The sequence below is a fragment of the Notechis scutatus genome, chromosome 6 (assembly GCF_049901735.1).
Source record: "Notechis scutatus isolate UNSWTSFEM ecotype Mainland chromosome 6, rNotScu1.2, whole genome shotgun sequence".
Classification (NCBI taxonomy): Eukaryota; Metazoa; Chordata; class Lepidosauria; order Squamata; family Elapidae; genus Notechis; species Notechis scutatus.
The window spans coordinates 64,016,390-64,160,568 of NC_142014.1; the positions used below are offsets into that span (position 1 = coordinate 64,016,390).

Genomic DNA, 144,179 nt, shown 5'->3' on the forward strand with positions numbered 1-144,179 from the left:
CTTGAGCCATCTCTGATGGCTGTAGAAAGTCTAAACTGATATCCAATAGATATCCAGTATTTGTGGGGTCCTTGCAAAGTCAACTCAAATTTTATGGTTCTTGGCTGTTAAAAGCTGCCCATTCAGTAGAGAGAGAAAAATTATGAAATCGTTGGTGCTGTCTGAGCTTGATTGTTTGCTTCATTTCATCACCCAACTAAGTAACATCATCAGTGCAACTGAGTTTTGTTCCCTGTTTATATACAGTAGCTTATCCTGCCAGTTTTAAATTGAGATGTGCTTTTCTCCTTGATGGTTCCTTGATTAAGTTATTGTTTTCTACTTCTTCCCCTGGTGTTAATCCCTGCTTATGTGGATATTCTTTTTGTTTTCTTCTTAGCTTTGTCTCTTTTGGATCGTATCTAAATTTGGTTTATCTCTATGACTCTACATTCTATATATTCTCTTCTATTGAAAGAAAAAATGCAAGCCACTTCTGCTGACTGCCAGCTGCCTGCAATTTGGCAGTTCGGATCTCACCAGGCTCAAGGTTGACTCAGCCTTCCATCCTTCCAAGGTGGGTAAAATGAGGACCCAGATTGTTGTGGGATATAGGCTGACTCTGTAATCTGCTTAGAGAGATCTGTAAAGCATTGTGAAGCGGTATAAAAGTCTAAGTGCTACTATTGCTATTGCTATTCTACTCCAATCCCTTGCCTAGAGCAGGAACCCATTAGCTAATAAAATACAAGTAGGAAATATCAAGAAACTGGCTTTATGTTGGTCAGCCACAACCGCTGAGTTAGTAACCTAAGAAATATTAGAATTCTAATACCGGTATATCAGTAATTACTCAGATATTCTAGTCTCAATAATTGTTCATAAGCATTCAGATATAGTTGCCCTGTGGAGTTGAACCTTTGCCTTTAAGTGGTTTCCAAATCCAGCAAAGCTGGCTTTTCCTTTGTTTGCATGGTGTCAGTGAAAGGTTCGTTACCAAGACTGGTTCTGATAATGTGGTGTGCAAACAAGACAGGAATATGACTCAGTGCAATGCAAAGCAGTCTTCCCCTTTCTCCTTTCTATTTATGGAATAGTATTTACCACTCCTAACCCCATGTGAGTAAAGTCAAGTTCTGAAATGCATTTCTAATTTACTACCAGTTATTTCTTCTTTACACCAAACAGTAAGAAATTCCAGGAAAGCACTTCGTTTCACTTAAGTGAAACGCCATTAAAATTTGAGGGATCTTCATAATATTTATATGTAAAGCATAGTGAAGAACATTGGAAGCAAATAAATCTCTATAAACACCTATAATCCCAAAGGTACTTTTTCAGGAGACAACTGGACTTTGTTTTTGTTTTGTTCTTTCTTTGAAGACATTTTGCTTCTCATCCAAGAAGCTTCTTCAGCTCTGACAGGAATGATCACTATCCTCTCAGAGCTGAAGAAGCTTCTTGGATGAGAAGCAAAATGTCTTCAAAGAAACCAAAAAGTCCAGTTGCCTCCTGAAATAATACCTTTGGGACAACCATGACCTGGATGACTGAGAATCTCTAGACTCTCTCCCTGTAGGAAGTGGTAATTTTTATTCTTATGCAGGTAGGCCTCGACTTACGTCCACAATTTCTGTAGCTAAGTGAGGTATTTGTTAAGTGAGTTTTATCCCATTTTACGACTGTTCTTGCCATAGTTGCTAAGTGAGCCACTGTAGTTGTTAAATTAGTAACACAGCTTCCCCATTGAATGTATTTGTCAGAAGGTCACAATTGGTGATGATGTGATCCCAGGACCATCATAAATATGAGCCAGTTGCCAAGTGTCTGATCACATGACCACGGAGATGCTTCAATGGTTGTGTGTCATTGTACCTTGGAATAGTCACTAAATGAACGTTTATAAGTCAAGGACTACTTGTATTTCCATCCCCCCTTTCCTTCAGGAATTGAATTCTATTCACACTAAACTTTTTCTCCACAACACTAGGAGAGCTGTATCATCCTTTCCCAACCTTATAAACTCCTCTCCAAAGAATGTTGATTGATTACATGCCATCAAGTCATTCTGAACTCTTTTAACGATCACATAGATAGATTTTCTCCATGGAGATCTGCCCTCCACCTGGCATTTCAGGTCTTCCAACAGTGCCTCCATTACCACTGTAACTTCTTCTCCTCCTTCTTTTTCTCTTCCTCCTCATCTTCTTCTCTTCCTCCTCTTCTACTTCTTCTTTTCCTCTTCTCCTCCTCTTCTTCTCCTTCTCCTCCACCTCCTTTTTCTTCTCCTGCTCCTCTTCTACTTCTTTTCCTTCTCCTTCTTTTCTCCTCTTCTTCCTCTTCTTCTCCTTCATCTTTCCCAGCATTAAAGCCTTCCGGCTTTAATAATAGCAATAAAACCAGCTATTCTGTAAATTCACAAAAGGATAAAGATAAAACTTGCAGAAATAAAAAAAGTACACGTTTCCTGCTCTTAAAGGCCATCACATCCTTACTTTATTCAGGTGCTCGTTCACTCAGTCATGAGACCACTATCTGAAACTATCAAGAAAAAATAGTGTTTACCAACAATAAGTAGGAAAGAGTATCCGTAGAACACTACCAAAAAAAGGAATGATCCAACACTTATTCCTTTTTGGGTTAGGGAAGAGATTGATACCAGCTTGGAAGAGTTCCAAACATGGATTAGCATTCACCTGAAACTTCCTGAGTCACAGACAAAAAAACAGTGTGTAAGCATTGCATCACAAGACAGCAGATAAGAGCTTACTGAAAATGTTCATTTGTAATCCAGAAAAATGTTAAAAGGTCCAAGGGTGAAAAGCTCATCGGTGTTATTTTGAAAAGATGAACATAATAAAGATTGATTCTCTCCCTGCAGAGCCTGGGGAGTAAATTGGTATCCTCCTCAAACCATTTTAGCTCAAAAGGTGGCATCTGTTTCTTACAATGTCAATGCAGCATTGTAATAGGTACTAATAGAAGTATTTGTAGCTCAGGGTTGAACTGTGGGGTCCTTGGTGTTCTCTGAGCTTGATGGTGTTCTGGAAGATGTTTTATTACCATAGTAGTAATATCATCATCCATGCTAGTAAGGAAATAGAGTTTACTCACATTTTATACATTAGTAGCTTGCTCTATCAATGTTGGTGGGAGTGGTCTTGGCAGTTCCTTGACTGGACTATTGTTTACTGTTGTTTGTCTGAGTCTGTAGTTTCTTTTCTGTTTTTTTTTTTTTTTGAAAATTTTTATTGATATTTAAAGACAAACATAAACAAACAAAACATAAAACATAAAAACATAAAACATCTTTTTTGAAAGCAGCATAGTCCCGGGTTACATCTCTTCGTACAGACACAAATTCAAGTTCATGCTCATTTTTATATTCCATTCCATATCTTATTACTATTCTACATTTTCTATATAGTTTCTCCCCTCTTTTAACTTTCTTAATTTTATTTTATTTATTTCATCTCAATTCAAATCATTGTAGTTATATTCTTTGTCTGTCCTGTTTCAACTGTCTACTATCTTTTCTCATTAAACAAAATTTCTCCTGTAATCACTGATTGGAGTATGACGCCTTTATATCTTTCCCCTAAAATTATAACACTTAATACACATCCCAATCTTCTTGTTGCGCAGTCTTTTCTTGTAGTTTCTTGTAGTTAGAGATCGCCATTTCTAAGAATTGAAAAACGGAGCTAAAGGAGCCCTTTCCTTCTTGTACCTCTTCTTTATATTTTTTTAAATTCCATTTTCAGTTCATCCAGTGGTAATGCCATTGTAGAATTTTTTAAACAACCACCCAATTGTTTTTAGTCATTCAAATATAATATCCAAAAATCCAAAAGTCACCAAGCAATCCAAATACACACAAGTTGTTTCTTTTTACACTTTCTTCTTTTTTTCACTTTCTCTTCCTGGGGTTACTATTTGGTTACAAAGTTCCAGTTAAAATGTATCTTTTAGAAGTCGCATTGAGATTTTACTTTAGATTCTTTTGAAATCCAGGCAGTCTCCTCCTTCCAGATCCTGCCCTTATTCTTCCTACTTATAGAAAAAAAAGACTTTTTAGTGTCCAGAAATCTTTGTTGTCCCTTTGGCAATTAATTATATTTTTGGCTTAATACCTATTGGTGCCAAAGCGGATTTTTCCGATTTCTTATTCAGCTCTCTTCGTTGTCAATGTGAGGAAGGAGAGAGAAGGAAAAAAAAACTTTCCCTTTTCACTTTCTTTCGCTGCTTCCGATTCGTCTTTGGGAGCAATGTTATCTTTTATAAAATTTAAATTCCAGGGTACCTTAGTTGTTGCTTTTTATCCCGGTCAGCCAAAACTTTCACTTCTTATGTTCCTCCTGCACTTTCTTTTCCGGTTGAGTGCTTCTTTGAGGTGGCCATTTCTGACCACCGCTCCTACCGCCTTCGGGAAAGGGAGTTTAACCAGCTGAGGAGGAGAGATGCGGCTCCCCTCGGCCCTGCTGGTGACCTCCCCCCTCTTCACCACCTCTACGGGGTGGCTTAGCCCCGAAGCCAGCTGGCTCGGGGCGCTCCAGCGGCGAGCCCAGGCAGAAATTGCGCACGATCGGGGATTCCTGCCTGCCGCCGAAGCCCTGCAAACCAGAAGGGTTCATGAGTCTGTAGTTTCTTGATTAGGATATTGTTTCTCCTGGATTGTTGGTCTAGTGTTAATCTTGGTGTTAATCTCTGGTCATTTTAATAGGCAATTGCTCCAAAGTTTTCCTAAGGTACTACTTAGTGAGGCTGGCACAAATCCATCAATTGCTCCTTCATATAAAATTGATTTAACAGATTTTTGGTAAACCTGAATTTAGTTGAAACGTTAAGTCTACTAAGTCAGCAGTCAAAGGTCAAGATTTACAGTGGATTCAGGACTGACAGTTTATACAGTAAATGGATAGTGGGATCCCATTACACTAGAAGTGGTGAGACCAGCTAATTTATAGAAGGGTTTGGAAAAGAGCTCCATTACAGAAGACCTGTTTGTCCAACTTCTAGGTGTGCTGTATTTTGTAATTCTCATGGAGAAAGGTGGGAGCGCTATGTTGGGGAAGGTCTAACTTTTAGAGAAGAGGTGGTTATAAGAGGAGAGCCCTGCTACTCTATGGCAGCATTAAAAAAGTGATGGCAACTTTCCTAAGTAACAAAATTTATTAAAACCTTTGGTTCGCTGTGGGGTCCTTGGTGCTCTCTGAGCTTGTAGGTTTTCCTACAGACGTTTCATTACCAAACTAGGTAACATCATCAGTGCATTGATGTTACCTATTTTGGTAATGAAATGTCTGCAAGAAAACCTACAAGTGCATTGATGTTACCGAGTTTGGTAATGAAATGTCTGCAAGTAAACCTACAAGCTCAGAGCGCACTAAGGATCCTACAATTCAACCCTTAGCTTAACCCGGTGAAGAAACAAAAGTGCTCTTGAGGAAGTGCAGGTAGTCCTCCAACTTAGAACAGTTCCCTTAGTGACTGTTCGAAGTTACAACAGCACTGAAAAAAGTTACTTACAACCATTTTGCACATTGCAAACGTTGAACCTGGTCCCACGATCAAAATTCAGATGCTTGGCAACTATTCATGTTTATGACAGTTGGGGGTCATGTGATCACCTTTTGCGACCTTCTGACAAGCAAAGTCAATGGGATAGATTCAGATTCATTCAACAAGCTTGTTACTAAATTCACCACAGCAGTGATTCACTTAACAACGGTGGCAAGAAAGATGGGGCAAAACTCACTTAAGAGCCATGGTTGCACAGTGGTTAGAGTGCAGTACTGCAGGCTCCTTCTGTTGACTGCAATTTGGCAGCTCAAATCTCACCAGACTCAAGGCTGACTCAGCTTTCCATCTTCGCAAGGTCGGTAAAGAGGACCCAGATTGTTGGGGGCAATAGGCTGACTCTGTAAACGGCTTATAGAGAGGGCTGTAAAGCACTGCAAATTGGTATGTAAGTCTAATTGTAATTGCTATTAACCCATGTTTCACACAGCAATAGCAATGTTGGGCTCCATTACGGTGGTAAGTCGAGGACTACCTGTTATTTACACAACCGTAAAACTGCTGCTGGCCTTAGCGTGGGTCATCCCGTTTCAAGGACGAGTTTTCCTCATCTTTCCCAGCAAAGACCCCACTCCCCGCCCCAGACGGGCGCGATGTGCGGGACTTACTCCCGAGTAACGACCCAACGATCCCACTGCCCCTTTTACTCCCGAGTAAGGAGGACAGGCTCGAGTCCCGACCGGCCTCGAAGGAAGGCCTCGATCTCTGGCCTTCTGCAATTTACTTCCCACCTGCCCCGCCACTAGTTTGCAGGAGAATTCAAAGGAGTTCCCGCAGCGCCAGAAGCGACTCGGCGGGCCGGCTGGATGAAAGGCGACGCGCGCCCAAACAGGAGGCGCGGGAGGCGGAGCTGCCCCGCGGGTGCGGCCGGCAGATTCCCGCGGGGTGGGTGGAAAGGAGGGGCCGGCTCTTGCCGCCGCGCTCCTCCGCCAGAAGGTGGAGACTCGCTCAGCCCCTAGGCAGGTCCCTCAGCCCTGCCCAGCCCAGCTCAGTCCGTCCCGGCCGAGCGCGGCCAGTCGCCGAGGTCCGCTCGCTCTCGCCCCAGCCACCATGGCAGTTCATGGCGACCCCGGCTATATCCGCACCGTCTTGGGCCAGCAGGGTTTGGAAGAGCAGGACAGTTCCACGCTCGCCTTGCCGTCGAGGCTGTCAGGCGGGCGAGCCGAATCGCAAAAGTCGCTCCGCATCCAGCAGCAAATCCAGCAGACCTTAGCCCGGAAGAGCAGGAGCTCCCTGGTCAACGGTGAGTGCCTCTGGTCGGCAGGGAAGCGGCTTCCCTGGGCCCTTTTCCGCCTCCCTCCAGCTTTTTCGGTGGAGCGAATGGTTTTGTTGAAAGTTTCCTTTCCCTTCGGCCTTAAGGTGCGAGAAACAATTTTCCTCACGTCTCCCCTTTTCCTCTTTTATTTCACGGGCAGCGTGAGATATATATTTTTTTCCAAAAAATCCCCTCCTTGCGTTTTAAGTTGAGCCCTTGTAAAAACTCCCCACAAAGGACCAGAGAAAGAAACGGATTAAACTTCAGGGAGAGTTTTGTGGGAACAAAAATGTTTGCAGAGTTTTCTTGGTGTGTAAGGTATCTAGTTGAGTACCTGAGTTAGCCTCTTGCAGCAAACAAACTAACTTTCTGAAAGCTTTCTGAAAGCAAACTAACTAACTTTCTGAAACTTTGAAATTTCTGGAAGGATACCGTTGTACAATCTGCAATTTAGCAGGTAACTTTTACAGCTCACCAGCAATCTTGCCATGGCTTTAAAATAGGCTTAGAGAAACGTATGTGAGAACCAACTTGGTGTAGCTGTTAAAGGTACAACAAGCAATAAACTAGGAGTCTGTGAGTTCTAGTCCTGTTTTAGGCACAAACCTAGCTGGGTGACCCCTCTGGCTCAGTCCTAGGAAGGCGGCAATGGCAAACCACTTCTAAAAAAAAAAAACTTGCCAAGAAAATTGCAGGGAAAAACAACAGAGAGAGGGAAGTCTATGGAGAACAAGGCTATTAATGGCTACTAATTGTCCTGTTAATAAAACTATAGGATATTGTATCTCAATTGCTGGGGAACCCAAGCTGTTTTCTTGAGATATACTGTATGTCTCATAATGTTGTGGGAACATTATGCCGGTCTAGGCTGTAGACAAAGCAGCCAATTCTCTAGGTAGATGAATTCATAATTTCTATCCCACTTTCTCTTCAGAAGTTTAAAATAGCCTAGATGATTATCTTCTTCCCATTGGTCTCCCTTCTTAACAAGCCAGTGAGATAGGTCAGGCTGGGAGTCTGATCCAAGTTAGCCAACAAGCTTCTTGGCTGAGAAATTTGAACCCGGGTCTCACTAGAGTAGGTCAATATTCTCAGTTTGTATCTCTATTAACAATACAAACATTGAGGATGTTTTTCCCCTCTGTTCCTCCTTCCTTTTTATGTTTGTCTTCCTCTTTCCCATTTCATATATATTGCTAAGTTATCTTGTCACTGGGGAGTTGGGAAGCATATAAATTTAATAAATCATTATTGTTAACATTGAGGAAGGAGCCAATGTCCATACAAACCACCCCAATTTAAGATGGGTTGTCGCGTTGAGCGACCGGTCTGTTGTTTCGATCTTCTGGTTGATTGCTGAATTCCTCTCAGAACGGGACCCTCGCAAGGGTGAGATACAGAGAAGCCCTCGCAAGGGCGAAGTTTGGCAAAAGCAGGACCCTATCCAGGGTGAGTTTAAAAGTGATTGCAAAAGCTAAAAGAAAAAAGAACACAAGACGAAGATTTCTTTAGGTGAGACAGCGCATTGCCTGGGGCAGATGGAATTGTCCCAGTTGAGCCTGAGACAGATGGATTGTTCAGGCTGCCAGCTTGCTCTACGCTGTGCTCTTTTATTGTGCTGATTCAAAGAAGGGGGGTGAGGGATTACAGAAAGACAAAGAAGTTACAAACTTTATCTTTGAGTCCAGGCTACAAGTGATACAAGTAACGAACTTTCTGACTGATAAACATATTTTACCGAATACACATCTTTTATCTGACACAGACCTCAGTGTTAATCTTATCAACTTCAGCTTCTTCCTGTCAGTTTGGTGAACTTTGCTCTGAGAGGTATACGTGCTGAGCAGGATTTCTCTTATGGAAAAATACTGAGACAGAATAGCCACAATGGGTTATTTAGGTCATTGCAAATAACATTTTTAGATCTAGCAGGATGGACCGTTTTCAAATTTATAGTACACTATAGTACATTAAATCTTGCATAAGGTCAACTGATAAAAATCTGTTGTAGAATACATGCAATTACACTGCATTGCAAATTTTACTGCTTGCTATTATATATTTAAAAGAGAAGACAAAGTTAGAGATACTGAAAATCTGTGCCCATCTTTATAATGAAATAATAAAAAACCTCAGTGTTAAAAATATTTCATGTTTAATGTTTCATCACACATTACATTCTGTTCTATGATAAATACAGTATCAGAAATAAAAGATTATTTTACTATTATTGGAATGGAGACCCCAACGTATCACTTATCAGTTGTGATCACTAAGCCTACAAAAGCTTTGCACAATTAACATAAAAAGTTTTCAGCCTAGGCTTTTATACAATCATTAAAATAATTCACTTTTCCAATCCTATACAGGAAGTCCTTGACTTATGAACACAATTGAGCCCAAGATTTATGATGTTAAATGAAAGATTTGTTAAGTGAGATTTGCCCCATTTTATGACTTTTCTTGCCACGGTTGTTAAGGGGATTCATTGAAACTGTTAAATTAGTAACCCAGTTGTTAAGTGAATCTGGCTTCCCCATTGACTTTGCCTGTCAGCAGCTCACAAAAGGTGATCATGTGACCACAGGACACTGCAATTGTCATAAATACGAACCAGTTGTCAAGTATCCAGATTTTGATCCCGTGACCACGGGGATGCTGCAACGGTCATAAGTGTGAAAAAGATCATAAGTCACTTTTATCAATCCCGTTGTAACTTCAAACAGTCACTAAATGAACTGTTGTTAGTTGAGGACTACCTGTATAGTAATAATTTTAACTGTTATTACAGTGATCCATATTTCAAAGATCTAGTCATGGAGCCCTGGGAATGCTGGTAGTTCTTTGATATTAAGTTGAAAAAGACTGGAACAGCAGAATCATATTAACACCATTCAACAAAGTGGCTTTTATCGCTACCCAAAATTGGGGTGACTTGTGTGTTTTCTCTCTTGGGCATCCTCAGGTGAACCTTCACTTGTGCAGTTGTGAGCACCATCTTGACTTTTTGATGTCCCTTGTTGATCCTTTCCCGTTACTCTTTTCCATGGCCGTGTATGGATTTTATGTGCAAAAGGAAAATACTAACTTCTTTAATTTTCCCCCATATCACTCCACCCAATTACTCAAAAAGAGACCATATTAATCAACGAAGTCATCAGATTCTTCCATGCTGCCTTGACGTTTTAGTATTGAGAAATCAAGTGATATGTGTTTGAAATATATAAAGCAGGCCTTTGAGGGCAAATTCATTTGAAGTTGTTTGATATTATCTCTTGGCAAATATTATTTTTGATACTTGGTATGTATTTAGTATGAATGCTTCAGTAAAGAAATCGGAGGTTGCTATTTTCATAACCACACTAAAAACAATGTATGGTATAGAATTGCATGAAGCGTGATTTGTCAACAATCGCGTACGGAATATTTTTATCACTCCTTCTTATTCAAATGTTTAAAGACTTCTTTTTTTCAAACTCTTTGAAGCTCTGACTCTTTCATTCAAGAATGGAAGTTTGTCTGTTTCTCTAAAGGTAGAGACTGAATGTTCCCCCAGGGTGACAAGCTTATGACTAATGTCTTTCACTAGATAGTTCTCCAGTCAATCCAAGTATATCTTAGATACACTCCTTGGCCTGAAGGTATCAACTATAAATTAACCTACCTCTCTTTCTCATGTTTTATATCTTTACAACATAGGTAATTGTAAGATTTCTGCATAGTATATAGCAGTAGTAGACAGCTATGGCCCTTTTATGACCTGTGGACTTCAAACTCCTAGAATTCCTGGGATGCTGGCTCAGGAATTCTGGGAATTGAAGTCCACAGTTGTATAGTTGCCCACCTCTGGTAAATAGGCTATTCCACTGGCTTTATCAGCCTCCTGGGTTGCTAGGAAACGTTGAAATTTATGTTTCCTTGCTTGTTCAGACCAGAGATGGATAAAAAGGTAGCCAAAATGTGTGTCAAGACCTATAGACTTAGATGACAAAACTCACTGCTCCCTGACAGGAACAAGACATGTTCCCTAATTCCCTTTAATTGTGAAGTTGAGATAAATTTGTTTTACGATTTTAGGTTTGGAGTTATTTTATGCAACTGTATGCCATTTTGTATGTGTGTAAGATATCATCACTAACCAAAATGAAGCAATATTGATTGATTGATTGATTGATTGATTGATATAGATTATTCCAGGTTGTAGGAAGAATTCCCTTCTCTTTGCAATATTGCAAAGAAAGAGAGTCTTTGCTTTTACTATTTTGCAAACTGGACTTGGTTTGTTATGGTTTTTCACTGAAGTTTCCTTCTTGGTTCTTATTGTTAGCTTGTATGTCATTTGAATGTCAGATTAATCTTATCCCAGTTTAATTACCCAATTACAGGACAATTTTCACTTAGCTTCAGTGCATATTAAATCATTGGGATTCAGGATGTTGTTTGAATTCTTCTAATGGGTAATTTATTTAATGAAGTAGGGTTAAAGACAACATGGCTTAGGACAATGCGTGATCCAAGTTATCTCTTAAATTAACTTACATTGTAGTGTTTTTTTCTAAAGACAGAACAAAGTGGAAAGGGAAGGACTCATGATTATGATCAGAAGTTCTCAGAAGAATGTTGAGCTACTAAACTTTTTTTAAAACATTAAAAGCTGAGATTTCAGGAACTAGTTTTTAGACAGTGGTTGATCCAATATTAAGATTTGAATGATACGTTATAATTAATCCAAAGCCATGTACATCACAGTGAATGGATCTAATGTATGATACTCAATCCAGTATAAAAATTTATACTATGATTTCTTAAAGGCTCTTAATTTCTCACCACCACCAGTCAAATACTGTGTGGGAAGTCTTTTTTTATCGTTGCATTAGTAGAAGAAGCTTACCTTCTTTCTTCACTGACATTAGTCTACTGCCTTAAGAATTTCAGCCAGCATTTAGTTCACAAAAGCATTTTTTTTAAATGCAAGACACTGAGCTTTTATCAACTCTCTCCTGAGCTTTTACAGTAGTCTGTCCTTTATTTGCCTTTTATTTAATACGATGCTTTTGAATTGTGCATTTCTTACTGCAACAGTAAGTGGAAATGCTTTAAGTAAAAGGATTATCTATTGGCTCATTTCCCAATGGATTTATTTGAAAGTGTGAGTGTTTAAGAAGCACAGGACCTATCCACCAGTGGATTTCTTAAAGGAACATGTAGCTGCCTGAAGGCAAGAACTATAAATATTAATAATAACTGTCAATCAATTCTGGAAGTAACTACAGAAGAGGCAGGCTTAATGTTACAATGACTCCAGAATATACTGTATTAACTGGGGTTATAGATATGAACTCAAGAGTTTTATCTGCATCTACTAAGATTTCCATTAAATTATATATATTTTTAATTTAGCCAAAGACGTAGGAAAGTAAATACATGGTTACTTTAATCAATTAAATTATGGATAAGTTCAGGGGAATCTGCAGAGAGAGAACGATCCAATTCTGCAAGATTAAGGGTGCAGCTTAATCATCAAAGCTCTGTATTTTCTGGAAAGTACTGAGACATTTCAATATTGGCATTCTTTGTGATTCTTCTTGCCTATAAAACTTGATACAGATAATCATTAACTTAAGGCCAGAACTGAGAGCAGTCACCAAGCAGCGTGATTGTAAAATAGCCACACCTGATTTTGCAACGCTTTTTGCTGCAGTTGTAAATGGTGATCATGTGACCCTTAGGATGCTGCAGTTGTCACCAATACATACCAGTTTCCAAGCACCCAAATTTTAATCACATCACTGTGGGAGTGCTGGGCTTGTCATAAGTACCAGTGCAATGGTCATAAGTGCAAGAACTAAGTCATAAATCCCTTTCTTTGAACAGCTAACATAAATGAAAACAAATATAGGTGCTTCTCGACTTACAACAGTTTGTATAGTGACTTTTCAAACTTACAACGGCACTGAAAAAAGTGACTTATGACCACGTTTCCCACTTATGACCTTTGCAGCATTCCCATGGTCATGCGACTTACATTCGGATGCTTGGCAACTGGTTCATATTTATGACAGTTTCCGTGTCCCAGAGTCATCTGATCAACTTTTGTGACTTTATGACAAGCAAAGTCAATGGGAAATCCAGATTCACTTAACCATCGTTTTACCAATTTAACAACTGCAGTGATTCACTCAACAAAGGTGACAAGAAAAGTTGTAAAATGGGGCAAAACTCACTTAGCTTTGCCCCATTTTACAATTTCTCACTTAGCAATGTAAATTTGGGACTCAACTGTGGTCACAAGTTGAGGACTATCTGTGGTCATAAGTTGAGAACTACCTGTAGCAAAGAAAAGTAAGTTGCCTGTTTTGTGCCATCCAGAGGGTATAATTGTCAATCGATACAATCAAGGGAACAGAAATCCATTTATTTATATTGTTGTGCATTGACGTAACTTTGTGAATAATTCTCCATTGTTTGCAAGACTCCAGAGTAAAGATTGTTGAAAAACATGTCTTTATCTGAGGCTGAGCATGGTTGAAATTGGCATTTGGCTCGTAGGTGGAAATAAATCTGGTAGAAAGATATAGTATAAATCTCTTATTAGAATATACCTGTAACTGAGAAAGTTTAAGATCAGTTTGATTTTCTGTGAAACATTTGCAATTTATGTTTAGTGGCAACAGCTTTTTGTTTCCTTGTCGCTTTTTCTATCTTTTAATTTCAGATCATTTTGCATTGTTGAGAAACTGTTTTCTGGAGACTATAATATCCATACAGTAATTCCTCTAAATGCTAGAGTAAATGTTTAAAGAACTGTGTAGCGATTGAAGTTCCTTAATACAGGAACTTCATAATTATACATTAAAGTGTGCTTTATTGCACATGTATCCCTTTGAAGTTAAAAGAAGTTTGACCGGAATGTAAGACCTGCAATTCTCAAAAGTGATCATCTGTTCAATGGAGTCTGTTTCAGGGATTTCTTTATATAGCAATGAATTTTCATAGAAAGAAAAAAAAATCTGCATTGTTCTTTAGTTCTTTTCCTGCAGAGTTCTTCAGTTTCTAAAAGAGAGGCACTGGACTTCATATCTGACATTGTTAATTTTCTACATAAGGAACAAAAGGGTTCTGTTTTGTATGAACAATTAATTTCAAATTTACTTGAGCAAATAGGGCATATAATTCCATGGGGATTATGCAATTTAGAAATTAATTACATCAATTATTTTGGATGTTGCTCTGTTTTCTTTGGTACAGATTTTTTTCTCTTCCAATATCTCTCTGTTGAAAATTAATTTTTTAAAGGGAGTGTTTTAAATATACTTTATTATGTTAAATAAACTGCAGATGAAATATAAGATGGTGCCTTATTTTTCTTGGAACATTGGAATGTTTATAGATCAACCAGGCTTCAATTATTAATAAATAATATATTTTGCCAACAAATCCATCTAACTGAATAGTTGAAAAATACATTTTCTTGTTTATAGAATTATAGGTCAAGGGACTTGATTTCATGACCTCAAATATGTGGGCTAAGAAGAATGAAGGAAATGAAAGCAAGGAGAGAATATTATTGAAGACATTCAACAACTGGAAAATAATGGATCTGGTTTTGTTGTTAAGTTTAACAAGCAAAGTTTGAAACCTGGACAAATTTGGGCTCCTGAAATTGAAACTTTTTTTAAAATAAAATTTTTATTTTTATATTTTAAAACATCTCTTTTGGTGAACAATGTGGTTCCAGGTTTTTACATTTCAATACAAACATGGCCTTAGTTACTTACATATTCATCTTTCCTATTCAATTTCATATCATATCATTACTTTTCCCATTTTCCTTTAAATATTCTCAAATATTCTTATATTCATCACACTTATTTTATCCATTACCAATTCATATCATAACTTACTGAAATTGAAACTTAATGGCAAAATCCCAACATCAAATCCTTATTAGAGTACTTGATTTCACCATGTAGCTGCTGTTTGTTGGAATATTATAAGCTAACCATTTTGTGAGGATCCTAATGATAGACTGCTGGTTTTCTAACTCTGAAGATGAGGCATCCAGCTTTAAACTGATAAGATCCCTTCCTTTTTACTTTGAAATCTAATCTAATCTAGCCTTTGTTCTAAATAATTGCTTTTCCTCTGAGTGAGAGGAAAATAAATAAAGGAAGGATTTCTGGCACTAACTGATTTATAGTGACACAAGCTCTCCAAGATTGGAAGCTGCTTCATCTGATGAGACAGATACTAGTCCGTCCGGTCGTCGTCGTCCCCGCCCCCCCCCCAAAAAAAAGTATTCAGGAGATAGTATTGGTATATAAAGAAAGTTATCCAAGTTTTATGCAACGAGTTATCCAAGACCCCATTTACTGGATGCTAAATGCCATGAACCCAGATGAGTTTGGGGTAACCCAATGATTAGATCAGATGTAAGGCCTTGAGAAACTATCTACTAATTTGTAAATGAATTGCTAAACTGGAGTGGCTCAACTATCAAGACAGGCAAAGCCTTGGTGTATTTGTAGGCAAACACATCTGCTTATGTTTAAATTAGATCAGGGTAGTTTTATCCAGGGACACGGTGGCTCAGTGGCTAAGATGCTGAACTTGTCAATCAGAAAGGTCAGCAGTTCCGTGGTTCGAATCCCTAGCACCGTGTAACAGAGTGAACTCTAGTTACTTGTCCCAGGTTCTGCCAACCTAGCAGTTCGAAAGCATGTAAAAATGCAAGTAGAAAAATAGGGACCACTTTGGTAGGAAGGTAACAACGTTCCGTGCGCCTTCGGCATTTAGTCATGACCACGGAGACGTCTTCGAACAGCGCTGGCTCTTCGGCTTTGTAACGGAGATGAGCGCCGCCAGAGATGGGATCCGACTGATAGAACTACTGGTTCTGCTGCTCTGCGTTGCGTGCACATGCGTGAGTCACACGAGTGCTATTTACAACCGGCTGAGCTGCCCGGACAGCTGAGCAGCGCTGCATGCAAGTGCGTAGTGGTTGAAAAAGCCCTTTTTTCCTGCTTTTTCAACCGCAGCTGTGTCGCACAAAGCAGCAGCTGTGGTTGAAAAAGCAGGAAATGAATGACAGATAAGTGCCCAGGCGGGTGAGTGGGCCAAAAGAGCAGCAGACATAGAACCAGTTCTATGTCTGCTGCTCTTCAGAGCTATCGGTTCTACAGAGGTGGACAGAACCGGTAGAAACCCACCCCTGAGCACTGCCCCCAAGAGCCGGAAACAACTAGCACATATGTGCGAGGGGAACCTTTATTTTTACCTAGTTTTATGCAGAGAAGGAAAAATATGGATTGAAGGATGAATGAGGCCTCTGTGGCAAGAGTCTGCTTCTGTTTCCCTTGACGTTTGAACCTTGAAACAATGCAAATAAAGCATCTTGATTGTTTTGTTTTGAGTATATCCTATGTAGACTTGTTTGAGTAATTAATATGCAGCTCCCCTTAGCTTTATTTTCATAAGGGAGTTTCCATCGAGATTCACTCTAATGCCTCTCACCCAAATCTTATGGTTTCTGCTCTGGCAAAGAGATTAAAATTCTTTTAAGAGTAATTAATGGGTCCTTTAAATAGTTGCCCCAACAACATGGCATATTTTCCCTGTTATTGCAGGTTCTCATCGCTGACCACCTTTATTAATTAGAGGTAACCGGATTAGGAGGTTGTATAGCACTTGTGAAAAGGAATTTGGGCGTTTTGCATACAGCAGATGTCCATTTGTGTATGATCAGCAACATAATCCTCACTGCAATGGGATGTAATGGAAGGAAGAGAGCAGTTGTAACTCAGGCACTTCTTGAAACTTTAAATACTGTTTGCGTGCAAAATTCTTGCAAACTTTTGTATGACATTAAGATACAGAAAGATTTTTCAAAAACATCACTGGAGACTTACCATTGTTGTGCCTAGAACTAGAACTAGCATCATGTATCCCAAATTAAAACTTTTGAAAACACGAAAGTGTAAATAAAAAAACCTTCATGAAAGAGCCAAATTTTCTAGATTTCTTCTAGGCTCTTGTAGTTCTAATTAGATTTCAACCACTTTCAAAATCTCTCTCTCTCTCTGTCCCTCCCTCCCTCCCTCTCTCTCTCTCTTGCTGTGACCTTCAACATTCCTTCTGTTCTTGTTTAAATTAAAACTAAAACATCTAGTGAGGGAAATCACATCACCATAGTATTTAATCTTCTCCAAAACTTTTAATGAAGTAATTTTTTTCACTTCTGCTATACATTTTGGGCATATTACTACCGTGTTTCTCATATAATAAGTCCGGGTCTTATTTTTTGTTTGAGCCGGCTAGGTCATCTTTTCGGGGGTGAATAAATTTCTTTCTCCCCCTGGCGCACCCTCACCTAGGGTGCCCCGCTGGCAGCTATGCCTTGCCACTAGCCACTCCGAACAGCCAATCATGGTGGAGGGTGGAGGGCTCCCTTACCCCCACCAAGTGCTGAAGACCTGGGTCAGCGGGTGGGCGAGGGTGTCTGCCGGCAGCGTTTCAGCCGCTTCTCAGGCCTCCGTAGCTTCCACGGTTCCCACCGGTGCTGGCACCTCTCTCGCCAGCACCGTCTCCAACAACAGCGTCTGAGTCACTCCCGCTTTTCCCCCATCCCCGTAAACAACAGGAAAAAAACATTTTGAGGTACCTGGGAGTGCCGCACGCTGCATTTTGGTTTAATCCCGAGCGGTTGGGTGGGCATGAAAAGAGCCGAGCGAGCATCTCTGCTGCTGCTACTACCCTTGGTGCTCCAGCCTCGGGCTCTGCAAGTTTGCAAAAGTCCTGGTGTGCAGCCCGTTCCTGCATTCCAAGCGCCCAGGCTGAGCTGCAGATGTCCCTCTCTCGCCAGCACCGTCTCCAATAACAGCGGCAGAAGCAGCAGCGGGAACCGTGGAAGTTACAGAGGCGGCTCCCCCACCCAAGAAGCGGCTGAAATGCTTCCATGGTTCCCGCCACTGCTGCTGCTGTTGTTGGAGATGGCGCTGGCGAGAGAGGGACAGCTGCAGCTCGGCCTGAGGGCTTGGAATGCAGGAACAGGCTGCGCACTAGGACTTTTGCAAACTTGCAGAGCCCGAGGCTGGAGCACCAAGGGTAGCAGCAGCAGAGACTCTCGCTCGTCTCTTTTCACGCCCCCCAGCCGCTCGGGATTAAACCAAAACACAGCGTGCGGCGCTCCCAGGTACTTCAATGTTTTTTTTTCCTGTTGTTACGGGATGGGGGAAAAGCAGGAGTGACTCAGACGCTGTTGTTGGAGACGGCGCTGGCGAGAGAGGTGCCAGCACCGGTGGGAACCGTGGAAGCTACGGAAGCCTGAGAAGCGGCTGAAACGCTGCTGGACATCCATGCCGACGCCGCCCGCCTGCTGACCCGGGTCTGCAGCAAAGGCGCTTGGTGGGGGTAAGGGAGCCTTCTGTGCTCCACCATGATTGGCTATTAGGAAGCGGCTGATGGTGAAGCCTAGCTGCCCGCGGGGCACTCCTAATGGCAAGTTCACCCTGCCTCCCCCCCCCAATTTCGCATGTTTTAAACTAGGCCTAAATTTGGGGGGAGGGGCTTAATTTCATTTTATGCCTAGAAAACATGCTGGGTCTTCCTATGGGGGGGGGCGTATTGTTGGAGAAACATGGTACCTGCGCTCAAGAATCTCACAACTCACATAAACACCAGTATTCCAGTTTAATCAACTGAGTTTGATATGCTGGAGACCTTAGGGTGAGACACTCAGCCTGAGAGAATGATTAAAAAACAAATTAGAACAGAAATCTGATTGCAACCAAAGAAATACAGTAGGACAGCTCAAATATTTCAATATTTCAGGAATGCAATACAAAATGGGGTCCCTACCTCTCACATTTTCTGCAGAAATGCTTAACTTTCCAGATATGGGTAAAGAATTTCATTACTCCACAATTCTGTCCTACAGTTTATCTGCCATATGTTTCTTCTAATCTACACAATTTGGTGGTGGTCTCGGGAGACTGGGAAGGAAGATTAAGGAATGCTTGCTCTGGTTGTAATTGAAAGATTCCAGACCATGACAAAGTAATGGAGGATCAATAGCTGGAGTCAATGTAAAATAAATAAAAGTTTATTGATGCAAGAGACAGCCAGACTGTACCATAATTCAAGAATGAGCAGGCGCATTCTTATGGGAACAGTTTTTTTCAGTTTAAAGATAATGGTGCATCTGATTTGTGGATGGCTTATGTCCTGTTTAACCATGCTGCAGAATTCTAAGTGAAGGCATTATTTATTTTAGGAGTGGGAAACCTATGAACTTTCTGCTGGTCTGAAATACCAATGTTTCGTGTCCACTCAGACTCCCTGAGATCATGTTGAGCTCAAATATTTAGCAAAAGGTCCACACAATTTTAAATCTGTAATCAGTCTAAGATATCAGAGAGTCAGGGTGCCAAATGACCCTCAAAATAGATGAGCTTATATGTCAATATTTTAGGGGCCAAGATGTATTTAAGCCTCAGTGGAGATTAGGCTGAAATCTAGTTCAATAGTTGGTCATACAATGGGGTATATCTAACACAGCTGACTTCAGTACAATATTTACAAACATAGACACCATTGATCATTTAATACATGACCTTTGCCCTGTAGATCTTAATAACTGTCATGCTTGTTAGCATTGCAACATGCAAAACAGCATTTGCAAAATGATGCCCCCTCTCTCTCAATTCAAACTTATCTTTCCTGAATGTTAAGGCAAAGAAGAAATTTAACCCACAAAGGATTTAAACTGATTAATGCTGATAGTGAGAATTAGTTTTTTTAAAAATGCCATGATAGACAAGAAAGGCATTTTCCCTACAGTAAGTGGCAAACATCCTGAGATATATCCTCAAACCACTTGGCTTGGAATGTAGAATTGCTGTGGCATCTGCAAACATAGAATTGAATTATGTTTATCTGCCTGCCTGCCTACTATCTATCTATCTATCTATCTATCTATCTATCTATCTATCTATCTATCTATCTATCTATCTATCTATCTATCTATGATAAGAAAGGGAGGAATTCTTTTGACAAGGCTTTAACAAATGAAATAAGTGCAAAGAATACATGTATCTTTGTTTCACCTTTTCTGGATTGGTATATGGCAGGAGTGGTGATCAGACCTGGTTAGCTACTGGCTACCATCTGTAATTTTTAAAAAACCAAATCAAATTCAGCTTTTTCCATGTTTGAATTCAAGTTCCCAACAGGCAATTCAAGAACCAAGGACAGCTAAAATAAAGAGCAGCAGTCATAAAATAATTGTAAAAATTTCTTTTACTTTGGAGAGCTGTGCGCCCCAAGACTAATCTTAAAAAAACATAAAAGGAAGAATATGAATCTTAAAGTTGTCCTTAAGCAGTTCTTGGATAGCAGTTCTGGACAGCAAACAAGTTATATGTAAAATGACTTCTCTATTTATGGAGAATCAACTGTGGTTTCTACATTTGTATTTATAGAAATAGGCTGAGATACATTTTACACAAGTTTTTGTTTAGTACTGTAAGGAAAGTTTTCCAAGTATGGTTACTTTGTTATTTCTGATCTCACTAATACAACATAAAAACAGTGTAATCATTTTTTTGTTTATTGATAGAAACCTACCTGGTGGGACTTCCAGATTCTCTGAATGCTGTTGTAATATTAAATTTCAAAAGTAGTGCCATAAACTTCTGTGCTTCAGTTTTACTATGCAGAAACACATTTTGCAAGTGTTACTTGATGTTTATTCTTGTATTTTTCCTTATAACTGTACAGTGTTCCCAGTTTTAGTTCAGAAAAGATAGGGTGTTCCACTACTGAAGTTTGAAGTCCGTTTCATTAAAGCAGCTTTAAGTGGCTTTTGAACTTCCTATTGCTATTGATAAAATGAACGTAAGATGAAACTGTTGGAAATGTAACTACGCACAAGGAACATATTTTCACATGTGGTGGACTTGCCCATGTGCTCAGAAATTTTGGAGAAATATTAGAAATTGGATTTTAAATATAACAAAACAAAATTTAAAACTTGAACCCGAAACCTTTCTGCTAAGTATGATAGATTCAAACATGGAGAAAAAATATCAATATTTAATTTTGCATATCATAACTGTGGCTAGAATAACCTATGCACAATCTCAGGACACTACAACTGTGACAAACATATGCTGGTTGCCAAGTGCTGAAATTTTGATCATGTGAGCATGGAGATGCTGTGATTATTTTAAGCATCAGGGCCAGTCATAAGTCACCTTTTTAAAAAATTGTTGAAACTTTAAATAGTCACTAAATGAATGGTTGTAAGTTGAGTATTACTTGTATTATTCTTTTTATTTCTCATTAATCCTGGTTTAGCTTTCCAGCTGATATAATTCAGCAGCCTCAAATCTACATTCACAGGTAGTCCTCAACTTACGAATAAGTTAAAAAAATTGTTAAATGAATTTGTCCCCTGTTACGACTTGACTTGCCACGTTTGTTAAGCAAATCACTGGCATTGTTAAATTGGTAACACCATTGTTAAGTGAATCTGGGTTCTCCATTGACTTAGCTTCTCAGAAGGTTGCAAAATGACTCCTGAATACTGCAACCGTCATAAATATGAGTCAGTGCATCCAGGGGTGGGATTCTACCAGTTCGCACCTATTCGCTAGAACCGGTTGTTAACATTCTAAGCAGTTCGGAGAACTGGTTGTCAGAAGAAATTACTGGCCTAATCCTGTAAGGAAGGCAGGAAGGAAACATTCTGGTGTTGCTTACAGAAACTGCCTCTCTGTTAACCCTTATTACATTCTTGGCAGGACTAGACTTCCTGTCTCAGGAACGCGTCTCTGGAGTTTTTTCCCTCCTTTGCTGGTACTTTGCTTGTGTGGAGTGACCATTCAAAGGTACAATGGCACTGAAAAAGTGACTTATGACCATTTTTCACACTTACGACTGTTGCAGCATCCCCACAGTCATGAGAGGCCAGGCGAGGAGATGCGTGCCTCGATGTGAGTGATATTGAGTTGGCCACACCCAGCCAATACATGACCACCAAGCCATGTCTACCCTATTCACATGACCACCAAGCCACACCCACCACCTAAGCCATACCCACAGAACTGGTTTGTTAAAAAATTTGAATCCCACCCCTGAGTGCATCTGAATGTAAATCACGTGACCATGGGGATGATGCAATGGTCATAAGTGTGAAACGTGGTCATAAGTCACTATTTTCAGTGCCATCGTAATTTCAAACTGTCACTAAATGAACTGCCATAAGTCAAAGACCAATTGTGTTACATGATTTACTGAAAGCTTATTTTTCCTGCATTTCTACAGGAGGTTTGCATCGGGCTAGCAGCGTTCCAGAGTATGTATATAAAGACGCAGTGGAAACAGACTTTGCTTCAAGACCATTTTTTGCAACATCCTATTCTCAGTCTCATCAGGTGAGAAGGCTTTAATAATGAAGGTTTATACGAATGTAGATTAGGTCTTATTTAGCTGCTTGAGTGGCAACTTGTTATAAGTGAGAATACCTATTAGGTTTTTCTCAGGTTTTGCACTTAAAGTGCAAAGATCTTTTCACCATTATTACAAATTCAGCCAAGCTTTTATATTAGTATCTATTGGTTTTAATCTTAGCTTCCTTAAGATGTGTTGACTTCAACTCCCAGAATTCCCTCGCCAGTGAAATAAAAATATGTGGTCCCCCTCCCCCCAAACCTCATCCAGTCTCCTCTCCTTTCCATTCCTTCTCTCTCAACCCATTTCTCCCTTTGCTCAAAAAATATTAAATTAGCCTCCATTTGATATCAGAGGAAACTATTTTGGAGCTTCATTGCAATGCAGGGTTTTAAAAGGGGAGGTCTCCATAGTTGGGAGAAATATCTGTAGTTCAGTGGTTTCTAGTAGCATGTGTCTTCTAAACCAGGAGTGTCAAACGTCACGTGACACATAGGGACTTTTCCCCTCTTCGCTAAACAGGATGGGGCGGGGCCAGCATGTGATGCATCCAACCCACGGGCTGGGAGTTTGACAGCTCTGTTCTAAACAGTTCCCTGATATCATGTGTTTGTTTCAAGGGTATGTTTGCTGTTGGAATAGGAAGGCACAAATTCAGTAGCTGAACACAGGTAGTCCTCAACATACAATTAGTTGCTTAGCAGCCGTTCAAAGTTACAACAGACCCCAAGAGATAATTACTCCCTGGATTTGAGTTTTGATGTTCGCCCCTCCTCCCATGGTCTCATGTATACATTTTAGTCCATATTTAGAGTTGTTTGTAGCACCCCACAGTCACATGACCATGATTTATTATGTTTGTTATGGAAACCAGCATTTTCTTCCAAATTCCAGCAATAACGCCCCATCGCAAACAATGGGTTTGCTGAACAACCACTGCAAAAAGGTTGTAAAATTGGGTCTGGTCACACGGTAATCCACTGTATGACCTTCACAACTTCCAACCAAAATTGTGGGCTCACTTACAGTTGTAAGTCGAGTACATTGGAGAAATTTGGTTACTCAGTCTTATGTGCACTTATTTAGTGTTAAGGCATACTTGACTTCTGAATAAACACGTGTAGGACTGCATTGTTAATTGCCCACTTTGCTTGCAAAACTTGACTCCTTCTATTCATTATTAGCAAATAGTACATGCTGTGATTAATGGACAGAAAGAAATATTATTTTATAACAATAATCATTTCAAATTGTACAAATGAATTACTATCCTAGCTATATAGCCATACCAAGATAGAATCAAAACAGAGATATTTTAAAGAGAAAAAAAAAAACTGCTTTCCCATATAGTCTCCCTAGCAGGAAGAAATTTAATCCTCATATCAGGCTCTGGGGCTTCTGACTGTACAAAAGCCAAGAAGTATTTTTTCTTTGTTATTATATTTTCCAGGCATAGCGTGGATCCTGTAGACTCAAACATCTTGCTTGGATTAAATTGTATGCCCCAGTTTTAATTACAATGTCTGCATTTATGTAATTGCTTGCTTTGCCTTGTTATTTCTCCACTAGCAGTAATCTACTTTGCACCTGCCTAATTCCTCATGTAGAATTAAAAATTGTTTCATCTATTTTTCATGCAAGGTTACAACAATTAGGTTACACTGGGAAGGGAAGAATAGGAATGTAATATAAACCTATGAGGAAACAGCAAACCATGTTTTCTGTTTGGTACAAGGTAACTGAAATAACCTTGAAAATGATTGTGGCTGTTTGTAGAGAGTAGTAATTGAATCTTGTAGGCATGACCTTCACACATAATCACATTCCATAAAAAACACTGCATATAGAATGATGAAAGCTGAATGCAAGAAAAACGGGAATCAAAAATAGGATGGTCTTTGCAGTCCTGCACTTGTACATTCAGAGGAATGATGGGTGGACTTTGGGTTCCCTTTCACCTACCTAATGGAATTCTTTGGGGTAGCCATTATCTCTCAAATAATCAATTTCAAATAACTTTTACTTTGTTTGCTTTGACAGACTGGCTCCCAAAGTAGCTATGAAAATGGCTGGGGTCCTCGCAGCCTCCCTTACAACTACAGGGCAATGGAAGAAAGGTTCCACAGGCAGCCTTTGAAAAGATTGGAGGTTTCTCCAGAGAGCAGCCCCGAGAAGCCATTTCTCTTCCATGCTGACATGCGCTATAACAGGGCTTTAACAGTTCGACAGAATGAGACCAAGAGATCCTGCGCCTTGCCACCGAGATATGCTCGCTCTGAAATCCTTGGCTACACAAGCCGCAGTGCTTCAAGCAGAGGGCCCAGGCAGTTCTACATTGGGCCAACCAATGAGACCATGGTGGACTGTATACCTTTCAGTGCAGGAGTGCCACTGTATCAGCGTGTGGGGAATAGCCGGAGTATGACCAATCTTTTGGAGAAGGAGAATTACCTCACTACTGGGGCTGCAGTGGGCCAAGTCAGATCTTCTTTGCATTCCCAAGTTGGAACCCAGCATAGGCATTCGAGCTGGCATCAGCACACCGTCAGAGCCCAGAGCACGAAAGAAAACTCCCCGTCAACTACATTCGCTGAGGCAGGTGGGAAAAGGATGACAATGACCGCAGCTATGGCCGCTGCTGGAGCAAGTGGCACCATTGAGCATGAAAGGGTATCTGCCAGCAGATCTCAAGAAGGGTATGTCTTTGAAGATGCACCACTATTAGCAATGCCCAGGACCAGGCGTGTCAAACTCAATTTCATTGAGGGCCGCATCAGGATTAGGTTTGAACTTGGGAGGTGGGGCTGGTGGGCATGACCAGCTCAACGTTACTCGTGTTGGGAGTACCCAAGCTCCATTTTCACTGCAGGAGGCCACCACGGCCGAAAATGGAGCTTGGGAGGCAATGTTCCTGAGCTTCATTTTTGCTGGCAGAGGCCCTGTGGGCCGGTCTGTTGCTATTTCCAGGGAGGCCCCGCGGGCCAGATCTAAGCATCCTGCAGGCCGGATCCAGCCCATGAGCCTTGAGTTTGACACCCCTGCCCAAGACTATTCACTTGGCGATAGTGCACTTTCAGTTCACATCAAAGCAGTATATAGAACATAAAGATCCTTTAGTCCTCCAAACATTGAACACTATGTTAGTTAGAATTATGAACTGTAATTCCCAGAAACTCAGTTCCTATGACCAATAGTGACGGGTTCTAGGAAATGTAGTTTAGAAACATCTGAAGGACCGCAGATGTACTCCACCTATCTGGCATATGATACATATTATATCCCCCTGGGCAGCAGAATTATGTCCACAATCCTTGCTTCTGCCTTCATGTATGTTCACTTTTGAAGTGCATAGTACAGTGAGTCTGACTTTTCTACAGTAGCAATAGCACCTAGACTTATATACCACTTCATGGTGCTTTCCAGCCCTCTCTAAATGGTTTACAGAGTGAGCATATTGATCCCAACAATCTGGGTCCTCATTGTACCAACCTGGGAAGGATAAAAGGATGAATCAACCTTGAGACAGTCAGGATCGAACTCCTGACAGCCAGCAGAATTAGTCTTCAATACTGCATTTTAACCACTGCGCCACCACTTTCTTTTCTGGTTTCTGATAATGCAGATAGATTGATTTTGGACAATTTTTGTTAATGAGTTTGTGGTTTGTTCAACAAAGAAATGGCTGGCAGAATTTAGTTTAATACACCATAGGAAGCCAGCTAATATTCTTTGTAATGAGTCCCATCCCATTGAACTAAACCAGACAGAATTCTGAGTGTACACAGCTAAGTATGTGTTGTTACAATTGGTTCATTTCCCAAAGGTATTAGAATGTTAGACTTCAGTTTAATTCATGATTAACCACTAATTCTCATTTCACAATTCTCATTTCATTTGTTCACTTTTGGAATTCCTGCTGCGTTCTACTGGTTCTTAGTGATTGACTTTGTGATTTCCTGGAATTAAGTTTGGAACTATTAAGATATATAGTGTCAAGAAGATAGAAGGGGGTTATTCATATAATGTCAGGTCAGAACAAGTTTGTGGAGTGGGCTAGTTTCAGCTATGACAACAGCTGGATTGAAGGTAACAGCTAATCTTCCAGACAATACCAGGGCTTGCTGATGCAGGATAGAAGCCAGGTATCTCAATTCAGATAGAAACAGCTGATAAATTTGAGACGTGTAAAACAAGGATGTGTACACCTTCAAAAAAATTTCTTGAAATAGGGTTTATTTTTCTTTACAAATTATTCTTGGCAGTTCTAAATAGGGGGTGATAAGCAACTGAGGCATAAATATCAGGGTTGCAATGCCTAAATGACTGGGGTTGAATCTACCAATCAAATAGATACAAATAAGTTATTTTTTTAATCGAGTAATACTTTGCCAGTATAGTTTATTTCTTTTTATAAAGTTATTTTTAACAGAAGAAGAGTCATTCTCCTTTAAGAAAGAGGAAAATCCTTCTTCTCAGTATGTTTCTGGTAGTGATACTTCCATGTGTTAGGTCATATATTTAGGTATGAACCTAGCCATTGTTAATGAAGTGAATTGTGTTTAGCCAAACCCAGGTAAATAACAGGAGTGGCTTTAAGAGTAAGTTGCATAAGAAAACTAAGTTTAACAGTAACTAGAGAGCTAAGGGATCTCTAAGTTCTACATATATTTGAAAGTAAGCAGGAGAAGCCATGGAATAATTGAAACTTTTCCTCTTTACCAATCTCATACAATAATTATGAGAATGAAAAAAGACATCATTGTGCACCTTCAACCATTTAAAAGAAAGATGCAATATAATGTAGCAATGAGTAAATAACACTTATTTGGATTGATAGTACTCCAGTCAAGAGGCTAGACAAATGGCTTGGAGATTTGTTAGAATAATTCATGGTCTGAATCTAGAATTTGTCTATCATGGAAGTCAACTTACATCTTGCTAAATCTCAGAAGGATTCTGCTTCCTAATAGGCTTGTAAGGACTTGTTCTATGCACCAAAAAATTCTTAAACATTTGGTTTCTACAGCTTGGTTATATCCATCCATAGATGTAGGCAAGGCTGATGACTTTAAGGACAAATATTGCCATCATGTCTTATTATGTTCTAAGATTGCTATTCACTGATAGGAAGCAAATAGAAAAACTGAGCTGATACACAATAGATGAAAGATCATCAAAAATATATCAGAGAAGTAAAGAAAACCTTTGTTTTATATCTGTGTGATAGTGGCAATTATAGACCTCAGACTCTGGAATTATCAGCGTTAATTGAGAGTGGCTGGAAAAATAGACTCATACTTATATAACAATTCAGTTCAGTTCATGGATTATCGTCATAGTTTTCCATAAGCACAAACAATCACGTTGCCTTATGCAATGGATCTGCAATGGAACATCATACTAGTTTAAATGCACAGAGCTGGCCTTATGGTAATTGAAGTTCTATCTTTCAAAAGAGAACAGCTGGGAAGAGAATACTAATGATCCTACACCTGTACCTGCTCTGAGACAGCTAATATGCTTTGCCTAGTAGTAAGGACTATTATTATAAAATATTCCATCAAGATAATTAGTGTGTGGGGATTTCTTCTTCTTTAAATCATCCATAGGATTTTTCCTCTTTCTTGCTAGCTAGAGGCACTAGTACCTTCCAAGTGATTGGAAGCTCTTGAGAGTTAAGTTCAGTGTATCTAATGAGTTTCAGGTTGGAAAGGCTACGGTAATATGAAATTTTATACAGCAGTTTATAGAAAAGTATATACGCTGCTCAAAAAAATAAAGGGAACGCTTAAACAACACAATGTAACTCCAAGTTAATCACACTTCTGTGAAATCAAACTGTCCACTTAGGTAGCAACACTGATTGACAATCAATTTCACATGTGGTTGTGCAAATGGAATAGACAACAGGTGGAAAGCATAGGCAGGTAGCAAGACATTCCCAATAAAGGAGTGGTTTTGCAGGTGGTGACCAGAGACCACTTCTCAATTCGGATGCTTTCTGGCTGATGGTTTGGTCACTTTTGAATGCTGGCGGTGCTTTCACTCTAGTGGTAGCATGAGATGGAGTCTACAACCCACACAAGTGGCTCAGGTAGTGCAGCTCATCCAGGATGGCACATCAGGTTTGCTGTGTCTGTCAGCATAGTGTCCAGAGCATGGAGGTGCTACCAGGAGGCAGGCCAGTACATCAGGAGACATGGAGGAGGCCATAGGAGGGCAACAACCCAGCATCAGGACCGCTACCTCCACCTTTGTACAAGGAGGGACAGGAGGAGCACTGCCAGAGCCCTGCAAAATTACCTCCAGCGAGCCACAAATGTGCATGTGGCTGCTCAAATGGTCAGAAACAGACTCCATGAGGGTGGTATGAGGGCCTGACGTCCACAGGTGGGGGTTGCGCTTACAGCCCAACACCGTGCAGGACGTTTGGCCAGAGAACACCAAGATTGGCAAATTCGCCACTGGCACCTTGTGCTCTTCACAGATGAAAGCAGGTTCACAGTGAGCACATGTGACAGACGTGACAGGGTCTGTAGATGCCGTGGAGAACGTTCTGCTGCCTGCAACATCTTCCAGCATGACCGGTTTGGCAGTGGTGTGGGGTGTCATTTCTTTAGGGGGCCACACAGCCCTCCATGTGCTCGCCAGAGGTAGCCTGACTGCTGGTGCGGTTGGCCCTGGGTTCCTTCTAATGCACGACAATGCTAGATCTCATGTGGCTGGAGTGTGTCAGCAGTTCCTGCAAGACGAAGGCATTGATGCTATGGACTGGCCTGCCCGTTCCCCAGACTTGAATCCAATTGAGCACATCTGGGATATCATGTCTCGCTCCATCCACCAACGCCACGTTGCACCACAGACTGTCCAGGAGTTGGGGGATGCTTTAGTCCAGGTGTGGGAGGAGATCCCTCAGGAGACTATCCGCCACCTCATCAGGAGCATACCCAGGCATTGTAGGGAGGTCATACAGGCACGTGGAGGCCACACACACTACTGAGCCTCATTTTGACTTGTTTTAAGGACATTACATCAAAGTTGGATCAGCCTGTAGTGTTTTTTTCCACTTTAATTTTGAGTGTAACTCCAAATCCAGACCTCCATGGGTTGTTAAATTTGATTTCCATTGATAATTTTTGTGTGATTTTGTTGTCAGCACATTCAACTATGTAATGAACAAAGTATTTAATAAGAATATTTCATTCATTCAGATCTAAGATGTCTTATTTTTGTGTTCCCTTTATTTTTTTGAGCAGTGTATGTTCTATATAATGACTTCATACAAGAGTGATCTATGAAGGGATAGATGAAATGCATTCTGAAGTGGAAAATGGTTCAGCTTAATAATATATTGTCTAGAATTTTGGTTAGTTTTGGTTCAATGTGATGTTGGGACTCAAACATTTATTGAGCCCATAAACCCTCATTCATACCCAGATCATATACGCTTTGGGTCCTAGCCTTGCTATTGGGAGATTGTGGTTCTTGATTTATTTTGCAGTCCAATGTGGTCCTGAATTGACTGAATGTCCACATTATAAAGAAAAATTATATTCTAAGAACTGTTAAGAAAAGATATTGAATTTTTATCTCTGTTAATTTGAACTTTTAATATCATAAATCTATAATCCTTTTTACCTTTGTCCACTGAAGATGACATTTAATGACAAAGCTGTTGTATTACTAAAGTTTCTTTTATGATACCACAAGACCAGCTGTTTTTAACCACTGTAGGTTCTGTCTGGGTCAGAAGTTAAACAAATTCAGATCTGCTTGGATGGGAGACCCCAAAGCAGTAGAAACTGAAGAAAATATCCCAGAAAAAGACAGTGGCAAAAATTTGTACCAAGAAAGCTATATGGACACGATTATGTCAGACTCCTCTTCAAAACGAGTTTATCTTTGCCTTCTCCTGTTGATTTGATGTCTGTTTATGTTTAAATCATCCAGGAATCCAGAAGGAGAGATGAACCTGGAGCGTGCAGTAAATATATTGCAAATGGAAAATCCTTTGTCCTCTCGAGTTCTTGCAGCAATTGTTTTTATACAGCACGAGAGCTTTCAGAGAGCAGAAGCCAGAAGGAAAGTGAGTAATAATTTTCTTTCTTTCTTCAGATTTTCAATACTTCTTGCATATAAAGTCTTATACCGTATTTTCCGGTCTATAAGCTGCTACTTTTTTTCCACGCTTTGAACCCTGCAGCTTGTACAACAATGCGGCTTATCTATAGATTTTTCTTCACTAACTGCCATCAGGGGGCGCAAAAAACGTGACAGATGCAAGAGGTCAATGCAAAGAAGACACTACCGGTAGTTTTTGGCATGCTCGATGCAAGAAGCATGACACGCATGAACGCAAAATATTTTTCACACCCTCATCATGGAAAGTACACGAAGAAAAGCATATGATGCAGCTTTTAAGTTGAAAGCAATTGATCTGTCTAGCCAGGAAGGAAATAGAGCTGCTGCATGTAAGCTTGGCGTTAATGAATCAATGGTGAGACGTTGGAGACGGCAGCGTGAAGAACTGATTCAATGCCAAAGGACAACAAAGGCTTTCAGAGGTCATAAAAGCAGATGGCCTAATCTTGAAAATGTTCTTGAAGACTGGGTGAACACACAGAGAGCAGACGGCCGAGGTGTATCCACCATGCAGATCCGACTGAAAGCTAAAACAATCGCCAGCGAAATGGGTATTGAAGATTTTAAAGGTGGACCGTCATGGTGTTGTAGATTTACGAGACGAAAAGATCTGTCCATCAGGGTGCGGACGACTGTCTGTCAGCAACTCCCTTCCGACTACGAGGAAAAAGTTGCAAACTTCCACAAATTTATTGAAACAAAACTAGCCGAGAATTCCATCGGACCAGACGACATCATAAATATGGATGAAGTACCTTTAACATTTGACCTGCCTCTAACTAGAACTGTTAACAAGACAGGAGCGTCATCCATTATGGTGAAAACAACTGGCCACGAGAGAACACATTTCACGTGTGTTTTGAGCTGCACTGCATCCGGACAGAAGCTTCCACTGATGGTGATTTTTAAGCGGATGACTATGCCAAAAGAAAAACTCCCAAAAGGCATAGTCGTTAAAGTTAACAAAAAAGGGTGGATGATAGAAAGCCTAATGACTGAATGGCTGACGGAGTGCTACAGTAAGCGCCCGGGAGGATTTTTTCACCGGAAAAAATCATTGCTTGTTTTGGACAGTATGAGGGCCCATATAACAGATTCTGTGAAAGCAGCCATCAAGAGAACAAACTCAATTCCAGCTGTGATTCCTGGAGGTACAACTAAGTTTTTGCAGCCACTTGACATCAGTGTGAATCGTGCATTTAAAGCGGCACTCCAAGGTGAGTGGGAGGCTTGGATGACCAGTGGCGAGAAATCATTCACAAAAACTGGCCACATGCGAAGAGCATTCTTTTCTGAGGTCTTCCAGGGGATCCTAACAGCGTGGAGCAGTGTGAAAGAATCCACGATCACCAAGGGGTTTTGAAAGGCTGGACTGCTGCGTGGAGAGAACAGCACAACTTCATCGTTAACTGTGCCTCGAGATGAAAGTGACATTGAGAGCGACACCGACAGAGAGACTGAAAAGGTGTGTGACAGAGATGTTCTGAGGCTCTTCAACTCCAACACTGAAGAAGACGACTTGAGTGGTTTCAGTGCACAGGAGGAGGATGAATAAAAACATTAATGACTTTTCTGTTTTGTTCGTTCAGCCGTTTTACTGCTGTGTTACAGGCACCGTTTGGAAACAATTAAGTATGTAAATAAACATTTACAAAATCTGTGTGAATATCTCATTTCACAACATATATATCTGCGGCTTTTAGTCTGGTGCGGCTAATATATGTAAAAATATTTTTTTCTTTTAAAATTTAGTGGGTGCGGCTTATATTCCGATGTGCTCTATAGTCTGGAAAATACGGTATATGGAATTGGTAGAGGAAAATAATGGGCAGAAAGGAATGGGAAAACATCCTGGATGAAATCCTTGGTGAATATTAACTAATTTAGCTCCAGATGAGCCCCGTTTTTCTCAAAGGAATGCATGTAGAAAGGAAGATAGGAGCAGACTTGAAACAAACAAGAAAATTAATTTTCAAGGGCAGTCAACCGAAATAAGTCCATATTGATGCTTAGCCAAACTTGGCTGTTTTCAGAAAATCAAACAGTGTTGGATATAGTTGATAATTGGGATGGAACTCTTGCCACAAAATATCCAAATAATAAGCTAGATTGGAGATAAAGGTAATCCTCTGTTTACAACCACATGTGGTATAGAAATTTCCATCGTAAGTTGTTGCAGGATAGATCAAGTCAGACCCAATTTTACAACCATGTTTACAGCAGTTACTAAGTGAATCATGCAGTTGTTAAGGAAATCCAACTTCCCCAATGGGAATATTTTGCTGGAAAGTGGCAGAAAAAGTTGCAAATTATGATCATATGACTGCAAAAACATTACAGCCAGTTGTAAATTTCCAACCATCTAAATTGTGTTTGGGTGGTGACAGCAGCGGTGGAATGAGTAAATGAGTTGTAAATGATAACACAGGTCAAAAGTATAAAATAGCATGAAGGAAAGTCTCATGTTAAAGTGTCATAAACTCATTTGGGGGGGCAGGGGAGAAATAAGGTATAAAAACTAAAATAAACTTGGTCTTATCCCAAAAACCAACATTTTACTCTAGTGACTATGAACAATAACTATGAAGTGCCCATGGCCATCTGTTTTGCCACATGATTTCCCAGACAACAATCTGTATATTTATCCTACATGGTAGATATCTCTTGAAACAAGGTCATCTTTCCTAGTCTGGTGTCCTCCAATTTTTAGAAAATATAACTCCCAGCATCCGGCTATTTCGCCAACTAAGTTTTCTTAGTGTGTTGTGATTCTAGCAGATCTGAAGGACATCAGATTGAGTTCTCTGGGCTCTTGACTCTGAACCATGTTTTCATTTACCAGTTTCCTGCCATAATAGGAGACAAGATCTAGCTCCCTCTACTACTCCTTTATAAATAAAAAATGTCCTCACCTTCCCACAGGGCTTTGGACTGGAAATCTTTGAGGCACTTTCAGCCCACACAATTCTCTACCTCTTGTTTTAGTTCTATATTTGGCGCATCAACGGCTTTAAAAGAGTGTTGTGACTGTACAAGGGCTTAACATTATTTAGCAGCAATATCCTGCCCTAATAAAGCCCGAACCGCCGTCATATCTCAACAACTGATAAACAAGGAGAAAATACTGATCATAGTGAAGTGTTGAGCATTTCCCAAATTATCAAAACAAATTTGCTTTCCATCCTCTTTATCTCCTTTGGTCTGAATAGTCACAATCAGAAAACTATTTATGCAGACCATTTACTCTAATGAATTTAACAAAGATCTGGCTCAGCCAATGTTTTTTTTTTAAGTCAAGGATTCCATACTTTATGCCAGGGGTCTCCAATCTTGGCAACTTTAAGACTTGTGGACTTTAACTCCCAGAATTCCTCAGCCTGCCATGTTGGCTGGAGAATTCTGGGAGTTGTAGTCCAAAGTCTTAAAAGGGCTATGTTTGGAGAACTCTGCTTTATGCCCTCCAGATAAATTAGACTTCCATAATACCTCACTCAAAACTGAAAAGCATCCGATGTATTTCAACAGTATTCAGTATTCAGCAATCTTGGTCCAGCAAAAAGATATGGCCAGACAGTTGTTAACTTCCTACGTGTTAATTATTCTTGGGTATATGTTCCATGAGGCTCTTTTGCTTTTATTTTCTGGTCTTTATGTTATTTTTTTAAATATGCTTTCTTCTGTGGCTTTTAATCAACAGAATAGAGATTTATAATTAATACTACATAAAATAAGAATTTGAATGATTTGTGTTAATTGGCTGCCCATTAAATTGAAACTTGACAGTTTGCTGAATTGGGCCTATTGGTTCTCTATGGATTTCAATTGTTGTTTGTGGTAGCTCACATTGGTGGGATTGAGTCCAATATGCTGAGTAAGCCAAATTGGAGAAAGCTGAATTAATGGTCTCTAAAACCATCTAAGTTAGGTGTAGGAGATATATTTGGAGCAAAAGTTTTCCAGGACAGAAAAGTTGAAATCAAAATAGCCAACTGCTATATAGTACCGAATATGAGAAGCATCGGGTAGGCTGCTGCTGAGGCCATGGAAACCTTATAATGAAAAGGTGCTGAATTTAAACTCGAACCAGAAGTGGTATTCAGCAGGTTCTGACCAGTTCTGGTGAACCAATAGTGGAAATTTTGAGTAGTTCGGAGAACCGGTAAATACCACCTCTGACTAGCCTTGCCCCCCATCTTTTCTCTGCCTCCTGAGTCCCAGTTGATCGGTTGGATCTTTTTTTGTTGCCCTGCACAGGAGAACAGAACTGGAAATCAGGTTACTGGGGTGGGCAGGGAATGGGATTTTTCAGTAACCTTTCCCAAGGAATGGAGAGGGAATGGGATTTTTCAGTAACCTTTCCCAAGGAATGGAGAGGGAATGGGGATTTTGCAGTAACCTTCCCCCAGGAGTGGGGAGGGAATGGGATTTTGCAGTATCCTTCCCCTGCCACGTCCACCAAGCAACGCCTACAGAACCGGTAGTAAAAAAATTTGAATCCCACCATTGACTGATAGGCATTTAAGATGCGGACTGCAGCTCAGTATCAGAGAGCAATCAACTGCTTGAAAGAACTACAGGTAGTTTTTGACTTACAACAGTTTGCTTAGTGACTGAAGTTACAATGGCACTGAAAAAAGTGACTTATGACTGTTTTTCACACTTTACGACTGTTGAGGCATTCCCATGGTCGTGTGATCAAATTTCAGGTGATGACTGGCTCATAATTATGACAGTTGTAGGGTCTCAGGATCATGTGATTCCCCTTTGGTTGCTTTTGACAAGCAAAGTTAATGGAGAAGCAAGATTCACTTAACAATCCTGTTACTAAATAAATAACTGCAGTGATTCCCTTAGTAAATGTGGCAAGAAAGCAAATCTCACTTAACATATGTCTCACTTAGGAACAGAAATGTTGGGCTCAACTGTGGTCATAAGTTGAGGATTATCTGTACAGCATTCAGTAGAGTTCATTTGCTTAGTGATATCTTGCTGATTTTTTAGGAAGTCAAGCCAAGAGGAGTTTGGCAGCTAATAATCATCAACTTGTTTTGTGCGGTGAATTTCATAAGTTATTGATGTAATATATGAATATTAAATTAATATTGAGAAAGCACCCCACCCTGGTGTTTTCTTAAAATAGTATTGCACCTACAGTAGATTTTATATATGAAGAGTGAGGCACTATTGTTGTGAGATAGTCTGTGATTTAAATATTCACTTTATGAACTAATGTCACCTTTATTTTGTTAAACTGGGTAACTCTGATCCAAACTATTAAACATATTCTTGTCTTTGAATATACATTCATAATCTTTCATGGAAGCCAAGGGGTTGCCTTATGATCTTGCACAAGCTAGAGGGTGTCATGGAATTATAAGAAGCAATATTAGTGAAAACTTACAAGAGCAAGAGACTTACAGAATGGAAGGAGGAGTATCATATTGAATAGAATAGAATAATATAGAATATTTACTTTATTGTCACTTTGAATGTACACTAATTGGCATACATTAAAAATGAAATTCCGTTGCATACAGCTCTCAAAGGGTCACCACCTCCAATATACACTACATAAACATGAAAAAATAAGTAAATAAATAAATACAAAATTGCATATATACCCACACATATGACACAGAGAAACAACACAGTCTAGTTCTGATGTATACATATACATGGCGAGAAAAACAAATCTTGTGAGTTTACCAGATGGATAGCATAGGGAACAAAGCTGTAACAGAATCTGGTAATCCTGCTACAAATATTCGAAATCTCCTCCCAGAGGGGAACAGCAGAAACAGACCATGAAGTGGGTGTGTGGGGTCTCTAACAATGCTTCACGTTCTAACCACATAGCGCTTATAAACAGTATCTTGAATAATGCGAAGTGAGCTTCCTATAATCTTCTCATCTGTCCTTACCACTCTCTGTATGGGCTTTCTATGTGAGGCACTGCAGCCACTAAACCAAACAGTGATGCAGTTTGTTAAAACGCTCTCAATCGTGTTCTGGAAAAAGTAGCCAGGACAGAAGGAGAAAGATGTGCTCTCCTCATCCGACACAGGAAATTGATGTGCTATCTCAGAGATAGGCAAACTGATACCTGATACAGGTAGTCCTTGCTTACCAACCACAAAGTTATGAAAGTGCTGAAAAAATTAACCACCATTACAGTCAGTATATGTTGTCCTGTGCCCAACCTTTATCACCTCACTCTATCATAGAGCAGACAGATTGGAGAGGAAGAAATTTTAAGAGAACACTGTAAGCTGTTTGCACAGCAGGCCTGCAGCTACCAGCCCCAGGTGTGATTGTGTTGCTTTTGTGACTGTATGTACAAAGAGAAGTAAGCAGCACTGAACCACATTGCAAAGAGGGGAGAGTAGTTAAGAGGCAAAGAAAAGCCAAAGGTGTGAAACTGAATACAGTATCTTATCACCTTCCAACCAGAAAGCACATTCGGGTCATGTAATTTCCCATTTAGCAACCACTTTGCTTTGTGGTGGAGTTGCCAGTCCCAATTAAGGTTATTAAGCAAGGACTACCTGTAAACATTTAGATTATGGTGCCCAGACACTCCTGCAAGTATGGTTAATGATTAAGGGAAATGTACTAAGCCACATTTTGTTAGAACATTTCAGATTATTATTTTTCCTTGAATGAGTTTTGTCACTCAGGCAGTAAGTTTGTTTTTAAGGAAACATCTGGCCCGTAAAGTCACCAGTAATTTGAGAAACTGATTTCACCCAACAATCAAACAATCCTTTTGAGATAAAAACTTACCCGTACAAAAAATAAATTATCTTCTCTTCACAGGTATATTCCCTAGCTGGTATTCCCAAACTTTTAGAGCTGCTGAATGTGCAGAATGAAGAAGTACAGAGGGCAGCATGTGGAGCTTTAAGGAACCTGGTATATGAAAACAACGACAACAAATTGGAAGTGTCTGAGCAGAAAGGCATTTTAATCCTGCTGAGATTACTGCAACAAACCAGAGATGTGGAGACTAAAAAGCAAATTACAGGTAACTAATGAGAAATGGTTTCATAGTGCATACAGATTCTAAAGCTGATATCCTGGTTTATTACGCACACATGTTGTGCTGGGTTTAGTATGGGTAGTTCTCCAGTACCTTATAAGGCTTGGGGGAACAATTCTTTATATCATGACTTATCCATCTTGTTTGTATTTTTAAGTAGTTTATTATTTTAAAAAATACCCTACCTACATAACCATACAATGGATTTTAGCTTTTCAAAAACTCATCTGAAAATCATCTAATGCACATATATCTTGTGTATTTTATTCTGTAACTTTTATTCTGCTATGGTTATTTGGAAGTAAGCCACTTTATTAAATCAATGGAGTAGAATACCAAAATGCATGCTTAGGGTCAGTTCATTAAATGAACAGAATTGACACTTCCAGGGCGAATGTCTCTCTTACTGTTCATTTTTCTAGATCAAAAAAAAAGAGCTCCTATTTAGGCTGCTATGATAATGGAAGACTGAAGAGCTGTATCAGTTCCTCCTATCAAGCCTATTCTAGCTTGCCTTCTAGCTCTTTCCAGATGTGCAGGGGCTGCTGTTCCCATGGTCTTAAGCCATCCTATCTAGTAATTCCTGGAGTTCCAGGAACAGAGGTGTGTATTCAGCAGGCTCTAACCAGTTCTGGAGAACCGGTAGCGGAAATTTTGAGTAGTTTGGAGAACCGGCAAATACCACCTTTGACTGGTCCCCACCTCCATCTATTCTCTGTCTCCTGAGTCCCAGCTGATCGGCTTGTTTTGTTGCCCTGCACAGGAGAACGGAGCTGGAAAGCAGGTTAGTGAGGTGAGGAGGGAATGAGGATTTTACAGTAACCTTCCCCCAGGGGTGGGGAGGGAATGGAGATTTTACAGTATCCTTCCCCTGCCATGCCCACCAAGCCATGTCCACCAAGCCACGCCCACAGAACCAATAGTAAAAAAAATTGAATCCCACCATTGATTCTGGAAATAATAACATGCTTCCTTTGGGCAATCTTCTGAACTGGGTGGAATTGATTGGAAGAAAGAAGAAGATGTCAGAGAAAAATTTAGACTATCACTTTTGGTTCTGGCTCCACACACTGCTGATTTCAAGCCCATCCACCTTTGGTATGCGTTTTTCTCAGGGGAAACAAAACAGCCCAAGAGAAGAACTACCGTGAAAACAGAAAGGTCTCGTTATTGGCAGGCTAACAGTGGTCTTCCCTGAAATGGCATTGCTTCCTTTGAAGCTAAACCCAGCAAAGGCTCGAAGAACAATGCCCTTACATGCCTTAGCCATCAAGCACGGACAATGAAAAGGGGTCTTATGACAGTGTAACGTCATGGCTTTGCAATGCAGCGATAACAAGCATAGGGAAACTGCTGGGCTCAAACTTCATCCCACTCTCTGGAATGATGACAACCTCTCTTCAGCTTAATCACAACTGCAGCCTGTGATGGTGATGGGGTGGGCGGAAAGTTGTAGAAAGGTTGTTGATAGCATTACCATTTGATTAACACCTCTATAGATTATCTAGCCCTTATGTCACTGCTCAGGAATGTTTGGAGACTTGGCAGAGCACGATATAAATCCTGTGGAGAGTTTGCTCTTTTTGCATTCTCAAACATTAGAGATGTTTTTAAGTCACGCTAAAATCTTATCGTTAGGAGGTGGGAAGAAGTCTCTTGTTATCCGAGACTCCGCATTTTAAGAGGTTTAGAAATAGAATTAAAATCTTGCACAATAAAAGTGCTCGAAATACAATGGTTGCTTATTCCCGGTTATCTAAACAGCCCCAGTTTTTCTGGTGAAATTTCCTCCTCTAAACTGTGGATTGTTTCTCTTATCAATGTTTCTTAATCATTTATAGTGGAGAATTGTATCTTGACATTGTTATGTAAGAACATGAGGAAGAATCATTACTGAGTCCTATAATCCACCATAATATTTCTCATTATGGTCAGTTAGACATCTAAGAAAGCTTCTGTTTTATGGTCCTTGGAATCCAGTCTCCAGCTTAGATGGAAGTCTGTGCACATTTCTTTGCCTTTCCACCTAATCTGTGCATTTTGTGGTGTGTATTTTTGTTTCCTGACTTGCATTGTTGCACACTGTACGTCTATGAACTACAATGCATTGCAAACTTTAAAAAGTATAGATTTCAGCATTTGATGACACACAGATTCGGAAAGTGTCATTGTCATTTATCCCACCATATTTAATCTGGGATAAATGCAGGTAGTCCTCGACTTACGACCACAATTGAACCCAAACTTTCTGTTGCTGAGTGAAACATTTATTAAGTGAGTTTTGCCCCATTTTACAACTTTCCTTGCCATGGTTACTAAGTGAATCACTGAAGTTGTTAAGTTAGCAACACGGTTGTTGAGTGAAGCTGGCTTCCCCCTTGACTTTGCTTGTCAGAGGGTTGCAAAAGGGAATCACACGACACCTGGGACATTGCAACCGTCATAAATACGAGCCACTAGCAAAACATCCGAATTTTGATCCCATGACCATGGGAATGCCTCAACAGTCGTAAGTGTGAAATATGGTCATAAGCGTGGTGGGATTCAAATATTGTTGCCACTGGTTCGGTGGGTGTGACTTGGTGGGCGCGCTTTGCGTGCATGCACATACTTTGAGTCACGCGCGCACCAAACACACACAGAGTGTTTGGCACAGAGGCATTTGCGCAGGCACAGAGGCGTTCTAACTCACCTCCTGCATGATCCCGGTCGCTTCGGCAGCTGCGTGTGGCACTATTCTGTGCCGTGCAAAGCAGCTGCACTTTAAATTCAGCAGATAACAGAGTATGGGAGCCTGGGCAGGCGGGTGGTTCCAACAGCAGAACCGGTTCGGTCTCTGCCACTCATCGCTCTTACCGGCTCGCGAGAACCAGGCCGAACCGGTCGAATACCACCACTGGTCATAAGTCACTTTTTTCAGTGCCATTGTAACTTCAAACAGCCAGTAAATGAACTGTTGAAGTACTTTCAAATCCAAAATAAAGAAAACTTGCTTTTCTGTGGATCTTTAAATAATGGCCACATGACCATGGAAATGTCTTCAGACAGTGCTGGCTCAATGGCCTTGAAATGGAGATGATTATCCCCCACCTATAAGTCGGCAATGACTAACGGAATAAAATCCAGAGGGATTCCTTTACTTTTTTTAATTTATGGGATTGTTTAAGCGTCTTTCCTAAACTCACATAGCTTTGTAAGAACTGGCTGCATTTGCTGTTCTGTCAACTGCTCATGTTTTATGACAGAGGTTGAAAGTCTCCCGAAAGAGAACTCTGAAAGAATAATTGCCAGATTTGATAGAAACCCACATTCTCTTTATATTATGGTGTAAAGGTGGTAGCGAGACAGAGAGCAGCAAAGCTCAGGCAGCCAGAAGTAGCTTTTGAAGGTGAGCCAAAAAGCCTTTGGGGAACATCTAACCTGTACTTGGTCTTGTCTCATAGAACATACATCTAAGAAATGAAAGAACATTCCTTCCGCAGGAAGGATTATAGGGCAGGCAGGCAGGCAGGCAGGCCTGTCATGAGGAAAACATAAATATGAAAAGCAGCCACACCTCTCTTGCACTAAGATTCGATTACAGAAATATGTACAAGCCCAGCACAACTATTTCTAAGTTCGGTGCATATTAAGATTTGATAATTTCATTTTTTCTAAAGTATTGCCAGATTGGCTCTTTTTTTATCTCTTTATTTCAGAAAAAAAGTTTCTCTTCCACAGGAGAATAAATATGGCAATAGTGCCCAAATCCTACGTATTGCTTATCCCCTGCCTTCCTAATTTGACAATACGACTACTATATTGGCAGTTTTCAAAAGGATGATTATTCAGGAGCCAAGAATGAAAAGAAAGGAGATTTAAATGCCATCTGCACTGAACTAAGATTTAAAAGATGCGATCTGGGATTCAGACCAGTGAGCTGAACAATTGTTCTCTTTGTAGAACAGATCCAGTGTGCATGTGATATACTGTCAGATGATACTTACAAAACCTCTTTTTTAAAAAAACTGGGGAAAATTATACTTTTAAACTCTTACTGTCAACTTTTACACATTCATCAAATTCCAAATTAGATCCAGATTTACCTTCTCTGGGCACACTTTTAATCTGAATTATTAAATCACCAAACTAGGTTTTTTTAGTACCTTTTAAACTTGAAGGACAAAGATAACCACACTGTTAATAAATTCTTCATAGCCCCAAATGTCAGTTTACTTTTATCACAGTGCTAGCAAAAGTTTAGGGCTATAACTGGTAGATTAATTATTGCAAACACCCCCAAAGAGTTATTATTTCAGGAAGAACTCCAGAAGGAAGTACTTCATATCTACAAGCCCATTAGTTTCTACAACTTATAGAGGGTGCCTATTGAGTAGATACTGCTCCTATTGAAAGAATTCCTGATAAGAAGCTGACAAAAATAGAGAAAAATCCTCTGCTACAGCTGTTTTCCCCCCCTCTGTGTTGTAATTTGTTCCCTATCCCCTAAATTAATAGCCACCATTCAGTCCTGTAGAATACAGGACATCATGAGATGAGGACTTACCTTGATGACTACAGTTCTGAAAAGTTCTGAGCCTACTCTTATCTGTATAGGAGTCTTAGATTTGACAGTTACATTAATGTTCACAACTAATGTTCCTATCCTGCCTTATGCTTGGGCTACATTTTGACAAAATTTTAGGAATTGGTAATCTGGCTGGACTCCTGTGCAACTAAAACTAGCCCAGAAGTTTTACTAAGAAAAAAAAACACCACTCTGTTATTTGAACTTATTCAGAAATATAAGCCTAATCTTTAATCATAACACTGATTCTGTTTAGGTCTCAGTGAAATAAATAAAATATGAATTCTCTGTTCCAAGGAAAGAAATTTTGGCATTCCAGAGGTTAGTGAACTCCAACTCTTAGTAGCCCCAAGCAGCATGGCCAATGGTGAGGGAAGGTAGATGTTTTAATTCAGGAACAGCTGGACGATTGTCTATTTCTGCTGTAACAATGAGCCAGAGAGCTCACCATTTAAAAGACCTGGGTGTACTATGAAGTTTGTGTGGGCAAAGTAGGCATCCCACGTGTTCCATAGATAATAAGATGAAAAGTAGAAGTTCAAGTGGTGAAGTTTTGATGGAGAAAACTACATATATTAACTTCAGATTTACCATCCAAGTATTGGCAAAACATGTGCCATGAGAATTCTTTATTATATCTAATATATTTTTGCACTTTATAATTAAGGAAACATGAAACGCTGGAATGAAATAAGTCTGTGATCCATTAATCCATTCATTATCTATCTGACAAAACCCTCTGAAGAGCCACTTTATCATCCTGTTCTTTTAAACTGCCTTTGCAGGTTTGTTGTGGAATCTCTCTTCCAATGACCAGCTGAAAAATGTATTGATCCGGGAAACCCTGGAGCCATTGACAAAAACTGTCCTCATTCCTTACACTGGATGGCCAGATAGAGATTATCCAAAATCAAGCATCATTCCTGACCCTGATATCTTCTACAATGCTACAGGATGCCTAAGGTGAGTTGTGTACGGTGCATGCTTTATAATCCAGTTACAAGGATGTGGTGGAATGTAGTCTGGAGTTATAGGAGGGAGGGGGTCTTTCCAAGAGGACAAAAAGACACTACAGCTTGGAATGTCTGGTGGGCAGAAAGAGAGCAAGGTCAGACACTCCCTAGAAATTCACATACTATAGTTATTGCAGATAATTGCTTTAGCTTGGCAAGAATCTGTCCGTAGGTGTACATCAATAGAGGAACTACTCAGAAGTGATTTCACATGTAGTGCTTGGTTTTTCAATATTTGAAGACTCCCAATTCTAGTGAACTCTGGGCAGTGAACAACAAAACATTAACAAATTAAATCATAGACATTCTTATGAAAGACACTGAGTCAACTAAGACCAAATCATGTTAGAATAATATATTTTACCTGTTTGCAAAATATAAGAAAGGCTGAACATATTCTGAAGGAAGAGTCGTCCCCCTCGCCAGAGTATAGCAGCTGTCATTAAGAAGGGTTATCACACATTCCACGGACTATGCAGCTCTTGAAAAGATGGGCATCTCAACAGATCCTTTAGACCAGGGGTCTCCAACCACCGGGCCCCGGACCGGTACCGGTCCATGGAACATTTCCTACCAGGCCGCCGGTTTGCTGGACGCCGCCATCTTGTTTGACGAGAAAGTGCTTCCGGGTGAGCTTTTCCAGTTGGAAAGCGGCGTTTGGGTCCTGAAGGAATCCTCGCGCCTTAGTTTCATCGAAGGGGGGGGGCTTCGAACGAAACTAAGGCACAAGGATTCTTTCAGCACCCAAGGCAAGGCGAGCCGAGCGACCATCCCGAAGCCGTCCCGAAGCGAAGCCCATCGACAAAGGTACAAAGGAGAAGTTGAAGGTGGCAGGGAGAAGCTGGGGACGGCTGGCTGGCCGGTCGCTCGGCTCGCCTTGCCTTGTCATGCGTGCTGATGCCGGTACCGGGCCGTGGCACAAAAAAGGTTGGAGGCCACTGCTTTAGACCAGCGGCACCAGGGACTGGTTTCGTGGAAGACAATTTTTCTACAGACTGGGGATAGGGGGAGGAGGCACAGCCTAGATCCAATTATTCTAATATCCATAAAATGGTTACATTGAACATTTCCAAATGTGATTAGAAAGTGAGTTAGGCTGGCTTAGTGTTCTTATTAAAATCTGTGCCATCACTGAGAACAAAAATATATATCTCAGTTCCTGATACTCAGACTCATTGGAGACTAATGTTTTACAGTCTCCTGGAAAGAAGCTGACAGTCAGAGCACTTGTGGGCAGTGGTGGGATTCAATTTTTTTTTACTACCGGTTCTTTGGGCGTGGCTTGGTGGGCATGGCAGGGGAAGGATACTGTAAAATCTCCATTCCCACCCCACCCCACTAACCTGCTTTCCAGCTCCATTCTCCTGTGCAGGGCAACAAAAGAAGACCAGCTGGGACTCGGGAGGCAGAGAATAGATGGGGGCGGGGCCAGTCAGAGGTGGTATTTGCCAGTTCTCCGAACTACTCAAAATTTCTGCTACCAGTTCTCCAGAACTGGTCAGAACCTGCTGAATACTATCTCTGCTTGTGGGCCATCTCCCATTCTTTCCTTCTCCAGAGAGTTTTGAAGGACAGAGTTACTCCCTGATTTTTTGATCTATTCTACTCGTTCATGGAAGATGTCTCCAATGACTCACAGCAGAAGTCCCAGGAAAATTACTTTGATGAACTTAGATAAAATAAGAGAGCTTTGTTTATGATGGTATAATAGCTACGACCACCTATCTTAATTACTGGGAGTATATGGTGGGAATGTGGTCTGGTTTCCCAGCAAGGAGGGGCTGCATTCCAGAGAGCAAAGAGAATGGAGTTTGGAATGTTTGGTCAAGAGGAAGAGGGTTAAAAGCAGATCCACCCTAGCATATATCTGTAGTTGTGCAAATAGTCTGGCAAAATCCTGTCTATAAAACAACGATACAAGAAAAACAATAATTAGTACTCAGACCTAATTCCACCTGTTCTTTGTTCTTGGGGCCTGACAGAATTAAATAGTAACCTTGACACAGCTGAGCTTTGCAAGAACAGAGAAATACTTGTCATACATTCCTGGGTGTTTAAAGTATAGCCTTGTCAGATTCCAAAGATCATTCAAGAACTTTATTTTCTACAATCCGAGAAGTGCTGTTACAAATTTCTCTTTTGCTTCAGGTACTTTTTTTCCCCGTTGTACCAATAGAAAATTTACAGCAGATCAAAAGATAGCAAAACTGAGGATCTTAACATCAGGCATTGGGATCATGGCATTTGGTTTATTTATTTATTTATTTATTTATTTTTGTCAATTGCTTACAAGATAATAGGTATAAGTAAAAACATAGTTATGAATACATGGATACATATAAGAAAAATAAAAATAAAAGAAACAATAGGACAGGGATGGTAGGCATTAAATTTGTATTTCTTTTCAACAAGGCAAAAATCTGAGATGTCAGATTTTGGATAATTTTAAAATAATTTAAAATTTTGGATAAGATTTTGGATAATTTTAAAATCTGAACCTTTCAAAATTTTACCCAAACACTTATGTGAAAATGTGCAGTGAAGTTTGGTCCCTGAAAAGTTTTTGATCTATAAGAGGTGTTGATTTGCTTAATTGCTTTGTGGTATATAGTCACACCTGCAACTCTAACCCATAAAACAAAGGATGCATAATGTGAAACAGATGACATGTGTTTTAAATGGTTATTCTTTTGGTTTTGTATCATAAAATATTTGATCTTACCGTGTCTGGCAAGTAAATCTCCACTTTCCATAAATAGTTGACAGAATTAATACTGGTAGGAATAATATATAATGTGATCACAATAGCTCAGAACAATTCATTTCAGAAATAAAATTAATTTAAATGATACTGCCTTGCCAAATTGCATAAATCACTGTAGAATCCATACTATGAACCAGCTTTCTGAAAAGCTTTGTGAGTTGTAAGTTGAGGGTTCCAGAAACTAAACTTATCTTGAAAACAGTGGGCCGCTTTTCTCAACCCTGGCAACCTGAAGAACTATGGACTTCAATTCCCAGAATTCTTCAGCCAACATCCACACTGCAATATGCTAAGGAAAGCTATTCTAAATCCTGAAGTTTAACAGAAGTGCAATGAAGTATATAAGGAGCATGGTGGCTCATGTGGTTAGGACACTGGGTTGGAGGTTAGCAAGTCTGTGTTTGAGACCAAGTGCTGCTGAAGGAAGGTTGAGCTCCCATCATTCACTCCTTTACAGGGACATGAAAGGAGCCCCCATGGGTGTCCATGGAGCAATGGTGATGTCACTGGCTAATCCTTTCAACCTGGAAGTGCCTTAAATGAATGGAACAGAAGTGAAGTGTATGTTGGGTTGTCCTTCCCATTGCCAAATATATTTAGAAATGTCTAAAATGTGTATTTTTAGCTCAGGATTGAAATGAGGGGTCCTTGGTGCTCTCCGAGCTTAATTGCTAGCACTGATGATGTTACCTGGTTTGGGTAATGAAACATCTGCAAGAAAACAACCAAGCTCATAGAGCACCAAGGATCATGTGTCCCATTTTCAAAAGGCAATTGGACTTTGTTTTTCCTTGTAGACATTTGGCTTCTCATCAGAGAAGCTTCTTAATTCTGACTACAGACTGACTTCAGTCAGAACTGAGGAAACTTCTTGGATGAGAGGCTAGATGTCTTCAAGGAAAAACAAAGTCCAGTTGCCTTTTGAAAAAAAAAATGTCCATCATTGGAGGTTTTTAAGTAGAGGCTGGACAGCCATTTGTCTGTCCAGGTGGCTGGAGAATTCTAGGAGTTGAAGTTCACAAATCTTACAGTTGCCAAGCTTGGGGACCCCTGGTATACAGTCTCCTTCTTGATCAGGGGGTTGGACTAGAAGACTCTGAGGGTCTCTTCCAATTCTGTAATTCTGTATTTTGGGTTTTTTTTTCCTTCCTGCTTTTTGTCTGTTTAAGAGAGACCAGGGGAAAGTGTGGCTAAGAAGCCTGTGATTGGATAAACAGCTGTTAGCCTTGATGGCAGAGTGACTTCGTCTGAAGGCCATCTGCTGGGAGATTATGGGCTTCCTCATGCAATCAATTGGCCCCTGCAAGAACAGACTCCTTGACTAGATGAGCCAGGGGTCCATCCTATAGGAGCACTGCTTATGTTCTTGTTATTTTAACTAGCAAACATTTCTTGTGGCATTACAGGGTTCTCTTTGTGTAACTTCAAAATCAGAAACGGTACTTAGAGTAATGAGGCAAATATGTACAATACTGCTTGGTCGTTGGATCATTCCATACATCAATTTGTGTGATGTTGTTGTGTTCACAGGATTTTTTTTTCTGGATAGAGCAAAAGAGCAAGTTATTGTACAGTGAGGCCACTAACAGGACAGTTGGAAAAATAATTTGCCTAAATACTTGTACTTCTGCCAGCTTACACAACCTAATTTGCTTTCTTCTTTTGTAATGCTTACAATGCTAATGGCTTGGGCACTTCAAGGAATGCAGCTTGCAGCCTGTAATATAGAAAGAAAGTTTTGGCGTCATTATTTATCCATAATATGCATCTGATACTTTCAGCCGAGTCATAGCAATTGCAGGAGTATTAGAACTGAGAGAAACCCTAACGAAAGACTTGTCTCATTGTGAAGTATAATGAAGTACAAATTATTGAAGTACAATGATTTTTTTATGGAATATGGTAAGAGAAGTTGATAAGATTTTTATACATTCTTTCCTCTGTTTAGAAAGAACATCATACCAATAGTTTATTATTTATTGAATAAACCACAGCTGAATTTGACACAATATGCTAAATGATACCATACTTCACAAATTGGTCTGGTGGTTAAGGCACCAGGCTAGAAATCAGGAAGCTATGAGTTCTAGTTCCACCTTAGGAGAAAAGCCAGCTGGGTGACTTTGGAGCGGGCACTCCCTCTCGGCCCAAATTACCTCATAGGGTGGTTGTTATGGGGAAAATAGAAGGAAGAAGGAGTATTACGTATATTTGCCACCTTGAATTATTTATTGTTGTGGCCTGCCTGGCAGCAGACTCGGACAGTAAGGAGGTTGGGGAGGAACATGGGCCAGTCCTGGAGTCTGGGGAAGGCTCTGATGAGTGCTCTGTGTCGGAGGCAGAGATGGGACAGTGGGGCAGAAGAACAGCTGGAGACTGTTCCCGATGTGTGCATGCACAGAGCTACCAGGAGAAGGGAACAGTTAAGGAACAAGGATCGACTCAGGAATAAAGGCACAGATGGATGGTGAATGGCCACTCCCATAGGGAATAAATAGGAGTGAAAGGGGAGCGGTGTTTGCAGGAGACAATTAGTTTGTTTAATTAGTGTGAAGATTTGTGACTCTCAGAGACTCCTTGCCAAGTATTTCCTTGTACAACCGTTGCGCTTGGAAACTATCAGGCTGGCAGCTCTCCAAGCCTGATAAGGTCTGTGGCTGCAATTCATCCTTGAAAGACTGTTTGCCAGGACTTTGCCGGATGTGAATGATAGGAATTCACATTAGCCAAATAAAAAGGGGTTTTGTCAGGACAAGGAGTCTGCTTCGTGATTTGGTGAAGCCTAGGTCAGAACATTTATAAAGTAATACAAATGGGATAAAATTCCAATAAATAAATACTTCACAAATTGTTGTGATTGATTTTATACAATGTGAACAAGAGTTACACAAGATCTCTTTCACTCTTTAAATTAAATTTTGACATTGCTCCAAACCTCAGGTCAGCTATAATAAATAACATGTCACCTTTCTTCTATGAAATATGCCAGTGGAAAGAAGACACTCAAATATTACTTCAAAGGATATGATGACAGAAGGAAGCATTGGTCGGAGCAGTGCTTCAACCAATATCTTGTTAACTTTAAGATGCATGGATTTCATGCTGGCTGGAGAATTCTGGGAACTGAAGTCCACACATCTTAAAGTTGACAAGGTTGAGAGCGTGGAAAAAAAAGATATTTTCCCCCCAAAACAGCAAAATCTTAGAAGTAGGAGTATGGTATATTCAGGGAGTAATTAATGAACTTCATCTTTGATGGATGAATGGTGTTGTGGCAAAAGCTAATCTAATTGAAATCGGATTTAAATTTAATTAATGTAGTTCCTGTGATTTCCATCTGTCACTTTAATATGTCTTGTTTGCTACAATGATCTATGGTTGATTAAAAAAAGGAGGGGGGTTGCCCACACTGTGCTAGGTATGGTAGGTGAGGTGAAATTGCCTGAGGTAAAGAACAAGAGGAATCCTCCTAATGTGTGTATGGTTGTGTGTATGGAGTTGGGGGAGGGGGAACGGGGGGGGGGAGAGAGGGAGAGAGAGAGAGAAAAAGAGAGAGAGATCACACAGAAAAATTCAGTAGACTTGCAATTGAAACTTTTCGGTGCTGATACAAGGAGAACTTCCTTCACAACATCTGAGGACAACTAGAAAGCTAAGGAGATACAGGCCAAAACCTTTCAATTAACCTAACCTCTTTACCTGAGGCAGTTGCCTTGATCTGCTTAAGACAAGACCAACCCTCTACACTTCCTCGCTCCCCTTTTTCACTGCCTAAAGGGATAATAAACAAAAAAAGGAACCATGAAAACTTTCTTTGGAATTTCCTGATGGAAGTAGTTTCTTCAGCCTAAATTTAGCCTTGTTGGTAGTACTTCATTTGCATGTCAGAGGTCCCAGGTTTAGCACCTGTAGTTAAAAGGTTATTACTGCTAGAGGATGACCTTTTGTTTGAGATTGTAGATGAGCTCCTTGGAAGCTAGCATAGATAGATAGAAGCATATCCCATTCATTATGCGTAACCTTTACCTAAGCTTTAGATGATCTCTTTAAATAATAAAGCCAATTTCACTTGTTTGTTCGGCACAAGCATGTCCTTTTTATCTTGACAAGTCTCCTGAAAACATATTGTCACCATATTTTTTTCCTTTTAGCTATAGCTAAAACTTCGTTCTTAACAGTTCAATTTCTGATGTAGCTGGAGCAGGTTTCTCTAGACCAGGGGGCTGGATTCGGCCCACGAGATCTGGCTTAGATCTGGCCCACGGGGCCGCTCTGGAAAGAACCAGCCTGCGATGCCTTTACCAGCGAAAATGGAGCTCAGGTGGCTGCGACGGCAACTGCCAGAAAAATGACCTGCAACTCTCTGCCAGCAAAATGGAGCTCAGGAGGGCCACAAGTTCTGTTTTCATTGGCAGAGAGTTGCAGGAGGCTGTCGCAGTCTCCCGAGCTCCGTTTTTGCTGGCAGAGCACTTGGGCCACCACAAACACCCCCGAGTGACATCGAGCTGGCTATGCCTACCCTGGCCACGTCCACCTGCCCCCAAGGTCAAACACAACCCTAATGCGGCCCTCAATGAAATCGAGTTTGATACCCCTGCTCTAGACCAGTGATCCCCAACCTTTCTTATGCCACGGGCCGGTATCCCCAACCTTTTTTATGGCGCGGCCCGGTACAGCATCTGGCGCCGCCATCTTTTTGATGAAAAAGTGCTTCCGGTGAGCTTTCTACCGGAAAAGCTCACCGGAAGCACTTTTTCATCAAAAAAAGATGGCGGCGCCCAGCATACCAGCGGCCCGGTAGGACTTGTTCCACGGACCGGTACCGGTCCGCAGACCGGTGATTGGGGACCCCTGCTCTAGACTGTTATCATTTCTATAGATCAGTGGTTCTCGACCTGTGATCCATGGACCCTGAGGGACCGTGATGTTATCACAGGGAGTCCAGAAAGGCTCAAAAGAATGTTACAATTTAAATATTGAGTTAATTCTTGGGAGTCCGTGGCTATGATCCATGGCCACAAAAGGTATTTAAAGGGGGTCCATGGTGAAGAAAAAGTTAAGAACCACTTTGTAGACTGTTATCATATTAACATTCTTCTCTCTGCAACAGGAATTATATACTTTTTATTTCTATTTAATGTAATATAAATTAAAGATAAAGTTTTTTTCCTGTCAGTCATGTCTGACTTAAAATATAAATTTATATATAAAATATTAATGTAAATATAAATTTATATATAAAATATAAATTTGAATATAAATGTCTGTATTTATATAAATTAGCAGGCTTTAATCCTAAAATCGGGATACATAGGCTTACTTTATCCAAGGAACTCTTTACAGTGGTTTTCAAATCCTTACAATAATTTCCTTAATTTTCTGGATTTAATCTCCATAATTCCTAGGCAAATGTCTTGGTTTCTGAGTAAAGATCAGAACGAGGGTTCTGAATGTATTCTTAATTATTACATATATTGAATTAAGAGATAGTGACTATTCAGTGATTAAGGAGTAAAATATTTTGCTTTTTGCTTTCCGTGGACCCCTCACCGATTTAGATAGGCCTTATTTACTCTCTTGTCTGTAAAGAAAGTAATATCTATATGTCATCTCTTGATAAAGTGTTTATTGAGTTTGTTCCTTGCAGCTAGTTTTTAATTGCCATTCAGGACTTCTATCTTATTCATCTAAATGTCCATTCCATAGCAGTAAAAGACTTTCAACATTGCTTCAGGTTTGCTTTCTTATCAGATGTAGGAAAATAACTTGAGGTGGGATATTGTATTAGTAATTAGAGGGACAGAACATAAAATGAGATTACTTTTTCATGCAGAAGATCAACACCTTTTTTATTGCTCCACCTCCACTTTCTGCTCTTTCTAGACAGTCTGATCATGGGGATTTTCCATCCCCTCAAGTGGGCACCTGAGATAGAAAGTCTTGACCAGACTGTTCTTCTACTCAGGAGTGGTCATTCCAGGAGTGGTATTCTACCGGTTCGGCCCAGTTTGGCCTGCCCGCCCGCCCGCCCTGGCTGTATACTGACCCTTATTTCCTGGTTTTGAAGCTCAGCTGCTTCACGTGGCACACCGGATTGCTGCGTGTCAGCTGTTTACCACACAGGGAGAGTGCAGGATTGCAGAAAAAGGTCAATAGCAAACCTTCTGCGCACACACAAAGTGCGCCCACCAAGCCACACCCACAGAACCAGTGGTAAAAAAATCCCACCACTGGGTCGCTCTGATTATTGTGGTTGTCTATAACAAATGTTCTACCTCTGCTTTTAGAACCTTTTATGGAGAAATTACAGGTCTAATCTTGGGAAAAACCCTCTGTTATGAACTAATAAAAACTATTTAATAAAAACTTGTCAACCTTACGAGAAAAGCAGGCTCGTAATCCTGCACCTTTGATTGGCCCATGAATAGCGAGCAGGGATTGGTCCTTACGGAGCAGCCTGATTGGCTGTTAGTTGAACATCTGTCATTGGGTACAATTTAAACGTGGGAACGCAATTCATTGGTTAACGGGTCAGCAGCCAGCTCTATAAAAGAGCTGCTGCTGCCCAGGGTTTTTGCTCTGTTCTTATTCATTAATAAAGAGTTGAAGTTCACTAGTTCTCTGCCTCGTCTCCGTTCCTTGCGCCCATGCTCAGTATATAACACCCTCTGTACCAAAAAAAAAAGGCTCTATTTCCATCCCTCTTTTGTTTACCTAAATTAAATTGTGATTACCCCAGGTCTCAACTTACCTTATTTCTCTGGTGCACAATCCGAGCTGTCAGGGCTGCATGTGGTAGGATTTTCATATCTGGGCAGCAAAAATCCATAGGACCATTACAGTAGATGAAGCCAGTGAGATTCAGGAAACTCGAATGCTTTGCTTCCATCTAAGATTTTTGTAGCTCAGATATAATGTCCTACACCTAGATCCGTCATGGCGAACCTATGGCATGCGTGCCGGAAGTGGCATGCAGAGCCATGTCTGCGGGCACGTGATCCGTCGCCCCAGATCAGTTTGACTGTGCATGCGCGTGCACCTCCCGCCAGCCAGCTGATTTTCAGGTATCTGCCACGCATGCATGGGGAGCAGAGCGCATGCGGGAGATGTGTGTGTAGGGGGCGGGGGGGTCCCATACGCATGCATGGAGGCCCGGGGAGTGCGGGGGAGTCCCGCATGCATACGCAGGGAGGCAGGGGAGCGCAGGGGTTGTGCATGTGTTGCATGATAGTGCAGACACATGTGTGCGCTCTCGCATTTGCATGCGCGCACTTTTGGCACGTGACGACAAAAAGGTTAGCCATCACTGACCTAGATCATAGCTTCCCCAAACCTTGAAACCCTGTAACACACTATAGGATAAAAAAACATTGCTACCTAGTAATAATAGGATGGAAGCTCAAAATAATTAAATACATGAAGTGAAAAGTAGTTTAATTGCCTACTGCCTTATAAATGTAGTATCTGACATACCACTTAAATTTAAGTGCAACCCTTGGTCTCCAGACATTAACTTGCTTCATCACTTTATTCAGCCCATTATTCAACATACAATTTACAATCTTCTACATTATTTCAGGCAATAATAATGTGAACAAGCAATCATTAGGCTGTTAGTTGTAGCCTAATTAGGCCACTGAGACTACAGAATATTAATCTTCCATTGGTTTCATCTCTTGAGAGTAATAATAAAACACATCTCCCTGAAATATTTCAGCACCAATTACACACCGTAGATGATGAATCTTTGTATGGCATTTGTGTTTATTACTGCCCAGTGGACAGGACCTCCTATTGTGTTGTGAACACTGAAGGCTCTGATTCTGCACGTAACATGAATTCATTCATTTACCAGAATCTGTTTCTTTTTTCTTTTTGTTCTTTATTGGCTGTTGTGTTCTTGACTACAGCTATCAAACAAGCAGCTGGATACAAATCCTGCTCTTTGTCTGATGCGCAGAAGTTGCCTCTTGGTTCTGCAGCCCAACAGTTCTCTTAGTAGCAGAACATATTAGAAATCACATGCCATCTTCCAGCTGCTCAGTTGGGTCACAATTGTAAGTTTTTGCAAACATTCATGGCTGATTCTTCATCTTAGAAATAAGTCAAGCATTCTAATCTTAGATATACATATTAGTAGATTAAGCATTCTAGTGCAACGCTCAGACACCCTTCACTTAAAAAAATAAAGCAACAGCCACTATGGAAATAATGAAAAAGGTATCAGTGACATCACAGATGTTAACCAATAGGGTATTATTCATAAATGATGCATTCCCATTAAAGTTGACTTGCTCAAAAAATCTGAGCAAGTCACCTATCTTTGGATGACTAACACTGTGTAGAGCAATGGTAATTAGTATTAGACTGAGGCATCTTTTTTAGCCAGGGTTTTGTATCTTTCTTCATACTGTACTTGGGTATTTTCATAATTTGTTTCTTGTTACTGTGAGTGAAGAAAATAGAACCAAACCTTTTTATTGCAACAGCAACTCTGGTTCAGTCAATTTAAGTCTGTTCTCTGGGGTTTGAAGACACTGGATAAGATCTAGTTCTCTATTTTACTATCAGAGGTAAAGACTTACTACTACAGGTTATTAAATCTTGGCAAATTATAAGTCTGCAAAGTAAAATGATTGTACTATGTTACTTTACGTACACAGCTATTTGTTTTTTATTCTGGCATTCCATGGTAAACAAATCTGTAATGTCTATGGACATTCTCAGTCATCCAGGTCATGGTTGTCCAAAAAGTTCTTTTTCAAGAGGCAACTGGATTTTCTGGTTTTTCTTTGAAGACGTTTTGCTTTTCTCATCCAAGAAGCTTCCTCAGCTCTGAGAAGCTTCTTGGATGAGAAACGAAACGTCTTCAAAGAAAAACCAGAAAGTCCAGTTGCCTCTTGAAAAAGCACCTTTTGGAAAATCGGTGTAATCTTTTCTACATGTACTAGACTTTCAAGAAGAGATTGAACTGCTATTTGTCAGAAATGGTATAGGGTCTCCTGCTTAGGCGGCGGGTTGGACTAGATGACCTACAAGGTCTCTTCCAACTCTGATTATCTGATTATCTACTACTACTTACTATTGATGTGTTTGATTATTGTTTTATTTATTTACCAAAAGAAAGAAAAATGGGAGCAGAAGGCAGAGGCTTAATTAAAGAAACTTAATAGAAAGAGACTACAGGGGAAAAACAGATGAGGGGGCAAAAAAAAAATCACATCTGAGAACACAAGCAAAGGCCCTTTTGAGAGAATTCTTTGATCTGTTCTCAAAATTCAATCTGTGCCTACTGGCTCAAAATGGTTGAGAATTCTTGTATTTGTCAAATCAAGAAAAATCAGGACAAGAAAGAAAGAAGTTAAACTAGGAGGAATGAGATACTGTTAGCATTTGGAATGAAGAATAACAGAATTATACTTCATGGCTCTCAGAAACCCTAGGTTACAAGCTTTGGTCATTCCTGGTCATTGTATGTTGATGGTTGGAATGCTCTGCAGTTCTTAACATTTGCTATATCCTTCATTCCAATGTTTTTCCATTCTTTAATATTGTAAAATAATCTGCAATGGGTGGAGTCAACGTAAGGGTATTTTGTGAGAATTAGTGCAAGAGGTTAAGCATTATTTTTATATCCCTATACATATTTTCCAAGGACTCGACCATCGGCAAAGTACCGTATATACTCAAGTATAAGTCGACCCGAATATAAGCCGAGGCACCTAATTTTACCACAAAAAACTGGGAAAACTTATTGACTCGAGTATAAGCCGAGGGTGGGAAATGCAGCAGCTACTGGTAAATTTCAAAAATAAAAATAATTAATTTGGGAAACGATCTCACTATCATGAAAGGTTTAATTGATTCACTAACCCAAAAGAAGAAGATGATGATGACAGCGGGAGGCAGGAGTCACTCTCTTCCCCTCCCCTCGGAGGCCCCCTGAGTCAGGAGTCGCTACAGCCGGCGCGGCCCCAGTCCCGCGTCGCCTCGGGAAGGGAAAGGCAAAAAGGAAGAGCCGCGGCAGCGCTTTGCAATGGCAGCAGCGGCACCGGAGGCTCAGGCTCAGCGGCTCCTGGTTTTGCCCCACCCTTCCCAAGGCAACGTGGGACCGGAGCCGCACCGGCGGCAGCAACTCCCAACAGCCCCAGCCGGACACCTGAGTGGAGCCCAGGCGGAACTGCCTGTTGCCGCTGCGGGCGCCCGGCTGCCCAAGTAAAGAACAGGGCGGCGCCGGACCATCGGAGAAGCGGAGCAAAGCCGGAGACCAGCAGCCGCCTCCCTTGGCGAAGAAAGTGTTAAGTTTGAGGCATGGGTTTAATGAACGGAGACCAGACTGTAAACCGTGAACTTCAGCTCTTTATTCACGAGCATAACAGAGACAAAAAAACCCGGCTAGCAGTCACTCTTTTATAGAGTAAGCTGCTATCTGGATAACCAATGGATAGTGTTATAGCGTTTGAATCTTGGCGCGGCCCGCCAACAGCCAGTCAGATTGCTCGGAATGAACCAAGCATAACTTGCCATTATATGGGCCAATAGGACGTGCAGGATTACGATCCTGCTAGGCAAATGAATCTTTATTAATTACATTTCTTTCGTTCACAACACCCCTTCCCCCTGGGTTTCGTTTGACGGCCGTGGTGACGTAATCACGCAGGTATGCAGGTCGTTTTACCTGTCTATTCGATTTTCGCTGTTCCACAGGTTTTTGTTTAAAGTTCGGTTCCGGTGGAACGCAAGGCTCGTCTTTGCCCGGGGTTGATTCCACAACACTATCAGAGTCCCTTAAGTCCATTCCTGGATCGGGCGGGCATGTTTCCGCTATGGTGTTCCTCTGCGGGGAGGATGCCCCCGATCCCGGACCTTCAGGTGGCGCGAGCACTCGGTTTAGTGGCCGTCTGTCCCCGATTACGTCGTCGTCTATGCGGTCTTCGTCCCCCTCGGTATTCCCTCCCCCCTGAGTTTGGAAGTCCGGAGGGTCGCGAATATTTGATTGTAAACGAGATCGGAGTTGGTCTATGTGGCGTTTCCATACCTTGCCGTCTGTCGTCTTAAGGCGGTAAGATCTAGGGCCAGTGAGGTAGACTATGGTGGCTGGGACCCACAGCGGTTCGCCGGAAAGGTTTTTTGCGTAGACCAAGTCGCCTACCTTGAATTGGCGATACGTTCCGCTGGATCCACAGGGTTTCTCTGGCGAGTAAGACGGGTGTAGTCGGTTGAGGTGGGAGCGAAGCTTCCGCCCCATTAAAAGTTCGGCTGGGGTCTTGTTGGTGACACTGTGGGGGGTAATGTGTTGTAGTAAGAGTATTTTGTTCAATCTAGCGTCGATGTTCCCCGGATCCATTTTTTTGGAGTGTCTTTTTAAGGAATTGGACCATCCGTTCAGCCCTACCGTTTGCCACAGGGTGAGCCGGCGAAGTTAAGGCGTGGCGGATGCCCCGGTCCGCCAAGTATTGTTCGAAGATGAGGGCCGTAAACTGGGGTCCATTGTCGGAAACTAGAACGTCCGGGAAACCGTGTGTTGCAAATAATCTATCTAGTTTTTTAATGACCGAGTCAGTAGTTGTGCTTTTCATCTTGTGGATTTCGAGCCAGTTGGAGTAGGCATCCACGGTTAGGAGAAAAGTCTGTCCTTTCGTGGGTCCCGTGAAATCAATGTGGATGCGGGACCACGGGCCTCGAGGAGTTTCCCATTCGGTGGGAATTGCTCTCGGTGGGGCGTTGCTGACTTCTTGGCAGTTTCTACACGTGATAACCCAGGCTTCAATTTGTTTATCGATGCCTGGCCACCACGCGTAGCTTCGAGCGAGAGCCTTCATGTGGACGATGCCCGGATGTCCTTCGTGTAGGGTTTTCAACACAAGTCGCTGTAGTTTCTCTGGCACGACGACTCTATCTCCCCATAGGATGCAGCCCTTCTGGGAGAATAGTTCCGTTTGCCGGTGTTTGAACGGCGTGAAAATGGTGGGGGTTTCTTCGACTGGCCACCCGCGTTCGACCCAACTGAGAACTTTTGCGAGGATAGAGTCTCGTTTTGTGCCGGCAGCGATATCTCTTGCCGTTAGTGGCGGCGAGTTGAGGGTTTCAATTTGCAGCGTGGTGAGGGTTGGAGCTGGGTCGCTGACGGTTTCCGGAAGTGGGGAACGGCTCAAAGCGTCAGCGTGGGGAATGGCTTTCCCCGGGCGATGCTGCAGTACGTAGCTGTAGGCTGCTAGGAATTCTGACCAGCGAGTCATTCTAGGCGATAATATGTATGGGGTTGGTTTATCACCTGCTAAAATGCCAAGTAAAGGCTTGTGGTCTGTAATTAGAGTAAAGGGCCGCCCGTAAACATATTCGTGGAATCGCTTCACGGCCGATACAATAGCAAGAGTCTCTTTGTCAAGTTGGTTACAGTTTCGTTCAGCCTTCTCTAATGTCCGCGAAAAGTACGCAATGGGAGCTTCATGCCCGTTTGGTAACACGTGACTCAAAATGGCTCCAACCCCAAATGGTGATGCGTCACACGTAATATTTAGTGGCAAAGTCTCATTGTACTGCATTAGAACAGTATCGGATGTTAATAAATCTTTCACTTTTTGAAAAGAGCGTTCTTCTCGATGTCCCCAGACCCAGGTGGCTTTCTTGTTGAGAAGTCTATGTAGGGGCTCAGCTATGGTCGCTTTCTGGGACAAGAAGATGTTGTAAAAGTTAATAAGTCCCAGGAAAGCCTGGAGATCAGTCTTATTTTTAGGTCTTGGGGCGTTCTTGATTGCCCTGAGTTTGTTTTTGGTAGGGTGAATACCGTGTTTATTGAGGAGGTATCCGAGAAACTCTACCCTTTCAGTGCATAGTTGACATTTATTTTTTTTAACCTTGAGGCCGGCGTCCTTAAATTTATGTAAAACCAATCTGAGACACCTTTCAAGCTCTACTCTATTTGGGGCAGCAATTAACACGTCATCGAAATATGGTACAACCCCTTTTATTCCCTGTAAAAGTCTCTCCATTAGACTCTGAAATATCCCTGGGGCTACACTCACTCCGAACTGGAGTTTGTTGCATTTGAAGGCACCTCAGTGTGTAACGATAGTCTGTGCCTCTGCGGTTTCCGCATCAACGGGTAGTTGTTGATACGCTTGCGCTAAGTCTAACTTTGCGAAGATCTTCCCGCCGCCCAGGGAGTGGAGAAGATGTTGAACCACCGGCACTGGATAAGCACTCTGTTGGAGTGCGTGGTTCAGAGTGGCGCGGTAGTCTCCACAAATTCTGATCGACCCATCCGGTTTGATGGGGTTTACGATTGGGGTTTCCCAACGGGCGTGGTCAATAGGCTCCAACACCCCTTGGGCTATTAACTTATCAAGTTGCTTGTCAATCTTGGGTTTAAGGGCGAACGGCACCCGACGAGGCTTAAGGCAGATAGGGGCTACTTCTGGATTGAGGCTAAATGATATAGGGGTCCCCTTGTACTTGCCTAAGTTGTCCGAAAATACGTCGTGGAATTCCTGGACGATGCTCTCTTCCCAATCGTTGCTTCCGGCCTGGTGAATGCCGGCCACCTCGATCCCGAGTGGGGCGAACCATTGTAGGCCTAGTACGCTGGGCCGGTCACCATCGACAACAGTTAATGGGAGAGACACGGCACGATCTTTAAAAGAGACATGGACTTGACTCACTCCGACGACTGGGATCGAGTTCCCCTGATAATCTCTGAGGATGATTTTCTGTGTCCTGAGGTCTTGTCGATGGATGGTAGGGATCAGCTGTTTAAGGGTCTTCCAGGAAACCATTGAGAGGGACGATCCGGAGTCGACTTCCATCTGGCAAGGTTTGTTCTCGATGGCCACTTCCACTCGGATCTTTTGTTTGTCTAATGACGAAGCGTGGCCGATAATAATAGTCTGGTGTGCCTCTTCTCGTCTTGCTGGAAGAGCAGATGTTTTGCTGCTGTAGGCATGGTTGTTTCGTTGGTTATTCAAACGATCCCGATTTGCAGGGAGGTTCCCTGTGGTTTGGCGGAGGTTGTTCTCCTTTCTGTTTGTGTTGAATTCCCTCTTACTTCTGCAGACCCGTGCGATGTGGCCTCTCTTCCCACAGGAACGGCAGATTGCGTCGAGGAATTTGCAACCGGATCGCGGGTGGTTTCCCCCACAACCCGCACATGGGCGCTGAAGTTTTAGAGTTTGTTGATCTCGTTCGGCCCGAAGTCTGTTAACCTCTTCTTCAACACTCTCGGATTGGGACTCGAGGTCCTCATGGTGCGCTGTCGCTGAGTGTCTTTCTAGTTGAGGCGAGGCTTCACGGGCGAACTGACGGAGCGGTGCGTTGGTGTGGCGCATTCGAGCAGCCGACTTCTTGGTTGCCTCTGCTGCAGTAGCGTCAGCAATGGCATCTGCAAGATCGATGTCCCCCTTTGCCATGATCTTGCTCTGTACTGCGTGGTCATCTAACCCCAGAACTATGCAGTCTCGCATAGCTTCTTCTAGGTCTGAAAACCCACAGAGGGCTCCCAGGTTTCTTAGGTCAGCGATGAAGTCTGCAATACTTTCACCCTTCCGCTGATCCCGTTGATAAAATTCGTGCCTCCGAACCAACGTTGGTATGGTGGGGGCATAGTGAGCCCGTAGGATAGGCTCGAGGTTGTCCCAATCTATTGCTGTCACTTCAGCCGGTTTCGCGAGCGCCTTCGCCATTCTAACAACGGCTGGTCCACAATGGGTCAAGAACACCGCCCGCTTCTTTCCGGCTGTTGCGTCTTTCAAATTGTTGGTTTCTAGAAACATTTGGAACCGATCCATATACGACTCCCAGTCTTCTTTTTCCGGGTCAAAAGGAGCGGGTGGTATAGCGCCACCTGACATCCTGCCGATGTAGATGCGCTCTCAGCCACGTGCTTCGGTTGGTGCTCTGTAGGGTTTATTCAGCTCTATTGTCTCCGTATCCCATCCTCGTCACCAGTGTTAAGTTTGAGGCATGGGTTTAATGAACGGAGACCAGACTGTAAACCGTGAACTTCAGCTCTTTATTCACGAGCATAACAGAGACAAAAAACCCCGGCTAGCAGTCACTCTTTTATAGAGTAAGTTGCTATCCGGATAACCAATGGATAGTGTTATAGCGTTTGAATCTTGGCGCGGCCCGCCAACAGCCAGTCAGATTGCTCGGAATGAATCAATCATAACTTGCCATTATATGGGCCAATAGGACGTGCAGGATTACGATCCTGCTAGGCAAATGAATCTTTATTAATTACATTTCTTTCGTTCACAACAGAAAGCCTCCCCCAACCAGCCGGCCGGTCTCCTCCTCCTCAGCCACACAGAACAAACAGGCAGAGAAGGAGGAGAGCAGCTGGTCAGCCGGGGGAGGTCTCCCGTGCTGCGAAAGAGGCAGCCAACGATCTCCGGCGCCGCCCTGCTCCATGCGCTGGCTGCTCGGACTTGCCCGGCCCGGCACATAGAACAGGGCGGCGCCGGACCATTGGAGAAGCGGAGCAAAGCTGGAGACCAGCAGCCGCCTCTCTCGGCGAAGAAAGCCTCCCCCAAACCAGCCGGCCGGTCTCCTCCTCCTCGGCCACACAGAACAAACAGGCAGAGAAGGAGGAGAGCAGCTGGCCAGCCGGGGGAGGCCTCCCGTGCTGCAAAAGAGGCAGCCAACGATCTCCGGCGCTGCCCTGCTCCACGCTCTGGCTGCTCGGACTTGCCAGGCCCGGCACAAAGAACAGGGCGGCGCCGGATGTTGGAGAAGCCGAGCAGAGCCGGGGATCATTAGCCGCCTCTTTCGCAGCACAAGAAGCCTCCCCCAACTGGCCAGCTGCTCTCCTCCTTCTCTGCCTGCTTGTTCTATATGGCCAAGGGGGAGACGACCAGCCAGCTGGTTGGGGGAAGCTTTCTTCGCCGAAAGGCAGCTACTAATCTCCGGCTTTGCTCCGCTTCTCCAATGGTCCGGCACCACCCTGTTCTTCTTGTGCTGCGAAAGAGGCGGCTAATGATCTCTGGCGCCGCCCTGTTCTATGTGCTGGCTGCTCGGACTTGCCGGGCCCGGCACATAGAACAGGGCAGCGCCGGATGTTGGAGAAGCCAAGCGGAGCCGAAGCCACCTCGGCTCGCGTTGTTTTCTGAGCCCGCGAGCCTAGAGCCAGGGCGCTTTCATTGCACGGCGGAGCTTCTTGTCTCGGGAAAAACCGGGCGTCGTTGCTGCCCCCTGAGGGAGGGCGATTCTGGGCTGCGCGATTGGGGGACTTCGTGGCTTTGGGTGGGAGCGAGGACGGACGGAGTCTGTGAAGTGGGGCTTGCCTGCCCTTGCTGGCTGCCTCTGCTTCCTTAGGGGCGGGGAAGGGGGCTCATCTGGACCAAGGGTGAGTCTCCCCTCAGTTTCCCCTGAAGGATCTTCCGTCGCTTTTGCCTTCTCCCTACATCTTCCCTCTGTTAAAATTCCCCCACACACACACACACTTATTTTTGGGCGGATAGATTTCGTGTCTGAGCATTCTCACATGACGGTGGGTCTTTCACCCCCCTAAAAACAGTTAAAAAAGAAAAATATATCCTCATGCAAGAACTTTTCTGCTTCCGATTACCCCCATGCTTAAAAGTTGCAAAGGAAACACGGAAGCAGGGAAGCGCCTGCCCAGCTCCGGAGCTCCACACCATTTTTTTTTTCAGAGGGGAATCTGACTCGAGTATAAGCCGAGGGGGGTTTTTTCAGCACAAAAAATGGGCTGAAAAACTCGGCTTATACTCGAGTATATACGGTAACTCATAAGTGATTTGTCACTGCATTCTAATAGGATATTTTCTCAATCTCATATCCCCAATCTCATATTCCCAGACTTACAATCACAACTGAGTCCAAAATTTCCATTGCTAAGCAAGGCAGTTGTTAACTGAGGTTTGTCCCATTATTGCCACAGTTGTTAAGTGAATCACTTCAGTTGTTAAGTGAATCATGCAGTCAGCTAATCTGGATTCCCCCATTGACTTTGCTTGTTGGAAGCTAGCTGGGAAGATTACAAATGGTGATCTAATGATCTCTGTGCAACTGTCATAAATACATGCCAGTTGTCAAGCACTAATTTTTGATCACATGACCATGGGGATGCTGAAATGGACATAAGTGTGAAAACTGGATATAAGTCACTTTTTTCAATGTCACTGGAACTTCGAATGATCACTAAAAAATGGTTGTAAGTCGGACTACCTCTGCTAAGAATGCTATCCCAGCTTAGCTTTCAGGCCTACCAAAACTTACTTACTTACTTCTTTTCCTTCCCTCCCTCCCTCCACTTTTCTTTCTCTTTCTTTCTTTCTTTCTTTCTTTCTTTCTTTCTTTCTTTCTTTCTTTCTTTCTTTCTTTCTTTCTTTCTTTCTTTCTTTCTCTTTCTTTCTCTTTCTTTTTCTTTCTTTCTATTTTTATAGATGTCCATCTCAGCCGAGTGATTCCTTCAGATCAGACTATATTCAAAATTATAGTTTATTGTTCTGTTTATGAAATATGTCATTCACATCTTTTTTTAAAAAAAGCTTGCATTTTAGGTGAGATAAAAATAAAAGGTAATATTAAGAGTGGTGTTTGCCCTCATTTCAGGCATCCATTCAAGGGATAAAGCATTTATTTGGGGGGGGGAACGGAACACATATTTAACGTCTTAAAAAAACCTTGAAAAAGGACATTTGTGACTTAGCTTTGCATCTCTTCTTGACAGTCTTCCATGGCTGCTAAGACCATAAAGCAACAATCCTGTTTTGTTGATCCTTAACATCAAATAATTTCCTTTTGCTAGGGCTGCAGCTGTAAGGTTAGTTTTGAAATGCATTCAGTGTGTTTCAATCCAAGCAATAGATTTCAGCATTCCACCCTTATCTCTTTTGTTTTATTCAGCTCTCACCACACCACTATTTCTATATGCACAAGAAAAGCTGTTGCAAACATGCCACTGTCAACAGTGTTTGCAAACTGACAAAAGAGTGAACGTGCACTTTTAAGTGTAGCCATAGCTTTGTGAAAAAGCATAATAACTTTTTTTCCCCCACATTAATCAAGAGCCGGGAGCTAGCTGAGCAAGAGGAAACAGCTTTGGAGCAGACAGGAGAAACCCAAAACCAGGAGCTGTTTTTATTGAGGTTCTGTTATACATTCTCCCCTGCCTCCAATAGTCCCAACTAAAAAGCGATCCTTTGTACTGCAAAAAGCAATAGATTAAAAGGACTTTCTGGGATCATCATGCCTGTTTTTTTCAATATACAGGGAGGAAGGTGGTTTATCCTGTAGGGTTTTGAGTTTAAGATGTTAACCTGTTGCTGCTTCAATGCTTACTTGTTGCTTGATTTCTTTTGCTTCTTTTAAATTTAAACTGTGAGTGCGTTTTCACACAGAAGGATAGAATTTTGATAATATCTCTTGCTCTTTCCACTGTTCGAGGACAGAGTCCTGCTTTGATTGTGCAACAGGAAAGTCCCAGTTGTGGAGGAGGGGAAAAAAATCTTTGGAAACTTTGGGGAACTCCCACCATTAGAAGAATCAAAAATCTTTAAAGGGAACTATTCCCAGTCCCCTTCCCTGAAAATAGTCGAGGGAAAACTGTTCTCACCAGTAAATGAATGAGAAATGGGGGTGGGGGAATACAGGTAGTCCTCAACTTATGACCATAACTGAAGAACTGAGGCTGCCCATTTATGGTCGAAGGCATGATGGTCATAAAGTAGACTATCACATGACTGGATCTGATTGTACAACCTTTTTTTACAGTGGTTATAAAGCAAATACTGTGGCTATTGAGCAAACACCACGGTTGTTAAGCAAATTATTGTTACTATAGAGCCGTGATGACGAACCTATGGCAGAGCCCTCTCTGTGGGCACGCAAGCAGTCACCCCAGCTCAGCTCCGCCACGCATGCACACGCGCCTCCCACCGGCCAGCTGGTCTTTGGGTCTCTGCCATGCATGCGTGGGAGTGGGGTACATGCGTGGGGATACATGCACATATGTGGGGGGCACTTTAGGGGGAGGGACATGCATGCATTGTATTTTGGGGGTTTGCGTGTGGACATTCAACGCATGCATGTGCGCTTTGGGCACTTGGTGCCGAAAAAGTTAGCCATCACTGCTATAGAGCTTTTTTTCCAGGAACTGAAAGTAAACAACCAGTTTCTGGGGGGGGGGGAAGTGTCGTAAATCATGGTCATGTGACTATGGGGCATTGACGGCCATTTCCTGAGCGCTCTAAATGCAGTCAAATGGGGAAGGCCAACATCAACACTTCAAAACCAGGTTGTAAGTAGCTGTTGAGGGGATTCTTCGTAACTTTGAATGATCGCAGCATGAGGACTACCAGTATAATATTGGCAAAAAGGAATGAAGTACAGCAGAATGGCTGGAATCCCGAATAGCAAGCACAGCCATGCAACAAATGTTTTGAAGCTTCTTGTAAAAAAAGAAGAACAAGAACTATTTCAGCTAATGCATGTTCCTTTCATTTGCATAGTTAATGGGAACACTTGAAAGGGAAAAATTGAGTAGCAGTAAATGATTCTTAACTTCTCCAAAGCACCTGAGTGTAGGACAAGAAGCAATGGATGGAAACTAATCAAGGAGAGAAGCAACTTAGAACTAAGGAGAAATTTCCTGACAGTTAGAAGAATTAATCAGTGGAACAACTTGCCTCCAGAAGTTGTGAATGTTCCAATATTGAAAGTTTTTAAAAAGATGTTGGATAACCATTTGTTTGAAATGGTATACTGTTTCCTGCCTGAGCAAGGGGTTGGACTAGAAGACCTCCAAGATCCCTTCCAACTCTGCTATTCTGTTCTGTTCTATTCTATTTCTATTCTATTCTGTTCTGTTCTCCTGTCCCTGCACGCATGTTCTCTCTTGCTCTAGATAGCCAGACAGACAGGCCTCTGGATTTTGGGGGGAGAAATGAAAAACTAATCATAGGGGGGATTTATAAGGGAATGTGGTCAGTCAAAGGAAGAGCCCCTCCCTGCCCAGAGACTCACTGTCAAATCAATTCAGAAGAGAAAAGGGATACAGAAGGAAGAAAACATCAAAGTGATTCAATAGTAATATAATTTTATTGCATTTTTAAAAAAAATACAGAGAAAACTGTATACAAAAACAAATTTAAAGAAAAACAAGCAATGCACACACATTTAACAAAGAGTATGATCTCCAGCCTGCTCACTGTTATTTATGTGGGTCAAATTTCTGAAAATGCTTTTATTGTTCTTCAATTATACAGTGTGGAAACAGCTGGTCTTATCTGAGTTGTCCAAAGCCGATCAGAAACCTGGTTTAGAATGATCATAGTCCCTGTGCAGAACACAGCAACACTTTTAAATGTTACTGTCTGCTCTGTAATATATTTAACAGATGGTTTTTAAATGCGTCTAAGTCAATTAACTTGGGTACATCTAATTCTATATAGATTTGGGCTGCCTAGTAAGGTTGCACCCATCTGTCATTTTGTAGTTGGTGTTGCCACTTTGCAAGAAAAGCATTAAATTTGCTTTCCCCTGTGACTATCGAAGTGGTTTCCTTGTTGCATAAATTGGAGCTAACGAGCAAACATTATTTATTCTCTGCTTAAGATAATTGCCAGAATGTGCAATGAATGATTTTCTGTTGAGAAACTAATGTCTGGCTGTGCAATCTTATACTTGTCTATTCACAGGGTAAAGCTCCACTGATTTACTGCCTGTTCAGTAAATATATAGAATTACAGTTTAATTACAAGAGATGAAAAAATAAATAAAATGGGATTTTTTATCTTAGAATCTGTTTTCTATGAATTAAGCAAAACTGTCCAGCAGAAATCTATCTCCTTAACATACTTCTGAATTAAAAGCACTCCACATTGTTCTTAGAGGATGATGCTTCGTGTTAACTATGAGTAAAGTATTAAAGTAATAGATGTTGATCTGGAGTGAGAGCCTGCATCAGTTGGCTGGAACTTTCAGAAAAAATATTTTAGTAATTTATGAGTAATTTATTGAAAGAACTTTGATGGCTTAATCTACTTGGTAATGCTGACATTTTTTGTTGTTGTTCTTTTCCGTACCAACCATGCATATGGAACGAAAACAACATTCACATTTTAGATATCTATGAAGATTCTCAGTAATCCAGATCATAATTGTTTCAAAGATGCTTTTTTCGAAAGGCAGCTGGGTTGATTTTTCTTGAGGACAAAGAAGACATGTTGCTTCTCATCCAAGAAGCTTCATCAGTTATGCAAAACGTCTTCTTTTTCCTCAAGAAAAAAACAATTCAGTTGCTTTTCGAAAAGCCACCTTTCAGTCATATTCCAAATCTATGTTTTTAATTTTAAGTGCATTTGAAGACAAAGGTTTGTTTTCTGCAAATAGGTATTTTGTATAATTTATATGGTGCTTTGTAACATATTTTAAGAAAAGTTATGTAAATTGTCTATTACTTCCCCTCTTCTTAAAAAAAACCTGAACCATATTACTTCTTAATGTGCAGGGTAGGGTCTTTATCTATATTCAGTTGAGAATGTAGACACAACTAGAATATAGAAATGATAAGGCCGTTGTATATTTCAGGCTAGGAATGTTACAGTTTGGTAAAAGTGTGCTCGGTGCTTCCAAATAAGGCTGATAATATATTTTATCTAGAACCAAAACCTTGGAGGAAAACCTCCATTATAGTCGTCAGGGTATTGGAGCTGATCAGTCAAGTAGGGATAAATAATATAATTATAATTCTGATTGTAATAAGTGTTTTATATTCCCCACATATAGGCCTATGCATTGCAATGGGTATGATATTTTATGGCTGGATTAATAGTATTATAAATAGTAAACACATCATAGAGGTTAAGGTAGTCCTTGCTTAGTTGGGGCCAGAATTTTCATCACTAAGTGAAATGGTCATTACATGAAATATGTAACTGCAGTTGCGGTAGCCCGGGTTACAGTCATTAGATGAGGACCTCCTCCTTCTCCTACCCTGCTGTGCTCATCTATACTTCAACTTTGCCACCCACCTACCTTCCCCCCCCCCATCTCTCCTCTGTTGGCTACCCTACAATCCACCTCTACTGCATCCCCACCTCTAGCTGACCTTTGCTACCTTCTTCCTCCTGCTGACAACAAGGCACATCTGGCTAAAAAAGCTGCTGGTCCTTGGTGAGGCCTCTATAGTGCCTTCATGGTGGCATCTCCCAGCTTCATGGAGGCTTCACAAATAGCTACCAGCTGCTTTAGCTGGTTGTGCCTCAATGGTATGGGAGACCCAAGATACTCCTAGGATCAGCAGTGGTAGGCAGTGGCGTTAAAGCACAGGAGATCCAAAAGAGTGAGATAAGAGGGAGATAGGCAAGAGAGAATTGAAATACACCTTGCAGTCATAAATGTGGACAGGTTGCCCAGCACCCAAATTTTCATTGCTTGATTATAGGGGAGTTGCAATAGCTGTATCTTTGAGCTGTGGTGTACAGTGGTTAGAATGCAGTATTGCAGGCTAACTCTGCCACAGTCAGGAGTTCGATCTTGACTGGCTCAAGGTTGACTCAGCCTTCCATCCTTCTGATATCAATAAAATGAGGATCCAGGTAGTTGGGGGCAGTATCTGACATTTGTAAATTGCTCAGAGAGTTCTGTAAAGCACTGTGGAGCAGTACATAAGTCTAAGTGCTATTGATATTTGAGGACTTTCCATAAGTAGCATTTGTTTGCGCCATCATAACTTTTAAGTATTCGCTGAATGGATGTTCATTAAGCAAGGACTGTCTGTAATCTATCTTGCATGAAAGAAACAGTTTCTTATCCTGACATTAAACATGGATGAACAATAAACCCAAACCTGGATGCAATGTTTTTAAGCTGGAGCCCTAGACACAAAACTTGCCTTCTGTTATAAAATTCTTCACAAAAACAGAGCTAAGAAACTGATGTGTAATATTCTTGTGATCAATTTTATTACATTATTTACAGAAACATGAGTTCTGCTGGCCCTGAAGGGAGAAAGAAAATGAGGGAATGTGATGGATTGATTGATTCGCTGGTATATTATATACAAGGAACAACTGCAGATCGTAAACCAGATGATAAGGTAACTTTCCCAAACCAGTGCAATCTCTAGGATTAAGATAGAGAGCATTTCTTTCTGGCACTGTCTCCAAAGTGTGTTAATATTCATCCCCTCTTATAAATCATCCAATGACTTTATGATGTCAGTTTTGGGGGCATTCCGATGTTTTAAAAGTCCTTGAAAATCTAGCTGTTTTCTCAAGCTTTGAGGTAGAGTGATTGCTGAATCACTGTACTTATTCTGATTTTCTCCTCTGGACATCCATGAACAGTTTCTTAATTTTTATTGTTTCTTGCTTTTAAAAGATAAACTGCTCAGAGTTGTTTGGAATTCAGCAACTGCTGAAATATATCAATAATAAATATATCTCCAGCTATAAAATTCTTAGTCCTGTGTTCTGCTGAAAACAACTTGTTTGAAATTACCCCAAATCACCACTACAAAGCCCAAACACAACATATGCTAAATTACTACCAGCTACCTACAACTTTGTATTCTCCAGATGCTGCTCACATGTTCTCAGCTGTAGCGGTTCGTAATGGTGGGAGTTGTTATGCAACATGTCTGGATGGTGCAAAATTGAAGAAGTATGGAGAGTCTTATCAAACCTAGACTTTTGTCTGGGCTTGTGCACTCCAATGTTGTCTTCGCTTTCTCTGTCTGAATTAAAAAGTGTAGAAGAGTTGATTATGTATAAGGCATCCGTCCTCCAGTTCTAAAACAATAGAAACTGTAATAGGTTAAGCTTTAGCTTAATAGATTTAACTTAACTAAATTTAAGGTTTAAATAAATAAAATTGAAGTCTAGCAGATTGATTATTCAAGTAAAAAACTGACAGATTATTGAAGTATGAAATGAATTAAAATTTCTCATCTTTTACTAGTTGCTCTAGGTGGATCTAAACACACAACTCCATTCATTCATTCATTCTAGAACTCTGCTGTTTACATGACAAGGAATTACAGTGGATTTGAAAATTTGCAGTACTGCTGCTATCCACAATTACTAAGAGCTATAAAATATGGCCAATGGTTATCTGAATGCTTGAATCTACAGTACATTCCAGATTTACACAGGCAGAGTAATGTATTTGTTCATTTTTTCCAGGCTACGGAGAATTGTGTGTGCATTCTTCATAATCTTTCTTACCAGTTAGAGGCTGAGCTCCCGAGTAATTATACTGAGAAACTCTATGTGCCAAAAAGGGATGATCCATCCATGAACAACATTGGATGTTTTGGAACAAAGAGCAGGAATGCAAAGCAGGTAACAGATGTAAGGAGGGAACAACAGTTTTTTATAGACTGCCCAGCGTCTCTGAGAAACCTTTGTCTGAAACTCACACTAATCCATAACCAGGTGTCCCTAGAAGGAACTTATTGGGAATGCTGGGAATTTTAATCCTAATAGAGAAGATGGCCAATACTTTGAAGGTTGACTAATGTAGAATATATATGTAATATGCAATTATACTGGGTGAAAAAGATCCCTTAAACATGAAGCAATATTCATAAAATAAAGATAAGCAGTCCTTCACAGTAAAGGGGGGCGGAATCTAAAAAGTACAGGTGGGGATTATTTTGATGGACAGATGGATGCATTCATGCATGCATTAGGTATCATCAAATTGTCATTGCCTTTTAGCAGCTATGTAGACAGATCTTCTCCAGGATGAAATATCTTTATTAGGATTAAACCACAATGCAATAGAAAACTTGCTAATCTCATAAAACCATTCATAATGTCTGGTGGTATAAAATTAAAGTATGAAATTGTGACCAAGTTTGTAAGATTTCAAGACAAATTTGTTAATCTAGTTTTTCAGATGTTTCCTCACCCCAGATGTTCTGTGGATCTAACAAGTACTTATAAGATTACAAAGATGGAGCCAGAGTAACAAACAGAGAGGTGTTTAATCATATAAAATCAGACACATCACTGGAAGCTGAAATAATAAGACTATATCCAATTTACTGTGGCAATGTTATGCATTTGAATTCATTGGAGAAGGCAATGATACTAGGAATGGTTAGTGGGCAGGGAAGAAAGGAACAAGCAAAGAACACACTGGCTTGAAAACAGAAAACCTGATACAAAGCTGAACATACAACAATTGAAATAAGCTGCGCTTGACAAGGTTGCATGGAGAACACTTGCCTATAAAGTCACCAAGAGTCGGACACAACCTAAAGATAGACCTCTAACATAGAAAAATATAGTCATTAGATGTGAATTTCTTTCCTCTTTAAAGTATACTGTGTTTTGGATGAAAGTAAAACTGGTCATCCCCAATAATCATGAGTAATCAGCAGATGCAACAATAATCTGGTTGTTCTTAATGATCAGTCTTTACATGGCTGCTGAAATAGGGGTTATAGCCTATTATGAGCCATGGTGGCGCAGTGGCTGGAGTGCAGTACTGCAGGCTACTTCTGCTGACTGCAGTTTGGCAGTTCAAATCTCACCAGGCTCAAGGTTGACTCGGCCTTCCATCCTTCTGAGGTGGGTAAAATGAGGACCCAAAAGGATTGGAGGCAATATGCTGTCTCTGTAGACCACTTAGAGAGGGCTCTAAAGCGGTATATAAATCTTATTGCTATTGCTACAGAGGATTTATGCACCATTAAACCCACACAACGATTTACAGATAGGCATTCATCAAAATTTAGGGCTGTTCGTCTCCATATTTTACTAGCTACCCTTAAGGAGTCAGACTACCTGTACTCTAAGAAGACTTTGATTCTTTCTCACTTCATTTCTGAAATACTGATCTGTTTGCCTTTTTAGAAGCAACAAGATATGCCTTTGCCGGAAGAAAAGAGTAACCCCAGAGGTGTTGAAAAGCTCTGGCATTCCACATTGATCAGGATATATTTGTCCCTAATAGCAGAAAGCACTAGAAACTTCACTCAAGAAGCATCTCTGGGTGCTCTGCAGAACCTCACTGCTGGCAGTGGACCAGTAAGTATCTGAGAAGGAAATGGATGTGGATGGTATTATTAATACTGTTATTTTACTGTAGTTTCTCTTGGATAAGTTCAGAGCGGCACATAGGGAGAGAAAAAACTTATAATGGAGTCATAGGGAATAGAACAGAATGGTTAAACTAGTATAACATTAATCCAGTCGACAATAAAAGCCTGGATAAGACTAAGTGGACATTTACAAATCGTCCTGCTGGTATCTAGTCTCATTTTATTTTAATATTTGGGGTGGGGTGGGGTTGTCAAATATCTAGAGAAGGCTACAAAGGAAGAGCTGGTCTCTAGTTGCTGTTTGTCTTAGAAAAGAATAGAATTAGAATTTAGAATAGAATAGAATAGAATAGAATAGAATAGAATAGAATAGAATAGAATAGAATAGAATAGAATAGAATAGAATAGAATAGAATAGAAGAGTTGGAAGGGACCTTGGAGGTCTTCTAGTCCAACCCCCTGCTTAGGCAGGAAACCCTACACCACTTCAGACAAGTGGTTATCCAACATCTTTTTAAAAATTTCCAGTGTTGGAGCATTCATGTCTAGGGAACATTGATGCCTACCTTTGTAACAAAGATAGCTGATTTATTTCATTTTGAGGTGCTCATAGAAAAGGAAAATGGAAAAGGAAAAGCTAGAACCCATTTTATTTGGGAAGCATGGAATTATACATGGACCAGTGTGACTAGCAAAGTGAGAAGAGGAAGCAGCATGACCAACAGGCTAGCCTTGTGTTAGGAAGACAAAGAGAATAAGGGAAGAGTTTGCAACTAAGTGAAGTTACCAGGACATCTTAGGAAGGTCCACTAGCATCAAAAGTTGGGCCTTACCTATTCTTCTTTAACCACACACCCTTCTGTATCTTTCAGTAGTAGCAGAAACTGGTGCTTCTTCAGTCAGATGCTTCTACTGATACCAACAACACTTATTTTTTTGAAAAAGCATAAATTGACAAAGCACCATCCTCTTGGAAAAGCACTTTTTATAATTGGGGTGTTGCTTGGTGGGTGCTTTTATTCTTCATTTTTCTTTTAAAAACAAAATACTTAAAGGGAGTTCCTGTGCAGCTCCAGGTCTGGGTTAACACTTCAAGGACATTTCTAGGCTTGTTCTCCTAGCATCCCTTCCTTTCTAAGGAAACCACCAGTATCAGCTGCCACAGAATTCTGATTTTCTTTGGAGGTGGGGACGTTTTCTTAATACTTGAAAAGCCTTTGTTCGGGGACTGACAATAATAACAATCCTCTTCCTGGAAGAAAATGTGCACTGTACACAAGATTTTATGATACAGAGTGGTGAATTACCTAAGTCTAAAAGCTGTGTATGTTTCCTGACAGATGCCATTTGGGGTGGCTCATATCATTGTCAAGAAGGCCAATGGCCTCCCGAATATTCGAAGCATGCTACATGTGAGCAACATAAGCATCAGGAAAACAGCCGTTTCCCTACTCAGGAACTTGTCTCGTAACACCTTGCTCCAAAATGAAATTGGTAAATACACACTCCTAATGAAGATCATTTGCATGGGTTTTAATTGCATGATAGGATGTTAAATGATGTTGAACTAGACCTTTAGCAGAAGATTCCGGCTATCTCTCCAATAAGCTGTCAAGGCTGAGTGTGAATTGCATCCATTATAATTTTTTTGAGGTGATATGGTTGATACGTAATGGCTAGCCACAAGACACTATTTTAGTTGTTTGGGAATCAGAATTGGACAGGTAGGGTGGCATCCACTAGTTTTTGCCAAATTGTGAATCTCCAAATGTGTTGAGGGCCCAAATTGCAGAAGATTTGCAGTCATTTGAAATGTTTTTGAAAACCCTACAAAATTTGAAGGGCTTCAGATTATGGAAGATTGGCCAATGATGTTATCCAACTACATGCCTACCCATAAATCCCAACATTTTCATGGAGTAAATTTACAGTGGGGAGGGTGGTGGAATGGAAAATTTTCATTAGAACTAAATGTTGTACCATTTAGTTAGATACAAGCATTTTAAAGAACATGTGAGGGGTGTATTTAAACTTTAGAATAAGGACACCTCTTGGTTATTTTTCAGCCAGAGTACTATTGCCAGACTTGATTGCCATGTTGCCAGATTATATCCCAACATCTGATGTGGACAATGAGATCGCAGCTTCTGTTTGCTATGCTTTGTACAACCTGATTCAAAACAATTCCTCAAATGCTCGGCTTCTCTTGAATAATGATGGCATTTCAAAGGTTATGAATATCAGCACAAATGACAAGTAGGTATACGTTCCTAAGATGATTATCTGTAATTTAGTTTAGTTTACTTTATTGTCTTTGCACCTCGTACAACGAAATCAAGCACCATCTTCGGTGCACATCATGACCATGGAAATAAACACGAACACACATCCTTCACACTTCACACATTGAACCGAAAACCCCTGACACCACACCAACACTGCACTATACAGTAGAATTCAAAAGGGCTACTGCCCTGGGATAGAAGCTGTTTTTCAGCCTATTTGTGTTTGTTTTTAATTATTCTGTAATACTTAAATTTGCAGCAAAAAGTTGCATGAAGGAGATAATTTTTTTTTCTGTTCTTGTTTTTTTTTAAAAAAAAACATGTTTAAAGGGAATATATATATATATTTTCTTAAGTTTTCGTGGGTATTTATATGTATGGTATTCAGCTATGTTCGGGTATTTTCCCATGTCATTATAGTTGTGCTTTTAAAGTTGTAGCAACATTTCAGCAGAATCTCATCTGCCATCATCAGGCTTCTGTATTGTGTTCGTCTGTGAGTCAGGCTTTCACATCCATTTCTGTTTTAAATTTGGTGCTAGCCTACTGCTGTGCCAGAATGGTTTTTTCTTCATCCTGATTGGTTGGGAGTCTTGGTCTGTATTTATTGGTCTTGGAGTTTGCTCTGTTCTGCTTGACTGGTGTTTTTAATATCTTCTGTCTGTTTTGTAGCTTTTTTTTTTGTCTTGATTGGCTGGCAACATTGTGTTTCCTGTATTGGAGGCTTTTAGTGCGGCTTGGCTCCGAGTAAACGGACGGCTATCATTTATTAGGAATCTAGGTTTCATCTGGGTGCCTGGTTGGGGTGTGTTTGAGCTGGAGGTATCGGGGAGGTCTGTTTGTTCCCAGGTGTTTGCCTGGCTTGTGGTGTGGAGATTTGTTTGTTTGTGAGTGCAGGCTTCTAGATAATTGACAGTCTGGTGGAGTCATCTCTTCTATTCATGCTTTCAGATCTTTTTTCAATTTCTATGGCTTCTCTGATAATTCTGTAGCTGAGGTTTTCTATAGTGGCTAGGGTTTTGGTGCCATTAAAGTTGATGCTATGACCTGTGGCTTTCATGTGTTGGACTAGTGAGGAAGTGTGTTCCAGCTATTTTACTGCATTTTTGTATTCATCCAGGCGGGTACTTATTCTTCTATTGGTCTGTCCAATGTATGTGGCATGGCATGATGCGCAGGGGACTTCATATACGCCTTGGTTTTCCAGGTCAATTTTATCTTTGGGGTTTCTTAGGATGGCTGCTATAGCCACTCACAAACAAAAAAAATCTCCACACCACAAGCCAGGCAAACACCTGGGCACAAACAGACACCCCCCCCCCCCCGATACCTCCAACTCAAACACACCCCAACCAGGCACCCAGATGAAACCTAGATTCCTAATAAATGATAGCCGTCTGTTTACTTGGAGCCAAGCCGCACTAAAAGCCTCCAATACAGGAAACACAATGTTGCCAGCCAATCAAGACAAAAAAAAAAAAAAACTACAAAACAGACAGAAGATATTAAAAACACCAGTCAAGCAGAACAGAGAAAACTCCAATACCAATAAACACAGACCAAGACTCCCAACCAATCAGGATGAAGAAAAAACCATTCTGGCACAGCAGTAGGCTAGCACCAAATTTAAAACAGAAACAGCTGTGAAAGTCTGACTCACAGACGAACACAATACAGAAGCCTGATCGCTCCTGCCTACCCTTTACCCATGCCCTTCCTTTGGACCTTTTATTTATTTTTCCCTATTAGGTTTCTTTTAAATTGAAATTCTATGAAATATGTTGTTCTTTTCAACTTCATGCTGATACAATGTTGAACTGCTTTAAAAGTTGTTGTTCTTTTCTATTGTTCTCAGCAAAAGTGGTAGAGCTGCCTCAATCCTCTTGTATTCCTTGTGGTCTCATGCTGATCTCCATAGTGCTTACAAAAGGGTAAGCTGGCAAACAAGATGGGAATCTTTTGAAAATGCTTTACAAACCTTGGCTTATTTTTCTGGGTCCCTGTTGAAAAATCCACATTCTGACCAATTCAACCAAAGCCTTTTCAATCTAAAGACATGTCCCATGCAACATTTTGTTTTGTTTTTCCTCCTATCAGGTTTTCTTGGTTTTTAAATGAATGTCATACTTTTAATTTATTTTTGTTATTCAAAATATTTTAAGACTGAACCCTAATAAACCCTATTAGGGATTTGGAATTGTTAATTGACAGAAATGGATTTAATGTACTTTTGTTAGGTTTGCCCTCATGCTGTACTTCCCGTAGAAAATTATTTTGTAAATAGAGTATGCAAAACATTTTTTTCAACTGGAAAGTTGAATTTACTAACACTTTCTGCTTCTGCATTCTTTTAAACAGGTAACACCTGTTTTCCCCCTTAACCCTTTTTTATTTTGTTTTTTCAAACAATGGGAAACTTTCCTAGAGACAACACAAGCAACACATCCCCAAAAGGCTTCCAAGTGGTTGCAAGATTTCAGGCTGACCAGTGAGCAAGAAAGTAATCCTTTCCACGTTAGGCTTCTCAAGTATCCCACCTTTAAATCAGAGGGCCATAGGCTGAATTCCTCGGGTTGCATTTAGCTGTAAAAGTCTTAAGCTCAATCTCAAAAATGCAATGATCAAATTGTCACTTGTAATGTGACTAAAGGGTAAAACCCATTAAATATACAACAGGGAAGTAATTCCATCAAATACCAGAGGTGGTATTCAGCCGGTTCGGACCGGTTCTGACATATCAGTACTGGAAATTTTGAGTAGTTCAGAGAACTGGTGGCCCCACCCCCACCCTTTTCTGTCCTATATTCTCCTGTTTTTTAGTTCAGCTGATTTGCGTGTCAGAGCAGATTTCCGCACCTCAGCTGAGCTAAAAAACAGCTCACCTCACTAGCACTGACAGAGCGAGCAGTTTTGAGTGCTGCGCCCACACGAAGTCCACTCTCATAGAACCAGTAGGAAAAAATGTGGAATCCCACCGCTGTCAAATACGTTTAATTTCAATTAAGTGTGAATGAAACTGAAAAGGAAGTTTTGATTTGGCCTGGACCAATTTTAGAACATAGCTTTCAGCATATCTATCAAAAACTAATTGTGGCATTTGGCCCAACAGAGATTGCAGGTTCCTGCTTTAAATTGTAACATTCAGCTTGTTTCTGTCAAGAGCAAAAATCTCATTTAATTTCCAAATATGTTGATACAATATACACCATCAATCGGTGTCAAATTAAATATAATTCTAATTGCATGATTAACTTCTGTGTTTACTTTTTATGTAATACCACGGAAGGTTGTTTTCATAGGGATCACAATGCATTCCTCCCTACGCCATCACAATCCTGACGAATACATATTTTTATACATTTGTTTATGATCATGATAGGAATCTGGGCTAGTTGTCTCGCATCTGGTACCTCAAAAAGCATTGAGACTACAGGTCTCCAAATTCCTAGGCAGCATGATCAACAATTAGAGGCCAACAGAAACAAATAGTTGGTCTACACCCTCCTGAGTCCCAACCTAATTTAAGTGTCTTTCAATTGCACACTAATTTAAATCAATTAAATCAACCGCAAACCAATTTTAGAAAAAAAATGAATTGATATCCTTTCTAGACTCCCAAAGTAGCTTCAATAGGATGTTCATCTCATTCCTACTGTGTGTTTAATAATTTACCTTTGTGTTTCCAGTGAGAATTTACCTCTATGTTCCTGGAATTGTAGTTAACTATATTCCATTTCTTTTTCTTCTTTTTTTTTACTTTAAAGGCTGGATATAGGAAAACGGATTTCATCAACAATCGAACATTAAGAGCCTATAATTTACTGAAAGACTGAAAACCTGGAGAAGTCTTAAAGATTTTTGTAGAAAAACAATACAAGCATGTTATCATCGTTCACTCAGTACCAAAAACTGAGGAAAAAGTGAAAGAGTGTTTTAAGTTACAACAGGTGTCTGGAATAAAGCACTAATCCCCATATTATCTGTCATTATAGCCATGCTTATTGTTCCTCTTAAAATCAAGACTCATCTATAAACATAATGAATTCCAAGCTGAAACCTTAACAAATAATTTTAATATCAAATCTAAATATCAAACTCTTTAATATCAAACCATTGCAGACATTATGCTAGGTCAATTTGGGGGCAATTATCCACATCAATGTCTTCTTTTTATATTCTAGGACAGTGGTCCCCAACCTTTTTTGTACCAGGGACCAGTTTCAAGCACAAACACTTTTTCAAGGACCGGGGGAAGAATCGAGTTTGGTGGTTTGCTTGCAGACGTTTCATTACCTGACTAGGTAACATCTGATGTTGTTACCTAGTCGGGTAATAAAACGTCTGCCAGCAAACCACCAAGTTCAGGAGCGCCTCGGCCCTGCCTCCCTCAGCCCCATCCCTCAGGTGTCTCCCTCCCTCCCTCAGGTATCTGCCTCGTTCCTCTCTCAGTCGCTCTCTCGCTGCTCCACCAGCCCAGGAAGAAACTGCTTCAAAGAAGCGGGGAGGTAGCTTTTCCTGTCGCCGCAGCGCTCCGAGCGCCCGTTTACCCCCCCCCCCCCCGCCCGCCCGCACGCAGTTCAATCCACAGTGCTCCGTTCTGCCTGCCTGCCTGCCTTCTTCGTTTCGGAGCAGCTTCGGCTGATAAAAGAGGCGAATAGTTATTATTCTCAGCCGAACCTGCTCCGAAATGAAGGCAGGCAGGGAGAACGGAGCACTGGGTTGAACCGCTGCGGGCAGGCAGGGTGGGGTGGGGGGTGACCGGGCGCTTCGGAGGAGCTGCAGCGACAGGAAAAGCCACCCACCCCCTGGCTTCTTTGAAGCAGTTTCTTCCTGGGCTGGTGGAGCAGCGAGAGAGCAACTGAGAGAGGAACGAGGCGGGAGGAAACCGAAGCTGCTGAGCCAGAGAGCAGGACAGGCTTCGGTTGCTTCCTCCCTCCCCTTCTCTCATTTGTGTCCTTGATCCCCGATCCCAGCAGCATTCACTGAAGGCGAAGAAAGCCGCCATTTTTTTTTTTTTTTTTCTTTGCGGCCCGGTACAGAGTGCTCCACGGACCGGGACCGGTCCGCGGCCCAGTGGTTGAGGACCCCTGTTCTAGGAAAGTAATAACCAAAGAAGACGGGATGTGGGAATTCTTGCATTGGTGTTTTGTTTTGTTTTGTTTTGTTTTGCTAAACTTATGAGTGATTCATGCAAAACTGCCTCTTCAGATATTTTATGAACATACATATTTTTGTATAAGCTGTTTTTGAATAATATTTTCCCAGGTTGTAATTTTTCAGTGTAAACCTGCGTGTATGATTATTCTTTTTTTTTTTTAACTGAAGTATTGTTGAAGGTATTTTAAAAATTCCTTATACTTGCACCCTGAATTTACCAATGCGGAAGACTTCAAAATTTGTTGTGTAAAATTTGTTCAAATAATGTCAAGTTGCTATCTTAAGAGTATGGTGTCTTTTATAATCATTTTGACCAGAGGAACCAAATGTTTCTAATGCTTTTAACTATAACATTCATCAGGAATGGACATCTTCTGTGTGTGTGTGTGAGAGAGAGAGAGAGAGAGAGATCATTTGTGATGCTGTCATCATGCAAAAGATGCAGTTAATGCATATTGCATAATTAGCATCATTTGCACCATTATGTCACTTAGGTAAGATGGGGTGGTGTAGAAATACTGAAAATAAAATATGAAAATAGATAAACTTTGTCACGGTACATGTAACCCCAACCCTACAACTATCAACCATGGAAATAGCATTTATTTAGGAAATGTATTTATTTAGAAAAATGTATATTGCTGCCTATTCGCACATGGCGACTCAAGGTAGTTTACAAGAATATAAAAACCTCATATAAAAATAATAAAACTAATAAAACAGGGAATCATATAATAAATTAATAACCTCCACCTCCCACCCTGGCGACAACACACCACACAAGCCATTTAATGGGCTCCATCCCACTCTGGGTTCCCCAGGCCCGCTGGCAGAACCAGGTTTTCAGCACTTTCTGGAAGAGTGTTAGAGTGGGGGGCATTCCAATTTCTGGGGGAATGATGTTCCACTACCACAGAGAAGTCCCTTCTTCTGGGTCCCACCAGGTGTATCTCCCTAGGGGATGCATTGCACGTACTCAGTTGCAGACTGGAGATGTCCTCCCTTAGTCACCCTCAATACTTGTGAGATGGACTGTGTGGGCCAGTTTCTCTTTCGCCAAAGCAGCAGGCAAGACTCTGTTCCATGTACAAGTTCAGACACATGAAAAGATAATATAGGCACGAGAAGATACTATGGGTCTGCATTGCATGTAAAAGCAAAGGTGAAAGACTCCAGAATACCTGAATAGTAGCACATGTTAAGAATGGCTTAATTATTTTTACTCACATTCATAAAATGCCCTTGTTTATTGTTTAAGTTGAATTTAGACCCTGTGCATGCTGCTCACTCTCTTTAACAGCTCAGTGCCACTTGTTTCACGTGGCTGGTAAGAAATGGGATCTGTCTCTCTCCACTGAAATTAAATTAACAATCGTTTTTAGGAATACGTACACAGGAGATATTTATTTAGCCTTCCCACACCCATCTCAACAATGCATTCTTTCCAGGAGAAGCAAAGAGACTCACCGGAGGGTGTGACCTTCTCAGTGTTACTGTGAAATTCTATTTATTGTTGCAATGCTGAACACTCTTTGCTTATGAAAGGCAGAGAGGATGTGTCAAATCCATTCAGGCTTTCCAACTGCCAATTCTTTTTGGTGTAAATATTTTTACTTTAATCTCTGCAGAGATTTTAACATGGAATCAGATCTAGGTGGACCTAGTAACCAAACACAACATGCAAGAAGGGAAGCTTTTCGGGAAAATAATCTTGGTTTGTTTGGGTTGAATTCCCGCTTGGTGTTCCAAAGCATCCTTGTCTTATTCCTGCAGTGTAGATTTAGGTGTGTAGTTAAAAATATGGAATGATTCCACATGCAATCATTAAAATAAAGTTTTGTAATCTTACTCCACGTACAAGAAATCATTTTGGCCCTCAAAAGGGAGCTTGCTGCCTCATCAGCACATTCTGTGAAAAATAGTTAATGTTAATATGGATATTGTAGCTCAAGAAGCTGAATTGCTCATCAGGGATCAGATTATGTTGATCCCAACTCCCATCATCCCTCTATTTGGTCTGATTGAGAACGATAGGATTTGTAGCCCAGCAATATCTGAGCCATTTGGATATACTTAAAGCACCCCCAGTTTTCTCAGACCTGAATCATTTTTAGAAGAAATTGTACAAATAGCAATATAATTTAGACTTATATACTGCTTTACAGTGCTTTACAGTCCTCTCTAAGCGGTTTATAGTCAGCATATTGCCCCCGACACTCTGGGTCATTTTACCGACCTCGGGAGGATGGAAGGTGGAGTCAACCTTGAGGCTGGTGAGCTTCAAACTGCTGACAGTCAGAAGAAGTAGCCTGCAGTACTGCATTCTAACCACTGCGCCACCACAACTCAAATCAATCATAATTCATTGGAAATGCCAAAATCAGAAAATAGGGGTGCAAACAGAGGGGAGCTTTGCTGCAAACACAAACATCTTAGCAGTCTGGTGTTAGAAATCAGGATTGAAAGGTGCCAGCTACTTTAGGTGGAGGCTGAGAGCTTCCAGTATTTAAGATCCCAGCTGAGCGCAGCCTAATGTTGGAATAAATTCTTGATGTCTGCCCAATTTTCTAAAGATGACCTGGAAGAAGACAAGCAGTTTTCCTGACAGTGTTACAGAAGGTGTTTGCTATTGCTTGGGATAATAGGACAGGATGGAGAGGAGGAGCTATGCATTTTATCTTTCAAGGTTGCTGATAGTTTCCCATCCAATATGGAACCAGGTATTTGTTTGGTTTTTGTTTCTGAAGTCTCTAGGTCCTGTAATGTATTTAAAATGAGATTGCAGCTGTTATTGAAGAGCTTGGCTCAAACTAAAATCCTGCTTTGCTCCATGGTCCGACTAGAAACTCTGTTCCTCTTTAAGCTTAACTGGGTTCATAATTATCCCTTTGCTGTTGGGTTTATGACCCTGTAATCATTAAGTAAATAACTCTAGCTGAATAAGGCAGGGCATGCTCAGGCCTTGTTAGAAATGCAGATTAAGTTAGAAGATAGTAGTTTTCTTTGTTTCTCCTTCATTCTCTACTAAAAGGATCATTTAAAGAAGTGGTGGGATTCAAATAATTTAACAACTGGTTTACCCAGGGTCAGGTTGTTTGTTGTGGGAGGCATGGCCCAAGCTGACCCTGGGCAAACTGGTTGTTAAATTACACACACACACACACACACACACTATTAAAGTGGATCCTGGGCACTGTGCTGCACTGCAATGGAGAAATGGGCAACAGAGCAGCCAGCACAAGGGAAGGAGGTGGAGCAGGGAGAAGAAAGAGGGAAAATGGCCTTTTCCTTCCCTCGCACTGGCTGCTCCGTTGCCCGTTTCTCCATTGCAGTGTAGCGCCCAAGATCCACTTTGATAGCAGGGGATACGTAATTTAACAACCGGTTCACCCAAACCAGTACGAACCGGCTGAATCACAACATTGATTTAAAGGGAAGGTATTAGAAGACTTAATGATTCTTGGACACCATACTGGGGACTTGGTTGCTCAGTTAACATTCTGAGGACGAATTCCCTTGACGGGGTCTCAAGCAAAATATCCCAAGGGATGTGAGCATGAAGACATATAGCTCCTATCCGCATCTTCATGTCAGAACATATTAATGTGCATTCAGATTACATTTCAGCAGATTTGGGCAACCCTATTGCAAGATAAACAAGCATTTTACCTTATTCATGTAGACTCCTTATTCATGTAGAAATGTATAGCTGCAGTGTTGAAACATGTGAAGATATTACATGATGTCAAAATATGGTTGATTATTTGTTTGCTCTTAATGGTAATTTCTTGATTGGGTGAAACAGAAAACTTCTTGATTTATCATGTTTTGATCGTTTCCTAATTTGTATGTGTTACGAAGGAAGTATTAAAGAGGATTTGACTGAGGATGAGAGTATGAGCCATATTGAATTAGGACTAGGGAGATTTCACTTCAAGAGTATTCTCAGATATTAAAAACTCATTGGATGACTGTGGGCATGTGATTCTCTCAGTCCAGTAGGTTTGTTATAGGGACAAAATGGGACCTCCCCATATAAACCACCTAGACTTCTTAGAGGAAAAATAGAATGGAGTACTAATAAATAAATCTGAAATTATTATAGTGCAGTGGATCATTTGAATGAGACCAAAATGAGATTTCTTGTGAAATGTGGTAACACAGGGGTGTCAAACTCATGTCTCATCATGGCAGTGGCGTGTGACATATCATGACTTTCCCCTTCATGAAACGGGGCATGGGCGTGGCTGGCGCATGACACATCCAGCCCGCAGGCCATGAGTTTGGCAGCCCTGTAGTAACAGGAAATAGAATCTCTTTCCAATGTGTCTTTAACCTAAAGAACAAATGACTTGATTTTTTAAAGAAAATCAGACAAGTTGTTACAGAGTAATTAAATACAGCACACTTACAGCAAAACCAACTGATCATACTTACAAGATGGAGAAATGTATTCAATCTTGATCAGGTAGTCTTCGACTTATGATCACAATTCGAGCCCAAAATTTATGTTGAGAGATGAGATTTGTTAAGTGAGTTTTGCTCCATTTTACGTCCTTTCCTGCCTCTTTTGTTCAATGAATCACTGCAGTTGTTAAGTTAGTAATGTTATGTATTTAGCACTTGACAGCAGTTCTCCTTCTGGTCCGCTGCCTGAGCGGGAGCGCCGAACGCTCCCATTGGCTGATGCCGTTTGACAGCCGGCTATAAAAGGGAGCTGTCAAAGCGGCATCAGCTGTCGCCGCCAGCTGGCTGTCAGATTGCATCTGAAGCCGCGGCGACCCTTTATTCCCTGAATAAAGCTGTTAGCGTTATCCTGGCTCCGTCTCCCTTCTGTAACCGCCGCTCTACAACACTGGCGACGAAGGCGGGATGCAGTAAAGCGTCCAGGCGAAACAATTGAGCCGAAGTCACACAGAGAAAGAGCTGAAGCCGCTAATTACCGAGTGAAGTCACCGCCGCCGGCGCTCTCCAAAAGAGCGCGAACTTCAAAGCTCCGAAGCTGAGGAGCGAACGCCGCTGACAGGCGCTGCTGAAACGCTTTTTTAAAAGCGACCGCTGAATTTTTCCTCACCTAGCACACCCACGGTTATCGCTCAAATGGCATCTACGCCCGACCTTCCCACATTTCCAGCCCGGAACAGAGACTTGGGAATCCTACATTAATAGATTTGAATGTTTTTAAACGCTATAGACTTGTCTAGGGCTACAGACCTGAGGAAAAGGTCTTATTTTTAAGTTTTTGTGGGGCTACAGTTTTTGACACTGCCTCAGCATTAGTGTCACCACGACCTATTAAGTCTATCCCCTGGGAAGAGCTGAAGGATATTCTAGCCAACCATTATTCCCCCAAACCCTCTCAGATAGCTAGGAGGCTAGCTTTTAGGAGAAGGGTTCAAGCTGAGGAGAAACCATAAGCCAATATATGGCAGCTTTAAGATCTGCTGCCATCCACTGTGGGTTCAGGGACTACCTTGATGATATGCTACTTGACCAAGTTGTGGGGGGTTAGAGATCTAAAGCTGCAACGTGGGTTATTAGCCAAGAAAGATCTCAACCTAGCCCTAGCCCTAGAAGAAGCTCAAGCTGCTGAGCTATCAGAAGTGTCTGCAGCTGAGATTCAAGGTACTTCCATTAGACAAGGGACGGCTACAGTCCACTACGATGAAGCCTCCCAGGAGGAAATAGAGGAGCCATTAGAAATAAATCGCCTCACACGCCTAGAGCACCTTTAGCTCCACCAAGGAGAAACAACAGCCAGTTCACCAAACAACAATCCCCTTGTTTGAGTTGTGGGGAAACCATCCTAGAGCCAAGTGCAGATTCAGAAATGCTATTTGTCTGAACTGCCAGATGCAAGGGCATATAGCCAGAGTTTGTCAAGCTGAACAAGCCCCTGTCCCAAGATCCCGAACCTCTGCCTCTTTCCAAAGGCAAGTAAAAAGCTGCTACACTTGTTATCACGCAGGCAGCGTCTCCACTAACCCTAACAAAATAAGCGTTTCTCTTCTTTTAGAAGGTAAACCCTGCCATATGGAGGTGGACACGGGTCAACCCTCTCCATCATTGCATGGTCCACGTTAAAGAAGATGCTGCCTTCGTTCCCAAGGAGGAAGCTGACCACCTGCCACCTGAATCTTCGGGACTACCAGGGAAGGAACATCCCGTCCTGGGTAAGGGAAGATTCCTTATTCAATTCCAAAACTTTAGAGGTTACTTGCCACTGGTAGTTGTTGATGGTGCCCTGCCTAGTCTGCTAGGACTGGATTGGTTCCCTGCCCTGGGGCTTAGCATAACAGGGATTCACACTGTCAGAAACTCTGAAGTTGATGCCCTTTTTACGACTACGCTGATGTCTTCAGCAGTGACCTGGGCTGTTATACAGGCACCCCCATATCCTTCAATGTGGGTCCACAAGCCACCCCAGTCCGTTTGAAACCTCGAAGAGTTCCCTTTGCCGTTAGGCCCAAATTAGACGCGGAGCTGGACAAACTCATAAATCAAGGAGTTTTAGAACAGGTAGACTTTGCAAGGTGGGAGACACCCATAGTTACACCTTTAAAAAGGATGGCAGTGTAAGAATTTGCGCGGACTATAAGACGTCCATCAACCGTTTCCTTCAAGTTAGCACATACCCAGTACCGGTTATTCAACACCTGCTTCACACATTTGAGCCAGGCCTAATCTTTGCTAAATTGGACATGTCCCAGGCATACCAACAATTCCCTGTGGACCAACAAACAGCTGACCTTCAAACCATAGTAACACACAGGGGTGCGTTTAGATGTAAGCGTTTACAGTTTGGGGTCAGCGTAGCCCCTGGCATATTCCAATCACTCATGGAAAGAATCCTCCAGGGCCTACCGGGGTGGTCCCATACTTTGATGACATATTAGTATCAGCCTCCAGCAAGTCACAGTTGTTACTCAGGGTTAGGTCTGTTCTTGACAGGTTTAGACTAAATGGGCTCAAATTGAAAAAAGAAAAATGCACCATAGCTACCAGTCAAGTAGACTTCCTGGGTTATCGAATTGATTCCTCGGAATTCACCCTATTGAAAGCAAAGTCAAAGCCATTCACGATGCACCCACACCTTCTAACAAGGTAGAACTACAGGCCTTTTTAGGGCTTTTAAACTTCTATGCTTCCTTCTTACCCCACAAAGCCTCTGTAGCTGAGCCCCTGCATAGGCTCCTAAACAAGAATGTTCCCTGGCACTGGGGGCAGGTAGAAGCCAACGCTTTCCGAGCAGTGAAGTCCCTCTTGACTTCAAACGCAGTTCTGGTGCAATTTAACAAGGACTTGCCCCTAGTACTCGCAGCTGATGCCTCACCTTTTGGGATAGGAGCAGTTCTAAGCCACAGACTTTCAAATGGATCAGAGGCACCCATTGCCTACTTTTCTAGGACATTCTCTCCTGCTGAGAGAAACTACAGCCAGATAGATAAGGAGGCTTTGGCTGCTGTAGCTGCTGTAAAAAGTTCCATGAGTTTCTCTATGGCCATTATTTTGAACTGGTCACAGACCACAAACCGCTTTTAGGACTGTTAGCTGGAGACAAGCAAACCCCACAGGTACTTTCCCCAAGAATGACCAGATGGACTCTTTTTTGGCCGCTTATTCATATACCTTGATCCATCGCCCGGAATAAACCTGAGCCACGCAGATGCCCTCAGCAGATGCCCCCTGCCTACGCCAGTCGAGGACCCAGCTCCCATCCACGCAATCTTCGAGTGCACGGGACTGGACCTCCCAGTTTCAGCTGGGGATGTTGCTGCACACTCAAAAAAGATCCGTTGATTTCGCAAGTCCTGGACTGGGTGGGAAGGGGTGGCCGGATATACAATTTGCCCCTGAGCTAATTCCCTTTAGAACCCGCAAGCAGGAGTTGTCAGAAATTCAGGGCTGCCTGTTGTGGGGGACAAGGGTAGTCATTCCTGCCTCATTGCAAGAACCAGTTCTAAGGGCACTGCACGTGGGACATCCGGGCATGGTGAGGATGAAGGCCTTGGCCGAAGCTACGTTTGGTGGCCTGGACTAGATGCCCAAATTACCAGTTGGGTCAACGCATGCCAGGCCTGCCAGGCGACAAGGGCAGCTCCACCCACAGCCACACCCACCAGGTGGGAGGACGCGGGGCACCCTGGGCCAGGGTTCACATTGACCTAGCAGGTCCCATGATGGGAAAGACTTTCTTGGTGGTTGTGGACTCATTTTCTAAATGGACCGAAGTGGCCATGCTGACTTCCACCACAACACAAGCCATCACGAGGGTTCTGACCCAGCTGTTTGCTACGCATGGACTGCCAGACACCCTGGTGTCAGACAACGGGCCTCAGTTCAGCTCAAGCGAGTTTGCCATTTTCGCAGCCAACCTTGGCATCAGACACGCACTCACAGCACCCTTTCACCCTGCTAGTAATGGGTTGGCCGAGAGGGCCGTTAGATCAGCCAAGGAGGTTTTAGCCAAGCTGAGCATGGCAGACTGGCACTCCAAGTTATCCACCTACCTGCTCACACAGCATGCCACACCATGCCCGACCACCAACAAGTCACCTGCTGAACTTTTAATGGGCAGGCGACTCAGGACAACCCTGGACAGGTTGCACCCTACTACGCCTCCAGCACACCCCTGGCATCTGACAGCCATGCCAGGGTTTTGCCTGCAGGACCTGGTGTATGCCAGGAACTATGCAGGGCAACCATTATGGCTGCCAGGGCGGGTAGTTTCTGTTACAGGGCCCAGGTCTTACAAAGTCCTCCTGGAAGATGGGAGAACCTGGAGAAGGCACATCGACCAACTCCGGAGACGCTGGACCTCGCCCGCCGCCGAGCCTAGGCAACCCGCCGCCGAACTACCCGGTCTACTCACCGCCTGCCGCAGCCGCCCGCAGCACTACCCGGTCTACCAGAGGCCCGACTTTCCAGCCAACCATCCACCGCGCGTAGACTTACCAGAGCAGCCGCCAGATGACAGGTCCGGAACAGCCATCGACCCTCCACAGACGCCTGGCACCGCAGAAGGCAAGAAGGACTGTGCTGCAGCCGCCCAGCCTCCAGAGCCGCGAAGGTCCGGTCGTGAGCGAAGACCGCCATTACGATTTATGGACGGGCGCATGCGCGCGACCAGGGGAAGGAGTGTTATGTATTTAGCACTTGACAGCAGTTCTCCTTCTGGTCCGCTGCCTGAGCGGGGCGCCGACGCTCCCATTGGCTGATGCCGTTTGACAGCCGGCTATAAAGGGAGCTGTCAAAGCGGCATCAGCTGTCGCCGCCAGCTGGCTGTCAGATTGCATCTGAAGCCGCGGCGACCCTTTATTCCCTGAATAAAGCTGTTAGCGTTATCCTGGCTCCGTCTCCCTTCTGTAACCGCCGCTCTACAACAAGTAACATGGTCGTTAAATGAATCTGGCTTCCCTATTGATTTTGCTTGTCAGAAGGTCACAAAAGGTGATCAAATGACCCCAGGACCCTGCAATGGTCATAAGTATGAACCAATTGTCAAGCGTCTGAATGTAAATCACATGACCATGTGGATGCTGCAATGGTCATAAGTCACTTTTTCAGTGCTGTTGTAACTCTGAATGGTCACTAAATGAATTGTAAGTTGAGGACTATCTGTAGAAGGGTCAGTGTCCTATGTTAAAAATGAACTGGGCTTGGCTAGTCTAGTAAAGAGAAGGACCAGGGCAGGCATGATAGCGGTCTTCCAATATTTGAGGGGCTGCCACAGGGAGGAAGGGGTCAAGCTATTTTCTAAAGTGCCTGTAAGCCAGACAAGAAATAATGGATGGAAACTGAACAAGGAGAGATTTAACCTGGAAATAAGGAGAAACTTTCTGACAGTGAGAACAATCAACCAATGGAACAGAAGTTGCCCTCGGAAGTTGTGGGAGCGCCATCACTTGAGACTTTCAAGAAGAGATTGGACTGCCATTTGTCAGAAATGATGTAGGGTCTCCCGCTTGGGTGGTGGTGGGGGTTGGACTAGATGACCTACAAGGTCCCTTCCAACTCTGATTATCTGTTATCTGTTAAATAAATAGGGGCAAGAAGAAAAGGAATGGGTTCGTAGGAAGTGGTTGTGTTCCTGATGAAAAAGCAGTTTTGAATTACTACTCTTTTAAGTCATACAATCCCCCACAGACATTTTTCTTGAATTTCCACATGCCAGAAATTGAATGTGCAGCTTTTCAAGTCAACAACAGTATCTGCAGCAGCTTCACTATAAAAGAATCAGAAGAGAATCAGAAGAAAGACAGGGCAGAAAGAGGCAAGGAAAGAGCAGGGGCGGCTTTGGCGAAACCAGGAAGAGGGGAGTGGTAACTGGAACTATGTACAAACACAGGGGGACAGAGAGAATTTGACAAAAATAGGACAGTCACAGTGAATTTTGTCAAAAGGGCCGAGGAGAGAACAATGTTGGGGAGCTGCAAGTAATCAGTGGATTGACCAGTAGCATTTATAAGTACTTTGGTGCAGCCCTCAGGCTCCAAGAGAGCCTATGGATTTTATTAGGCCTTATGGACAGAAGAGGACGTGACAAGAATCTGGTCTTTCTGCAAAGACTGATAAGCCTTGGATTCCCACTAAATAGAAGTGAGTGCACTGTCTGCACTAAAGTCCTTCAGGTCATTACTATCTCTATCACATCCCGGCTTTAAAAAAAATCTAGATGGCCGCTACTTGGCAGCAAAGAATTGTAGAAAACTCTTTGCTGTGATGTCATCGTTTCTGCAATTTTTTGCAGCCCTGACCTGGTAGCCCTGATGCTATTGCTGAGCCTGGATCCTGAGGGTTAGTCTAGCACAGGGGTGTCAAACACAAGGCCCAGGGACCAGATCTGGCCCTCAGAGTGTTTAGGTCTGGCCTGAGGGCTGCTTTGGCAATAGTGAAGGACTGGCCCATGGTGCCTCTGCCAGCAAAAATGGAGCTCGTGGGGGCCGCATACAGCCCTCCCGAGCTCTGTTTTTTCTGGCAGAGGGTTGCAGGAGGCTGTCGCAGCCAAAAACAGAGCTCAGGAGCCCATTTTTACTGGCAGAGCGCTTGGACGCTCCCCAGCACAAGCCACATCATGCTGGCCACGCCCTTACAACATTGCAGCATCCCCGTGGGCACGTGATCAAAACCCAGGCGCTTGGCAACTGATTCACGTTTATGATGGTTGCAGTGTCCCAGAATCTTGTGATCAACTTTTGCAGCCTTCTGACGACCAAAGTCAATGGGGAAGCCAGGTTCACTTAACAACCATGTTATTAACTTAACAATTGCAGTGATTCTCTTAACAACTGTGGCAAGAAAAGTCATAAAATGGGGTAAAACTCACTCAACAAATGTCTCACTTAGCAACAGAAAGTTTGAGCTCAGTTATATGTGTAAGTTGAGGACTACCTGTACCCAGAATATTATTTTATTTCCGTATACTCTACGGAAACAAACCAACTGGTTTTACTAGTCCTGGAAATAATGACAATGGCTTTAATCTGCCCACACTTGTGGGTGATTTATTTTCCATGGCCCTGCTTTCATTTTTGAACCAAAACCAGACAAAGCTTTAACCCGATATAATTATATTCACAGGTGCAGGGGAAGATTTTTTTTAAAAAAACATTAACATAATTTAAATGTATTTATATGTGAGGTTCCTTTGTTCTACTGCTGAAGCTAGGAACAATATCTCAGTTGAGGCATATTCATACAGCCAACAACTTTAGCCAAGTCCTCGCTTTGAGCTGCCAACTTGTATCTCTACCTTAAGTTTTGACTTAGCTCATTGTATTCAACAGGGTTATACCAATTTTATGAGTTAACACAGTAAACATGAACCCAGGTGTTGTTGGGCGCAGGATAAGGCTGCTCCCTACGTACATAAACCATGTTCAAATTGTCAAGTAGCAGCCAATTAAAACTGGGGAAGTCAAACAGCATCTGAATATGCAAAGTAAATCAAAGGATTATAGCAAAAGCTATGTTATCATCTCACCTGTAATATAATTGTCATGCAACCTATAGGTGTAAAGAACTACAGCTAAAGATTACAGAAGTAAAGAAGCTTTTTTGGATGAGAAGCTAAATGTTTTCAAAGAAAAAAAACAAGAACGTCCAGTTGCCTTTTGGAAAAGCATCTTTGGGACAACCATGACCTGGATGATTGAGAATCTCCATAGACATGACCCATCCTTCCTTCCCCCAAAATTTGGCATTAAAAAAAGGGGGGTTAAAAAAAAAAAAATATAAAAAAAAAAAAAAAAAAAAAAAAAAAAAATTATTTTATTTTATTATTTTATTATTGTTTTTTCAAACCAATTTCTCTTCTAATGTGCCAGGGAAGGTGAAAGGTTGGACACCCCTGATTTAAACAGATGCAAACATTCCATAAGCAGCAGAGTTTCAGGAGGAAACACCATCTTTAAATCCATTGCAAGGAAGAGAAAATATTTGAGTCTAGGAAGATTTATTAGACCACAGTAAACATTGGTTAACTGTTACTTGTTCAGTGTAGCTAAATTTTTAGTTCGGCCTGAATATCTTTCTTTGCCTTTCCATTCTCCCCAACTTTTTATGGCTTGTTTATAGATGATTTTATCTTGGGAGAGGAGCAAATATTGACTTGGATTGCTGAAATGCCATGTATGTATCTGAACACTTTTTCATGGCAGTCCTTGCATGATTTAAAATCAGATCTTCACTGGCATGATCCTGTGCCATCTGTGTTGGCAGCTGGCCCAAACTGATCCTGGTTCAGTGGTGGTGTATTTTAAATGGCAGCAAAAGTAGCCCTCTTTTTTTAAAAAAAAAACCATTGAAGTTCTATAGCATTTGTAGGCAGTCGAGTTCCACATTTCCAGAAACTGGAAATTTCACACACCACTGGGACTCCAGATGTGCAAGCAGTTCTTTCAAGGGAAAAGGAAGGTTTAAGGACTCAGCAGCTCATCTTCTGGATGGATGCTTGGCTGACAAATGCATACAAAATGAATAAGGCTTAGAAAGGGAATTTATTTATAAGTTCAACTGTCAACCCTGATTTGAACCTGGTTGAGGCCATCTTCAGGGTTGCCACACAACAGTGGGAGGGGGGAAATAGTTAGATGGGATGTTGTAGCCAAAACAATAAAGTTTTCCTGTGGGAACCAAGGACATTCTCACAGGTGGCTGGCCAGGGGAGGAACCGGTAACCCAGAAACCAGCCAGCTCCTGGATTGGACAGCGTGACCAGTGACTTGGGGAAAGGGGAATTAATTAGGCGAAAGCCACGGGAAAATTCAGAGTCAGCTTTCACCAGTCTGTGCCAATATGATGTACCCAATAAACTGGTCTTTGAGGAACGTGAGTGCCACGGATTTTGTTTTCTATGGGTGCATTGCTTGGAACCCTGACATCAACTTTTATGGAGACCAAATCTGATATCAAACATTAAGTCCCTTTTACATGGAATGAGGCGGCTAATATCTTGTGACAAGCAGGCCTTCTTTATTCTTTGTTCTGGGGCATGCAGATTTTGAAGAACATTGTGAATTGCCATCAATGTGCTTCTGAAGAACTAAGGAATAGAAATTGGGGCGGTATGACATTGCTCATTAGACTTGCATTCTTCAGCAGTCACAAGTTTCAACACTGTACTGGCTGTAATTTATGTAGATGAAATCAGTCCTCAAGGTTTTCCAACCTGGATATCTAGAGGAGTCAGAAAGATATAAAATAGCAGACAGCTTGTTGACCCAATACCAATTGTTGGTGGAAAATTATTAAATAGTTGAGCTGTGCTTAATTATTAAAATGCTTTAAATTTTGGACCTTTGCAGAAACAATGGTTGTGAAAATAAGGCTTTGTGTTGATGATTTAAATGACTGGTTTAGGTTTATGCAAGTATAGCATTCAATGCAGTTTTAAATAAAAAACTAGCTATGTTTTAAAGGGATGGCTCGCTGATGCCACTGGCTACCCAGATTCATATTAATATTCCCTATTGTGCCAATCAGACATCCTTTCAGGTTATTTTAATCAAAAATAATAGAAAAATTGAAGTGTAAGTTCCACCTTCCAGCCTTATATTTATTTCCAAGAATACATTGAACCAAAGATTGTGCTAACAATGCCTTTTCTTTGTAGCTTTTTGGTTTTTCTTTTTGTTTTTAGCTGTCATTTTCACTGTATTTCCAAAGAATTCCTTAGGATTTATCCCAGTTTGCTACAAATTCATGAAAAGCTAAACAGCCTAGAATTTCTTTGAGTGTTTGGGGAGAGATACTTAATTAAGATTGATTTAATTCTGATCTTGATTTATATGTAGAAAGGCCTTCTGCATGTATTCCCCAGTTTTAAACAAGTGGATAGAATATTTAAAATAATAATAAATTAAAGACATCTTTTCAGCAAATTTCAATTACCTGTAGGAGAAGGTGAGCTAACTTACTACATTTTTCAGATGTCAAGAGTTGGGATATCTATCTTTGGTTACAGGTAGAATCAAGGACCTTCAGACTTAATTCTTTCTTAAGTTGACCTGGAATTACTATTGGTCTCTGTGCTGTCCAGGCAGTTTATAGTTAATTGGGAATTGGGATAGTTAGGAATTGGGAACTGTCCCCTTAAGGGAATGCATCATGGTAAATGTAGTTAAGGTATCCTGGGAAATGTAGTCCATGTCATGTGGTCACATCTGTAATCCTGATTGGTCACTGAATTGACCCTTGGTGGGTTGGGGAAGGTTCCTTCACTCTTGCCTAGACCCCAGCAGCATGCTGGTGCCTCACCCCCTTGCTCCTTCATTATGGGGATGAAACGAGCACTATCCTTTTACACTATGAATTCAGCTATGCAAAAATTTGGACATTGAGATGAATCTTGACGTAACCATGAGTTATATATGAGGATACCTGATGAACCAATAAAGAAACTTTGTATGGAAGCCTTTGTAGAGTTTAATCTGTCTGCCTTTATAGTCAGCTAGTAATTAAAGGACAGAACAGTCTCTCTACAAATCCTGGCAGATATTGTTCACTGTTCATGCAACAGTCAATTTTATGAGCCACAGTTGGTGCGGTGGTTAGAGTGCAGTACTTCTGCTGTCTACTGGCCACCTGCAATTTGGCAGTTCGAATCTCATGAGACAACATTGACTCAACCTTCCATCCATCCAAGGTGGATAAAATGAGGACCCAGATTGTTGGGGGAAATATGCTGACTCTGTAAACTGCTTAGAGAGGGCTGGAAAGCACTGTGAAGTGGTATATAAATCTAAATGGCGTTGCTATTGCTATTATAGCTGCATTTAATACTACAGGTTATGTAGGGAAAAAAATGGGTTGCAGATATAATTTTGACATTTCTACCCCATAATAAACTTACATTAGAGAATAGCCACAATTTACTGGTAAGTAAATTTGTTTCTGGAACGAATGAGACCTGATTAATGATTAATTTGGATCACCTCAAAGAGCCCATTGTCCACACAATTTACAACTGCTCAGTTATTTCTGTATCCCAATGTAAATTAAGGGAGAATGTAGTAATCTCCAGGTTTGGAAGAGGGAACATTTCAGATAACATCAAGGTCACACTTGCTTAAATCATCAGCCAAGGCGGTTATCTGGCTGTTCAGAATTCAGCCCAGCACCTGTTCATGTACCACACAGTTCTGTTAAGAATTTTTAATAGAAAGACTTTGCTACAGGGTGTGTCTCAAAACTGGACTTTTGAACAGTCTAAGGGAACAAGCTTTGTCTTGATTCTGTTGTTGGCACATCCGCTCTGAACAGTGTAACACAAGCCAGCAACCTGTGCAATGACCCCAGATTCACAACTTGTTTTATCCACTTATTTCTTTTTTTGAATACTGGTCTGCTTCCAAGTCTTGCTTATATTCTTCAAACTGTCTGCACAGACAGACCAATATATCAATGCCAAATTTCCCCAAATATATTAACTGGATGCTGGTAAAACTATGTTTTATAGGTATACTTCAATGCAAAAATATGAGGCTTTTTTTCCCAAACAGGAAAGACAAATAAAACTGTCTCCTTCAGCAATAAGGAAAAGATAAACCTTGTATAAATTCAGTTAAATTCCGGTTTAGAATAATAAAAATCTCCCTAAGGGCCTAGGGATATAGCAACATCTGTACTCACCCTAGCTGGGAATTTATTAGAAAACTACTTGAGTGTCTGTTTATTCTTGGAATGCAATATCGCATTTTGTGTTATGAGCTCATTTTTCTGCATTGTGTATTCATGGGTTTTGTGCTCAGAAATATAACCATAATGACCCATTCATCCATATTTGATGATCAAAAATGATTCTTCCTGTGTATAAACCTATATGTAAGAGATTTCACTGACATGGCTGGCTAAAATTCATGCAATAAGAACTGCAGGCTGGGTTTAAACTAGACCCAACTGTTTTGCATTATGTTTCAACAGAATACTTGAACAGAATTCACAGTTGTTGCTGTTTACTTTGTTAAAAAAATACAAAATAGAAAATACTTAATACTTTATTCTTGGAGGAAAGAAAACCTAGTTACAAAAGTATGCTAGAATCACACTTTCTGCTAATTTATTATTTATTTTAATTTTAATTCCACAAGTCATAATGTGGGTGATTGTGGTTCACAACCTTAATTTATAAAGCACAGTCTACCAGGCAATGGCCGAGTACACACATCACACTGATACACAAATCACATTATGGTATGTTGTTGTTACTTGTAAAGTCATGTCCGACCCATCGCGACCCCATGGACAACGTTCCTCCAGGCCTTCCTGTCCTCTACCATCTTCTGGAGTCCATTTAAGCTCACGCCGACTGCTTCAGTGACTCCATCCAGCCACCTCATTCTCTATCGTCCCCTTCTTCTATTGCCCTCAATCATTCCCAACATTAGTCTCTTCTCCAGTGAGTCCTTCCTTCTCATTAGGTGGCCAAAGTATTTGAGTTTTATCTTCAGGATCTGGCCTTCTAAAGAGCAGTCAGGGTTGATCTCCTCTAGGACTGACTGGTTGGATGGCCTTGCAGTCCAAGGGACTCGCAGAAGTCTTCTCCAGCAAAAGGCCTCAATTCTTTGGCGCTCAGCCTTACTTATGGTCCAACTTTCACAGCCATACATTGCAACTGGGAAAACATAAAATTATTTATTTTTATTTATTTATTTATTTATTTATGTATTTATTTATTTGATTTGCCAATTGTTTACAAGATAATAAGTATAAGTGTATACATAGTTGTGAATACATGAAATGGGTACATATAAGAAAAATAAAAGAATAAGAGAAACAATAGGACAGGGACGGTAGGCACGTTGGTGCGCTTATGCACGCCCCCTACAGACCTCTTAGGAAAGGGGTGAGGTCAATAGTAGACAGTCTAAGGTTAAAGTTTTTGGGGTTTGGGGAAGAAACTACAGAGTCGGGTAGAGTATTCCAGACATTGACCACTCTATTGCTGAAGTCGTGTTTCCTGCAATCAAGTGCGGTTAACTTTGAGTTTGTATCTATTGTGTGCTCTTGTGTTGTTATGGTTGAAGCTGAAGTATTCATTGACAGGTAGGACATTGCAATGTATGATTTTGTATACCATGCTTAAATCAGACCGAAGACGGCGTAATTCAAGGTTTTCTAGTTCTAGAATTTCAAGTCTGGTGGCATAAGGTATTCTACAACGAGTAGAGGAGTGGAGATTATATTTTATGCTATATAAAAACATAAAATTATGGTATAGTAGAGGTTATGAGTTCAGGTTTTGTGCATGTGCACATGACTGAGAGAGAAAAAGGTATTTATATATTGCACTTTGGAGTCATCGATCTTCTAGTATCATGCCTAGATGTCCCTCAACTAGGTATCTTTACAGATCTCTTTTAAAGACAGTGGGGGGGGGGGGGGAGAAAATTGCCATATCTTTCTACAATCTGGTACTCCTGTAATGTGTTAGAGCAATACTTTTCATAATTCCCACCCTGTATGGTTAATTATTGGACAACTTGAGGCCTGGACCTCGATGACATAACGCCTCCAAACCCATCTCTTGCAATATTCAGAAACCCTCCAGCCAATGTTGCAGAAAATTCTCTCCATCTCAAGAAGGGAAACTCAGAATCCACATAGTGTAAGACTTGAAATCAGTTCAACATTGAGAATCCCAAATCATGAAGTCAGAAAGTAGCCCCACCCACTATGAATTGTCACTGCTATCAATCTCTACCCAAAAGGCTGTCCACTTCTTATAACTTCTCCCCGCTTTTCACTCTTCTTAATTCTATTTTATTTATTTCATCTTAGTTTAAATCATTACACTTGTATCTTTTGTCCATTCTTTTCCAATTATCCATTTATCTCATTCCCTATAGTGAAAAAAAAAAAGGTTTCTCCTGAAATCACTAATCGAAGTATGATGCCTTTCTATCGCTCCCCTAGATTAACATTTAAAATAACACCTGGTTCCCCATCTGATTCTGCTTAGTACATTTTATCTACTAATTTTTAAGAGAAAGAAAAAATAGTAAATCTATAAAGTAATTAAATACATAATTAAATATTAAATCTTGTAACATTCCAATTATCTATTTCAAATACAAATGCTGCAATAATAAGTTTATACTAACATCAACACAATAGTCAATTAAACTCTATACTTAAACCAAGTATTTTAAACATTCCCTTTAATATTTTATTAAATCTTAAAATCTATCATTATTAAGCATTTTAATGTTTTAATCTTTATTTAGATCTTATAAAATTCTAATTTTCTATTTCTAATACAGATACTACAATACTATCTTATGTACCTTGCAGAATCCTTTTTTTTAAAAAAAAAGAAAAAAAATATACATTACCCTTTATCCCTAAAAATTTTTTTCTTTTTCCCGTCTTGTTTCATACCTTTATGGCTTTTTTCCCTCTTTTCCCTTCCTTTCTTATCCCACCTGGTCTTTTTAACCCGCCCCCTCCTAACCTCCGCCTTTTTAGCTTCCCCTCTCTGTTGAATTTCTCTTTTCTTTTGCTTTCTAACATTGTATTGATTTTGCATCTTATTTTTCTCTTTCTTGGGTGTTTTTTTTAGGTCTTAAGTCCTTCATTTTCCTTCCTCTCTTTCTCCTTTCTTTCTTAATCAAACTTTTGGATTCATTAAAGATGGCTTCTTCTTCTTCTTCTTCTTCTTCTTCTTCTTCTTCTTCTTCTTCTTCTTCTTCTTCTTCTTCTTCTTCTTCTTCTTCTTCTTCTTCTGCTTCCTCCATCAGTTGTTGTGTTTGCTGATAAATAGCAAGCGCCATTTCTAAAAAGCGAAGTTTCTCTCAAAGCGTCCTTGCCTTCTTTCTTTATTTTTCCATATTCCTCTCTTAGTTCATCAACGGATAAAGCCATTATAAACCTTTTCTTCTTCTTTTTTTCCTCCTCTTCTTCTTCTTAAAACAGCCAAGATATTTCAAAGCTTAAAACAATTCCCCAAAGTCCCAGAGTCATCAAGCAGTCCAAACAGAGCACAAAGTTCTTCCCTTCACACTTTTTCTTCCTGGGGTAATATCAATTGGAAAAAAAAAACCAGTCTGTATTTTAAAGCCTTATTGCAATTAACTTCTGGTCTCAAAGTCTTCCAGGCATTTCCTCCAACAAGATCTTAATATAAATTTTTCTTTTGTCCTCTCCATTCCCACTTGTAACAAAGAGCTTTAAATTTTTACCTTCTATAAGAAAGCAGGTTTTTCAATGTCCATTTGTTAATTCCATAGGGAAGGAGAGTAAACTTTCTCTTTCAACACTTTCATTCGCCGCTTATAAATCTCCTCTGGAAACAAAGTATCGTTCAAAAAAATCAAGGTTTTCAGGATGTTGAATGCATCTTAAGATCCCGGTTCAGCCAAAGAACTTTCACTTCAAAACTTTCTCCTTCTTCCTCCAGCACGATCTTGTCCAGCTGCCGGCTTCTTTGTGGCGGCCATTACTGACCGCCGCTCCACCGCCTTGAGAAAAGGGGGTTATCCTGTCCGGATCCCCCCTATCTTCGGCTGCCTCTATGGGGCAGCCTTATCCTCCAAACCCATCAGGATTGGAGGCACCGACAGCTAGCGCAACAGGGATCGCGCAGGATCGCGAATCCCTGCCGCCGCCGAAGCCTGGCAAACCGGAAGCCCAGCTGTCCACTTCTTATTAAAAAAATAGCCACTGTAAAACTTTGTTATAGCAAAAACCAGTATTCAGCATTCATTTAAAAACAGTAGAATTCATAGGAAAAGGTGCCTGTTGCCAAAAATTTTAGAGGTTGGCAATAGGTAAATATTTCCAGGGGTCACCATAGCCATGGAAAATCAATAAAGATGACATGTATACCTTTAATATTTAAAAGTTCTATCCTTTGAGCAACAAAATGCCTTCTAGTATTTCACAGAAATCATGGTCATGAAAAATGTGGTTTAAAAAAAACACCTGGTACAGTATTAGCCAACTCAGCATGTGGCAAATTAAAATAAAGAATTGTATCTCATTGATGGATTCACCATTTGAAACAAGAGATGTACTCTGGGCAGCAACTAACCCTACTCTGAAGAATGGTGTAAATATTTCACTAAAAGTGCCAACTCAGAATTTAAATTGTTTTCATTTTAGAACTACAAAGCTTCTTAAGGGATTAGCCAGTGGCAAACATGGGTTATATTTAATTATTCATTGCACTTAGTTACATGCATTTAATCAAATTAAATTTGGAGCCTGCATATTTATCTCCATCTGTTTCCATCCATCCTGGAACATGACTTTTCACACATGACTATTCTATTCTAAAGTAACAAAAGTAATAATTGGCAGACTGCTAAGAGCCTCTGTGGAGTTAGTGGAACAAAATGTGTTATAAATAAATAAGGATGAGAGTTTGTTAAGTATTCCCATTATTTCTTAGGTAGTTCTTTTCTCTTTCATTAGGTTATCAGTCTAAAACATTAGAAATAAGTAGAAATGATCTACATTCATAATCATTTAAGAAAGTTCCCCCTAACTTTCCGAGGAGGAAAGAGAACACATAAAATTTCATTAATTAGAAAATTAAAGAAATAAGGAAATCTACAGCATAAAATAGTGTTTTCAATCGAAGCAACTTTTAGATCTGTGATCTTCATTTCCCAGAATCCCCTGGCCAACATGCTGGCCAGGGAATTCTGGTAGACGAAGTCCAACATTTTAAAGTTATCAAGGTGGAGAAATCCTGGTATAAAGAGATAGTCATAGGTACTAACATGGAGTTACTCAAAATTCAGCTTCTTATCTGATCTAGACAGAACAAACTATAAAAGTGTTTTGTGGGTCATTTTACTGCCCCAAATCTGATTTTGTTGTTTAAGGACTATTGCAAAACTACTTTTTACAAAACTGCCTTTTCAGGATTTGTTGCCCAGATTGAGATGGCTTTTTATACGGTTATTTTTTAAAGTTTTTGAAATATGTTTTACTTCTTAAGGTGGGTGACTGAAGTCACTGCTCTTAACAAAAGGTTTTATCTTCACATTTGCATGTATCAACTTTTCTTCAAAGAAAGATTTTACCCTTTGCATCCAAAATGAAAATATGGCAACAGAGTTAATCCCAAGATCTATTTTTCTTTTTTATGACTTTTTTTTAAAAAGGGAAATCTTATCCTTCTGCGCACATGATTCAGACTTTACTATTATCAATAGAATGGCCCTAAATCCAGTCAATGAAGCTAACTTGAATATGTTCTAATATATATTTTTATTTATTAGCTATGAGCTTTCAGATTGTTTCAGATCTCACATATATCAGCCAGGTCATGTACCTGAAAATGCCAGGTAGTCCCAATAATGTTGACATTAGACATTCTTATCCAGTCCCTAAAATGACAATCTTTCCTCTGGTATCTGCAATATAGAATTAAAAATATTGTTTTTCTTCATCACTGTCATAAAGAATTGCCTAGATTCATATTTTGCATTGAGACATCCATGGTATGATATTCCTCTTGTTGACTATTCCTCTTAAGGATCATTTGTGAAAGCTAGGAGTTGAAACCTCCAGTTTTTGATGGTTCATTTCCTATGTCTTTGGTAGAAAATATTATTGGGAGATTCACTTCTTAGCAAATTTCATGAAGATTCCTACAATATTTTATCTTGCAATTTAACATCTGGATAGGAATTATTTAATTACAGTGGGCACGAGTACATGCAAATAGAATTAGGGCATCTTGGAACAAGCTTTACATGAACCAAGTAGGTGATTTAGCTGCAGAAAAAGGCAAATGCAAACCTAGGATGTATTAACAGAAATATATTAAGATCAAAATAAGTCAATATTCCTCTCTGTTCTGTTAGTGAGATCTACAGTACAGTATAATGCATCTGGTATTGGACACCAGACTTTAGGAAGGACATTAACAAACTGGAGTGTGAGCAGACGACCCAATCAAAATGATAAGGAACCTGGAAGGAGAAATAATTCAGGAACAATTAGAGATATTGAGTATGTTTAGCCTGGAAAAAAAGCAGGGTCTCGCTATATTGAATGAGGACTGCGTCAGACGTTAGTAGGTTTTTGGTCTGTTGGAATGCGTTTTCCTCCCACTTCCCCCAAGTCCAGGTGGCTGTTTTGTCCAACAGCCTATGCAAAGGTTCCGCCGCAGTCGCCTTTTGGGGTAGGAAAACTTTATAAAAATTAATAAGTCCCAAAAACGCCTGCAGTTCCGCTTTGTTTTTTGGTCTAGGGGCTTCCTTGATGGCTCTGAGTTTTTTTTCGGTGGGGTGGATCCCGTGCTTGTCTAGAAGATACCCCAGGAATTTGACCCTCGGTGCAGAGTTGGCATTTCCCCTTTTTGACTTTAAGGCCAGAGTCTTTGAATTTTTGCAGTACCGCCCTTAGGCAGGTTTCCAATTGTTTTTTGTTGGTGGCTGCCACCAGCACGTCGTCAAAGTAAGGCACCACTCCCTTTATTCCCTGCAGCAGTCTTTCCATGAGGCTTTGGAAGACTCCTGGCGCGACGCTGACTCCGAATTGGAGTTGGTTGCATTGAAATGCCCCTCGGTGTGTTACAATTGTTTGCGCCTTGGCAGTTTCGGGATCGACCGGCAGTTGCTGATAGGCTTGAGCCAGGTCGAGCTTTGCGAAGACCCGGCCTCCCCCCAGTGAGTGCAGAAGGTGCTGTACCACTGGGATGGGGTAGGCACTTTGCTGCAGGGCATGGTTGAGGGTGGCCTTATAGTCACCACAGATTCTTATGGAGCCATCCGGTTTGATGGGGGTGACTATGGGTGTTTCCCAACGGGCATGGTCAATTGGCTCTAAGACCACTTGCGGGATGAGCTTATCTAATTGCTCATCGATTTTGGGCTTGAGCACAAATGGCACTCGCCACGGCTTAAGGCGGATTGGGGTAACGTTTGGGCTAAGGTTGAAGGAGATTGGGGACCCCTTGTACTTGCCTAGGGTGTTGTCGAAGACCTCCTGGAAGTCCCTTACGAGCGTTGCCTCCCAGTCCGCCTCGTCGGTGTGGTGGATGCCCGTCACTTCGATTCCCAGTGGCGTGAACCATTGCAGTCCGAGCAGGCTGGGACGGTCTTTGTCCACGATTGTGAGTGGCAGTACCTCGGTGTGGCCTTTGAAAGTTATTTTAAAATGTCCGATGCCGACTACAGGGATACAGTTTCCTTGATAGTCCTTCAGGGTCAGCTTTTGGTCGTTCAGTTCGTGGCGGCAGATGGTAGGCACCAGGCGTTTGTGCGCCAGGAAACCATGGAGAGGTAGGACCCGGAATCCACCTCCATTTCGCATGGTTGGCCCTTGATGCCTACCTCCACACGTACTTTCCGGGTGTCGATGGTTGATGAATGGCCAATGACGACCGTCTGGTGGGTTTCCTCTCTCCACTGCACCTCGCTGAGTCGTCTGTTCTGGCCGTCTCAGCTCCATCGGCTTTCGGTCTGGCGGTCTCGGTTCCTGGGGGGGTGCTGTCTCGTCACCTGGGGCTGCTGCCTCGATGCCGGGGACTGTGGTTCCGTCTGTTCCGGCATACCTTGGTGATGTCCCCCCGCTTTTCGCAATGCCGGCAAATGGCATCAAGAAAATGGCATTCGGAGCAGAGGTGATCGCCTCTGCAGCCGGCGCACTGGAACCCCGACTTACGTCCTCTCCGGTCCTGCCGATCGCGCTCTGCCTGGAGTCGGTGGATTTCTTCCTCTTTGTCGTCGGTGTCGGAGGGGGAATTGACGTCGCCGTGGTGGGTGGTGGTGGTCGCCCGGTGGCTGGTCTCCGCGTGTTTCTCCGGCACTGGGCCCGTCTCAACAGCTGCCTGACGGTCTGCTCTGTTCGCTTGCCGCATCCGGGCTGCTGACTTGCAGGTGGCCTCGGCCGCGGTTGCTTCCGTGACAGTGTCGGCGAGGGAGATGTCGCCCTTTGCCATCAGCCTGCTCTGTAGGACGGGGTCTCTGAACCCGAGGACAACTCGGCCTTGCAGAGCCTCGTCCAGATCGGTGAACCCGCACAGGCCTCCGAGGTCCCTCAGCTCAGCCACGAAGTCGCTGATGCCCTCGCCCTCACGCTGGTCCCGTCGGTAGAAATCGTGCCTTCGGATGAGGGTGGGCACGGCAGGGGCATAGTGGTTTCGTAGGATGGGCTTGAGGTCGGCCCAGTCCATCTCCTTTACGTCCGCGGGTTTGGCCAGGGCCTTGGCCATCTTGAACACTGCGGGCCCACAGTGTGTCAGGAACATGGCCCGTTTTCTCTGCCCGTTGGCATCCTTGAGGTTGCTGCATTCCAGGAACAACTGGAACTGGTCGGTGTAGGATTCCCAGTCCTCAGTGACCGGGTTGAAGGGTGTGGGTGGCGAGGTGCTGCTAGCCATCTTGGTGGTCATTTCGCGCCGTTTGCCACATGCTTGGTTGGTCTCTTTGTCTCACAATCCCATCCTCGTCGCCAGTGTTAGATCGGGTAGATCGGTTCCATTGAGACGCGAGACCAAAGTGAACAGTCATCTCTTTATTGAATATACAGTTCTGTACCGGACCTGCGATTCGCGGCGGCTCTTCATATAGAGCCAGCTTGCGGCTCGGCGGCCAATGACATCGCTTTGAATCTCCCGCGATCAGCTCGGCCAATCACGGTAGATTCTTAGTGCACCAATCACGGCCGCTTAGTCAGCCAATCAGGTTGTGGTCCTCATGGACCAATCAGAGTTTCAGGATTTGCAGAATGTTAATATAGAACAGGGAGCACTGAAAGTTTAGATTTATTCACATTGCAAATAGTGCAAGACATGAGGTAATGGATTTTAACTACAGGAAGTTCAAATCCAGTTGAAACTTTAAAAAAAGTTTCTAAGTGTTAAGAACAGTTAAACAATAGAACTAACTACTAAGGTAGGTCACAATTTCTCCTTTGCTCAGGAATGCTTTCATGTGGGTTCTTGTATTGACCAGGGATTGGATTTAATATCTTACATAGCCCCATCCAACTTCATGATTCTATACCCCTTTTCAAGAAAAAAAGTAGACAATTCCCATTTCACACTGAGTATTTTAAAAGGAAGACATGGAAAAACTAATATGGTGGCCACAATAATATCTATGTTAGCTTGCAAATGTGGTCTCTTATTTAAGAATGTAGTATCTGCAGCCTCTTGCTAAATATTCAACTTCAGCATTTCCCACTATTGCTCATACTGATTAAGACTCTAAGGGGCTGTAATTCAGCAACATCTGGAAAGGTATACAATAGGCTTTCCACCCCTGCAATAGTAGACTGACTCTGATGAATTATTGTTCTTTTTAGATAATGGGAGCTATGCAGGAAATAATTACTCTTAAATACACAGGATAACTGAAACAGTAAAGGGATTTCCTACTGACAGCCTGTACATTGAGATAATCCAGTTCTAGTAGCTTTTGAGGAAGCCAGCTGACTTGAGCTAACCTTTCTAAACATTAATGCTGCATTTAAAATCACACATAGAATCATAAAGCTGTAGCTCCTTGAGTTTAGCCTTTGTACATGTTGATATCCACCCAAACATATGGCTTTAAATGGCTGAAATAACAATGTCATAACAAGTGAAACTTCAAATATCAAGAGGAACTACTTCTTTTTGCTTTGTACACACACACACACACACACATGCACCATCACGTTGTCATGACTGCATTTTATCCCATTTTTCTCTTGTGTCCAAGAAGTTCAAATTCCATGCATATTTTGAGTCTCCTAACAACCATTTATATACCAGAGTTTTATGTGGTGGGCTTAATTGATATTCCAACTGTTTTGGGTAAACCACAAGTTTACCTGAAATTATAGACCATGTCTATAGAGAGAGCCACATTCTGTTGTTAAGACCACTAGAAGAGAAGTTATGGGCTTTAAGAGACCATTTGCCTCGCCTTTCAGTTACTCATTATTCTTCCTGTTCTGAAGAAAAGGTGTGAACTCCTGAAATCCTGGGGCTAATCAGGAAACACAGATAGCAAGAGAAAATGCAGTACTTCTTTCCTTTTTACAACACAATGAATGCAGCATGCAGTATGAAGAGAATTTGGCCTGGTAAAAATACAAAATATTTGAGGAAAGGGAACTGAGAAGGAAGAATCCTCCTCTAACTGAAATTGAAGTATAAGTAGATTTTAGCAAGGTCTAATGATCTCGGTGTAATTGTTCCCATGGTTCCTATGGTCTACAAAGACAGTTTCCTCAACAGACAATCTAATCGATGACCTCAATCATTCCATTTGCTTTAGTGTTCTTTAGAGTTGGCTGCAGAAAATATATTATCTATCATTCGGTGGCTAGCAGACATCATTGTGCAAATAATTATAAATCCTCTGCTTTGCAATATTATTCAGTTAATATTAATCCCCAAAGGGTGATATCTGCAGTTTTGCTGTTTCTAACATACTTTCCCATTTTGATTCCTGTGTAAATAGATTGGCTTGCTAGATGTTCCTTTGCTCCTAGTAATTTCCCTGGGATCAAAATGCAGCCTGTGACCGCATCCAAACATTACCTTGGATTACAAAATAATAATAAAAACATTATCAAAATGCATCCCTACCAATAACTACAAATTAGCAAGCTCCCAGGCTGCTTTTTTTCCACCCAAATTGAAAGGAAGACTAAACGTATGTGAATCACTTTCCATGAAAACCTTCTGTCTATTCAATTTTCTTATGTTGTAAATATTTGCTAATACACCCTCTGATGTTAAAATGCCTTTAGCTGTGAAAATGAGTAAGATCTAGGACTAATACTTTTGCAGCATTGAAGTTACACCCTATGTAAACATTCTCTAATGTGATTGGTGCTAATCTTTTGCTGTAAACACCATATATGGGAAGCAGGGCTCTGGGGAAAAAAATCACATGGGACTTTAAATTCTGTTATCACAACTGAACTGCTTTGGATTACTCAGCTCCTTTCTAATTTATCATAAGCATTTTATCTTTGCTTTTTCCCCAGTGGAGACACATTCTCCTTGCATTCCTTTAGGGCTTGAATTCTGGGATTTAAAGCAGATTCCGAAGTGACTTTCTTTTTTCCTGGGGTTAAAGTTCAATAGTTTTATTTATGTAGGGATGTATTTATTGTCAAATGGATGCCTTCATGCCCCTGGGACCAGTCCTTCTCTAAAATAATGGATGATCAATCACTGGTAATGCACTGCAGAATTTTAGCTTATATGAGTTCTAAGATGCAGAATTTGGAGATGAAGCAGGGGAAAGAAAGTGCTTTTGACAAGGAGATTATGTTTCAGGGGGAGAGGGGAAATTATATCTTTTTTGTTTTCAAAAGGTAATATAAGAATATTAGCTGACAGAGACAGAGACAGAGACAGAGACAGAGAGAGAGAGAGAGAGAGAGAGTAGATAAGGTGCCAGCAAGTTGTTTTCAGCTCCCAGTGACACGCAGATTTTCTCTGTGACTATCTGCTCCTAACCTAATCTTTTAGGTGTTCCTATGGTACACTCATTGCCACAGTAACTGAATCTATCCATCTTGTTGCTGGTCATTGTCCTGTTTTCTTCCATCTTTCCCAGCATTAAAGCCTTTTCCAGAGAGCTGGGTCTTTTCATAATGAATCCAAAGTAGGATAACTTGAACTTGGTCACTTGGCCTCCAATGCGAACTCTGAGTTTTGTTTGATGACTTATCAGTTTGGTACTATCAACTGCTGATAACAGCACATTACTAACATCTTGATAATAATTCCAGAGAGTATTATTCAGATGTTACAGCTAGTCTAGAGAGCATCCGTGTGGCAACTGGCACGTGGGAATGACCTTGAGACAAGAACTACAGAGTGAGAAATCAGCATGTAAAAGATGTCTCAGCACATAGAAGCACAGAGAGCATGAGGGTTTTTGTAAGAGACGCTCTTAGTTTTCTGGGAAAGAAAAGGAAAGGAGGAGATAAATTCTTTCAGTCTTACAAGAATCTGCCAATGAGGAGTCCTTGGTGCTCTTTGAACTTGGTTTGTTTTCTTGCAGACATTTCATTACCCAAACTAGATAACACCATCAGTGCTAGAATTAGTTTGGGTAATGAAACATCTGCAAGAAAACAAACCAAGTTCAAAGAGCACCAAGGACCGCTCATTTCAACCCCGAGCTACAAATATTCTCCTTTATTGGAATCAGTTCACGTAACTTATAATAAAGATATAGTTAGTATTCATGGTTGTGCTCCTTGACTGGACTACCTTGCAAGGCTAACAGTAGCATTATTGCTGTGCAAGCTGCAATGAGCTCCCAAATGGAGTTCAAGGTGCTGAATTTTCCCTATGAAACTTTTCGAGGCACAGGTGGCACAGATGTAGTGTTCCGTGGAATCGTCTCCCTCCAATTAATTTTGCCCATCCAATAAAATCTGACAAGTTGGATATGCTCCAGATCCCATCACTTAAGTAATCCTCTCTGGTGAAAACCCAGGAGACTTTCTTCTGTCAACATGCCTGCCAAATAGGACAACATTGCTAACATTCAGATGGTCTGGACCCTGACTGATTTTTAGAAGGCATTGAAAATCTGTTTTTTCTCTTAAGCATTGGGTTGGGAGGTTCAACTTTTATTTTGACAGTCTCTAATGATTTCTGCTGTGTGTTTTGTTCTTTGAAGTTGCCCAGGTGAGATTTAATTTAATGATTTTGATTGTTATTTGTTGTTTTCAATTTTGCACATTACCCTGTCAATCTACACCTCATTTGGGCAGCTCTATAAGTTGATCTGATGAATAAATAATAATAATTACAAAATAGTGTTATATTTCCAGATTGCTTCTATAGGAATTAAAAACACTTAACTAGTCTGCATTATGTTTATCTTACAAAACATACCAGGTACATGTTAGGTCTGAAAGGAGCTAATTGGTATTTTTAAAAGCAGAAATCAGAATGTAAGGGTGGAAAGAGGCAATGTTTTGTCAGTTGAAAAAAAATCTGTTTTGGTATACCTTTCAAACAAAGGGTTGGATCTGTCTAAAGAAGCATCTAATAAATTCAACAGCATTTTAAAATATTTGACATTTTGACCCAAGATACTTGGAACAGAGATTCGCTCATTCCACAAGCAACCAGATCCATTCATGCACATTTAAAAAAAAATCGTACTAAATAGAAACTTGGGATGGAATGAAAAGGCCATCGTTTTGCTTTTTAAAATAGTTCAATAAACAATAGACCCTTGTCTATAATAGAATAAACCTGTCTATTCATAACTTTAATTCTACTCAAAGGTAAATTTCAGAAATATAAGATTGCAGTTTAGCTGTAATGTTTTGACACATGGGGCTTAAAAATACTTATATATACCAATAGAATTAGTGTACCAATGTTTGCCTTTTTAAAAAATACTTCATTTTTTAAAGGATTTTGCCCTTACCTTCTGTGAGATCATTGTGAGAATGTTAGATCCTTAGTTATCCTTTTTTTTTTTACAAGTAGTCCTCAATCACTAATAGTCTTCTCACTCCTGCAGTATACAAGTCTTCTCTAATATATAAAATGTGTTTTTCAGTTTCCAGAATTCTCAGCAATGGCCATTTTGAGACCTCTTGAAAATGGAAATGACCCATTTTGAAAAGTACCAATCAAAATCCAGGAACTTTGTCTTCTTCCCTTGTTCTTGGCATCTCACACCTCAGATATTTTAGAGTCGTTGAACTTTTTTCCATCATCAGTTGGAAAAATGTTTTCCATCATTAGATTTAAAAAAATAGTCCCATAGAGCAGAGGTCTCCAACCTTGGCAACTTTAAGACTTGTGGACTTCAGCTCCCAGAATTCTCCAGCCAGCTATGCTGGCTGGAGAATTCTGGGAGTTGAAGTCCACAAGTCTTAAAGTTGCCAAGGTTGGAGACCTCTGCCATAGAGCATGTAGTATTTGGACTATAAAGTATTTGGACTATAAAGTATTTGGACTATAAAGAGGCAATGGCAAACCACTTCTGAAAAACCTTACCAAGAAAATTGCAGGTACTAATTCAGGCAGTCTCTAGAAGTCAATACTGTTTTGTTATTATTATTACCTTTATTGAAGGCACACCCACACCCACACACTCACACACACTCAATAGATGGTACATATCTTAAACTACATGCAAAACAAGCTAACTGAAGACGGTTATACAATCCCATTCCTTGTTCAGATTCTAACATTTTCACATAGCAAAACGGCATATTTTGGCTTGATCTTATCCCAACCACTCTCAGAAAACAAACAAACAAAAAGTCACACTAAGACACATGTTTTCTTACAAAAAAAACCCCTTCTAGATATAACTTTTAGCCACAATTCTAAATTTTCAACTTGCACTGGAACGCATAGTAACTTTATTTGTATTGTATAACCTTTTGAGTATTATATACTGTGCTCTGTTATTCCCCATTCTTCATGGAGCAAATGGTCTTATTTATTTTCTATAGTTGTAGCCGCCCATGAACGATAATGAAGTTCTTAACAATGTGCTTCAACATTAGTAGAGTATAAAGGCTGACACATTTGCACTATGCTACTTACAACCTTTTCCAAAAGCTCAAATAATTTATTTTCCAAAGCACTAGAAGGCAAGACAAGAAACAATGGATGAAAACTAAAAAAAGGAGAGAAGCCACCTAGAATTAAGAGAAACTTCCGAACAGTGAGGACAATCAACCAGTGGAACAGCTTGCCTTCAGAAGTTGTAGATGCTTCATCGCTGGAGGTTTTTTAAGAAAAGGCTGGAAATCCACCTATCTGAAATGGTATTGGGTCTCCTACTAGAGTAGGGGGTTGGATTAGAAGACCTTCAAGGTCCCTTCCACCTCTATCCTGATTTATTTAAATTAATATATATGTAATAAATTCTGTGATCAGAGTCCATTAAAACTATGCTGGCATAATTAGAGGCCAAGTGCAATACTGCCATCTCCTGGAAAGAGAGATTTTTGTGATTTGGAGACTGGAATGTCTCTAGATCAGTGTTTTTCAAACTTGGCAACTTTTAAGACGTTTTAATTGAACAGTTAGTGCTTTGCTACAGTGAGTCGGATGTGTATATTAGCTTAAGATTTAAAGAAAAATATTGTTCTTTGCTGAGATGAAGCATGCTCCAAGTATTCATTGTGAAACAGTTTCAAGCGGCAGGCCCCAGAAGTATGGCTTCTTTGCCCTTTGCAACCCCTAGAAATAAGTAGCCTGAACTATATTGACCTTTCAGAAGGCTGTGAACACCTGATTCTTCCCTAGGCATTAGTGCTGGGATGTTAATCATAACTGCACTGGCAGGTGGTCAATTATGACTGAGCTTCTTTTGGATCTTGGCTTGGTTTCTTTTGACTTTATTTATTGCCTGCCTTTATTATTTTTATGAATAACTCAAGGTGGTAAACATCTCCAACATACCTTCCTCCCAGTGGTGGTATTCTACCAGTTCGACCTAGTTCAGCCAAACCGATAGCTCCGAGAATCATCTGTGAGTGAACTGGTTCGCTCTGACGATCAGCGGCTGGGCCCTCCCACCCGTTCCGGCTTTATACTGCCCTTTATTTCCTGATTTTGAAGCTCAGCTGCTTCGTGCGGCACAGCGGATTGCCGCGCATCAGCTGTTGAAGACACAGGTAGAATGCAGGATTGCAGGTCACAGTATCAAATCCTTTGTGCGCATGCATGCACAAAGCGCACCCACCAAGCCACGCCCACAAAACTGGTGGTAAAAAAAATTGAATCCCACCACTGCATCCTCCTATTTTCATCGCAACAAGAACACTGTGAGGTAAATTGGGCTGAGAGTGAGTGACTGGCCCAAAGTTGCTCAGCTGGCTTTCATGACCTCGGTGGGACTAGAACTCACAGACTCCTTGGTTCTAGCCTGGTGCCTTAACTACTAGACCAAACTGGCTCTCTTTTAATCCTTTTGATTCAATAATTAAAATTAATTTTAATGAAATGCTTTGCTTTTTGTTTAGTTCACTACCCAGAGTTTCCTTAGATGAGCAGCATGCAAATTGGATTGATAAATACATAAAACATGGAAAGGTAAAAGGGTATAAATTTGGAAGTGAGGATAAACAACCCTAAACATCTAGTTCTAAAAGAATTAAAGAATTTCTACAAAAAGGAAACTAAGATGCACAGAAAACAATTTCTGTGATCCAATATTCACATATATTAGAGTTGGCAATTTTGGTTAACCATGAAAAATTAGCTAGTTTTTACTCTAGTCTGATTTTTAAACAAGTAGTCCTCAGGTTAAATGGCAATTAGGACTGGTATTGCCTCATTGCTAAGCAATGGTTAAATCGTGACATCACATGGCTGCACTGTTTAGTGACAATCCTGGCAGTCCTGGTTGCCATTGTAACCCTAAGATATGCCGGTCCTAAAGCAGGAAACAGTGGATGTCCCAAGGAAAGAGGTAAGGACATCATGGAGGGGGGAATACTGAGGGAAACCCTAGTAGGCCTGGTGCAGAAGCAAAGGAAAGCCGGGGAGGGGGGGTCTTGTGCCATATGAGTGAAGGCAGCCGAGGGAAGCAGGGCGCAGTGCGCCACACAGGAGCGAAGAGAGGCTGAGGGGACTTACTGGAACCAGTTTGGTCTAGAGTCGTGATGGCAAATCTATGGCACGCATGCCACAAGTGGCACACAGAACCTTTTATGCTGGCACGCAAGCCACAGGCAAACTTACCTCACTGCGCATGCATGCACCTCACAACTGATTTTTTCCAGTTGGTTTGAGGCCTTTTCAGCCTCCCAGAGGCTTGGGAAAAGCGTCTGCAAGGCTTTTCAGGCTGAATTATAGGCCCGTTTCATTACTTCCTATAATACCAAAAGTGACAGAACAGGCCTATAATTTGGTCTGAAAATCCTTGTAGAGGCCTTTTCCAAGCCTCTGGGAGGCTGAAAAAGGCCTCAAACCAGCTGAAAAATCAGCTGAGAGGCGCAGTGCAGGTAAGGGGGTGGGGTGGGGAATTGCACGCGCATGCACAGGGGTCACGGGGAGGGAGGCCGTGCATTGCATTCTGGGTGCTGGTGCGCGAGTGCATGTGTCCTGGCGCGCATGCAATTTTTGGCACAGAAGCCCAAAAAAGTTAGCCACCACTGGTCTAGAGATTAAGGCGCCAGGCGCGAAAGAAGGAACCATGAGCTCTAGTTCTAGTCTTGCCTTAACTGTGAAAACCAAATGGATTACTTTGGCCAGTCACTTTCTCATCTGTCAGTACAATTCACCTCATAGACTTGTTGTTGTGGGGACAATAAGAGCAGGGAGTGCGTAGGATATGTTCGCCACCTTGAGTTATTTGTAAAAATAATAAAGGCAGGATACAAATACATAAATAAAATCAAAACTTGCAATTTTCCTGCTAGCCTCCCCATTTTTGTGGTAGAGAAGATTGAAATGGTGATTCCATGTCTGTGGGATGATACAACTGTTGTGTGATACCTGAATCACGATCATGCAAATGATGTGATAGCTGGAACTTCTAAAACCGGTTGTAAGGAACAAAAAGGAACTGTCCAGTGGTGGGATTCAATTTTTTTTACTACCAGTTCTGTGGGCGTGGCTTGGTGAGCGTGGCAGGGGAAGGATACAGTAAATTCTCCAGTCAGAGGTGGTATTTGCCAGTTCTCTGAACTACTCAAAATTTCCGCTACCGGTTCTCCAGAACTGGTCAGAACTTGCTGAATACCACCTCTGGAACTGTCTGATTGTATGAGCTATCAGCCAATGGAATAGGCTGTCATATGGTGTGCCGAGTTCCTCCCTAAAGGTCTTCAATCCAAGATTGGATGAATCATCTGTCAGAGATGCTGTAATGCAGGGCTGTCAAACGCCCGGCCCATAGGCCCAATGCATCACACACTGGCCACGCCCATGCCCATTTTAGCAAAGTTGGAAAAAGTCCCGATATGTCATGTGATGCCGCCGTGACAATGTGAGTTTGACACCCCTGCTGTAATGGATACAACAATAAGCAGGGGGTTGAACTAGATGATCTCTATCCAACTCCGATTCTATGGTATTAACCTGATCATTTCAAAAAATGCTGTGGTGAAAATCCGCATGATCCTTTTTTTAAGATCAAAGAAATGTACAAGATCCTCACATACTTCAAACATCCATTCTTCATTCTTAACATCATCCATCCCTGCTGGAAGTGAAGTATTCAAATTGACTCTGGGGATCCATAATGGAATTTTCTACTTCCTTCTAAAAATGAATATAGAAGAGGAAAAACCAGAGGGGAAGTTCTTTCTGTGTGGTGTGTTTTCTTTCACTGGGGGTGGGGTGTGTGTGTGTGTGTTGAGCCAGGCTTCTTTCCGTCTTTATTCTTCAAAGGAAACAAGAATCCATTTCTGATGCTTCTCATTACTGTCTATATGGATATATAAATATTCTGGAAGAGGAGAGCATGCCATTCCACATGATAGCAATTTGTTGATTGATTGACTTTAGGTTGACTTTCAACATAAATAGCTCTCTCTCCAGGGTGGACAGTAGCAGTTTTGGATGCAGAGAAATCAAGGTGGTTATCCCAAGCAGCTCTTCACAACCAATACAGTGTAACCCTCTTCATTCTGAATTGCGTGTCTAAATGTTAAAGCCACTGCCAGCAAACTTGGAAAAGTGAGAATCTCAAGGAAACATCCCGCTGCTAAGCCTCTCGCGCAACGATCGCCTCCGCCTCCACCCCCGCCCAAGAGGGATGGAACGCTTTGGCCCCGCCCCCATCCCGACATGCCTCGCGCTCAGCAAGCAGCGGGTTTTCCGTAGGTAAGATGGCGGCGCCCACGCTCCGGGCCGGGCGCCTATGGCTTCTTTGTGCTCGGAGAGCAGCGCCGCCGCCGCCGTCGCCCCGACTCCTGGTTTCCCAGACGCGGCGGCAGCGTCACGACCATCAGCCAGACGCTCGTCCGACGCCGGGCTTTCCCGTGGCGAAGGGGCTCTTAGCTACGCAGTACCAGCGCGGTCTGTTCCAGGAGGTGTTCCCGCCTCAGCCCGCCGAGGAGCAGCTCATCGAGCTCCTCCAGCCCGGCCGGCCTCCCGTGACGGCTTACTGCGGCTTCGACCCCACGGCCGACTCGTTGCACGTCGGGCACCTGCTGGCGGTGCTGGGCTTGCTGCACTTTCAGCGGGCCGGCCACAACGTCATCGCCCTGGTGGGCGGCGCTACGGCGCAGCTGGGCGACCCCAGCGGCCGCACCAAAGCGCGGGAGGCGCTGACGGCGGAGCAGGTGCGGGAGCGCGCGCGGGGCCTCCGCGAGGGGCTCCAGCGGCTCTTCCAGAACCACCGGGAGCTCTTCTGGGCCGAGGAGGAGGGTAACCGCCTGGGCAGCGCCCATTTCCTGGACAACGCCGGCTGGCTGGAGAACGAGTCGGTCATCGGCTTCCTGGCCGGAGTCGGGGGTCACCTCCGGATGGGCACGTTGCTGAGCCGGCAGAGCTGCAAGGCCCGCTTGAGCAGCCCCGAAGGCATGGGCTTGGCCGAGTTTCTGTACCCGGCTCTTCAAGCTTACGACTTCCTGCATTTGTACCGTCACTACGGCTGCCTCATTCAGCTGGGCGGAGCGGACCAGTTGGGCAATATCATGTCTGGCTACGACCTCGTCTCTAAGTAAGGCAGAAAGGAGATCGCAGAAAGGCCAGCAAATCTTAATTTTAGTGTTTATTTGATTTGTTAATCGCTTACAAGATACAGGTATACGAATAAATATAGTTTTGAATACATGAGATGGATACTTATAAGAAAAATAAAAGAAACAATAGGACAGGGACGTAGGCACGATTGGTGAGCTTATGCACACCCCCTACAGGCCTCTTAGGAAGGGGGTGAGGTCAATTGTAGACAGTCTAAGGTTAAAGTTTTTGGGGTTTGGGGGTGTGACAAAAAAAGTCACAAATGTGACAAAGGGATGCGGGTGGTGTATTAGCAATAGTATTTAGACTTATATACTGCTTTACAGCCCTCTCTAAGCAGTTTACAGAGCCAGCACATTGCCCTCAACAATCTAGGTCCTCATTTTACCCACCTCGGAAGGATGGAAGGCTGAGACAACCTTGGGCCTGGTGAGAATCGAACTGCCAAATTACAGGCAGCTGGCAGTCAGCAGAAGTAGCCTGCGCTTACTGCACTCTAAGCACTGCGCAACCGCGGCTCAGCATGTCATTTACATTTACATAGGGCTGTAAAATGGTATATAAACCTTTTTTTCAATCACATTTTATTAAGTTATAAAGTATAAAATACAAAAGTAAATAAGAGGTCAATGAGGGAAGGGGAAAGGGGGAAGAAAAGTGGAAAGATAGGGAAAGAAAAAGAAGCATTGACTTCCGACTCTCTCTGTTACCGTAGAATAAGGCATTAACAACAGATCACAGCTTTTTGCTTTTCCATAATAGTGTGAACAAATCATTTCTATAAAGTTCTATCAGTCTAATCTGTAAAGCAGTATATAAGTCTTAAGCGCTGTTGTTATTATGTACTTGCATCTGGTGCAAGAATGTAAGTCATAGATTTTGTGTGATGACATCACACTTTTATCATATGGCTCCCTTGGTGTCTCTTGTGGGGGTCCATGGGAGGTAAGCTTTAATTTGTGTGTTGTGGGAAAATGCCTGCCTTAAATAAGGTACCAAAGTGTTTGGAGATAGATGCAACAAAGCATATTTTATTATCATGCACAACTACAGTGATCTCTTTGGCCACAAGAATGCAAAAGAACCCCAAACTAATCAAGGTTATGGGTTATATACTTCCAGAACTGGCCCATGGTTAAGAAAGTAGTGTAAATCATATCACCTTTGTAGCTGGAATATAACATCTGATAATACTATAGATACCCTGAACTAGTTTCACACAGAGGCCTCTATAAAGACTCCAAGCCTCTTCTACTGATACTAGCATCTTTTAACATAAACAATGTCCTTTATTTGTTCTAAATGTCTTTGGAGATTCTCAGTCATCCAGGTCATGATTGTCCCAAAGGTGCTTTTTTTTCCAAGAGACAACTGGACTTTCTGGGTTTTTTTTTCTTTGATGCTTCTCATACAAGAACTTTCTTCAGCTCTGTCCTTTATTATCCTTTACTGTACGCATGTCATGTCTCCTTTCACACTAGAAAAAGGGTCATAATTTCATTTCTGTCTCCTTCCCCTTTGGGGTTTTTGAAGTCTGCTCTAATAATAAATTTCAGAACCATAAGAAAACAATTGAATATTATTCATCTCCCAGTGTCTTTTGGGGAGGGAACTGAGGTGAGTATTAATGAACTTTTATTAGTGGTAGTGTTTTTTCAAAATTTTGGACTACATTTCACCACTTCTTTGCAATTGGATATTCTGGGTAGAGCTGATGGGAGTTGGTCCAGAATATTTAAAGAATAATAGGTTGTCTACATTTGGACTCTTGGACATACATTGTTTCCATAACCTAGTGTGCATCCAATATCCTGGAGTATACAACAGCTACTGTCATATGCATAGTAGGTGATTGAAAATAAAGCAAGTTTAGTTTGATGAATCAAGTGTTTATGGAGATTCTTGATATATCCAGATGATGTCAGGCTGAGGGACGCTGTTATAAAACTTAAAATATATTTGGTTTTTAAATGGTTGGATTTTTAAAAATCTGTGCTGCCCATTTAATGACCTAAGATCTTAAGAGCCAGTTTGGTCTAGTCGTTAAGGCACTATCTTAGGAGCAGGGAAACCCGAGTTTTAATCAGGCCTTGGGCATTGGAAGTCAGAATGGAAGATGAACAAGTCATTCACAGTCCTAGGAAGAAGGCAACAGCAAACCATTTCTGAAAATATTACGCATGAAATTGTCCATGTTGTGTCCGGTGTTAGGTGTGATCGGCCAGATAGTATTGAATGTATATCAAGCTCTGTTGACAAATAACATTTCCATTTTTTTTCTCTTCAGAGTAACCGACAAAGATGTATTTGGAATAACTGTGCCTCTTATTACAACTACTACTGGAGATAAGCTGGGAAAATCTGCTGGGAATGCAGTTTGGCTTAACAGAAATAGGACTTCTCCTTTTGAACTGTATCAGTTCTTTGTCAGACAGCCAGATGCCACTGTTGAAAGGCAAGTGTATTTCTACATGAAGAGTTATTTTCCTGCTAAAAACAAAAAGACTTGTTTGCTAGAATGATGATTTATAGGATGCGAGAGACCAGAATTCAAAGCTTTATAGCCACAGAGCTCACTTTCTTTCAGTCTAGCACAAATAGGTACCCAAATGCTTTTTAATTGTTTCTATTTTTATTTCCAATAATGTTGGTATATAAAGGGCAGAAGATTCCATTTCTTTAACTTATTTCATAGGATTGTTGTGGAGTGAGAACAAAAGTATTCATCTTGAATGTCCTAGAAGTTAGATAGAATATATGTGGTAGTTTTAAAAAAAGATGCTTAGAGCACTCCTCACAATTGATTTGTGCCATCTCAAACTTCATGAAGTAATACTTTTGACACTCAAAGAGCCTAGCTCTGTTCTAACTGATCAACTGGATACTCTGATAAACTTTAAAATTAAACAAATACTTGACATATCCTCAATTTTGTGGGTTGATGAATAACAAAGGTTAACAGCTCCATTGCTTCTGTATAAATTACAATACAAATAATACATTCCTGGTTTTCAACCCTCCCCCCCCCACCGCCCATTTTTCAGAGCTGAATGTTTCTGTATTTACTGTGATTAGTTTGTCATGTTAATTTAACTCTATCTGATCAGAAACAATTACTGCTAGTGTCAGGTTTTATTTTCAATAGTTTTAGAAAAGGAAACATAATGTATTTGTCCCACTTTTAAATTATCTACTTTAAAAAATAATGTAATTATTTTGTATTATGTGACACTGAAGCAAAATAATGCTATCTTCTCTTTAAGGTATTTGAAGCTTTTTACTTTCCTTTCTGGATTGGAAATTGATCATATCATGAAAGTGCATGCTAAAGAACCTGAGAAGCGGGGACCTCAGAAACGGCTTGCTGCTGAAGTAACTAAGCTTGTTCATGGCAGGAATGGTCTGGAATCTGCCAAGAGGTAAAGAACAGATTGAATTTGTTAAGTCTCATTTGTTGGACAAAAGTCCTGTTAATGGATATATAAGCAAGGGCTTTATAGATAGCAAAAAGAGAGGCAATTAAATTCTGGATTTCCTATCTTAAATTTCTCCATCTCAAGTTGGAAACATCTGAACCAGGGGTGTCAAACTCAAGGCCTGTGGGCCAGATCTGACCCCCGGTATGCTTAGATCTGGCCCGCGGGGCCACCCTGGAAATTATGAAGAACTGCCCATGGTGCCTCTGCCAGTGAAAACGGAGCTTGGGGGGGCTGTGCATGGCCCTCCTGAGCTCTTTTCGCTGGCAGAGGGCTGCAGGAAGCAGCGACAGCCGAACACCCAGGTCACCAGAGGCACCCTGACACAAGTGATGTCGAGCTGGCCACACCTACCCCAGCCATGCATACTCAGGCCATGCTCATCTGCCCACCCACCCACCCCCCAGGGTCAAACAACCTTGATGCAGCCCTCAATCAAATCGAGTTTGACACCCCTGATCTAAACCAAGAAAGGAAAATCTAATGACATTTTCTCATTTATTTCACAAATGGTGCACGGGGATGTTGAGGCACATGATTGGTGCAGAGGAACTTTGGAACTGAAGCCTTCCCAGTCCTTTAAACCTACTCTAACCCCAACATGAAAATAGGTTTTTCCCACTGGGAGCAGCACGTTTATTTTGTTTCGTTTTTAAAGTGAGGGAGAAGACATGACAGAGTCATTAATCATGGTATTTTTTTTCCAGAAGGATAATTGTAAATGCTAGAGCACTTTGAAGTATACAAATGCTCTGCCTAAATTGAGAAAAATTGGTATTGATGCAGAGTGCATTTTGATAACTACTCCTTTATTACCAGATGTACAAAGGCCTTTTATCACAACAATGTGGATGCATTAGAAAGTATGTCTGACGAAGAGCTACAGGAACTCTTTAGAGAAGCACCTTACATAGAAATGCTACTTGAACCTGGAACAACAGTACTTGATTTGTGTCGGAAATCTAATGCAATTGCAGATGGACCAAAGGGGTAAGTTAGCACATGTTTTTGTCTCTTAGTACTCTTACTTTCTATAGGTTATGCTATAAATTGCCTTATGTAGAAGTTACTTTCCACGAATCCTATATACAGGGAGTCCTCAGGTTACAATGGCAATTGCAATTCGGATTGCTATTTCTTAAGTGAAAGGCTGGTAAAGCACATGATCACATTGCTTAACAATGGCAGTCCTGTCAAAACCTGAAATGTGAAACACTGTGAGTCCCAAATAAAGACTTAAGGGGTGTCGCAGATAGGTGGGAGAGGTCCGGGAGATCCTTGGAGTGGCAGGCCTGGTAGGCTCCTGGGAGAAGTGATGGTCACGTGTGGGCAGGAGATGCCTGCATTTCATCAGAAAATAGGATCTCTGCTTTTTCCAAGTTTTAAAAATAATAAATCTGTTCTACTTCACATTCCTGATAAATGCTTATTACTTTTAAACCATCTTGAGGTTTTTTTAGCAGTAAATCCAACTGTATAATTTCTTCTTCCAGATACCGTGACATAACAGTTGGTGCGGTTTCTATAAACCATATTACAGAAACTAATCCTGATGCTGTACTTATTCTTGGACAACATATTCTCAGTAATGGTTTATCACTACTGAGGATTGGAAAGAGGAACTATTATATTATAAAATGGCTTCAGTTGTCACATGAAGAGTGACAAAATAAAGGTTTGTAGTCAGCTATGAAAGGTCACCTTTCTTCAAAGATATCAGAAAGGCATAACACAGAAGTACACAACAGACGTTAACAAGGACAGTGGAACAGTTGTGTAAAGTGTTTTTCTCACTGAGTGAGGCCTGCTTACCTACAGAAACATTTGGAAAATGGATGGTGTTTTATTTCATCAGTCAGTCATGAAATACATGTAATGGTTTCAGTTATAATGGAATTTAAATGTATAAATCATTGTGGAAATATTGTCTGCAATAAGGATATTAAAGCGAATTTTCAAAGACTTACTAGTTGCATTATTATTTGAATTACAAGCTTTAGGTAAAATGGCCTATTCTAAAGATGAATAGCAATAGCACGTAGGCTTTAAAGCCCTCTCAAAGTGGTTTACAGAGTCAGCATATTGCCCCCAACAATTTGGGTCCTCATTTTACCCACCTCGGAAGGATGGAAGGCTGTCAACCTTGAGCCTGGTGGGATTCAATCTGCCAAATTGCAGGAGTAGCTTGCACTACTGCACTAATAATAACTAATTTTGTTCAGTATTTTCTAAGATAATATGTTGAGAGCTTAGGTACCAGAGACAAACTCCTTGTGTGTCCAATCACACTTGGCCAATAAAAACTTCTATTTAGAGTCATTTTATGGGTTGGACAGTTTTGACAAAAATGTAAGAATGCCTTGAAAAACGCAGCTGTTCAGCTTAAAAACAAATACTAGAATAGATAAGAAATGTTAACTTTGTTGTAATTTAGCTTTGAGGTCTAATCTAACTGAAAAGTCTATTTTTATACTGTCAAAAACAGCAGAAGCTTTATATATCTTATGCTTTCCAAGTAAGATATTACAGATAGTTTGCATTAACCAAATACTGCCTTTACTGCTTTCCCAGCTTGCTTTTGTTTAAAGCTTAGGTTTCTCTGAACCTAGTTATTATCAAATTGTTATTCATCAACAGTGCAGTGATGAATTGTATAATTGGAATCAGATTTGTACTTTAATCTGCCATGCTCAGTCTGTAATAGTAGGGAGTGCTAATCATATGGTGGCAATTAATTTTTTTTTAAATGGCCTTATAGTCCACAAGAACCAGAATTGCTAATGTCCATATCTTGTGAGTACATTTGATATATTGCTTTATATTTACTAGGATAGTGTTTCACAAAGCTTTATTATAATTGTATTTACTTCATGTATGTATCCTTCTTAGACACTTCATTAATAAAGGATTGAAAAACAGTATTCGTAGAAAAATTTGGGCTACACTTTTTAAACAAATCTAAGCAACTCCTATCATAATTACAACTATTCAAAGCAATTAAAATACTTGTATTTACTGAAACTTTACTCAGCTGCCTTGACAAGTGATTAAAATTGACCATACTTTAAAAGGCGATTTATTGGTACAAAGCTATCAACTTTACAGAATTAGTTATAACTTTAGAAGCTGACAAATTGTCTATGCATAATCTTCATTTTTTGTAGATTCAAACTGCAAACCGTTTATCTTTGCAATGTTTGCTATGGCAGATGAGGTTTACATTGCCGAGGACCACTGGTGGTCTGCGAGAAAATTTTGGTGGTTGCAGAGAAATGTCACCCCCAAAGCAATTAATCCAGGCTGCGCGGGAACACAAGGCTGTGCTGCCCACATGGCCTGTGGAAACACAAGGCTTGTGTCGCTTGCATTGCGAACAACACGTGAGGGGAGGGGGGAAAGGGCAAAGCGGGGGAACTTGCCCCACTCGCCCCAAGCGCCTGGCCTGGCCATTGGGCTGCTTCTTTCCACTTCTGCTTTTGGCTGCATGCAAGGAAAGCAGCAAAAGTCTTTCTCTTCCCCAAACTCCACTAGAAATGAGTCTTTGGGACCCCGCAAGGCATCCTGCTCCAAGAGGCTGCGCCGGCAAAGACTCATTTCTGCTGCTTTCCTTGCATGAAGCCAAAAGTTTCTCTCTCTCCCCCCGCCCCCTGAGAACACAGCTGGAGACGGTATCCTGCAATCCCAAATAAAGAACAATCAATTGGGAGTGGGGAATTTTCCTGCAGACTTTTGGGGGGATTTTCCAAGGGTCTCTGGTCCGCGGGATTTAAAAGTATGAGTTTGGTGGTCCCTGAGGTCCAAAAGGTTGGCGACCCCTGCTTTAGACCATGGGTACCAAACTCGCCATGTCATGTGATGTATCACATTTTTTTCCTTTGTGGAGCTGGGGTGGGCGTGGCCTGCACATGATGCATCCAGCCCGTAGGCTGTGAGTTTGACACCCCTGCTTTAGACCCAGAAAGTCTTAAAGAAATGTTTCTTCAAAAGTTATTGTGATCTGATCCAGCACTATAATTCACCTTGCCTTGGTATACATTTCAGTTTCTATTGTACCAGGAATATTGAAAATTATAGAAAATGAACTCTTAGTAAATATTGTGTAAAACAGGTATAGAACATTTGGGGAAACATTCCATCTTTATCTTCCCTGAGAAGGGTAGCTAAAGGAACATCAGAAACAGTTCCTGTTGCAAAAGAACTACTACTCAAAATTTAGCAGACCATTGCCAAAAAGATGGATCAGTGTAATCTGAAGAAAGATGTCATATGCCAGGCCTTCCCAAAACAATTGTGTTGGCCCATCTCATATCATCAAGTCATATCATTTGAATTGATTCAGAACTGTTGTTAGTACTTGAAACTGCCTGTATCGATGTAATTTAGAAAAACTTACTTCACTTAGAGACAAACTTGGGAATTAAATATTGCAATAAATATGAGCTTTGCCTTCAAAATTATATTTCTCATTACTTTTAGAGCAAGATAGATTTTTATCAATGATGGGTTAACATGTTTAGCCTGACCCAGAGGTGGCATTCAGCAGGTTCTGACCAGTTCTGGAGAACTGGCAATGGAAATTTTGAGTAATTCGGAGAACCGTTAGCAGAAATTTTAAGAAGTTTGGAATACCACCTCTGACTGTCCCTGTCCCCATCTTATTCTCTGCCTACCAAGTCCCAGCTGATCGGGACTGCACAGGAGAATGAAGCTGGAAAGCAGGTGAGTGGTGTGGAGGGATTGGGGATTTTACAGTTTCCTTCCCCTGCCATGCCTACCAAGCCACACCACACCATGCCCACCAAGCCACGCCCACAGAACCGGTAGTAAAAAAAATTGAATCCCACCACTGGTCTGACCCATGTTCTTGTTTACTTTTGAAGATGCAATGGAAATGTCAACATCCACATCTCTCAGTCACGGATCAATGCAAAAATTTTCAGGAACATGCAACAATTACTTGTGTGATGAAAAATCTTTAAATCCACTTGGCTGTTCCCACTGAACACCAATAGCACTTAGATTTAGATACAGGTTTATAGTGATTTTCAGCCCTCTCTAAGTGGTTTACAGACAGCATATTGCCCTCAACAATCTGCATCCTCATTTTACCAACCTTGGAAGGATGAGTCAACATTGAATTGGTGAGAATTGAACTGCTGAGCCAACAATCAGCCTGCAATACTGCATTGTAACCACTGTGCCACCACAGCTCTTAAAGGCAGGATCCAGTCAGAAATTAATATAAACAAGAGAAAACAATATTTCTTTCAAGTTCCTCTAAAACAGAATAATTTCCCCAGGGGTTAATTTGGGCATATCCTAGGGGAAATGGAATAATGTATAATTGCTTGTTTGTGAGTTGAGGATCTTGCTGTAAAACAAGAGTCTGGGTTTGGTGTGCTTGTGTCTGTTTATGGGGTAATGACTGGGCAAAGATATATTATAGTACTTTTAACTCATATACTAGTGCAATTCATTGAACTGTCAGAATCCTGGCATAGCAGTTATTCAATTCAAGACCATCTAGTTCCACAGATTTGCAAAGGCCACAAACGAGATTCAAACACAATTTTATTTTTCATATGATTAACCTGTATGTGGGTGTGAATTTCTGTAATCTGAACGCAGAGACACATGTAAGAGCAGTAAATGCAACTATGTTTCCGTGTAAAATAAGGGCGGAACTCGTATACTTTCGAACTTACTGAATATTAAAAATGTCCGGTCTCAAATGATATAGGTCAACTTTAGCCTGTTACGTTGACGCTATCAGGCAAAATTTGGTTTTCCACTAGCATGGAAGAAAGCACTGTGCCTACTTCCTAATGTGTGCTGCTCAAAGGAAGCTACAAATATTCATTTCAAACACGACAGTTAATATGCTTCCTTTAAAAGGGGGGGAAATCTGTGATAAGATGTGTTGTGCTTTAAAATAATAAAATATTCAGAGACCAGTATGCCATTGTTGCTTTTGCTGGTCATAGTAGAGAAATCAAACAAATTGGCTGTATCACTGGTGGTTTTAAAAAAAAGGCAGAACTTAGTAATCTGTTCTGGTGATCCAAACTGATCTGATGGACAGCTGCCTTTACTTCAGTGTTCTTTTTAAGATATTAAGAGAGACATGATCTTTCATACTATTTCCATTTTTTTTTAAAGCCTGGTATTTTAAGGGAATGGTCCCAGGTTTTTGGTCCCATCCAGAAGAAACTGGTGAATGGAAATTTCTTGCCAATTTTGTTCCTCAGCTGACAAATCAAATATTCCATATTTCTACAACAAAGAGAAAAGTTCAGTAATACCAGAAATTAAACCAACTATCTTTACATATCACACAGCTAAGAAGCAATATTTCTCCTGTACTGTTCATCTGCTTAAAAGATCAAGGGCATGCAATTAAATTCATAATTAAATATTGTAGAGTCTTTCTTTCATGGTTAAAAACTTATATTGCAAAAGCAGCTGAAAAAGCTACATCACAATACTCCACTGCTCATCCTATTCACAGGCAACTAATTTAACCAAACCAGGCACTGGGATTTTAACCTAGCTTTTTCTCTCAATTTTAACTTAATTCAGTCCCACATAAAACAAGGTTGTTCGTCTCATCAGAAAACAGCCGGGGATAATGATGATTAAATATTATCTGCTTTGCAAAGTATAGGATGTTTTTCTGTCCATAGATAACCGAACCAAACTTCTTGATATAAGCAGACTTTACATGCACACATGGAGTTTCATTTAGTATTTCACACCTAGCCCTTTTCAAGTCTTTTGTTTCTTCACCAAAGATGTGTTTCTCTAATCTCTGCAATAATTTGACTAGCTCGTTGCAAGGCCTGGAGGAAAAGAAGAAGAAATCATATACCAATTAGGGCAAAGGGCATCAATCCAGAAGTGCTTCTTGTCAGGCAATAATTTACAGCTCTTAGAACACCCTGAATCATTCTGCTCAATAAAAGTACTGCAATTTTTTTTAGGAAAAGGAGTATATTAAATTGTAAAATCATGGAAAGGCTTGAGCTCAAAGAATTGTGGCTCAGGTTTTTCCTGTGATGTTATTGTATCTTCACTGACACCTCTAGAAATAAGGAAAAATATTGAACATGGGGGAAAAAGGGAGACACAGATGCCGGCTCTCAAAACTCTTCCACTATTTTATGTAGACTTTGCCCTCTACTATAGATTCAAATGCTTAATGAATTATTTAGATTATTTTAAAGAAGCTAATGCTAGGAGAGAGTTAATTTGTCTAATAAAAACTCAACTAATTCGATCTCCATAAGCATTATGGTCCATAAATGCATTTAGCAACAATTACTTCTCTATTATTGTCCTAGCAACTCCAGTTATATCATGCTTATTTCAAAGTAAAAGTAAATAATAGAAATATAAATTACAAGAGCCAGGGAGATACATACTTGCTTCCTGCATCGCAGGACATTTATAGGAAAAATAGGATTAAGTAAAGATATTCAGCTTTTAAAATGTGGGAGGTTATTTATGCTACAGGGCTAGGATTGTGCAAGAGGTTATGATTGAAATTAAAGGAAACTTCATTTGTTTGACTTTCATATGCCAAGCAGTGCTAGCTGTAGGCATGTAAGCAATGCTCAATTACAATCATAACTGAATCTACAATTTTGGTCGTAAGTGATGATCGTTATAAAACAGATCATCCACAATTTTATGGCTTTTGTGACAGTCATTGTGCAAACCCATTGTTCATCATGGGGCATTTGTTTTGCCAGAAATGAAGTAAATGCTAGTTTCCTGCAAAAATATCATAAATTACAGGCATGTGATGATATGCAAACAGTGATAAATTTGGGCTGGCTCCTAAATGCCCAAAATGCAGTTATGTAATGGGGCCTGGAGGTAGGGAGCAGATGTTGGAACTTTGAATCCAGGTCATTAGTAGCTTTTTCAAGATCCATCATAACTTCTAACAGTCATAATAAGTCACGGACTTCCTATAATAATTTTCACGGAGAGGTTCCTTCAGACCTGAAAATTATTCCAAGGGTTCCCACAGGGTAAAAAGGTTGGGAAAGCCTGCTCTGGGCATTGGGCCAGAAAACAGATTTTACATTACAAAACTACTTTGACCCTTTTCTAAACTACTGAAGAACTTGTATCGCCCTTGTATCTACATAGAATGTATGTAGAACAAAACAAAATGGATACGGATTTAAGATGCTTCAGATTTAAACCTTCAGCAAAAGGTCTGTGTACCTGTAACATGTCAGCTGCCTCCTTCCTGCGCTGAGCCATGTCCTCAGATTCAGTTAAAAGATCGTCCAGCAGCAAAGCTTTGTACAGCTGCCCAACTAGCTCGCTCTGAAGAGTATCTTTCACTTGGTTCACCAGAAAATGCATCACTGCTTTTGGCACACTGAAAGCAAACAGCAACAGTTCAAGCACCTTTCTGAAGATAAACTGCTTTAAGCTTAGAAAAGAAAGTGAAATCTCTCTTTAAACAGTTACATGTGTTTCTGCGGTCCAAGGAGTGATCAATCAAAACACAAGAAAAGTCAGAATTGTCATCTGTAGTATGGCCATTCCAGCTCTGTGGTCAGATGATCAAAGTTCAGGCACTTGGCAATTTGCCCACAATTATGACCTCAGGGTTTGCTTCAACTCCCCCCCCCCCACCCGCCCATCTCTCTCCATTTTTTCCACCTTTGACTGCCCTGTGCTCCACCACCTGCTGCTTTCAGCTGGCTTTCTCCATAATAAAGTGTGTCATCATCAGGTTAGCAGCTATCTTGTCAGGCCCACCTCATCAGCAGGGGAAGGAGGAAGATGAAGGTCTGTTGGAGGGCAGCAAGTGCAACTGAGCACAAAATGGCCAAAATAAGGGGGGAGGGGGAGGAGTTGAAGCAGAGGATAAGTGGAAGGAAGTTGAAGCAGAGGCAAGCATGGTACTGCAGAGACATGGGATTCTTGCTTAACGAGAGTGTATTCCTTGCCTCACTCTTCCCGAGTTTATCTTGTTCAAAACCAAAAAATTGTTAACCATTAGGGAGCAATCCAGATCTGAAAGGCAAAATATGAACGGCACGCATAGCCTATCAGCTAGGAACTTTTTAAAGCAAACATATATTTTTTTTGCAATCCTATAAAAGCTGCGGAAGACAACTGTGTGAGCCAGGAAAAAAAAAAAAAACAGCAGTTGCTTTAAGATTCAATTTTTATGTATGCATTCAATGTTAACTGGCCACTGAATCATATTATGCCTTTTAAATATGGGTTTGTACCCAGCATTAGAAACTGACATGCTGTAGAGTGAAACGCCAGCCTCCAGCAGGGCAAGGCTTCTGAATTTCAATACAAGCTCTATGAACACTCCTGCAAGCTAAAACTGGCAGGAGGCTGCGGACAAGTGCTTGTTTTAAATGTCTGCTCAAGGAAAAAAGTCAGAGTGGCAAGAATGTAAGTGCTCTCCAAATGTTTTCCCTGCTCCTCCCTCCCCTCTGAAAGATTGGCTTACTCCTGCTTCTGAATCATTATTAGCTTCAATTATGAGTTGGCGTAAGGAACTAAAATGGAAGCAAACTGAAGGCCCCCAATCAAATCACCACACTTGTATCTGGGTCTGCAGAAAAAGAGTGCTATCAGAACATCCATGTCATCATAGATGCAAGCTAAAACTATCACAATGCGAGCTTCTTGGGGTTTTAATATATCTTACCTGTCTTGAATGTTCTTCCTCACAATTAAGAAATAGGACTTGATGAGACGTTCTATCACTTCGCAATCTCTTTGTTCCCGGGCTGAAAGCTTGCGTGCAACAGGAACAGGCTAGAAGGAGTGTAACAGGAAAACAAAAATCACAAATACATATAATAAATATAATAAACAACACTGGTAAACAAATGCTAACCTGATTTTTTAATAGGATACTGCTATTTATTGTTGCTGTTGTTGTTCGTCGCAGAGTCAGCCAGATATTCAAACTGGTTTTGGCCTTTTTGTCTACCTATCAAGTCCTTTTCAAGGATCTGGGATAGGCAGATGTATATGTTTGATGGTGTGACAGATATTGTAGGATGTAAGCCGTTCCAAGTAAAGCCTTTTGCAATTGACTGATGGGGAATTTGTCAAATCACATTTTTGAGACAAATTATTATAATTGGTTCATAAAATTGCCAAATCAGAAAGAGTCAAAGCAACCTACAGCTTTAATCTGGGAAACAGTTCAAACGATGAGCTCTCTTCATTGTAATAGAATATTTGTGATCAATAACTTGTTCTTAAACTGTAGCTTTGCTCAGTCAGGCTCCTCTAGGTACTTACCACATCTAGCAAGTTTACAGCGTAGCCTTTTTGAGGGCTGGCAGGTAGAACTGTTACTGGTTTGGATTTTTCCTCTGCTAGTATCTCTTCGGTCCTGGATGTTTTCAGCATTCCTCTCCAATTTCCAGTTCCAGATTCTGGAATTGTTTCTCCGGCACCAAGGGACACCTAATTCGAGGGAAGATATAATATGCAAACTGAATTCCTTATTTACTAGATAAATGCTTATTTGAACATTTCCTCCACTTTAGTTCAGTCAATGTATTCAATTTTCTTATTCCATCACTAAGAATGTAAGGCATATGTTCCTCCTACTACCCATATTATTTTATCCTTTTAACTCTCTTGACAGGTAAATGTTAACAGAGGTGTGCTATTTATTTATTTTATAGGACTTATACTGCTTCCTATTTCAAATAATGATTCTAGGCAGCCCACAATGTCCATTAAAAAATAAATAAAAGCAAAAGTACACACACACACACCCCAAGAAGTTGGACCAAACAGCCTCCCAGCTGAAATCCCAACCTAGGCTAATGTTTTGGGAGAGACCCAGGTCTTTATGTTCCTCTGGAAGACAACAGTATAGTATCACCAAAGAGCACACAAGAGGTGAAGGCTCAGACTGATCCTTAAAAATGTACAATTAGCTTTTAGTGCAACCAACACTCCCTAACATGCAAATCTGTAAACCTGTAATTGGAAACTATAATAGTCAAAGCCTGCAGAATTCCTTTTAATTTCAGCAGCAACAATTTACTGTCAGGCTGAGTGGAAATGCATGAGAAATTTAGCCTAAATCCTTGAATAAGCTTAACACGGTTAGTTTCTCCAGAATAATTACAAGAGAAAACTCTCATCTCCACTAATTTTGTTTCACAATTCAAACCTATATTGTCTCCGATAAATTAGAAAGTATTATTTAACCTGAACGTGCAAATACACAGGATTACACATTTAACTTGACGTGTGTACACTTTTAGCAATCCCACATTTTAATTCTTAAAACTCATTTCCATTCTTTGTTCCAAGTGTTACAACTGATATCCAATTAACAAAACATCAACTTAAAAAAAAATCCCCTACTCTTAATTTTTCATTAACTGCATAATTTGCAAGAATGTCCCAACCACTGCCTTTGAATTTATTACCTTTTCAACAGATAATGGTACATAAGCATCCCTTTTTAACTACACTGCTCAAAAAAATAAAGGGAACATAAAAATAAGACATCCTAGATCTGCATGAATGAAATATTCTTATTAAATACTTTGTTCATTACACAGTTGAATGTGCTGACAACAAAATCACACAAAAATTATCAATGGAAATCAAATTTAGCAATCCATGGAGGTGTGGATTTGGGAGTTACACTCAAAATTAAAGTGGAAAAAAACACTACAGGCTGATCCAACTATGATGTAACGTCCTGAAAACAAGTCAAAATGAGGCTCAGTAGTGTGTGTGTGGCCTCCACGTACCTGTATGACCTCCCTATAATGCCTGGGCATGCTCCTGATGAGGTGGCGGATGGTCTCCTGAGGGATCTCCTCCCACACCTGGACTAAAGCATCCCCCAACTCCTGGACAGTCTGTGGTGCAACGTGGCATTGGTGGATGGAGCGAGACATGATGTCCCAGAAGTGCTCAATTGGATTCAGGTCTGGGGAACGGGCGGGCCAGTCCATAGCATCTGTTAGGGATACACCCTAGCAGAATGTGCACGGCAGTCAGGCAAATATGTGAGATAAACGTTTTTGTAGTTTACACTCAGTAAAACAGATACAATGTGCTAGTTAAATAGTTTATTCCAGTAAGAGTTTTAGCATAGTCAAACAGTCCATATATCATTCACTAGCTCAGTCCGTTCGGGGATTATTCAGTTGCAAAGTCCAGTGTCGAAAAAGAGGTTAGTAAACTTACAAATATCAGTCCAGCAATATATCTCCTCGCAGTAGAGATATAAAGAAGTCAAACCTCCTTTCTTTCTTTGACGTTCTAAAACTCAGCAGCCGGGAACACGCAGTTAGCAAACCATCAATCCAGTATAGTCAGCAATCCAGCAGGTTCTCTTGCTCCCTCTTATGGCGGTTTTACAACCGCACCCAAAATTACATGCTTTGCAGTTTAAAGTGACAAACACTTAAACTTACTATCATAGTTTATATATATTATTTTACCCAAACTACCTTAGGTAACCTTGTTATTCCTAACATACTCCCCTTTTGGGTAATATAATAATATATATATCTATTTACAACCTTAACCCATAGTCATCACAACTTTCTTTGTGTTTGACTGAACCTTGGGCTTTTGTAAATTGATCAGCAATATTTTCTTCAGTCATACAATATTCCAGTCTTATCAAACCATTTTTTACAGATTGCCTTACATTCAGATATCTAAGATCTGTATGCTTAGATCTCATTTTCACAGCAATATTTGTAGCCATCTGTATGGCTGCTTGATTGTCCTCATATACTACAATGGAATCATTAACAGTTATTCCCATATCCAATAACAACTGTTTATACAGAATTAAATCAGTACATAATAAAGATAGACATGAAAATTCTGCTTCCATTGTGGACATACTTATGTGTTGCTGTCTAATTGACCTCCAACCAATCAGTGCTTTTCCTAACAGTATAGCCATACCTGAAGTTGATTTCCTAGTGTTTATGTCTGTTGCAAAACTTGCATCAGCATATGCACTTAAAATCAGATCATCTTTTGGCTCCAAATACAATGCATAGTGCATTGTCCTTTTAAGATATCTTAAGATACGTTTTGTCGCTTGCCAGTGTTGTTCAGTGGGTTCAGCGTTGAATCTTGCCAATTGATTAACGCTATAGGCAATATCTGGCCTTGACCAATTACTAATGTACGATAAACTACCAATTAGCGATTGATAGATAGTCTTATCGAATTTTGGACTTTGAGCATCAGTGTGGCCAAATTCCTGACTCATTGGAGTTTTTGCCGGTTTACAAAGTTCCATCTTGTATGTTTTTAGTAATTGATAAATCTTATCCTCTTGAGATATCTTATAGCCACCTTTGGTTTTATTTATTGTTAATCCTAGATACTGTTTTATCTCTCCTAATTGCTTTAATTTTATCCTCTTACCTAATAATGATATTATTTCAGTAGCTTCATTATTAGTTTTTGTAATTAAGGCAATATCATCAGTGAACAACAATAACAATGATACTGTTCCATTAGTCTCTCTCTTAAATACACATGGATCAGCTAAACCTGCTTTAAACCCTATATTGTTTAACTCCTTAACAATATATTGGTTCCATTCGTAACCAGATTGTTTTAATCCATAGAGACTCTTTTTAAGCTTCCAACAGTCATTATTTGTTTTATCATCCTTAATTCCTACAGGTTTCTTTAGGTATATAGTGTGCTGCAATGGTGCATGCAGATAGGCAGTTTCTACATCTAAGTGATTTATAATATAGTTCTTCTTAGCTGCCCACACTAAAGCTGCTCTCAAGGTTGTTGCTTTTAGACTCGGTGCAAATACTTCATCACAATCACATGCAGTTTGATTAAATCCTTGAGCTACCAACCTAGCCTTATGAGTAACAGTCCCATTTTTACCTGTTTTTAATTTAAATATCCATTTACAGCCAATGGACTTTTCACCTGGAGGTAATTTAACATTTTCATAAACTTCCATTTGTTTCATTGAATTTAATTCTTTCTCCATTGCTCTATGCCAATTTTCTTGTTCTTTTGCTGGATACATTCTAAGTTCTTCAACAGTAGTTGGAACTTTACTAACTTGGCAAACTACACTTGCTTGGTACCTGTCAGGTGGTCTGGTTTCACGTGTTGAACGTCTAGGTATTACAGGGCTTACAGGTGGACTTTCATGTACTACCTGTTCCTGGTTATCTATTTCTTCCTGTTCACCTATTTCTTCCTGTTCTGGTCCTATGTGCTCTTCCTGTACTTCCCCTTTAATTGTACTCTTCTTATTACTGATATGTTGTTTTGGTCTTTTGTAGGTTTCTATGATTATATCCTTACTTGAATCTTGCTCCAGTTTTTCCCATCCTAAATGTTCAAGGAATTGTGCACTAGCACTACAGTAAACGCTAGATGTACCTTTTCCCCAGAATCTGTATGATTTGTGATTAGATTCATAACCTACAAAGAATAACTTTTTAGCCCTATGCTGCCCCTTATGTCTCAGTTGTGTAGGAATATGCACCCATGCTGGTACTCCAAATGTGTGCATGTAGCTTAGGTCAGGTTTTCTACCATGCCACCGTGTGAATGGTAATTCACCTGTTGTTGAGTTAACAACATTATTCAATATATGATTACCACACATTATTGCTTCTCCCCACAAAGTTTCAGGTAATCCTGAATCCGACAACATAGTACGAGCCATTGCATGTATTGTTTGGCCTCGTCTTTCTATAAAGGAATTATGTTGTGGCCTATATGGTGCAGACTTTTTATGTTCAACACCTGCCATCTTCAGTCTATTTTGGAATTTATTATTTATAAATTCCGTACCATTATCAGTTACAAGAGTTACTAGTTTCCTTTTAGTTTTTCTTTCTGCAAACTTCAACCAATTAAAGAAATTCTGATATGTTTCCGTTTTACTCTTCATTAAATAACAGAAACCATATCTGGAATAATGATCCATTATGCTTAATATATAACGAGCACCTCCCACACTTGGTTTTTTAGGACCTATAATATCAGCAAATACAACTTCTAGAGGTTCCTTAGTCTTAAATCCATTTATTCTATTTGCTGGTATTACCTTGCTTTTTTCTTGACTGCAAGCATTGCAGTGCAAATACTTACTGCAAGGCTTCAGTTTTATACCTTCAGACAGTTCAACCGTTTGCTTGAGCATTTTAAAATTTATATGCCCTAAACGTCTGTGTAACAAATGTATGCATTCATCATGAGGTTTAATGTTATTATACACTGTGTTAGCTACCTCTAATTTATTATCATTTAATACATACAATTCACCTTTTAAAGTTGCAGTCACTTTTTTACCTTCCTTTTCTATTATGCAGTTTTCTCCCCTAAAGGTAACTACATAACCTAGTTTAACCAAAACTCTAACCAAAAGCAAATTAAACTTAAGTTGTGGTACATATAACATTTTTACATTTTCTTTTATGCAAGAACAATGTGCAATACCTTCACCTTTTGCTTTCATTTTCCAGCCATTAGCTAACGATATCTGCTGTGAACTCGTGGACATCTTAACAAATCTTTTCTTATCTTTCGTTATGCAGTGCGATGCTCCACTATCTACAACCCATAAATTATTATTCACAGTTTCGTTGCTATACATGGCTAACTCTAAGCTTTTTTCATCCTTTTGATGCCTTTTAGCATTCTGGCTGGCATTGTGGCGTTTTCCTTTCTTGCAGAATCTAGCCAAATGTCCTTTTCCTCCACAATTAAAACATTTTCTAATTGTATAGGCTGTCGAAGATTCTTTCTCTTCTTGTGGTTGTTCACTTCTCAGTTGATCCCTTTCAAGCCTTCTCCTGGCTTCTTCAATTAATCTGCCAGTAATGTCAGTTAATGTGAGGTTATCTTTTGGCAGTACTTCCAGTGAAGTTACATAGTCGTCATAACTCTCATCTAACGAAGACAAAATTATATAAATTGATGCAGTTCTGTGAAGATAAGTTCTTTTTCATGCAGTTCCTGAAAAATCTTCTTCATAGTGTTTATATGAGTCAACATGTCTCCATTCTTTTGAAGATGTGTTCTGAACAGCTTCCGTGTAAGATTTATATGTGCTCCTACACTGTCTCGAACATAAATCTTCTTTAAATTCTCCCAACATTTCGCAGCTGTTTCTTCTCCACGAATATGTACAAGCTGCTGGTCACAGAGTGTCAGTCCTATTATACAGAGAGCTTGCTCATTTTTCAGTTTATATTCTTGTATTTTCTGGGCATCATCCTCATCTTCTGGATCCCAAGCATCTACCTCTGGTGGGTTTTGAATTATACTCCACAAACCTTCTCTGCGTAGAAGTAGGCTGCATTTCATAGACCATGAAACATAGTTTGTTCCATCCAGTTTGGATATTAGAGACAAACTTGGTAAATTGACTTGTGCCATCTTTTTCTGGATATTAAACTATAATTAATAAAACACAGCTGTCTGTTTACAGTATTGTGTAACTACACTCTCACTTTATATAAGCCTGTTATATCCTGGTTAGTCTGACTGTGCAGCTGGGCCCATAACCAGTGTTAGGGATACACCCTAGCAGAATGTGCACGGCAGTCAGGCAGGCAGGCAAATATGTGAGATAAACGTTTTTGTAGCTTACACTGTAAAACAGATACACTGTGCTAGTTAAATAGTTTATTCCATTAAGAGTTTTAGCATAGTCAAACAGTCCATATATCATTCACTAGTTCAGTCCGTTCGGGGATTATTCAGTTGCAAAGTCCAGTGTCGAAAAAGAGGTTAGTAAACTTACAAATATCAGTCCAGCAATATATCTCCTCGCAGTAGAGATATAAAGAAGTCAAACCTCCTTTCTTCCTTCGACGTTCAAAAACTCAGCAGCCGGGAACACGCAGTTAGCAAACCATCAATCCAGTATAGTCAGCAATCCAGCAGGTTCTCTTGCTCCCTCTTATGGCGGTTTTACAACCGCACCCAAAATTACATGCTTTGCAGTTTAAAGTGACACACACTTAAACTTACTATTATAGTTTATATATATTATTTTACCCAAACTACGTTAGGTAACCTTGTTATTCCTAACAGCATCAATGTCTTCGTCTTGCAGGAACTGCTGACACACTCCAGCCACATCTGCACCAGCATATGGTCTCACAAGGGGTCTGAGGATCTCATCTCGGTACCTAATGGCAGTCAGGCGACCTCTGGCGAGCACCTGAAGGACTGTGCAGCTCCCTAAAGAAATGCCACCCCACACCATTACTGACCCACTGCCAAACCGGTCATGCTGGAGGATGTTGCAGGCAGCAGAACGTTCTCCACGGCGTCTCTAGACCCTGTCACATCTGTCACGTGCTCAGTGTGAACCTGCTTTCATCTGTGAAGAGCACAGGGTGCCAGTGGCGAATTTGCCAATCTTGGTGTTCTCTGGCAAATGCCAAACGTCCTGCACGGTGTTGGGCTGTAAGCACAACCCCCACCTGTGGACGTCGGGTCCTCATATCACCCTCATGGAGTCTGTTTCTGACTGTCTGAGCAGCCACATGCACATTTATGGCCCGTTGGAGGTCATTTTGCAGGGCTCTGGCAGTGCTCCTCCTGTCCCTCCTTGCACAAAGGCAGAGGTAGCGGTCCTGATGCTGGGTTGTTGCCCTCCTACGGCCTCCTCCACGTCTCCTGATGTACTGGCCTGTCTCCTGGTAGCGCCTCCATGCTCTGGATACTATGCTGACAGACAAAGCAAACCTTCTTGCCACAGCTCGCAATGATGTGCCATCCTGGATGAGCTGCACTACTTGAGACACTTGTGTGGATTGTAGACTCCATCTCATGCTACCACTAGAGTGAAAGTACCGCCAGCATTCAAAAGTGACCAAACCATCAGCCATAAAGCATCCAAACTGAGAAGTGGTCTCTGGTCACCACCTGCAGAACCACTCCTTTATTGGGGATGTCTTGCTAACTGCCTATGCTTTCCACTTGTCGTCTATTCCATTTGCACAACAGCATGTTAAATTGATTGTCAATCAGTGTTGCTACCTAAGTGAACAGTTTGATTTCACAGAAGTGTGATTGACTTGGAGTTACATTGTGTTGTTTAAGTGTTCCCTTTATTTTTTTGAGCAGTGTATTTGCTCAGGTGCCTTGTAATCCCTCCTAGTGTTTTTTTTTTAACTGAAGTTAAGAGAACTGACCATTAAAACTGGACCCCCTAATTCTTTACCCTATATGCTTATAAATTATCCATATTTATTTTAATATGATTCAATTGCTGATAAAGATGAACTGTTGTCTTAGCCATTCAAATTTTTTGTCTAAAATGATCTGATGCTTCTGATGCATTAGGTCCAAACTGAAAAACTTATTTTTTAATTGAATAAATTGCCACTTAGCATTTTTAGGAATGTCTCTTTAAAAAATATAATTAGCAATATGATGATACAGGTTAACTCCTTTTTAATCCATTTTTTTCTTTTACGGATTTTACTTCTCATTTTTAAATAAGATTTATCCCAGAGAGTCAGCTTCTCATGACAAGGATCAAAATTAAATCTCTTTCCCAATAATATCCAAATGTAACTTGGCTTGTGACCATTGTCACCCTTATGATCATTGCAATATCCCCATGGTCACATGATCAAAATTCAGGCACTTGGCAATAGGCATCTGTTTATGACACTTGCAGTGTCCTGGGGTCATGTGATCACAATGTGGAACCTTCCCAGCCAGCTTCCAAGGAGCAAAAGTCAATGGGGGAAACCAGATTTGCTTAATGACCGCATGATTCACTTAATGACTGCAGTAATTTGCTTCAAAAGGTCATAAAATGGGGCAAAACTCAGTTAGCAACTGCCTTTCTTAGCAATGGATATTTTGGACTCAATTATTGTTGTAGATACCCATATGATCACCATAATTTCACTCTGAGGTAAACACTGAGGTATAAAGGTAAAGATTCTTGAGTCAGAATCAACTTCTGGAGCCTAGAGACATTCATGTAATTTTCCTGACATCAATGTGGAAGTGGTTTCATATTCTGGGCTTCCTGTTTTGTTTTTTAACTTCCTAATTTAATCTGAAGTTCTGTGTTTTTCTAATAACCTCCTATCCAAATATACTACTTCCTAGATCCAATCCTACTTAGCTTTCATATAACAAAGACACCAAACCCACTAAACCAAGGGTCTTCAAACTTGTCAGCTTTAAGACTTGTGGACTTCAACTCCCAGAATTCCTGAGCTAACATGACTGGAGGAGGAATTCTGGGAGCTGAAGTCCACAAGTCTAAAAGCTGTCAAGTTTGAAGACCCCTGCACTAAACAATCAGAGCTGCTTAGAACCCAAGATGAAACCTTTTACCCAAAGACCATTCAATAACCTAACATCTGAAGACAAACAATCAACTTGAAGAATGAGTTCCAAACCATGACCTCAGCTGTTTGTAAGAGCTGTGCTCAATTGAGCAAGGTACAGCACAAAATAACTAAGCATGCAGTGCTTAGAAGAAAGAGAGACAGACCTTGCCATCAACCTCAGCAGAACCAGCAGCAGAAGTCTCCTGGGAAGAGGGTGCCATAACACCAGGAGGCTTAATGGACTAAAAAAGGCAAGAAGGGCAGAGAAGGATATCAGTATTGCTTGACAATACCTCATGCGTTAAGTTTAATCAGGCTCTTTTATCCCCCTATTTGCTGAATGTCAGAAATAAGAGGACAGTAAGCAGCAGTTTGGACCGCCTTAAAAAAAAAAAAAAAAGCAAGCTGGCACTGAAAAAACCTTCTGTCAATTTTATGAAGAATATCAGACACACTCACCTTGTCCCGTAATGCAAGAGAAGACATCTCTCTAGCTAACCTGTTCCGCCTTTGTTCCTTTAAGAAGAAGAAAAATGAGATTAGAAATTAACTGTCAAGCAGCAATCAGATCCTGATTCTTAAGGCATCAGGATAGAAACCGGGAGACTCGAAGTTCTAGTCCTGCCTTAAACACAAAGCCAGCTGATTGACCTTGGACCGGTCATTTTCTCCTAGCCCTAGGAAGAAGACATTGGCAAACCACTTCTGAAAACCTTGCCAAGAAAACTGCAGGGATTAACCCTGGCACTTTCCAGGAGTCCATGCTGACACTCACTTATCTAAGCATGATTTCTGCAAACTCCGTAAGAGTTAAATATGTTAAAGATGAGTTAATAGCAAGCGCAATAGCAATAGCACTTAGACCTACCGTGTTTCTCATATAATAAGGCCCGGTCTTATTTTTTTTTGAGCCCCGAAAAAATGGCTAGGCTGTCTTTTCGGGGGTGACTTAATTCCCTCCCCTTGCATCTTTGGGCGGGCGGGCAGCAACGGCTTGGATGTTGACCTCGGCGTTGGTGGGGCACTTCGTATTGGGGTCAACACAGGCAGCACCATATCCGGGTGTGCAACAAAAGTACTTCCTAATGGCAAGCCCCCCCACCATTCCCCCCCCATTTCGCATGTTTTAATATAGGCCTTAATTTGGGGGGAGGGGCTTAATTTCATTTCATGCCTATAAAACATGCTGGGACTTCCTATTGGGGGAGGCCGTATTGTTGGAGAAACAGGGTATATACCGCTCGATAGTGCTTTACAGCCCTCTTGGAGCAGTTTACAGAATCAGCATATTGCCCCCAACAATCTGGGTCCTCATTTTACCAACCTTGGAAGGATGGAAGGCTGAGTCAACCTTGAGCTGGTTAGGATCGAACTCCTGGCTGTCGGCAGAGTTAGCCTGCAATACTGCCATCTAACTAGTTAAAGAGGACTGCAGGAGCAGGTTCTGCTAACAAAAAGAATCCTTGTAGCCTGTTCTACCTCCAAGAATTGGAGACACAGATGTTTCTGTCACACAGGCAAGATGATATTACAGATGAACTAATAGTCCCAATCAGGCAAACACAAAGTCCATCCTCAGCAGTTGATATGAAAATCTAGTAAGTTTAATAATGTATCATGAACATTTGAAAAGATGAGATTTTCTTTTACCTCTATATTATTGTTTATGAGCCCACAAGCATCCGCAAAATCTGGATGCTTGGTGTTGATATAAGCCAATTCAATGGCTACTAAGTTGTGAACCTGGAAGAAAATAAAAGAGGGGGGAAAAAAATCAAAACTTTAATTCCATTGAAAAACAACTTTCTCAGCAAATTTTTCAAATTAGGTTTTTGTAAGTTGCTTGTTTTCTTTGTTTCAAAGTGATTTTATAGTTCTCAAAGTTTATGCCACATATATCATGTTTCAATACTTGGCAGCCTTTGATGTAGATCAAAAAATTTAAAATGGAAAGACAAGTTCTTATGAACATTTGATTCTGAATCAAGCCATACAACAAGTGATCCTATGTACTGAATATACTGGAGTTTGTTACCGTATAAGGATGTAACAGTTAAACTGAAGCTTCAGTTCTATGAAGGAAGCTCATTCTATGTACTTCTGTCAGAAATTGTAGATGTCACTTGCAAAACTGTTATTTAATCACCAAAATAATTCTTTAGCAACAAATCCAAATAGTGATATCTTATAACATTTGTCTCATGTTTTCATGTAACCAAAAGTGTTATAAAACAAGAATCTCCACCCTGATTACCATTTCATTTGTAATTGGTAGCCTTCGGCGCAAAAGACTGGTCACAACCTCAACAATGGCATCGTGGAGTTTAGGAAATCTCAGCAATTCCTGAATACAAGCAAAACAGCACAGGATTTCATTTGCTATAATCAAAAACAGAATGGTCAAAATGAATGAATTAGAACACTTAGCTTCCAGAAGAAGCTGGTTTTCATAAGTGATACAATTCCTATAAATCAGCAGGGACCACTGAGTGCACCCAGGACCATCCTAATTACAAAAGCTATCTCTACCTCCCTGATGGTAGACTTCATTTCAACGGCAAATCTAAAGGAGTTTTTTGCTTGAGTTCCACTTAGAAGACTCCATCCCTTTACACTGGTGTCAATTACTCTTCTCTAATAGCAATAGCACTTAGACTTATATACTGCTTCACAGTGCTTTTACAGCCCTCTCTAAGCGCTTCAGAGAGTCAGCCTATTGCCCCCAACAATCTGAATCCTCATTTTACCCACCTCGGAAGGATGGAAGGCTGAGTCAACCTTGAGCCTGGTGAGACTTGAACTGCCAAATTGCAGTCAGCTGGCAGTCAGCCAAAGCAGCCTGCAATACTGCACTCTAACCACTATGCCACCATGGCTCATTATCTCAACAGAGTGGAACATGGAAGTATGACTCCTGAAATGCCCATCCTCTTAAAGTAAAAGAGAACCTCTGTGGCTCTACTCTTACTTGATGCCCTCCTCTTGCTTCCTTAGGCACATATTTAAGATTACAAGCCTTTTCCCATTGTGATGTTTTGGACTATACTCGCTTGACTTTCAGCCAATGTTATCAACACAACCATGCTGGCTGACAATTAGGGAATTTGTCCAGGATCATATGGGGCACTAAACTGTGTAAGCGATGCCAAAACAAAGCATTTGCTTACATGTCCATACTAAAAAGACCCCCCTGTGTCTAAGTATGCACACAGACCACTGGAAGAATCTATTATTATTCCAACACCTGTTCATTTAATTTTTTTTTACTTAATGAGAAGAACTCTCCTTTGTCTCCAAGGAGATTATAATTTATAGGCGCATTGCTTTGATAGCCTTGGCAGAGATTTTCCAGCCTGCCCAGATCGTGTCAAGCTCTACCAGCAACAACTTCCACCCACCGGCTCCTCCTTTTACCTGGGTGCTGTAATTGCTACAGTGTTGAATAATCCGCTGCATTTCCTCATGAACAAGTTCCACACATCGCAAGCTGGGCTCTTCCAAGCGTTTGATTTGCCTCTTTACTAACAATTCAAATGAAACTTCAGGTACAAACAATGCAGGCCGTGGACCCTGATCAAAAGGAAAGCAATTAGAGTTTTTTTTGTTATCGTACTTCACCATGCTGAATAGGACAATGAAGTATTGGGCAGATCATTCTATTATTAACACCACCACCCTGACCACAGAGTATCTGTTTTAACCAGAAAAAGTATCTTACTGAGTAGTTATAAAAGGGTAATACCTACAGTAGCATTTCTAATGGCAGTCAGGATGTCAATGGTGTTAAGGCCACCTAATGGATCCACAGACTCTAAGGTGCGCCCGAAGGTCTCATGAAAAATGTAGCAAATTCTAGCTCCACCACACCTAAAAGATGGGAAAATAAACAGGAAACGAGTAAGCCAAGTTGTATTATAGGTACAGGGACTCCTCCACTTACAACTGTTCATTTAGTGACCATTCCAAGATACAACGGCACTGAAAAAAGTGACTTATGACCAGGGGTGGGATTCAAATTTTTTAATAACCAGTTCTGTGGGCGCGGCTTAGTTGGTGGGCGTGGTTTGGTGGTCATGTGACTGGCTGGGCATGGCCAACTCAACATCACTCACATCGTGGCACGCATCTCCTTGCCTGGCCTCTCATGACTGTGGGGATGCTGCAATAGTCGTAAGTGTAAAAAATGGTCATAAGTCACTTTTTTCAGTGCCACTATAACTTTGAATTGTCACTCCACACAAGCAAAATACCAGTAAAAGAGGGGAAAAAAACTCCAGAGAGGTTCCTGAGACAGGAAGTCTAGTCCTGCCAAGAATGTAATAAGGGTTAATGGAGAGGCAGTTTCTGTAAGCAACACCAGAATGTTTCCTTCCTGCCTTCCTTACAGGATTAGGCCAGTAATTTCTTCTAACAACCGGTTCTCCGAACTGCTTAGAATGTTAACAACCGGTTCTAGCGAATAGGTGCAAACTGGTAGAATCCCACCCCTGCTTATGACCACTTTTCAGGCTTATGACTGTTGCAGCATCCCCATGGTCACATGATCAAATTTCAGATGCTTGGCAACTGACTCATATTTATGACGGTCACAGTGTTCCGAGGGTCATGTGATCACCTTTTGAGACCTTCTGACATGCAAAGTCAATGGGGAAGCCAGATTCACTTAGCAACTGTGTTATTAACAAATGCAATGATTCACTTAACCACTGTGGCAAGAAAAGTCATAAAGTGGGGCAAACTCCCTTAACAAATGTTACCTTCAGCAACATAAATTTTGGACTCAGTTGTAGTCATAACTCCAGGACTATCTGTACTTAATTTTCTGCGAGGAGAGCACATTTCAAGTCAAGTGTTAAAAACTTACTAACCAGGTAAGCTTACCAATCAGGACCCACTTACCCATGATAATTGGGACTGGGAACTCCGTTGCTCAATACAGTTGTAATGTGTAATGTGATATGACTGTACCAATTACAGTTCCAGCACTCTCAGTTGCCATTCTTAGATCCATTATGTGAAGTCACAGCACCCAGGGCCACCTGACTGCCACCTGCAACCTCTTGCTGGCTTCCCCATGGGCTTTGCCTCTCAAAAGCTGGCCGTGAAGCAGTGGTGGTATTCTACCGGTTCGGGCAAACCGGTAGTAAAAAATGTTACTGTTCGGCCAAACCGGTAGTAAAAAAAACAGCTACCGGTTTGGCCAAACCAGTATTTCTTTTCCTCCCAACGATCAGCTATTCTGACAATCAGCTGTGTCAGGATCCCCCGCACTGCCTTACTGCTTCGCCCAGGAAGCTTCCCTAAGGCCCAGGAAGCAAAAAGCTGGAGCGCAGGGGGGATTGTTAAGCTAATATGGCAGTTGTGAAGCAAATAACAAGGTTGTAAAGCAAACCCATTGTCTACAATGGGCTTTTTTTTTTTTTTTGCCAGAAACTGGAAGTAAATTGCCCCCCCCAAAAAAAAAACCATCAAAATTGTGGTCATATGACTATGGGATCTGCAGATGGCTCTAAATGAGGGCTGGCTGCCAATGCCCCAAAATATGATCATGCAACTGGGGGGAGGGAGGGAATCCGGATCAGGTCCATCTTAATTCTGAATAGTCACTAAGCAAATGGTTGTAAGTCAAGGACTACTTGTAATTACCTCTCGTTCAATGCTGCTTAACTTTGAACAGTCGCCAAACAAGCGGACATTAAACAAGAATTACTTGCATGTATTCTCTATCATCTAGAACAGGGGTGTCAAACCCACTTGCATCGTGGGCCGTATCATGATGTTTTTTGCGTTTGTGGAGCTGGGGTGGCCGTGGCCTACAGTAACCGTATCCGGCCCGTGGGCCACCAGTTTGACAGGACTGATCTAGAAAGACTATCATCCATAGCAAAATCTGTAACATTTGCTTACAGTTCTGAAGTCTCTATGTATTTTGCTGTCCCTTCAATGGTGTTGCAATATTCAGTGGCAAATTTGGTAATAAGCTGCAATAACGTGGCACTCTTATCA

At 41.2% G+C, this 144,179-nt stretch overlaps 3 protein-coding genes and 1 long non-coding RNA gene across 10 annotated transcripts in view; 2 read left to right on the forward strand and 2 right to left on the reverse strand.

Annotated features, from left to right (window-relative positions):
• Nucleotides 1-6,192: 6,192 nt before the first annotated feature.
• Nucleotides 6,193-78,063, forward strand: PKP2 (plakophilin 2). The gene is made up of 13 exons (XM_026695080.2): nt 6,193-6,802; nt 22,139-22,248; nt 24,305-24,960; nt 30,215-30,350; nt 37,223-37,430; nt 42,798-42,975; nt 68,731-68,848; nt 69,936-70,094; nt 71,616-71,789; nt 73,144-73,297; nt 73,870-74,059; nt 75,944-76,019; nt 77,853-78,063. The coding sequence occupies exons 1-13, from the start codon at nt 6,610-6,612 to the stop codon at nt 77,919-77,921; spliced, it is 2,421 nt and encodes an 806-aa protein (XP_026550865.2). The 5' UTR covers nt 6,193-6,609; the 3' UTR covers nt 77,922-78,063.
• A 17,663-nt stretch (nt 78,064-95,726) lies between these two features.
• On the reverse strand, nt 95,727-101,280 carry LOC148130240 (uncharacterized). Its single transcript, XR_015750157.1, has 2 exons — nt 101,027-101,280; nt 95,727-96,358 (listed from the first exon to the last, which is right to left on the reverse strand). It is a non-coding gene; the product is annotated as an uncharacterized LOC148130240 (long non-coding RNA).
• A 13,161-nt stretch (nt 101,281-114,441) lies between these two features.
• On the forward strand, nt 114,442-120,778 carry YARS2 (tyrosyl-tRNA synthetase 2). Its single transcript, XM_026695083.2, has 5 exons — nt 114,442-115,316; nt 117,627-117,794; nt 118,603-118,758; nt 119,635-119,805; nt 120,309-120,778. Exons 1-5 carry the CDS (start codon nt 114,481-114,483, stop codon nt 120,478-120,480), a joined length of 1,503 nt encoding a protein of 500 aa, XP_026550868.1. The 5' UTR covers nt 114,442-114,480; the 3' UTR covers nt 120,481-120,778.
• A 3,591-nt stretch (nt 120,779-124,369) lies between these two features.
• DNM1L (dynamin 1L) overlaps nt 124,370-144,179 on the reverse strand; it is a 47,747-nt gene continuing 27,937 nt past the window's right edge. For 3 of the 7 annotated variants that reach the window (XM_026695081.2, XM_087968527.1, XM_087968525.1), the window contains 11 exons: nt 144,081-144,179; nt 141,920-142,040; nt 141,588-141,743; nt 140,428-140,517; nt 139,824-139,916; nt 138,633-138,689; nt 138,338-138,415; nt 129,115-129,282; nt 128,510-128,619; nt 127,051-127,210; nt 124,370-125,654 (listed from right to left, as the gene is read on the reverse strand). The exon at nt 144,081-144,179 is cut by the window's right edge and continues 108 nt beyond it. In XM_026695081.2, coding sequence (XP_026550866.2) covers nt 125,598-125,654; nt 127,051-127,210; nt 128,510-128,619; nt 129,115-129,282; nt 138,338-138,415; nt 138,633-138,689; nt 139,824-139,916; nt 140,428-140,517; nt 141,588-141,743; nt 141,920-142,040; nt 144,081-144,179 — 1,189 coding nt within the window. In that variant the 3' untranslated portion in view covers nt 124,370-125,597. The remainder of the gene's footprint in view (nt 125,655-127,050; nt 127,211-128,509; nt 128,620-129,114; nt 129,283-138,337; nt 138,416-138,632; nt 138,690-139,823; nt 139,917-140,427; nt 140,518-141,587; nt 141,744-141,919; nt 142,041-144,080) is intronic. The other 4 variants (XM_026695082.2, XM_087968524.1, XM_087968528.1 and 1 more) reach the window with 2 other exon arrangements.

Coding starts and splice junctions, on each gene's coding strand:
- PKP2 (XM_026695080.2), top strand. CDS start 6,610: ATGGCAGTTCATGGCGACCCCGGCTATATCCGCACCGTCTTGGGCCAG. Junction 73,298..73,869: donor CTTGCTCCAAAATGAAATTG/GTAAATACACAC, acceptor GTTATTTTTCAG/CCAGAGTACTATTGCCAGAC. Junction 76,020..77,852: donor TCCATAGTGCTTACAAAAGG/GTAAGCTGGCAA, acceptor TTTACTTTAAAG/GCTGGATATAGGAAAACGGA.
- YARS2 (XM_026695083.2), top strand. CDS start 114,481: ATGGCGGCGCCCACGCTCCGGGCCGGGCGCCTATGGCTTCTTTGTGCT. Junction 118,759..119,634: donor GGTCTGGAATCTGCCAAGAG/GTAAAGAACAGA, acceptor CTTTATTACCAG/ATGTACAAAGGCCTTTTATC. Junction 119,806..120,308: donor ATTGCAGATGGACCAAAGGG/GTAAGTTAGCAC, acceptor TTCTTCTTCCAG/ATACCGTGACATAACAGTTG.